This window comes from Solanum stenotomum, chromosome 4 (assembly GCF_019186545.1).
Source record: "Solanum stenotomum isolate F172 chromosome 4, ASM1918654v1, whole genome shotgun sequence".
In the NCBI taxonomy this organism is placed as follows: Eukaryota; Viridiplantae; Streptophyta; class Magnoliopsida; order Solanales; family Solanaceae; genus Solanum; species Solanum stenotomum.
This window is the reverse complement of record NC_064285.1, coordinates 27,495,998-27,640,176: the sequence shown is the minus strand read 5'-3', so window position 1 is coordinate 27,640,176 and position 144,179 is coordinate 27,495,998. Positions and strand designations below refer to the sequence as shown.

The 144,179-nt window shown below is 38.4% G+C and overlaps 1 protein-coding gene across 6 annotated transcripts; it reads right to left on the bottom strand.

The window, feature by feature from the left end:
- Positions 1-57,954: 57,954 nt before the first annotated feature.
- On the bottom strand, positions 57,955-129,465 carry LOC125863070 (ABC transporter C family member 12-like). Of its 6 annotated transcripts, XM_049543218.1 has the most exons (27): positions 129,364-129,460; positions 127,726-128,276; positions 122,580-122,758; positions 117,321-117,360; positions 116,474-116,630; positions 116,056-116,170; positions 115,889-115,969; positions 115,739-115,763; positions 109,200-109,256; positions 107,842-107,907; positions 100,947-101,021; positions 99,944-100,051; positions 98,479-98,613; positions 92,835-92,941; positions 92,656-92,749; positions 92,023-92,190; positions 80,333-80,473; positions 76,863-77,063; positions 76,590-76,688; positions 76,312-76,464; positions 75,647-76,026; positions 74,105-74,285; positions 73,411-73,734; positions 70,008-70,761; positions 60,602-60,723; positions 58,502-58,747; positions 57,955-58,401 (listed from the first exon to the last, which is right to left on the bottom strand). In XM_049543218.1, exons 2-27 carry the CDS (start codon positions 128,053-128,055, stop codon positions 58,240-58,242), a joined length of 4,500 nt encoding a protein of 1,499 aa, XP_049399175.1. In that variant the 5' UTR covers positions 128,056-128,276; positions 129,364-129,460; the 3' UTR covers positions 57,955-58,239. The 6 variants fall into 6 exon arrangements, with proteins under 6 accessions (XP_049399175.1, XP_049399176.1, XP_049399177.1 ...); XM_049543219.1 differs by lacking the exon at positions 107,842-107,907; XM_049543221.1 differs by lacking the exon at positions 57,955-58,401 and having other exon boundaries at positions 58,506-58,740; positions 129,364-129,465.
- Positions 129,466-144,179: the final 14,714 nt, after the last annotated feature.

Here is a 144,179-nt window from a genome sequence, read left to right as displayed (position 1 = left end):
GTAGAAGATGATGAGAAGGTTTGATGCAACTAATGAGAATGTGAATGAGATGAGAAATGACTTGTCCGAAATTGGCCAGAAAGTTGATGCCCATGCAGTGTCGATAAAGTAACTTGAGCAACAATTTAGTCAGTTGTCTGCTACTGTGATACATACCAACTAGGAACGCTTCCCAGCAACACCATCCAGAATCTGAAGAATGATGGGCATTGTATGGTAATCACGACTCGTGAAGGAAAGCAGACTATTGACCCCACCATGCCATCCGATGTAGAAAAAGTGGTAGAAACAGATGGTGATGAGATTGAGGTTACCGAAGAGACTAAAAATGCCACAGAAAATGAAGCGGAGATAGCCCAAAAGGTTGTTCCCATTCCTAGACCTCCACCTCCTTTCCCACAGAGGTTAGTGCAGAAGGCTGAAGAAGGAAAGTACTCAAATGCCTTGGTATGCAAAGTTCATGAAGGACTTGGTGACCAAAAAGAGGGCTGTTAGTTTTGAGAATGATGAGAGGTTGCAGCATTGTAGTGCCATTTCTACGAGGTCACTGGTACAAAAGATAGAGGATCCTGGAGCTTTCACTATTCATGCACCATCGGTAAGATGCACTTTGCAAAAGCTTTGTGTGATTTGGGTGCCAGCATTAACTTGATGCCATTGTCAATTTATAAGAAGTTGGGTTTAGGAGCTCCAAAACCAACTGTGATGCATTTACCTATGGCTGATAGAACTGTGAAAAAGCCTATTAGAGTGCTTCAAGATGTCCTTGTGAATGTGGGGCCGTTCATTTTTCTGACAAACTTTGTTATACTTGATTGCGAGGTTGACTTTGAGGTCCCCATCATCTTAAAGAGATAATTCCTTGCTACTGGGTGTGCCTTAGTCGATATGGAGAGTGGGCAGATGAAGTTTCGACTGAATAAGAAGGAGGTGACCTTCAACGTCTATAAGTCTATAAAGCAGGAAAGTGATGTTACATCGGTATCGGTGGTGAGTCACACTTTCGGATGAGGTGCCTTAAACACGGAGAAAAAGCACCATGCTCAAAAGACATAGAAGCGCAAACTAGCTCATAGTGATCTTGTGTTGTTTTATAAATCAAGGTTGTGCTATTTTTCGAGTAGATCCAAGTCCTAGTGGACTAGACCATTCAGAATGACCCAAGTGTCCCCACATGGAGTGGTTGAGCTTGAGAAAAGGAGTGGGACAAGGTTTAAACCCAACCAACGGAGGATAAAAAACTACATAGGAAATTCTGAGAGTGTAAATGCAGTGATAGAGGCATGGAATCTTGATGAAGTCTGAGTAAGCAAGGGGTCTACATCGTGCCGTGACGTTAAACCAAATGTTTCTTGGGAGGCAACACAAGATGTAAAATCTAGCCTACTATATGTTTTTCTTTTCGATTTAGGAGTTTTCTTCGTTTATTTGAATTTTTGTAATCCTTTAGATAGGTGTTTTATTTTCTGTATTAGTGTTGGCTAGATATAGCATAGGCTCTATGTCTAAAAAGTGTCCAAAAATTGTAAAAATAATGGCCTAACGATTGCTATATGTACATGGATGAAAAGGCCAAATCTGCATAAAAAACACTGTGCAGAGGTCTATGGACCCCATTAACGGTCCGTGGGTCAATCCACGGACTGTGAATGGTGTCCGTCCATCCCATGTATGTATCCTTAATTTGTCCAAGTATGGGCGCCTCTAGTAGCGTGAGCACTACTAATGGTGCAGCGAGAGTTGATGTTAGCACTACTGATGGTGCTGAGATGAGAGATGCGGGAACTACTGAGGGTGACCGAAGTGTTGATCCAGCGGGCTCCAGGAAACCGGACCCACCTGCTTGTTGATGAGTCTTCGGCACTATGCGCCACAGGTTTACTTCCCCCAATCCATTACTTTTTACTGTTTGTGTGTGCATTGGGGACAATTGCGTCTATTTTTGTTGGGGGTGGGGTAAATGGATTGTGAGTGATATGGTGAAGTCTGAGTAACCCAACTCATAATCCTCTCTTGGGGTTTTCTTGCCTGTGTTCTTTTCCCCCAAGAGACTGCTTAATTTCTGTTGAACTGGCATGTGTTAGGACTGTATGTGTAGAAACATGAGAAAGAATGAAGCATGATGGCAAAAGCTTTTTGAAAAAAAAAATGATACATGTCCAAAATTTGTGATATGTGCTAAAATTTGTAGACGAGAATGAGTTGAATATGTTGGCTCTGAGTATGACATGATAATGAACCAACTTGATGGCATGACTTAAGCTAAGACTTGAATTGGGTAATCTGATAATATGATAATGAAACTATGTGCCAAGAGTGTGAGAATAGTTGATTGTTCAAATAGTGTATGTGCCAATCAAGAACTTGCCCGGTTAATCCTGCTAAGACAATCTACTCTAGAGGATAGGAAGTGATCATAGGCCCTTGTTCTGATAAGTCCACAAATTGCCTAAAAGAAGAATCCAACCAAATGAAATAAATGCTCCCTTTGATCCAAATGCTTTGAGCCTAAATTAGACCATTTCTTTCTAAACCCCTAATCCACCTTCCCATAATCTACTGTGTTGGCCCTGGTCCCTCCTTGGACATGTGCACCTCAACTTAGGCCAAAAGCCTAAGTTGAGGGTGGCTAATGTAAAAAGTAACCTCAATCCTGGCCCTGATCCGACATCGGGTATTGTGCACCTCAACCAATGGAAAATCCATAAGTTGAGGTTGGATATGAAAGGGGAAACCAAAAGAAAAATGGGTATGAAAAGAGTTTGGGGTTGAAAAAAAAAGAGTAAAAGGAAAAGAGAGGAGAGAATTTGACTTTGTGCAAAAAAAGGTGAACAAAAGTGTTGAAAGCGAAAGAAAAGAATAGACTCAAGAAAAAGAAGAAAGTGCAAAAATAAAGAGCTACAAAGTCTAAAGTCACATCCATTGTTGAAGAGAATCAAGGGAAAGAAGGTAAAATGGTAGGATGTCAAGAATAAGGCAAAAAGAGGTAGAACTCCTAATGTAATGTCAAGGAGGGCAGAAAGTCACTAAAGAGTATCCAAATGTACCACACCTGACCCTGAGCCTACGTTACAAGCCAAGAAAGTCCTATAGTGATCCTAGAAACTAGTTTGGAGAGTCTAAGCAGTGAAAATAAGGGCAAACCTATGGTATTGAGCACTAACTGTACTTGAAGTTACTTCTGAGTGTGAGTGTTGAATGAATCCTTGTACTCAAAATCATATTCATTGTGTGAAAAAGGGATTTCGTTTGAGGTAAGGTACTAGTTACATTGTCGCAAATTGGTACCTTGGTGATAGTAAAACAATGTATATTGTGTGTTGGTTGGTCGGTCTTTGTCATGTTTGGATCCGCACAAGTTAGCTTGTTGAGTCTGGGAGAAAAGATTTGCACTCAAAAGGAGAGTTGGGGTAGAGAGCCATGTGAATGCTTGGGCTTGAAATGCTTACTTCTATACAAGTGTCGTTTAGAGTCTTACTGTGTCGCTTGAGGACAAACAATGAATTTAAGTTGAGGGTGTTGATATATCGTGAGTTTACGGTATTTTTAATACATTTCACTTAAGAGTTGTGTGTGTCTAGGGCCATTTGTATTTTTTTTTATATGTATTTTTATCATGTTTGCAGGAAATATGTTCAGACGTGGAAACTGAGAGACACAGCTGAAGTATGTGCAGAAAAGGGCATCTATGGAGGTGATCTACAGACTGTAGGTTCATTCACGCTCCGTAGATGATGACCGTAGATGGGCAGGCAAGGCTTGATGGAAAATCAGGGAATTCTTGACCAAGTGTGGAACCACAGATCGTACATCGACCAACGGGCCGTACTGCTGTTCTGTCAAATCACTTAGAGAAGGGTTCCAATACCTGATTTCGAAGATTCTAAGTATGGAGCTATGGAAGAGGATCCACGGACCGTAGATCAATCCATGGTCCGTACTGTGGATTCGTCGATTGATTCAAAGAAGTGGAGAATTTTGAAGATTGGAAAATTGCCTAAGTCCTAAGCCACGGAAGGGACCTATGGACCGTAGGTCAATCCACGGTCCGTAGGTCAGTGTCATAGATCGAAGACGCGTCCTGAAACATTATTTCCTTATTTCATTTCCTTTTTTAGTGAGGACTTATTTTTCTATATATAGGGCATGTAAACCTCATTTTAGGGAGTTAGACATTATTATTCTTGTTCTAGTTTTTGACTTTGGAGATTAACTTGCAACTTTAGCAATTCTTAATTTCCTAAGTTCGTTTTGAAGATTTTGGTTTGGAAATTCAAGTTGAAATTCTGGGTTTATGATTCTCATTACGTAAGTTCATGATTTCTTCTTCTAAGACTATGAATCGTGTTCTTGCTATTATGGGTAACTAAATCCACTACTAGGGTTGTGGGAACCATGAACGATTAACAAAATATGAATAGTAACTAAGCAATTCTTGAATAGTGTTATTGCATGCATTGATAATTCTTTCATTTAGAAGTCTTTTTAGCGGTTGCAATAGTTAAAACTTGCCTCGTTACTACTTGTCGGACCAAAGAGGTAATTAACGGGAAAAGAATGATTAACATAGATTTAGTGTGATACTATCTAATAGCCTAATGTCGATTGGTGCGAGGGTGAAAACTAAGCCATACATCGATGTGATATCTAATATGAGGTAATGGTAAGGGTTAGTAAATTATACCCATGTAGCCGGACCAAGGTGCGGGGTGAAATTCTCTAGTTGTCGGACCAAGGAATTAGAGATACCTATCTTATCACTTAGCATGAAATACACTAGGAAAGGGTTGCTATTACTAGGATTATTGCATTATGAGCTTATGGGGAACACGTACACCCTAGTTACTTTCTCTCATCTTGATAACAACTAAAGTTTAAATCTTGCTCATTGATTACTTACATAATTTCTGAATTTATTTCACAAATCCCCCATTTTAATTAATTGTTTTTGGAAATACATTGACTAAACTAATATAATCATGGGTTAAAGTTAAGTCTAAACCATATTCCTCGTGGGATCGACCCCAACCTACAAGTTGGGTTCTTTACTTGATAACGATCGCTTATGCTTCTTTAGGGAGGTGTAATTTGAGCGTATCACCAGCTCAATGTTAGCTTGAGGTCAGTCGTAATCCTATGTTCCATGTTTACGTCCAAGGGGTAGCCTTGGAGCGTGGCAAACTTGGTATCAAAGCGTTAGGTTTAAAAGTCCTAGGATGTCTTAAAGCCACACTATGTAGATGAAATGACCCAAAAGGTTCTTAAAAATGTGCTTCGGAAGTTACCGGAAACTTGTTTAGCTATATCAAAAAAAAATCCGTTTCGTTTTTCAAAAATCCGACTTCATATTCTTGTTTAGGAGGTCAAATTGAGTGGGAAATGGGTCTAACCCAAATTTTAGAGCAACCGTATCAAAATCCGAAATTTCCAAGTGAAGCCTTTTTCGAGGGTCTACTTTGGAGGGTCATATCTCCTAGCACACAAATAATTGGGTGGTCCATAACATATCCATGGAAAGCCCTTTGAGTTAGCTACCTAACGCACTTCGTTTCACCTCATTCGGAGTTCGGACGAAGAAGTTATGCCCATTTTCGTAAAATCTGTCCGGCAGGAAATGCAATTTCCAGTGAGCGTTTTTACTGTTCACCCGCCTCATTTTTTTTTCTAAGTGTTGGACCATTTTTCCAAAGGGCATATGTTATTTCCTATATACCATTAGTTCAATTCCCATCTCTAAAACATTTCCCAAAACACCTCTCCCATACTTAGACACATTTTCTCTCAAGTTCTCTCAAGAACCCTAATCCAAAACCTTCCTCAAGATTGAAGAGACTCTTGCTCCAAGTTCCAAGCTTCCATTGAAGACACTCTCAAGACCTTCATAAGAACTCAAGGTATGTGGTGTTGAACTCATGGGTCCTTCCACCCATAGTGCCTAGACTCTATTCTACTCACTAATTCATGGTTTAAGTTAAGATTCATAAATTAGTCTTGTTCTTTGTAATAATTTCCTGCACATTGAATTTTAAACATGAAAAGTGATTGTTTTGAGCATGTTGTGACTCTAGAACTTGAATCTAAATTTGGAATGGATGTGGAGATTTTCATGTGGTATTGTGGGTGTTAAAAGGTGTTGTTGTAGGTTGTTCACTGGTTTGGCTGCATAATTACTACCCTATTTTCCATGCTCTTTGATTCCATTACATGCCTTCAAGGTGTTTGACAAAATGTCCAACTATGGAGAATTGATGAATCGATGCTTTAAAGCTTGAGTTATGAGATGTATGGCAATCCAGAGATGTGTTGATGACAAACTAAGCTTGTGTATATGTTCATTCCATACGTGAGATTGCATTAGAGCCTAATGGGAATTTCCTATATAAAGTGTTGCATGACCATGCCCGGTCCGGGGGAAAAGAACCGGACAACCATGTGAGAGGTTTATATCTCACCACCTAGGATGCTTGGGGTGTGACCAACATCAACCATGTGAGAGGTTTATATCTCACCACCTAGGATGCTTGGGGTGTGACCAACATCAACCATGTGAGGGGTTTATACCTTGCCACCAGGGTGTCCGGGTGTGAACGGCATCCCCCATCCTAAGTTGGGGTTATAGATTGGTTGGATCATGCATACACATATGATATCTACTATTAGTATAGATTTACTTAAACATGTTTTGACTTCACTTTGATCATGCATCCTCATATTGTTATTCATAATGCCTATGAAACTATTTCTTGTATTTCGATTGTGTCCTTGTCTATTGTTGTGTTGCACCCCGCATACTTAGTACATTCCAAGTACTAACGCATATTTTGCCTACATGATGTCACCATGTAGGGACCGGAGCTACTCTTGATCCTTCTCTCCATTCACGTGGCTAGTACGGTGCTTATCCGAGTTTGTTGGTGAGTCCTCAATGATTCGAGGGCTATGTTATGTTTCCTACTCCTATGTTTTGAGACTTTAGCTTGCAATTGTATTTTGACTATGAGGGGAGCCGGTAGTATGTCATGGCCCCCGTCCTATCTATGTATGTAGAGGTGTGCGTTGGACAAGTATTTTGTAAATGAGCTTGACTCTTGTTCTATGATGTCATTTTGAAATGGTTTGCCCTTAGTCCCTATTTCCCGTTAATTAATGTTGATTGTACTTCCGCGACCGATGAAGTGTGATGACAAGTTTGAGAGGCTTGTTTGGGGTTCCTTCGGGTTCCTCATTCGCCATGTCACGTCTAGGCCCTAGGCTTGGGTCGTGACAAGCTTGGTATCAGAGCACTAGGTTGTTAAATCCTCGGAGTCCAACACACCGCGTTGAGTAGAGTCCTAATCATGGTTGTGAAGCGCGCCACGACTATGAATGGGAGGCTACAAAACGTTTTAGGAAAGGTTTCCCTTCTTCATGTTCTATGTCGTGCTTAGAGTGCGATAAGGTGATTCCTCCCTAACGCTTGTTCTTTGGATTGCTAGATCATCATGCCAAACATGAGGGGAAGACGGGCCCGATCACCGGAAGAGCCACCCACCAATGGTGAGCTCCGTGATGCACTCACCATGCTTGCACAAGTGGTAGCTAACCAAGTGCAACAAGGAGCCCAAGCTCCTCGAACTACCACCCCGGGGGAAAGGGTGAGAGATTTCATGAGGATGAACCCTCCGGTCTTCCATGGTTCAAAGGTGGATGAGGACCCGCAAGAGTTCATCGATGAGGTATGCAAAATCTTGACCATTATGGATGTTGGTGCTTGTGAGAAGGCGGAATTGGCGGCCTACCAACTCAAGGGGGTTGCTCAAATTTGGTTTGATCAATGGAAGGGTGAGAAAGGTAATGGCTATGTGGTGTTGTGGGAGGAGTTTAAACTTGCTTTCCTTAATAGGTTCTTCCCTCTTGAGCTTAGGGAGGCAAAGTTGGTGGAGTTCATGAACTTGAAGCAAGGAGCTATGAGTGTGAGGGAGTATGCCCTCAAATTTGTCCAACTCTCCAAGTATGCACCTCACTTGGTGGCCGACTCTAGGTCGAGGATGAACAAATTTGTGATGGGTGTATCCGACTTGGTTAGTGAGGAGTGTCGGTCCGCTATGCTCATTGGAGATATGGATTTGTCTCGGTTGATGACTTATGCCGAGCAAATGGAGGAGGAGAAATTGAGGAAGAGAAGGGGGCACGAGGCCAAGAGGGCCCGATTGGAGAATAGGTTCCCTAAGGGTGCTAGATTTCATCAAGGCCGAGGAAACCCTCATGTCAACCGGGGATTTGCTATCAATGTTCCTAGACCTCAAGGGGGAGGTGAAGTGGGTTCTATGGATGTATGCCCTAAGTGTGGGAGGAAGCATGGTGGTCCTTGCATGAAGGGTTCGGGTGCTTGCTTTGAATGTGGAGAAGTGGGTCATAAGAGGTTTGAATGTCCCAAGATCCGCAACAAGGTCCGAAGTGCTAACACTACTCCTTTGGGTAGAGGTGCTTCTCAAAGTGGTGCCCCAAGGGACAATCGATTTTATGCTTTGCATGGTAGACAAGGTGTTAATGAGACTCCGGATGTGGTGACCGGTATGTTGCAAATCTTTGATCTTGATGTTTATACTTTGATTGATCCGGGTGCCACCCTTTCCTTTGTTACCCCCTTAGTTGCTAGAAAATTTCATGTCGAGTCGGAATTGTTGCATGAGTCATATGAAGTATCCACTCCCATTGGTGTCTCTATTGTTGCTAGAAAAGTGTATAGAAATTGTCCGGTTTGCATATTAAATAAGTTGTTGCCTTGTGATCTTGTTGAGTTGAACATGGTGGATTTTGATGTTATTCTTGGGATGGATTGGTTGCATGCATATTATGCTTCTATTGATTGTAGGACTCGTAAAGTCAAGTTCCGATTTCCTAATGAACCCGTCCTTGAGTGGGAGAGCCGGGATGTTGTGGTGAAGGGGAAATTCATTTCTTGCATTAAAGCCCATAGGTTGATTTCCAAAGGGTGCTTGTACCATATTGTGAGAGTCAATGATGTGGAGTCTAAAGTCCCTCCTATTGAGTCTATTCCGGTTGTTAATGAGTTTCTAGATGTCTTCCCAGAAGACCTTCCCGGTGTCCCTCCCGAAAGGGAGATAGATCTTGGTATAGACCTCCTTCCCGATACTCAACCTATTTCTATCCCCCCTTACCGTATGGCCCCGGCGGAGTTGAAAGAGTTGAAAGAGCAATTAAAAGATTTGTTAGAGAAGGGGTTTATTAGACCTAGTCATTCTCCCTGGGGTGCTCCGGTTTTGTTTGTGAAGAAGAAAGATGGGTCTCTTAGAATGTGTATTGATTATCGACAACTTAATAGGGTCACCGTCAAGAATAGGTATCCTCTTCCAAGGATTGACGATTTATTTGACCAATTGCATGGGGCTAGTCACTTCTCTAAGATTGATCTTCGGTCAGGGTATCATCAAGTGAAGGTGAGGGAGTGTGATATTCTCAAGACGGCCTTTCGTACTAGGTATGGGCACTATGAGTTTGTGGTGATGTCTTTCGGGTTGACTAATGCTCCGGCTCTCTTTATGGATTTGATGAATAGGGTTTTCAAACCCTACCTTGATTCTTTTGTGGTGGTGTTTATAGATGACATCTTGATCTATTCTCGGGGTGAGGAAGAGCACAAGGGTCACTTGAGGGTTGTACTCCAAAGATTGAGGGAAGAGAAGTTGTACGCTAAATATGAAAAGTGTGAGTTTTGGTTGAAGGAAGTTGCTTTCCTAGGCCATGTGGTGTCGGGGGATGGTATTAAGGTGGATCCTAAGAAGACCGATGTTATTAGGAATTGGCCTAGACCTTTGACCCCGTCGGATATAAGGAGTTTCTTGGGTTTAGCGGGTTATTATAGGAGATTTGTGGAAGGGTTTTCTTCTCTTGCTTCTCCTATGACTAAGTTGACTCAAAAGAAGGCTAAATTTGTGTGGTCGGATGAGTGTGAGGAAAGCTTCCAAACTTTGAAAGAAAGGCTTGTGTCCGCTCCTATTTTGTCACTTCCGGATGGGTTAGAAGGTTTTGTTGTTTATTGTGATGCTTCCCGTATTGGTTTGGGTTGTGTGTTGATGCAAAGTGGTAAGGTTATAGCCTATGCTTCTAGGCAACTTAAGGTTCATGAAAAAAATTACCCAACCCATGATCTTGAATTGGCCGCCGTGGTTTTTGCTTTAAAGATTTGGCGTCATTATTTGTATGGGGTGCATGTTGATATCTTCACCGACCATAAGAATCTCCAATATGTGTTCACGCAAAAAGATCTTAACTTGAGACAAAGGAGGTGGTTAGAATTCCTTAAGGATTATGATATGAGTGTTCACTATCATCCGGGGAAAGCTAATGTGGTGGCGGATGCATTGAGTAGAGTGTCCATGGGTAGCTTGGCTCATGTGGAGGAAGGTAGTAAAGAGTTGGCTAAGGAGGTCCATCGGTTGGCCAAATTGGGAGTTAGGTTAGAAGGGGTGGATAGTGGAGGAGTAGTTGTTGTTGATGGTTCAAGGTCTTCCTTGGTTGATGAGGTGATAGTCAAGCAAGATCTTGATCCTTCTTTGGTAGAATTAAAGGCTTCGGTGAGTAGTGGTAAGGTGGAGGTTTTCTCCCAAGGGGGAGATGGTGCCCTTAGGTACCAAGGTAGATTATGTGTTCCTTGTGTGGATGGTGTGAGGGAAAGAATCCTTGATGAGGCTCATAATTCTTTTTATTCTATTCATCCGGGGTCAACAAAGATGTATAGAGACTTGAGGGATGTGTATTGGTGGGGCGGTATGAAGAAGGACATTGCAAAATTTGTTTCGGGTTGCCATAGTTGTCAACAAGTCAAGGCCGAACATCAAAGGCCGGGTGGCCTAACTCAAGACATTGAGATACCTACTTGGAAGTGGGAAGAAATCAACATGGATTTTGTAGTGGGCTTACCCAAGGCTAGAAGAGGCTTTGATTCGGTTTGGGTGGTGGTTGATCGGATGACAAAGTCGGCTCATTTCCTACCGGTTAAAACTACTTACGGGGCTGAAGAGTATGCCAAGTTGTACATTCATGAATTGGTAAGGTTGCATGGGATTCCTTTGTCTATCATCTCGGATCGTGGTGCCCAATTCACTTCTCACTTTTGGAAGTCATTCCAAAGGGGTCTTGGTACAAAGGTAAAGCTTAGCACGGCCTTCCACCCTCAAACGGATGGCCAAGCCGAAAGAACAATTCAAACCTTGGAGGATATGCTTAGAGCTTGTGTATTGGAGTTGAAAGGTAGTTGGGATGATCATCTTCCTTTGATTGAATTTGCATACAACAATAGTTATCATTCTAGTATCGGTATGGCTCCTTTTGAGGCACTTTATGGTAGACGGTGTAGGTCACCGGTTGGGTGGTTTGAAGTTGGAGAGGTGGCCTTGTTGGGTCCGGATCTGGTCATGGATGCTCTTGAGAAGGTAAGGATGATTAGGGAGAGGTTGAAAACAGCCCAAAGTCGTCAAAAGTCTTATGCCGATGTGAGGAGACGGGATCTTGAATTCAAAGTGGGTGATTGGGTTTATTTGAAAGTTTCTCCAATGAAAGGTGTGGTTCGTTTTGGTAAGAAGGGGAAATTAAGTCCTAGGTATGTCGGTCCTTATGAGATAATAAGAAGGGTTGGTAAAGTAGCCTATGAGTTGGGGTTGCCCAAGGAGATGGAATTAGTTCATCCGGTATTCCATGTATCGATGTTGAGGAAATGTGTTGGTGATCCTAACGCTATTGTACCTCTTGAGGTTGTGGGTGTTGTAGAAGATAATTTGACGTATGAAGAAGTCCCGGTTCAGATCTTAGATAGACAAGTTAAAAGGTTGAGGAACAAAGAAGTGGCGTCCGTTAAGGTGCTTTGGAGAAATCAACAAGTGGAGAGTGCTACTTGGGAGGCCGAAGCGGACATGCAAAGACGTTATCCTTATCTATTCAACTCCACTCAAGCCTAAGGTATTAAATCAAGTCCTTTGTACTCCATTGAGTCTTACATTTCAGCCCCTGAATCATTAATGTGCATATATGTTTAAATTGATGAGTTATGGATGCTTTACACTAAGTTTTGAAATCTTGAAGTGATGTTTAAATAAAATTTTTGCATTCATGTTGGGGCTGATATGTTCTTACTAAGTCTTGCCTTGTACGTCTCTTCCACATTCGGGGACGAATGTTCCCAAGGGGGAGATATTGAAATGACCCAAAAGGTTCTTAAAAATGTGCTTCGGAAGTTACCGGAAACTTGTTTAGCTATATCAAAAAAAATCCGTTTCGTTTTTCGAAAATCCGACTTCATATTCTTGTTTAGGGGGTCAAATTGAGTGGGAAATGGGTCTAACCCAAATTTTAGAGCAACCGTATCAAAATCCGAAATTTCCAAGTGAAGCCTTTTTCGAGGGTCTACTTTGGAGGGTCATATCTCCTAGCACACAAATAATTGGGTGGCCCATAACATATCCATGGAAAGCCCTTTGAGTTAGCTACCTAACGCACTTCGTTTCACCTCATTCGGAGTTCGGACGAAGAAGTTATGCCCATTTTCGTAAAATCTGTCCGGCAGGAAATGCAATTTCCAGTGAGCGTTTTTACTGTTCACCCGCCTCATTTTTTTTTCTAAGTGTTGGACCATTTTTCCAAAGGGCATATGTTATTTCCTATATACCATTAGTTCAATTCCCATCTCTAAAACATTTCCCAAAACACCTCTCCCATACTTAGACACATTTTCTCTCAAGTTCTCTCAAGAACCCTAATCCAAAACCTTCCTCAAGATTGAAGAGACTCTTGCTCCAAGTTCCAAGCTTCCATTGAAGACACTCTCAAGACCTTCATAAGAACTCAAGGTATGTGGTGTTGAACTCATGGGTCCTTCCACCCATAGTGCCTAGACTCTATTCTACTCACTAATTCATGGTTTAAGTTAAGATTCATAAATTAGTCTTGTTCTTTGTAATAATTTCCTGCACATTGAATTTTAAACATGAAAAGTGATTGTTTTGAGCATGTTGTGACTCTAGAACTTGAATCTAAATTTGGAATGGATGTGGAGATTTTCATGTGGTATTGTGGGTGTTAAAAGGTGTTGTTGTAGGTTGTTCACTGGTTTGGCTGCATAATTACTACCCTATTTTCCATGCTCTTTGATTCCATTACATGCCTTCAAGGTGTTTGACAAAATGTCCAACTATGGAGAATTGATGAATCGATGCTTTAAAGCTTGAGTTATGAGATGTATGGCAATCCAGAGATGTGTTGATGACAAACTAAGCTTGTGTATATGTTCATTCCATACGTGAGATTGCATTAGAGCCTAATGGGAATTTCCTATATAAAGTGTTGCATGACCATGCCCGGTCCGGGGGAAAAGAACCGGACAACCATGTGAGAGGTTTATATCTCACCACCTAGGATGCTTGGGGTGTGACCAACATCAACCATGTGAGAGGTTTATATCTCACCACCTAGGATGCTTGGGGTGTGACCAACATCAACCATGTGAGGGGTTTATACCTTGCCACCAGGGTGTCCGGGTGTGAACGGCATCCCCCATCCTAAGTTGGGGTTATAGATTGGTTGGATCATGCATACACATATGATATCTACTATTAGTATAGATTTACTTAAACATGTTTTGACTTCACTTTGATCATGCATCCTCATATTGTTATTCATAATGCCTATGAAACTATTTCTTGTATTTCGATTGTGTCCTTGTCTATTGTTGTGTTGCACCCCGCATACTTAGTACATTCCAAGTACTAACGCATATTTTGCCTACATGATGTCACCATGTAGGGACCGGAGCTACTCTTGATCCTTCTCTCCATTCACGTGGCTAGTACGGTGCTTATCCGAGTTTGTTGGTGAGTCCTCAATGATTCGAGGGCTATGTTATGTTTCCTACTCCTATGTTTTGAGACTTTAGCTTGCAATTGTATTTTGACTATGAGGGGAGCCGGTAGTATGTCATGGCCCCCGTCCTATCTATGTATGTAGAGGTGTGCGTTGGACAAGTATTTTGTAAATGAGCTTGACTCTTGTTCTATGATGTCATTTTGAAATGGTTTGCCCTTAGTCCCTATTTCCCGTTAATTAATGTTGATTGTACTTCCGCGACCGATGAAGTGTGATGACAAGTTTGAGAGGCTTGTTTGGGGTTCCTTCGGGTTCCTCATTCGCCATGTCACGTCTAGGCCCTAGGCTTGGGTCGTGACAGTAGAGTCCTTTTCATTGGAGTGAAATAACTACATATAATGAGAGGGAGACTACGAAGTGTTTTAGGAAAACTTCACTCTCTTTGCTACTCTTATCGTGCATAAGGTATGATCCAACTTTTCGTTTCTAATTCAACGTTATGCGTTTCAGATCATGCCTCCTCGTAGAGCTTACCCAAGGAATGCTAATGCACGCAACACTAACGCAGTTCCTCCCATCCCAAACCATGATGTTTCGAATGCAGAGTTTCAGAATGCGATTCAGATTTTTGCTCGAAGTATGACTAAGCAGAATAATCAACAGGTTCCAATTCCTACTTATATGATCAGTGGCAGCTAGAGTTTGAGATTTTGTTAGGATGAATCCGCCTGAGTTTTTAGGGTCACAAGTTGGTGAGGACCCACATAACTTCATTGATGAGGTTAAGAAAATCTTTGGACTGATGCAAGTGACTGGTAATGATAGGGTAGAGTTGACATCCTACCAGCTTAAGGATGTGGCTCACATTTGGTGCACTCAGTGGAAAGAAAACAGGGGTGTGGATGCATCTCTTGTGACTTGAGAGTGTTTTACTTGAGCTTTTCTGGACAGATTCTTCCCAAGAGAGTTGAGGGAGGCTAAGGCACAAGACTTTATGAATTTGAGGCAAGGTTCAATGTCATTCCAAGAGTACGGGCTGAAGTTCACCCAATTCTTTAGGTATGCTCCACACATGGTTGCCGATCCAAGGGCACAGATGAGTAAATTTCTATTTGGGGTATCCGACTTAGTGAAGACAAAGTGCAGAAGTGCTATGTTATTAGAGGATATGATTATCTCTAGGCTCATGACTCATGCTCAATAGGTTGAGGGAGATAAGCTTAGGGAAATAGCTAAGGACAACAAGAAAGCTAGAATAGGGAACTATGAGTACTCTTAGCAGAAACAGGTGGTGGAAATCACTCACAATTTCTACAGGATCTGAATAGTAGGGCACAAAACTCTAAGTCTCAGGGGAGTGTTTTAGAAAATAGGAATTACCTAACTTGTCCAAAGTGTGGTAAGAACCATATGGACGAGTGTCTTGTAGGAAAGGAAGAATTCTGTGAATGTGGTCAGTCTGGTCATAGGCTAAAAAATTGCCCTTCGGCTTGGAGGGGCAAGAAGGTAACAATAGAAGGGCTCAGTCTACAGTCCCAACAACACCAGCAGGTTGCCCAACTCAGCAGGGTGTGTCATTTGGTACAGGTGACGGTCATCGTCAGGGAAGGTTCTTTGCTCTCCAGGTTCACCAAGACCAAGAATATTCTCCTGATGTGGTCACTTGGACGTTACGAGTGTTTCTTTTAGATGTTATTGCATTGTTAGATCCATGGGATACTCTTTCCTTTGTAACTCTCTTTATTGCAGTAATATTAGGCGTGTTAGTCCAGATACTCTTTCAAAACCCTCTTTTTAAGGTTGAGGGAGGCTAAGGCACAATAGTTTATGAATTTGAGGCAATGTTCAATGTCAGTCCAAAAGTACGGGCTGAATTTCACCCAATTCTCTAGGGATGATTCACACATGGTTGCCGATCCAAGGGCACAGATGAGTAAATTTCTATTTGAGGTATCCAACTTAGTAAAGACAAAGTGCAGAATGCTATGTTGTTAGAGGATATAAATATCTCTAGGCTCATGATTCATGCTCAGTAGGTTGAGGGAGATAAGCTTAGGGAAAGAGCTAAGGGCAACAAGAAAGCTAGAACAGGGAACTATGAGTACTCTCAGCAGAAATCAGGATACGGAAATCACTCATAATTTCGACAGGATCTTAATAGTAGGGCACAAGGCTCTAAGTCTGACGGGAGTGTTTCAGGAAATAGGAATTAGCCAACTTGTCCAAAGTGTGGTAAGAACCAACGAGCGAGTATCTTGTAGGAAAGGAAGAATGCTTTGAATGTGGTCAGTCTGGTCATAGGTTGAAGAATTACCTTTCTACCAGGCAGAGGCTAGAAGGTAACAATAGTAGGGCTCAGTCTACAGTCCCAACAGCACCAGCAGGTCACCCAACTCAGTAGGGTGTGTCAACTGGTACAGGTGGCGGTCAGCGCCAGGGAAAGTTCTATGCTCTCCAGGCTCACCAAGACCAGGAAAATTCTCTTGATGTGGTCACTGGTACGTTACGAGTCTTTCTTTTAGATGTTGTTGCATTGTTAGATCCTAGGGCTACTCTTTCAGACAATAGTATTAAATTCAACATAGTTTTTTAGTGATTGTTCAGTATCACTAAACTTTTATTCAATATTTTTATATTCAAACAAGTTTTGGGTATTCCCCACTATTAGTTATCTCATGATTTAGCTTCCACATTAGTTTATCTTTTCATAGAATTGTTCTGTTTGCTTATGATATGTCAGCTCAAGGTTAGCTTGGGGTCACTCATGATCCTAGGTCCCATGTTTACGTCCAGGGGTGGCCTCGGGGGGTGACAAACTTGGTATCAAAGCGTTAGGTTTAAGAGTCCTAGGATGTCTTAAAGCTGCACTAAGTAAAGTCATTTTCATGGGAGCGAAGTGCACTACATCTAAAGAGAGGGAGGCTATGAAGTGTTGTAGGAAAACTTCAATTTCATTGCTACTCTTATCGTGCATAAGGTATGATACAACTTTTCATTTCTAATTCGACGTTATGCGTTTCAGGTCATGTCTTCTCGTAGAGCTTACCCAAGGAATGCTAATGCACAGAACGCTAACACAGTTCCTCCCATCCCAGACCATGAGGTTTCGAATGCAGAGTTTCAGAATGCAATTCAGATTTTAGCTCAGAGTATGACTACCAGAACAATCACCAGGTTCCAGTTCCTACTAATAGGATCAGTGGCAGCTAGAGTTTGAAATTTTGTTAGGATGAATCCGCCTGAGTTTTTACGATCGCAAGTTGGTGAGGACCCACATAACTTCATTGATGAGGTTAAGAAAATCTTTGGAGTAATGCAAACGACTGGTAATGATAGGGTAGAGTTGGCATCCTACCAGCTTAAGGATGTGGCTCACATTTGGTTCACTCAGTGGAAAGAAAAATAGGGGTGTGGATGCATCTCCTGTGACTTGAGAGTGTTTTACTTGAGATTTTCTGGACAGATTCTTCCCAAGAGAGTTGAAGGAGGCTAAGGCACAATAGTTTATGAATTTGAGGCAAGGTTTAATGTCAGTCCAAGAGTACGGGCTAAAGTTCACTCAATTCTCTAGGTATGCTCCACACATGGTTGCCGATGCAAGGGCACAAATGAGTAAGTTTCTATTTGGGGTATTCAACTTAGCGAAGACAAAGTGCAGAAGTACTATGTTGATAGAGGATATGAATATCTCTAGGCATATGACTTATGCTCAGCAGGTTTGAGGCAGATAAGCTTAGGGAAATAGCTTAGGACAACAAGAAAGCTAGAACAGGGAACTATGAGTACCCTTAGTAGAAATCAGGTGGCGGAAATCACTCACAATTTCGATAGGATCTGAATAGTAGGGCACAATGCTCTAAGTCTCAGGAGAGTGTTTCAGGAAATAGGAATTACCCAACTTGTCTAAAGTGTGGTAAGAACCATATGGGCGAGTGTCTTGTTGGAAAGGAAGAATGCTTTGAATGTGGTTAGTCTGGTCATAGGTTGAAGAATTGCCATTCTACCAGCCATGGGCAAGAAGGTAACAATAGTAGGGCTCAGTCTACAGTCCCAACAACATCAGCAGGTCGCCCAACTCAGCAGGGTGTGTCATCTGGTACAGGTGGCGGTCATCGCGTTCTATGCTCTCTAGGCTCATGAAGACCAGGAAGATTCTCCTAATGTGGTCACTGGTACGTTACAAGTCTTTCTTTTAGATGTTGTTGCATTGTTAGATCTAGGGTCTACTCTTTCCTTTGTAACTCTCTATATAGCAGTAATATTATGTGTCAGTCTAGATGCTCTTTTAGAACCCTTCTGAGTCTCTTCTCCAGTTGGTGACCCAGTTATAGCTAGACGGGTATACAAAAATTGCCCTGTCACAGTCTCTTAGAAATTCACCTTAGCAGATCTTGTAGAGTTGGAAATGGTAGATTTCGATATCAATCTAGGCATGGATTGTTTACTTTCATGATAAGCCCAGGCGATTGTAGAACTAGGATCGTTCGTTCCAGTTCTCAAATGAGCCAGTCTTAGAATTGAAGGGTAGTAGTTCAGTGCCCATAGGTCGATTTATATCATACCTTAATTCCAGAAAGATGATCTCTAAAGGGTAGTGTAGCACGTGTCGAGGAAAAAGGAAGAAATTATCAAAAGATGTTCATCGACTTGCTCTTTTAGGAGTTTGTCTTACGAACACATCAGATGGTGGTGTGATAATCCAGAATAGATCAGAAATCTTCATTGGTAGCGGAGGTTAAGGAAAAATAGGACAATGATCATATACTGCTATAGTTGGAAGGTGCAGTTCATCAACATAAAGTAGAGGTTTTATCCCAAGGGAGAGATAGTCACTTATGTGTTCCTAAGGTGGATGAGTAGGTGAGGCAGCCTTGATTGGGCCAGAATCGATTATGATGTTATGGAAAAGTTCAGCTCATCAGAGATAGATTTAAGACATAAGTCCTACGTAGATGTAAGGAGAAGGGACTTGGAGTTTGAGATAGATGATTGGGTTTTCCTGAAATATAACCATGAAAAAAGTGATGAGATTTAACGAAATTGGTTGGGAAGCAGAAGCAGCCATAAAGGCCTAGTATCCTCATCTCTTTCCTTCCGATTCTGTTTCAGCTTGAGATAATAGTTTCCTCTGCAGTCTTTCAGTTTACTCGTGGGTAAATTCAGTCTTAGTACCTTGTTCCTTCAATTGTTCTTGCATTTTCAGCGTATTTGCATGTTCTTGGAACTCAGTTCAATCAAAAATTAGTTTCTAGTACTTAGTGGTAGGGATTGCAGCTTCTTCCCTTCGTATTCAACTAAGTTTAGACTTCATTCGAGGATGAATGTTCCCAAGGGGAAGATAAAGTAACACCTAGGATCTCAAAATGAAGAAAATCCTAGTTTTCGGAAAATCTGGTGCCAGTACCAATGGAACCACCCACGGACCGTAGGTGGGTGTAACACTCCGAAAAATAGTAGGTTAAACTAGAGCCTAAACGTAAGGGTTAAAAATGAAAAATGACTCCCCGTAGATTAGTAGACCATCTAGACTTGAAACGGAGACTATAAGAGTCAAGACCAAAAGGCAAGTGCCAAGGCAAAGGGGCCAAGTCAAAGCCAAAGGCCAAGGCTGCCCCAGCTTGGAGCACACTGCCCTAACTTCACGAGTGGGACCACAGATTGTGGTCCTCACCATGGCTCATGAAGGTGGCTCGTGGAGTTGCCTTGGCCATAGTAGATTGGCCACCAAATGGCCTATTTACCGCCTCAACTTCACGAGAGGGACCATGGCTAGTGGTCTTGACTACAACTCGTGAAGCCCTTAGTGAAGATGCCTTGGGCAAGAGGGCTTGTGGCACCAAAGTATCCTAGCTACTACCTCAAGGACCACGAAAGGGACCACGACTCGTGGTCTTGACCATGGCTCATGGAGCCCCTCGCAGGAAAGCCTTGGGCTTGTGAGCCTCATGCACCATTTATGTAGCTACTGCCCCAACCTTCACGAAGGGGACCATATATTTTGGTCCTCAAATTTATTGGAGATTCTTAATGAAGGTATGGTGGATTTTCATCTATGGGTAGCTTTCACCCATAGGGTCCATTCAAAACTTGATTTTAAAGCTTCCAATTTCCCCAAAAGTTAGGGTTTCAATCTAAGTCATGGGTTCTCTTTCAAAACGTTTTCAATGGTTTAATTATGAATGATTATGGTTGAATTGCTGATTAATTGTTGATTTATGATGAAATCTGTAACAACCTGGAAAACTAGTAAGATCAAGCTAGAGCCTAATGAAAACTAGTAGGTGAAACTAGAGCCTAACGAGTTTTGTTTTGAGTTTGCTGTGAGGTTTGAGGGTGTAAAATGAGTTCCCGAGCTTAGGTTGAGGGGTATAGGGGTTAAACGTCAAGGTACGACTCCCCAAGGACCACCCTAGAGGTCCTTGAGGACGACCCTAAAGCCTAACCCCCAAAGCTCCCCAAATCTGCCACAATTAGCAAAACCTTGTGAACCACGGATAGGACCTACGGGGCGTAGGTCCATCCACTCTCATGGTCTTTCTCCGTAGGTAACGACATCATTTTTCATGTCTCTGATCAAAACCACACATTGACAATATGGTCCGTGGACCCACCCACAGTCCGTGGGTGGGGGATCAGTGGATCATCATTGTTTTACTGGTTTGGTTCGGCCAACTATAGCGTCTATTTGGTAAATTGTTAATTAATTAGTTTTCATTAAAGGTCGGTTATGATGGGTTTATTTCACTAATATAACGTAGTTCATTGTATTAAAACACCTTTTAATTAATCATAACCCAAGACCCCAAATCAAATCCCAATTTCCCTCCTCTCCAAAATCTTCTCTCTAGAACTCCATTGAAGACCAAGAGAAGGGATCAATCTCGGCCTTGAAGAAGGAGGCTTCTTCATATGAATTTGATGGGATTCTAAGTCTAAGGTATGGGAGTTTTCATCCTTGGGAAGCTATCACCCAAGGAGCCTTTTCAAAAGCTTTTATCTCAATTCTAGAAAACCCAATTAGCTAGGGTTTCAACTCAACCCCATGGATTCCTTTCAAAGTTGCTTTTAAAGGTTGAATTATGTTTGTTTAAGAATGAATCACTGATTTTAAATGATTTTAACTCGAATTGTTCAAGAATCCATGAGTTCCCCAACCCTATCTATGATTTTCTTTACATTATGAGTGTTGTTGCAAGTTGATCCAAATTGATTGGATGTGAGTTAATTATGATGTAATTGCATAATTTAAGTATAATTCTACATGTATACTTGATTAACCTAAGATTTCTAAGGTGAATTGATGTGATTAGGGTTATATCATGAAAGAGGCTAATTGAAGGTTTATATGTGACCTTCTAAGATTGATGAACTTTTTAATGAATTGCCTTAGAAAAGATCAGTTAGAAATGAATTGCTTATAAGTAAAGTTTGAAGATATGAATTGAATTGATTAGGGCTTATATGATGGATCATGGTTGTGTAGTATTGAGATTAAGTTTATATGTTTCCTAAATGACTATAATTGATCAAGAATGAGGCATGTAGTTAGTTTACCTTGAGATTTAGGTTTACATGATGACCATGTGAGGTGTTTCTTGAGAGTAATGCTCATAACATAAATATGACTCCTAGGGCTTTAAAGGTAAAAGCTAAAAGGAATGAACTATGAATATTGAGGCTTTAAAGAAGAAAGCTATTATGAATGTTGAATTGTATATGGTGTTATTGTGGAAGGACTACACCCACATGACCTACAATATGAGTATATGAGCTTATACATGCAATAAATGAACTACTTGAATTATGATTATATACATGTCTACTATAATGAATGTTGTATGTGTTAATTTACATGGTCTATTATCCTTGAATGCAATATATGTGAATTATGCATGATTGTGATATTATGTACATGCTTATGAACACTTTGAGAGGGAAGTGTCTTTGATGATAATGTTGTTGTGTCATTGCAAGGATAATTACACACACTCCATGCATAAACATGAGTATGATGTATATATGGTGTAAATTGAAAGTATAGTTCTCATATGCACCTTTACACATTATTATGCATGAAATGTATATGACCATGATGATCCTATTATGTTGATTGAAAGTCCATTCTCATGAGAACACATGATCTTGGTGTGAAAGTTATTCTCACATACTATTGATGATTCTAAGGTTGAAAGTTAGTTCTTACCTAAATGAATCTATGAGCTATTTTATGAGTTGTATTTAATAAAGGGTAAAGTAGGTCTTCACACATGTAAATATAAGTCAAGACTTACTATGTATAATTTGGGAAATAATGCTTAGCACTGAGTGGATATGGAAAATGAGGTAGAGGCCTTCCCGCCTATACAATAGGCTAGGTCTTCTACAAATGATCTCATGAGATGGAAACTCTCCCGTCAATACAATAGGCTAGGTTTCTAGAAGCAATCTCCCTGTCCCTTAGCTATGTGCCCAGATAGGTCTTTGGCTAGTGGATCCACCTAAAAGCTAAACATGTAAGTTCTACCTTAGACAAGTATGACACCTTCTTTTGGTGTAGGGTTACATGACATCGGATTCCATGTAACTCATATGGTCTATGTCGGATAAGGATATATCCCTGCATGACAAGTAACATGAACAAGTGACTTGAGCAAGTGACATGAATAAGTAACATGAAGAAGTACACGGGTTATTTACCATAGTTCCTTAAGAGGTTCTACTTAGTGTGAATGAGGGTATGGGACTTCATTCATACATTGAATAAGTAGGCTTTGAGAGTGGGCATGGTAGGTTTCCCTTATGACATGATGATTATGAGTTATGCATGCTTTATTATGAATTATGAACATGGACTATGCTTATGACTTCTTAATGGGTTTACTTAGTGTGAGTGTGGGTATGAGACTTCACTTGTACACTGCACAAGTAGACTTATGAAGGGGTTATAGTGTGGTTTCCTTATGTTATGAAGATATGTGAACTTATGTATGCATGATATAAATTGTTGTTATGAGTGACTTTACTTATTACAATTTATGAACATGAATGGCTCTTTGTCTATAAGTGTTGGCTATGGATGAGGTCAAGGTATGTTATGCATGATCATGGTGGCCTAGAAGTGATACTTAGTGTAGATAGGAATATGTGATCCTATCTATGCATTGCACAAGTATAGCTGCGGGTTGATCATGTGGTAGCCCTATTATGATAAGATGAGCTTGGTATTTGACTATGTGTATGAACTATGTCTTGTGAAGGTTGGGATATGTATTATGCTTATGTTGGAGACTATGCATGTAATTATGATGACATCTCTTATGTTATGATGAATTGTATGTGAGTTGCATTCTCCAACTATTTGAAAGATGATGTTCAAAAATGGCATAAAGCATGATTTCCAATGAAACGTCCCTTTTATGCATGTTTTAAGGAGTTTTATGCATAGCTTCCATACTTAGTACATTTTGTGCTAACCTCATCTTTCTACATTTTCTATAAGTATAAGCTTTGGAGATATTGGATTCCATCCTCGTGGCTAGGACTCTAGTAGATCAAGAAGAAGAAGATTGGTGAGTCCTCATTGTATTCGAGGGCTCGACCATATGTCCCTTATGCCTTTATTTTTATGTTTTAGACTGATGTAAAGGATATGTCCCTAAGATTGTATTTCAAGAGTTTTATTCCAAGTATTTTAGATAGTTTGAGACATAGTGTCATAGATTCTCTCATTTTTATAAAAGACTTTGAATGTAAAGGAAAGTTTTAAATTCCGCACTATTTTTGTATGATCTTATGTCTATGATTATACTAAAGGCTTGTATGAGACCCCTTCGGGGTCAAGTACGCCATGTTACGTCTAGGGGGTACTCTCCAGGGTCGTGACAAACGTGGTATCAGAGCCAGGTTTTGGGATGATTTTTAGGATGTCTCAAACCATATCTAGTGTAGTCTTGTTCATAAATGTGAAGTGAACAATATTTTATGAATAGGAGGCTATTGGATTCTTAGCAAACGTCACTTCTTCATTCTCCAAGTCGTGCCATTGAGCTCAACTCCATATGGTCTTTCTCCTATTCCTTATCCGATGGTCATTAGGTTATGACTACTCGAAGGGCTTATGCTACAAGGTGCGAGGGAGAAAGGTTGGTTGTGATGCCAATTATGGCTATGTGACTTGAGAGATTTGAAGTATTAGATTGTGATGTTGCCTTTAGTGTGAATGATGCTTCATAGTTGCCTTTGTGTTATGAAAGATGTTTAGAAGAATTTAGGTAGGCTTACTCCCAATGGGGAGATAGTGTCCCTACCTAGCAAGGTAATTGTGAGGTTATGTTTAGTTGATGATAGAACCCGTATAGTCATATTATTAGTTCCCTAATGAGCTTATCAGAGAGTGGAAAGGGGGAGATTCTATGCCATAAGTTTGGATTATGTTGTGTCTTAAGGTTGACTTGAGGGTTGCATGTACCACCTAGTTAAGGTAAGAAATAAGAGTGTAAGTGTTGACCAACTTTAAACAGTTAGTTATCTTTTAAGATTGATCTTAAGTATGGTCATTTTGAGTAGGGTGCTTAGATAATACCTAGATATGATTGGTTGGTAGATCCCACCCAAAAGTGATGATAAGGGTTAAAATGGTCTAGAATTGTCTTGATCCAACCCTAGTAGAGTTGAGAGGGTTGTTATGGTTATGGTGATGAAGGTCACAAAATAAGAGATTTCCTGGTGCTTAAGGCTAGAGGAAGAGAGAGTAAGCAAGTTCCTCTCAATGGTTCTGGTATGAGTTTTATGCTTTATTAGAGTCCGGTAGTACTTGTCTTTTGTGACTTGACAAATTGTACATGATGAGCTTTTATGTTGTCCTTAGTTTACATGGGGTTAATAGTGAATATAGGTGTTTGTTGGTAGAACCCAACTTAGCCATAGTGAGTTTTATGATGTGTTGGAAGATTTGATGAATAGTGGTGTTTAAGTGATGCCTAGAGATGATCGAGTGAGTAGACTCCTCTAAAAGAGGAAAAGAAGAGTAGTTCTTCATGGCTTAGAATCACCTTGTGTGGTGGATGTGAAAAGTTGAGTGTTAACTTTCTCCGACCTTAGAAATTGAAAGAATTGCTGCTTAGAAAAGTCCGGGTAGGTTTACTCCCAAGGGGGAGATAATGTGCTTAGATTGCAAGGTCGTTGAAGTGTATTAGATGTTCATTGGCATAAAAAAAATCTCACCTTATGAGGTGTAGTGAGTTTGAGAAGTTTAGTTCCAGTTTGGTAGGCTCATATGAGATTTTGAGTGGTGTTGGTAAGGTTGCTTGTGAGCAAGAGTGCTTAAATGAGAACCCCTCCAATTTTGAAGTACCAATTGGATCTTAGACCGGCAAGTTAAGAAATAGAAAGGTAAGAAAGTTCTTCCATGAAAATATGGAGGAGTGGTATTTTAGTAAAGGTTTAAGTTGAAGATGCGTATTTGGGAGGCCAAGGGCCAATGAGATGTCCCAACATCCTTATGTTCCCTTCTATTCCTCCTCTAGCTTAAGGTGATAAGTTCTCCTTGACTCATTTCATGATTGTGGAGTCTTGAATGTTATATGTGTCCTATGATTTCCTTGTCCCATACAATTACTTTTGTTAACCTTGGTAGGATTTGGATGCATGATTATTAGACCTTTTTTGGTTTTAGAGCCAGGTAAGGTTATAATAAGCCTTGGTAATGCTTGAGTTTGTTTGAAAGAAGTAGTATTGACGTTTTAGAAAAAAAAAAGGAGGCTTACTCCCAAGGGGGAGATCATGTGCTTAAGTAAAAAAATTGATTGAGAGTCTCAATATCCTCATCTTTTTCTTCTATTCCTATTCTAGATAGAGACCAAGAGTTCCTTTTGGGCTTGTTTTATGTTTAAGAGTCATGAGTGTTTTAGAAAGCTCCATGATCTCCTTATGTTATGCATGTTTTTGAAAGATTCTTATCTAGTATAAAATGGGTTTTCATGATTTACATGTTCCTCATGTTATTGTGCATTTTAGTAGGGTGATGGCATATTAGACTTCATGAGATGATGTGATGACATGATTGGTTAAGATTTGATAAAATGGCACATTGGCTCCATAATGTTGTGTTGAGCTTGGTTATAGTTGGAAAAGGTAATTCTTCCTATGACTATGTGATTAATGATGTTTGGAAGTGTTTGTGTAGGCTCACTCCCAAGGGGGAGATGGTGTGCCTAGCCAGCATTGTTGATATGTGCTTAGGTGTTGCCATGACTTCTTTATATAATGCACACTTATGAAAACTTGTGTTTTGAAAGGAAATGAGTTTATGTGTATTGTTTTCCTCATGTTGTTATGCATTGAGTATGAGTGCCTATTGTACTTCATGAGAAGAAAAAATATGACTTTGGTTTGGAGTTGAGAAATTCCTCCTCGAATGGAATGCTTTTTGAGAGTAAATTGCATATGAACTCCATGAGAGTACGTTGCGCATATTATGACTAGGAGATGGTAGTTCCTCCTTGAACATGGCTAGTTATTGAAATTCTTGCATCTTGGGTTGGTAGATGTAGTTCCTACTTCCTTGTATTGCATTGATTATGTTGAATTGGAGTTGATGTTTCCTCCTTTGAATAAGTGCACATTGTGAATAGTGTATCTTGAGTTGAGCATTATTTTGATGTTTCATGTATGATGGGCTGCTAGTCTTGAGTCTTTAATCCATAACGTGTTTAAAGTGTCATTCGAGGATGAATCTTCCTAAGGGGGAGATAGTGTAACAACCCGAAAAACTAGTAAGACCAAGCTAGAGCCTAATGGAAACTAGTTGGTGAAACTAGAGCCTAACGAGTTTTGTTTTGAGTTTGATGTGAGGTTTGAGGGTATAAAATGAGTTCCCAAGCTTAGGTTGAGGGGTTTAGGGGTTAAACGTCAAGGTACGACTCCCCAAGGACCACCCTAGGGGAACTTGAGGAGGACCCTAAAGCCTAACCCCTTAGCAAAACCTTGTAAACCACGGATAGGACCTACGGGGCGTAGGTCCATACGCCTAATGGTCTTGCTATGTAGGTCAAGGCCTCATTTTTTATGTCTCTGATCCAAACCACTCCTTGACAGGACGGTCCGTGGACCTACCCACGGTTCGTGGGTGGGGGGTCCGTGGATCATCACCGTTTTACTGGTTTGGTTCGGCCAGGTGTAGGGTCTATTTGGTAAATTATTAATTAATTATTTTTCATTAAGGGTCGGTTATGATGGATTTATTTCACTAATATAAAGTACTTCATGGTATTAAAACACCTTTTAATTAGTCATAACCCAAGACCCCAAATCAAATCCCAATTTACCTCCTCTCCAAAATCTTCTCTCTAGAACTCCATTGAAGACCAAGAGAAGGGATCAAGCTAGGCTTTGAAGATGGAGGCTTCTTCATATGAATTTGATGGGATTCTAAGTCTAAGGTATGGGAGTTTTCATCCTTGGGAAGCTATCACCCAAGGAGCCCTTTCAAAAGCTTTTATCTCAATTCTAGAAAACCCAATTAGCTAGGGTTTCAACTCAACCCCATGGACTCCTTTTAAAGTTGCTTTTAAAGGTTAAATTATGTTTTTTTAAGAATGAATCACTGATTTTACATGATTTTAAATTGAATTCTTTCAGAATCCATGAGTTCCCCATCCCTATCTATGATTTTTCTTTACATTATGAATGTTGTTGCAAGTTGATCCAAATTGATTGGATGAGAGTTAATTATGATGTAATTGCATGATTTAAGTATAATTCTACATGTATACTTGATTAACCTAAGATTTCTAAGGTGAATTGATGTGATTAGGGTTATGTCATTAAAAAGGCTAATTGAGGGTTTATATGTGACCCTCTAAGATTGATGAACTTCTTGCTGAATTGCCTTAGATTAGATCAACTAGACATGAATTGCTTATAAGTAAAGCTTAAAGATATGAATTGGATTGATTAGGGCTTATATGATGGATCATGGTTGTGTAGTTTTGATATTGAGTTTATATGTTTCCCATATGACAATAATTGATCAAGAATGAGGCATGTAGTTAGTTTACCTTGAGAGTTAGGTTGACATGATGACCATGTGAGGTGTTGCTTGAGAGTAATGCTTATAACATGAAGATGACTCCTAGGGCTTTAAACGTAAAAGCTAAAAGGAATGAACTATGAATGTTGAGGCTTTAAAGAAGAAAGCTATTATGCATGTTGAATTGTGTATGGTGTTATTGTGGAAGGACTTCACCCACATGACCTACAATATGAGTATATGAGCTTATCCATGCAATGAATGAACTACTAGAATTATGATTATATACATGTCTACTATAATGAATGTTGTATGTGTTGATTTACATGGTCTATTATCCTTGAATGCAATATATGTGAATTATGCATGATTGTGATATTATGTACATGCTTATGAACACTTTGAGAGGGAAGTGTCTTTGATGATAATGTTGTTGTGTCATTGCACGGATAATTACACACAGTCCATGCATAAACATGAGTATGATGTATATATGGTGTAAATTGAAAGTATAGTTCTCATATGCACCTTTACACATTATTATGCATGAAATGTATATGACCATGATGATCCTATTATGTTGATTGAAAGTCCATTCTCATGAGAACACATGATCTTGGTGTGAAAGTTATTCTCATATACTATTGATGATTCTAAGGTTGAAAGTTAGTTCTCACCTAAATGAATCTATGAGCTATTTTATGAGTTGTATTTAATAAAGGGTAAAGTAGGTCTTCACACATGTAAATATAAGTCAAGACTTACTATGTATAATTTGGGAAATAATGCTTAGCACTGAGTGGATATGGAAAATGAGGTAGAGGCCTTCCCGCCAATACAATAGGCTAGGTCTTCTACAAATGATCTCATGAGATGGAAACTCTCCCGTCAATACAATAGGCTAGGTTTCTAGAAGCAATCTCCCTGTTCCTTAACTATGTGCCCAGATAGGTCTTTGGCTAGTGGATCCACCTAAAAGCTAAACATGTTAGTTCTATTGTAGGTAAGTAGGACACCTTCTTTCGGTGTGGAATTACATGACACCGGATTCCATGTAGCTCACATGGTCTATGTCGGTTAAGGCTATTTCCCTACATGAAAAGTAATATGAACAAGTGACTTGAGCAAGTTACATGAACAAGTAACATGAACAAGTACATGGGTTATTTACCATGGTTCCCTTAGAGGTTCTACTTAGTGTGAATGGGGGTTTAGGACTTCATTCATACATTACACAAGTAGGCTTTGAGAGTGGGCATGGTAGGTTTCCCTTATGACATGATGATTATGAGTTATGCACGCTTTATTATGAATTATGAACATGAACATGAATATGAACATGTACTGTGCTTATGACTTCTTAATGGGTTTACTTAGTTTGAGTGGGGGTATGGGACTTCACTTGTACACTGCACAAGTAGACTTATGAATGGGTTATAGTGTGGTTTCCTTATGCTATGAACATATGTGAACTTATGTATGCATGATATAAATTGTTGTTATGAGTGACTTTACTTATTACAATTTATGAACATGAATGGCTCTTTGTCTGTAAGTGTTGGCTATGGATGAGGTCAAGGTATGTTATGCATGATCATGGTGGCCTAGAAGTGATACTTTGTGTAGATAGGATTATTGTATCCTATCTATGCATTGCACAAATATAGCTTAGGGTTGCTTATATGGTAGCCCTATTATGATAAGATGAACTTGGTATTTGACTATGTGTATGAACTATGTCTTGTGAAGGTTGGGATATGTATTATGCTTATGTTGGAGACTATGCCTGTAATTATGATGACATCTCTTATGTTATGATGAATTGTATGTGAGTTGCATTCTCCAACTATTTCAAAGATGATGTTCAAAAATGGCATAAAGCATGAGTTCAAATGAAACGTCCCTTTTTTGCATGTTTTAAGGAGTTTTATGCATAGCTTCCATACTTAGTACATTTTGTGCTAACCTCATCTTTCTACATTTTCTATAAGTGTAAGCTATGGAGATATTGGATTCCATCCTCGTGGCTAGGACTCTAGTAGATCAAGAAGAAGAAGATTGGTGAGTCTTCATTGTATTCGAGGGCTCGACCATATGTTCCTTATGTATTTATTTTTATGTTTTAGACTTATGTAAGGGCTATGTCCCTAAGATTGTATTTCAAGAGTTTTATTCCAAGTATTTTAGATGGTTTGAGAAATAGTGTCATAGATTCTCTCATTTTTATAAAAGACTTTGATTGTAAAGAAAAGTTTTAAATTCTGCACTATTTTCCTATGATCTTATGTCTATGATTATGCTAAGGGCTTGTATTAGACCCCTTTAGAGTCGAGTACGCCATGTTACGTCTAGGGGTACTCTCGGGTCGTGACAAAATCCCTCCAAGAACCCATGAGTTCCCCATATTCCTAAATTGTGAATTTATGATGTGAGTTGATTGATTATTGAAGCATTTCAATTGATTATGCCTATATTGATTGAGTTTATTGAATCATGATATTTTCCATATCTAAGGTAGTAATTCTAGATGTTTGGGTTGAATGTGATTCTTGGTCCTTGAAGGGCTTTGTACATGTCTATGAGAATTGTGTATGAATTTATGATTCACTTAGAGAGTGAAGATTCTATGACTATGGTGTAATTGTGGTATTGTTGAAAGATCATTCTCCCCATACCCTTACACATGATTATGCATGCAATGTCTATGATTATGATAATGTTGTTGTGTTGATAGAAAGGCTATTCTCGTGAACACACTATGAACATGATGTGAAAGGTTTACTCACATATTGATAATTCTAAGGTTGAAAGTCCATTCTCACCTAATTGAATCTATGAGCTAATTTATGGATTGTGTTGAATGAAGGGTAAGATACTCCTTCACACATGTGAATACAATTCAAGTCTAATTATGTAAACTTTAGAAAAGTTATGCTTAACAGCGAGTGGATATGGAATGTGAGGTAGAGGCCCTCTCGTCAATACAATAGGCGTCGGGTCATCTTAAGTAACCTTATGAGATGGAAGCTCCCCCGTCACTACAATAGGTTTGGGGTTTCTAGAAGCAATCTCCCTATCCCATAACCATGTGCCCACATAGGTCTTTAGCTAGTTGATCCACCAAAAAGCTAATACATGTAGTTCTACCTTAGGCAAGTAGGACATATCTTTTCGTTGAGGGACATGACACCAGATTCTATGTAGCTCACATGGTCTATGTCGGTTAAGGCTATTTCCCTACATGACAAGAATATGAATATGACAAGAACATGAACATGTACATGAACTATACCTATGACTTCTCAAGGAGTTCTACTTAGTGTGAGTGGCGGTATGGAACTTCATTTATGCATTGCACAAGTAGGCTTTGGAAAGGGGTTATGGTGTGGTTTTCTTATGCTTAGAAGATACGTGAATATATGCATGTATGATATCAATTGTTGCTAAGAGTGACTTTACTTGCTATAAGCTATGAACATGAATGTTTACTTGTTTATGAGTATTGGCTATGAATGAGGATAAGGTATGATATGTATGATTATGGTGACCTAAAAATGATACTTAGAATTATATAGGATTATGGGATCCTGTCTATGCATTGCACAAGTAAAGCTTAGGGTTGCTTATGGATTGGTTTGACTGATGTATTTACACTATTATGCATGATGACTCTTAAAAATGATAAAGTGCATGATTTCAACTAAATTGTCCCTCTTTGAATGTTTCAAGGAATTTATTGCATGGCTTCCATACTTGGTGCAATTTTCTACTAACCCATATTATCTATATTTTGCTATAAGTGTAGGTCCAGGTTGTTGAAGTTGCTTATTCTAGGTTGAAAGCTTGGATTGATTATCTCCTTGCTTTGGTGAGTCCTCATGGGTCGAGGACAAGAGTTATTCTTTCTAGTTTCCTTTCGTATGTTCTACTTTGAGACTTTATTGTAAAAGGGTTGTGACCCTATTGATTCTCGAATGTAGTAGATGGTTAATGAGACAATGTCTAGACTTCTATTTTGGTTTTATGAAAAGACTTCGATTGCAAAAAGTTTTTAATTCTGCATCATTTCTATTACTTATGTTTAGGATATGCTAAGGGCTTGTATGAGATCCCTTCGGGGTCAAGTATGCCGTGTTACATCTAAGGGGTACCCCTGGGTCGTGACAAACTTGGTAATCAGAGCACAAGGTTTAGAATGATTCTAGGATGATGTCTCATAAACCATGTCTAGTAGAGTCTTGTTCATGATTGTGAAGCGCGCCACATTTATGAATGAGAGTCTATAAGATGTTTAGGAAATCTCACTTCTTTCATTACTCTTTAGTCGTGCCTTAGAGTTTTAACTATACGAAGTCCTTTTTCTAACCTTTCTCTTATGTTTATAGGATATGAATACAAGAAGGGCGAACACAAGAAGGATGGAAGAGGAGAACGTGAATAAGGGAGTTCCTCCCCAAGGTCCCCAAGATTCTCAAGTTCCTCAAGTAGAGTCTTGTTCATGATATGTGAATATATGCATGTATGATATGAATTGTTGCTAAGAGTGACTTTACTTGCTATAAGCTATGAACATGAATGTTTACTTGTTTATGAGTATTGGCGATGAATGAGGACAAGGTATGATATGTATGATTATGGTGACCTAAAAGTGATACTTAGTAATAGATAGGATTATGGAATCTTGGCTATGCATTGTACAAGTTAAGCTTAGGATTTCTTATGGATTGATTTGACTTATGTATTTACACTATTCTGCATGATGACTCTTAAAAATGATAAAGTGCATGATTTCAACTAAACTGTCCCTTTTTGCATGTTTCAAGGATTTTATTGCATGGCTTCCATACTTGGTGCAATTTTTTATTAACCCATATTTTTTACATTTTTCTATAAGTGTAGGTCCCGGTTGTTAAAGTTGCTTCTTCCAGGTTGAAAGCATGGATTGATTCTCTCCTTGCTTTGGTAAGTCCTCATGGTTCGAGGACAAGAGTTATTCTTTCTAGTTTCCTTTCGTATGTTCTACTTTGAGACTTTATTGTAAAAGGGTTGTGACCCTATTGATTCTCGAATGTAGTAGATGGTTAATGAGACAATGTCTAGACTTCTATTTTGGTTTTATGAAAAGACTTCGATTGTAAAAAGTTTTAAATTCCTCATAATTTCATTACTTATGTTTATGATATGCTAAGGGCTTGTATGAGACCCCTTCGGGGTCAAGTACGCCGTGTTACATCTAGGGGGTACCCCTGGGTCGTGACAATGGGACCACAGACCATAGGTGGGGTTCCGTCGTTAAATCCCAAATCTTTATAGTCTCTGATCCCACCACGGTTGACCAGTATGGTCTGTGGTTGGACCTACGGACCGTAGGTGAGGGTCAGCAGCAAGTTAGAGGGAAATTATTGTTGGGTCAACTTCAAATGGCCATAACTTTAAGCATAAAAGAAATTAGGTGGCCCATGACCTACCAATGATAGATAATTGAATCATCTTTCCAACGCCACCAAGTTTGCTAAATTCCCATCTCCGAGTTAAAATTTATGCTCATTTTAGTGAAGACATGTAGGGCAGACTTGACTGACGATCCCTACCTACGGTTGGTAGGTCAACCCATTGACCGTAGGTCACTCCGATGGTGGCCTTTGTCAAAATTAAGTCAGGGTATGTGTTGGGCACTTAAACTACGTCGTTTGATCCTTAAACTATGTAGTTTTGGTCAGTTTAAGCCTAGTAACTTAGTGAGATCTTTCCTTGAGCGATTCATTCACTAAAAAATCATCAAACTTAGAACAAAAGAGGAGAAAAAAGGCGACCCAAACCCTTCCAAGAACGCATCAAGTTATCTTCAGTTCTAACCCCGAAATCGAAGGATTTCTCCATAGATTTCGTCACCAGGTATGTGGGATTTCACTGGTAGATTCCTTTCATCCACTAGGTCCCTAGAATTCTGTCAGATTCTTGATTCCTATATCTTGCTTAGACCTAGGGTTTCTAAGACCTTAAATATTGGTTGTGATTTAACTGTTAAAGTATTCGTAATCAGATTATCATGTTTTCGTGGAATCATTGCTTAGTTCTTTGCATGAAACTTAGAACCCTAGTTATGTAAATTCTCTTAGTTCATGAATTAAACATGTTAGGTCAGTGAAACATATATACATGCTTGAGTTTCCGATTGTCACATTATCAATATATAATTGTTACATTCTCAGATTTGCATGTCAGTATTTTCATAATGTATCATATACATATTCAGTTGGGAGTAAGCTTAGCACCGAGTGGACTAGGGTTTCAATGTGCCCTCATAGTCCCAGAACTACGTGTCCCCGTAGGTTAAGTCCCATCTGTGGGCATTAGTTTTAGTGATCACACCAATCATGCCTTTATACCCCTAGCAAGGTAAATATATCGGCCCCTTCGATGGGGTGTATACATCAGACACCACGGTTAGCTCACGTGGTGGTTATATCGGTCACTAGTAGCTCCCACAGTCAGACTCTAGTGCTTTTGACCAGATTTTCAAATATACATCAATATTTAGTCTCAGCATGTTATGTACTTAGTCATTGCATTCATTTAAGTTCTTTTCAGTATGTATCATTATTTCCATCATGTTCAGATTATATTATTGATCAGTTATGCTTTGTTTAGCTTATATGTTTGTTCAGCTTTTATCCTATCTTGCATGCTCAGTACCTTCCAAGTACTGACGCATACTGTGCGCTACATCTTTTCATGATGTAGGTTCAGGTCCTCAGCATTCAGATCACGCGTAGATCGATTCCCGTTCCACATTCAACAGCTTCAGTGGCGAGTCCTCATACTTCAAGGACAATAGACCTTTTTTTCAGATTTAGTCTTTCATTTCAGTTTCAGTTTTTCTAGGGTTAGCTGGGGAAATGTCCCAACATCTCTAGTCAGTAGAGGCTTTTTCAGAAAATAGTATTAGATTCAACGTAGTTTTTGAGTGATTGTTCAGTATCACTAAACTTTTATTCAATATTTTTATATTCAAACAAGTTTTGGGTATTCCCCTCTATTAGTTATCTCATGATTTAGCTTCCGCATTTGTTTATCTTTTCATAGATTTGTTCAGTTTGCTTATGATATGCCAACTCAGGGTTAGCTTGGGGTCACTCGTGATCCTAGGTCCTGTGTTTACGTCTTGGGGGTAGCCTCGGGGCGTGACAATAATTCTTCTCATTGACTTTAAGTTGCCTTGAAGCATAGGCAATCAACTTACCATTCTGCATAAGCATATATCCCAACCCACCTCTAGAGGCATCACAATACACCATAAAACCATCCGTACCTTCCGGTAAGGTCAACACCGTAATAGAAGTAAATCTAACTTTCAACACTTGGAAACTTTTCTCACAAGCTTCCGACCACACAAACTTAGCCTTCTTCTGAGTCAAAGTCATAAAAGGAGAAGCAATGAAAGAAAATCCCTCAACAAACCTTCTATAGTAACAGGCCAAACCCAAAAGGCTTCTAATGTCGGAAGGAGATAGAGGCCTAGGCCAAATCATGACCACATCCATCGTTTTAGGATCTACCTCAATACTCTTACTTGACACAATATGACCAAGAAAAGCTACGGACCTTAACCAAAATTCACACTTGCTAAACTTTGCAAAAAGTTGTTGGTCCTTAAGAACTTGCAACACAATTCTCAAACGGTCAACATGATCATTCTCACTCCTTGAAAAGATAAAAATATCATCAATAAACACAATTACGAACATATCAAGGTATTGTCTAAACACCTTATTCATTAAATCCATAAATGTCACTGGAACATTAGTCAACCCAAACGACATTACCAAGAACTCATAATGACCATACAGGGTTCTAAAGGTCGTCTTTGGAATATCATCCCCTCTCACCCTTAGTTGGTGATAACCCGATCGGAGATCAATCTTAGAGAAATAGCTAGCCCCTTGAAGTTGGTCAAACAAGTCATCTATCCTTGGAAGAGGATACTTGTTCTTAATGGTAACTTTATTCAATTGACGATAATCATTGCACATTAAAAGAGACCCATCTTTCTTTCTAAAAAACAACACGGGAGCACCCATGGAGTGATACCCGATCAAATGAAACCCTTATCCAACAAATCCTTTAGTTGATCTTTCAACTCTTTTAACTCCACCAGACCATTCTATAAGGAGGAATAGAGATAGGTTACGTATCTGGAAGAAGGTCAATACCAAAATCTATTTCCCGCTTGGGAGGAATACCTGGTAAATCATCAGGGAGAACTTTTGGGAATTTATTAACTACGGGGACAGACTCAAGAGTAGGGGTTTCAGAATCTACATCCCTCACCCCAACAAGATGGTAAATACAACCTTTAGAGACCATCTTCCTAGTTTTAAGATAAGAGATAAACTGACCCTTAGGCATAGTATTTCCCCCCTTCCACTCTAGGATAGGCTCATTTGGGAATTGAAATCTAACCACCCAAGTTCTACAATCAATAGAGGCATCACATGCATACAACCAATCCATGCCAAGAATCACATCAAAGTCTAACATGTCAAGCTCTATCAAGTCAACAAGAGTAACTCTATGGGATAAAGAAACGAGACATCTCCTATAGACCCTCTTAGCCACCACAGAATCATCAACAGGAGTGAAGATAGAAAAAGGTTCTAATAATACTTTCGGAGAAACATCAAACCTCATCACCACATATGGCGTCACGAAATATAAAGTAGCACCGGGATCAAGCAAAGCATATATATCAAGTTGAAAAACCTTTAACATACCGATAACTACATCCGGAGAACTCTCTTGGTCACCTCTGGTTTGGAGAGCATAGAAGCGGTTTTGTTTTGGAGCATTGGAGTTCGAACCAACCTCTAGGAGGAGCTTGCTTGCCCTCTTTCCCCTTAACCTTGAACATCGGGCAATCTCTCACCTTGTGACCACTCTTTCCACAACCATAGCAACCATCCATGCCGGCTAGGCACTTACTATCATGTTTCTTTACACAAGTAGATCTAACCAAAGAAGAACCACCTCCCTTTCCTCCTTGAGGTTTTGGGTTGGACACCCTATCCTTATTAGACTTAGGAGGAGCATTAGATGAGCTTTGACCAAAAAACCTTTGTCGAAATCTAAGTCGATCTTGTCCATCAGACTTTGCATTAGAGAAAATTCCATCACCGGTCCTAGCCCTTTTTACTTCCCTAGACTTTTCCTTGAGTTTCTCCTCCTCAATTTGTTGTACATGGACCATAAGACGAGAGATGTCCATGTCACCAATGAGCATGGTGGCACGACACTCTTTAACCACCATATCGGATATACCCGTGATATACCGTGAGTTTACGGTATTTCTAATACATTTCACTTACAAGTTGTGTGTGTCTAGGGCCTTTTTATATTGGTTTTTATGTATTTTATCATGTTTTGCAGGAAAGGTGTTCAGGCGCGGAAGTTTAGAGACAGCTGAAGGAAATGCAGAAAAAGGCATCCACGGAGGTCATCTACGGACCGTAGGTCCATTCACGGTCCGTAGGTGATGACCGTAGATCAGCAGGAATGTGTTGAGGACAAATCAGGGAAATCTGACCAAGTGTGGAACCACGGTGCCCATTGACGGTCCGTAGATTGATCTACGGACCGTACTGTTGATCCGTAGAGTGAGACTGCGAGGGTTCCAGTACCTGATTTTTGAAGATGCTAAGTATGGAGCTACGGAAGGGATTGACGGACCGTAGGTCGATCTACGGTCCGTGCTGCTGGTCCGTCGTTTGCTTCAGAGAAGCTGATTGTTGGATGCTGAAATATTTTCTAAGTCCCGAGTGACGGAAGGGACTTACGGACCGTAGATCAATCGACGGTCCGTAAGTCAGTCTCGTGGATCGAAGACGCGTACCTGAACAAAACTTTCCTTAATTTGTTTCCTTTTTTATTTAGGATTTGTTTTCTATAAATAGGACATGTAAACCTCGTTTTTGGGGGTTAGACACTATTATTCTATTTTTGCTTTGTAACTTTGGAGATTAATTTGCAACCCTAGCAATTATTGATTTCCCAAGTTCGTTTTGAAGATTTTGGCTTTGCAATTCAAGTTAATTTTCTGGGTTTATTATTCTCTTTACGTAAGTTCATGATTTCTCCATCTACAATTATGAATTGTGTTCTTGCTAATATGAGTAACTAAATCCACAACTAGGGTTGTGGGAACCATGATCGATTAACAAAGTATGAATAGTAAATAAGCAATTCTTGACTAGTATTTTGCATGCATTGATAATTCTTTCGTTTAGAAGTCTTTTTAACGGTGGCCAACGTTAGAACTCGCCTTGTTACTACTTGCCGGACCAAGGAGGTAATTAACAAGAAAAGAATTATCAACATAGATTTAGTGTGATACTATCTAATAGGCTAGTGTCGATTGGTGCGAAGTAATAACTAAGCCAAACATCGATTATGATGTCTAATATGAGGTAAAGGTAAGGGTTAGTAAATTATACACACGTAGCCGGACCAAGGTGCGGGGTGAAATTCTCTAGATGCCGGACCAAGGATTTAGAGATACCTAACTTATCACTTTGCATGTAATACACTAGAAGAGGATTGCTATTACTAGGATTACTGCGTTATGAGATTATGGGGAACACGTATACCCTAGTTATTTCTCTTATCTTGATAACAACCAAAGTTGAGTTTAATTATTGATTACAATATTTCGTATTACTATTTGTTTTACACAAGCACAACCCCCCTTTTTATTACCTGTTTCTGGAAATAATTTGACTAATCGAATATAATTGTCGGTTAAAAGTAAAGTCTAAACCATTTTCCTCATGGGATCGATCCCAACCTACAAGTTGGGTTCTTTACTTGATAACGATCGCTTATGCTTCTGAAAGGAGGTGTAATTTGAGCGTATCAAATTTTGGCGCCGCTGCCGGGGAATTTTGGCTTTTAGATTTAGTTTTAACTACAATATTGAACGTTAGTCAAATATTTCCTAAATTTTATTTTTTTCTTTGTTTTTGTCTCTCTCAGGTTCAGATTTTAGTGTATGCCAAGTACACGGAGTCAAGGAGAACCACTTACTCCATACGATCCAGAGTTGAACAGAATGTTGCGAAGAATGAACAATCAAGGACTTCCAGTTCATCCTATCGGAGGAAATCTAGATGAAGCAGTTGAGTTACAGCAGCCAAGAGTAGTTGGTGGAGAAAACCGGGGTCTAGCTGAAAATCAATTGGGAGATGCACTGAGAGTGCATGGTCCACCAGGCCCGCAACACCATGACAACTATCGGGGCAACGTCGACATAGCAGATTCCGATGGACCCATCGTCCTACCTCCTCTACCTCCAGGGCACACATTTGTGGTGACTAGTAGTTTGATGCAGATGCTTACAGCAAGAGGCTTATTTTCAGGATCGCCATCGGAGGATCCACATGCTCACTTAGCCAAGCTCAGGGTGGTTTGCAAAAGTTGTGTAGGCAGACCAGACTTGGATATGAACGTCATTGGGTTACGAGTGTTCCCTCTGTCACTGACAGGCGATGCTGCAGTATGGTTCACTGAGCTTCCTTATAACTCAATTTTCACATGGGACCAACTAGCAGAGGTATTTAAAGCAAAGTACTATCCAGTATCTAAGAAGCTCAATCACAAAGATCGGGTCAATAATTTTGTGGCATTACCTGGAGAGTCTGTGAGTAGCTCGTGGGACAGATTCACTGCCTTCGTAAGAAGTGTCCCAAATCACCGTATTGATGATGAGTCACTGAAGGAATATTTCTATCGAGGTCAGGATGATAACAATAAAGCAGTACTTGACACTATTGCTGGAGGTTCATATGGTGATTGTACATACGCATAGATTGCTGAAAAATTGGAGAGGATCTCTCGCAATAATAAAGCGTGGAGCACTAGAAGGTCAGATACTGGGAGAAACACATTCGCTGTTCATAATGCTACTGTTAACTCTGCAGATGATATTCGTGAGGAGATGGCTCAGATGAGGACAGAGTTGGGGTTAGTATTGAAGCATGTGAGTGGAGGAGCAGAGAAGGTAAATGCTGTAAATTACTTAACTAGAACTCCACCACCAGTTGAGGAGTGTTACTATGAAGAGGACACTTATGCGGTGAATGATCAGACGGGGGGTTTCCGACCAAACGCCCAAGGATCCAACACGGAAAATTGGCGGCAAGGTCAAGGGAGCCAAGGTCGGAACTATGGAAATTACAACCGAGAAGGTCACTATGTCCGAGATGGGAACTTCAATCGTGACAACAACTACAACAGGAACAACTTTGGCAACAGAAACGATCGGGTTGGACCCTATGTTCCCCCTCAAAATCGGGAATCTGGTGCTAGGGAAGTTGGAGGTAATATGACGCGTATTGAAGATATGCTGCAGAAGATGATGAGAAGGTTTGATGCCACTGATGAGAATGTGAAGGAGATGAGAAACGACTTATCCGGTATTGGTCAAAAGGTTGATGCCCATGCAGTGTCAATAAAGCATCTAGAGCAACAGATGACGCAGTTGTCTACTACAGTGAACCCGCGTCAACCTGGCACTCTTCCTAGCAACACCATCCAGAATCCGAAGAATGATGGGCATTGTATGGCAATTACCACTCGAGGAGGCAAGCAAACCGTAGATCCACCTATGCCGTCTATGGTAGAAGTTGAGAATAGAAAAGAAGATGATGTGGTGAAAGTTAGAGAGGAGTCAGAGGTTGTGACAGAACAAGAAGTGGAGGTACCTCAGAAAGTGGTTCCCATACCTAGACCTCCACCACCTTTTCCTCAAAGGTTAGTGAAGAAGACTGAAGATGGGAAATATCGCAGGTTTATCACTATGTTGAAGCAGCTTTCTATCAATGTCCCTTTGATAGAAGCCTTGGAGCAAATGCCTGGATATGCAAAATTCATGAAAGATATGGTGACAAAGAAAAGGTCTGTGAGTTTTGAAGATGATGATAGATTGCAGCATTGTAGTGCTATTGCTACAAGATCTCTGGTGCAGAAGAAGGAAGACCCTGGTGCTTTCACGATCCCATGTACTATAGGGTTATTACACTTTGCTAAGGCATTGTGTGATCTTGGTGCTAGCATCAACCTCATGCCTTTATCTATTTACAAGAAGTTGGGTCTAGGGGATCCAAAGCCCACTGCAATGCGGTTACTGATGGCTGATCGGACTGTGAAGAGGCCCATAGGTGTGCTCCATGATGTGCTAGTGAAAGTAGAGTCTTTCATCTTTCCGGCGGATTTTGTGATCCTTGACTGTGAGGTTGATTTTGAGGTTCCCATCATCCTTGGGAGACCATTTCTTGCCACAGGGCGTGCGTTGGTTGATATGGAAAAGGGACAGATGAAGTTCAGACTGAACAATGAAGAAGCAACTTTCAATATCTGTAGATCCATGAAGCAGAATGGTGAGCTACAAACAGTATCTGCTATAACTTACAGAGTGGAGAGTGGGTCAGAAGTGCAAATTGAAGAGCGATTAGGTGTTGAGGCACTAGCAGCAGTCATGATGAATTTTGGTAGTGATGGTATTGAAGAATATGATGAGTTGGTAGCCGCACTTGATAAGTGTGAATACCGCTCCAAACCAAAGAAGTATGAGCTAGACATGAAGAATCGCGAGTCCCCACCCACAAGACCATCAATTGTGGAGGCACCGAAATTGGAGCTTAAAGCTCTACCACCACACTTGAGGTATGTATATTTAGGCGAAGAGAATACTTTGCCGGTCATCATTGCAGCAGATTTGAATGCAAGGCAAGTAGAGTGTTTGGTGACTGTATTAAAGAAGTTCAAGCGAGCGATTGGGTGGACTATTGCAGATATTATTGGGATTCCCCCCGGTATCTGTTCTCACAAAATCCAACTCATACCAGATCATAAACCCAGTGTTGAGCACCAGAGAAGATTAAATCCACCTATGCAAGAGGTAGTCAAAAAGGAGATCATCAAGTGGCTGGATGCGGGAGTTATTTATCCCATCTCAGATAGTAATTGGGTGTGTCCTGTGCAATGTGTACCTAAAAAAGGTGGTATGACTGTGGTTCCAAATGAAAGAAATGAGCTTGTTCCAATGAGGCCTGTCACTGGATGGAGAGTTTGCATGGATTACCGGAAGTTGAATGCATGGACTGAGAAAGACCACTTCCCTATGCCATTCATGGATCAGATGTTAGATAGACTTGCAGGCAAGGGTTGGTATTGTTTTCTTGATGGGTATTCGGGCTACAATCAAATTTCTATAGCTCCAGAAGACCAAGAGAAGACCACCTTCACTTGCCCATATGGGACTTTTGCGTTCAAACGAATGCCCTTCGGATTGTGCAATGCTCCAGCGACCTTCCAGAGATGTATGATGTCGATATTTTCTGATATGGTGGAGGACACTATTGAGGTGTTCATGGATGATTTTTCAGTGGTAGGTGATTCGTTTGATCACTGTCTAAAACATCTGGCCGAGGTGCTCAAAAGATGTGAAGACTGCAACTTGGTGCTGAATTGGGAGAAATGTCATTTCATGGTAAAAGAAGGTATAGTGTTGGGTCATCGAATTTCAGAGAAAGGTATTGAGGTTGATAGAGCTAAAGTCGAGGTAATAGAAAAGCTTCCACCACCTATCTCTGTAAAAGGTGTTAGAAGTTTTCTTGGGCATGCAGGTTTTTATAGGAGATTCATCAAAGATTTCTCAAAAATTGCACATCCCTTGTGCAAACTGCTCGAGAAGGAGAATAAGTTCTGCTTTGATGATGCTTGTCTTAGAGCATTTGGAGAGTTGAAGGAAAAGTTGGTTACAGCACCTATCATTATTTCACCAGATTGGGAACAACCGTTTGAGGTAATGTGTGATGCGAGTGGAGTGGCGCTTGGTGTAGTATTGGGTCAAAGGCGTGAGAAAATTCTTCACCCTATTTACTATGCTAGCAAAGCTCTGAATGTGGCCCAGAAGAATTATACAGTGACCGAACAAGAACTTCTTGCGGTGGTTTTTGCATTCGAAAAATTTCGTTCCTACTTGCTTGGTACTAAGGTCATCGTGCATACTGACCATTCTGCATTGAGGTATTTGATGGCGAAAAAGGATGCAAAACCACGATTGATCAGATGGGTATTGTTGCTGCAAGAGTTTGATTTTGTGGTAAAAGATAGAAAGGGAACCGAAAATCAAGTTGCCGACCACTTGTCCAGATTAGAGGAAGAGGCCATGCTAAAGCTTGGAGATAGGGCTGAAATTAATGATGCGTTTCCAGATGAACAGGTATTGGCTGCTTCTAATGATTTGATTCCTTGGTTCGCAGACTTTGCTAATTATTTGGCAAGCGACATTGTGCCACCCGATTTGTCTTTTCACCAAAGAAAGAAATTTATGCATGATGTGAAGAAATTCTTTTGGGATGAACCTTATTTGTATCGTAGTTGTGCTGATGGGATTATTCGTCGCTGTGTGCCTGAGGTTGAAATGCTGAGTGTACTTGAAGCATGCCATTCATCACCCGTTGGTGGGCATCATAGTGGTATTCGGACTGCACATAAGATTTTGCAGTGTGGGTACTATTGGCCTACCATCCACCAAGATGCTCATGATTTCGCCAAGTCTTGTGATCGGTGCCAAAGAGATGGAGGGATTTCAAAGAGGCAAGAGCTCCCTATGAATCCCATATTGGTGATCGAATTGTTTGATGTATGGGGCATTGATTTTATGGGCCCATTTGTGAGTTCATATGGGATGAAGTATATTCTGGTCGCGGTTGATTATGTATCGAAGTGGGTGGAAGCAGTAGCACTCCCCAACAACGAAGGTAAAAGTGTCACCGCATTCCTGAAAAAGAATATCTTCTCCAGATTTGGTACACCAAGGGCTGTTATTAGCGATGGAGGCTCTCACTTTTGTAACAAGTTGTTCAAAACACTACTTGAGAAATATGGTGTCCGTCACAATGTAGCCACTCCTTATCATCCACAGACTAGCGGTCAAGTTGAGGTGTCCAACAGAGAAATAAAGCAGATATTGGCGAAGACTGTGAACGCCAATCGAACTGATTGGTCAAGGAAGCTTGATGATGCTCTATGGGCATATCGCACTGCATACAAGACCCCCATAGGTATGTCGCCTTACCAACTTGTATATGGGAAGTCTTGTCATTTACCAGTAGAGTTAGAGCACAAAGCTATGTGGGCAATGAAGAAGTTAAATTTGGATTGGGGCACTGCATCTAATCAAAGGATGAACGACTTGAACGTGCTTGATGAGTTTCGCCTAAAAGCTTATGAAAGTTCAGCCTTATACAAAGAGAAGATGAAGAGGTATCATGATCAAAGAATTGAAAAGCGAGAATTTGTGGTTGGCGATCGTGTGCTGCTATTCAACTCTAGGTTGCGCTTGTTTCCAGGCAAACTCAAGTCCAAGTGGACTGGGCCATTTTTGCTCACAAAAGTGCTCTCGCATGGAGCGGTTGAGCTTGAAAATAAGGATGGAACAAGGTTTGTGGTGAACGGGCAAAGGATAAAGATCTATCTGGGAAATGCTGAAACTGTGCAAGAAGTGATTGAGGCCTGCAATCTTGATGAAGTCTGAATAATCAAGATACCTGCGTCGTGCCGCGACGTTAAATCAAGCGCTGCTTGGGAGGCAACCCAAGATGTAAAATCTAGCCAACAATAGGGTTTTGTTTTACATTATGTAGTTAGCTTTCTTTGATTACTTGCAGTTTTGTATCAATGTAGGTAGGGGTTTCAGTATTTTAGTTCTTAGTGTTGGCTAGAAGTAATATAGGGTCCGTGTCTAAAAAGTGTCCAGAAAATGTAAAAAAATAGCCTATTGGTTGCTTCATGTGCAGGTACACCATGCAAGAAATCTGCAGAAAATGGTCTGGTGCAGAGGTCTACGGACCCCATCGACGGTCCGTCGTTTGATCCACGGACCGTCAATGGTATCCGTAGATCCCAGGTAAGTCCCTAACATTGTCTTAGTATAATTGTGATCTACGGTCCTGATCTACGGACCGTAGATCGACTCACGGACCGTAGACGGGGTCTCGTGAGTCCACACCTTACAGTTGACTGACCCGACCCGGACCCCCATTACTTAAAACACCCATTGTTTCAAATCATTCCCCTTCCCTCCATTGCTCCCACAACCGTTTCTCCCACTCTTTAAACTCCCCAAATCACTCCATAACCACCACATAATATCCTCCCTTCCATATATTCCCAAAACCCTTTCCATACCATAATCAACCCACTCCATAATCTGATAAAAAGGGTCCGGTGTTTGGTCAGTGACGAAAAGGTGACTCCTTGGTCTTGCTAAATCATAGTACCACCACGCAATCACCCCACTCCTTGTTGCTTGTAAGGTAATAGACTTTCTCTTCACTTTGAATTTCAATTCATAGATTGAATATAGCGGGTCGGGAGTGGGTCTTGACCTTGGGTAATTGTTAGATGATATTGCATGATAAACTTGAGTAGTACAATGCCCTTGGAATGATAGATAGTGATTGTATAGCTTTAATTGTGATGTGAGTTTATGTAATCGTAAATACTATATGCTAGTTTCGACTTAGGGTTCCACATCTAGTCTAAATTGTTGGGCATAATAATCGGTAGGAACCTTAAGAATGAGAACTAGCATATTTCAATTGTGTATATGCATGACTAGGTTGTGTTAATGTTGAAACCAAATACCAAAAATGTATGATACCTGGCACTGATTGCTTCCACGATACCCCGTCTACGGACCGTAGATCAATCTACGGACCGTAGATGGGGTTCGTCATTTGATGCACCTGTAAATTTTCACCAAGTGTAAAACCACGGATGTGGACTACGGTCCGTAGATCTATCTACGGACCGTTCTGCACTTCCGTGGTTTTCATCTGTGACCTATATTTCAGGCACCCTGATCTACGGAAGAGATCCACGGACCGTAGATCAGTCTACGGACCGTAGGTCTCCTCCGTGGATGCCGTCTGTAGCATCTGTCAAAATTTTTTTTTGGACATAGTTTGGGTCGTTACCAACTCTAAATGAGTTCTTTTGCTGCATATGGTTAGTTTTGGCACTAATGACGTTCCTGCAGGTACGATGGCACCCAAGAAGATGGTCACCTACTCGAAACGGGGCAAGTCCAAATCGGTTGCCCCTAGCTTCCGGTTGATTGATGAGGACACCGAGAACGACTCTGACCCCGCATATGTGCCTCTCAACCCTAGGGCCTCTCGCGCAGCACCCAGGAGCACCCCCCGGAAGGTGATCCCCGACGTAGTCACTGTCTCCCAGTCTGATGAGGAGCACACACTGATCGGGTCACCAACTGGGGCTGCTTCCAGTTCGGAGGGTCCTATGTCCGGCTCCGAGTCTACCCATGCCTCAGGCTCCCAATCATCACAATCAGAGTCTGTCCATGCTACAGGGTCCAACGCCAAATCGTCCACAGGGTCTGGAGAGAATGACCAAGCAGCCTCGTCTGATGAGGCAACTAGTTCAGAGGCCATTCCTGCACCAAGGAATGATGAACCCGCTCCGGTAGCAGGGGAGCTGAATAGGTGGTGTGTCGAGGGTCAATGGCAGATCTATCGGGATGCAAAGATGGTGAATGACAAACAGAAAATGGCCCGATTAATACAAGAGGAGCGCAGAGTCCTCACGGGGAGCTTGCATACTGTGCCAGATATTCACCGGCTTTTCAAACTTCACAAGTGTGACTGGATGGCTCGAGACCCAGGGACGTATAGCGAGGAGATTGTCCGGGAGTTCTATGCTTCCTATGCTGCCACTCTCCGCGGGTCCATTTCCAAGCGGTCAAAGCCACTAGCGCAGGCCCCGCTCACTTCCACCTTGGTTCGAGGGTGTCCGGTGGATATATCACCCGCCACCATTAGCCGGTTTCTCTATGGTCCTACCACGGGCCACTCTTGGTCTCCTAACACGTCGGAATTTGATTACCGCTGGGACATCGTGCGGAGTGGCACTTTCCAGAGGAATACTGAGCAGCGAGAGGCTGTGATACTATGGCTGGCCAGGTACATTGCTGCAGATGGCGAGCGTGCAGAATGGGTCGCTGCTCCACGGTTGGGCATCCGGAAGGCCACATTGAACTTCGTAGCAAAATTCTTCTGGCTATTGGTACGCAACAGAGTGTCGCCCACAAAAGCTGACAATCAGGTCACTTGGGACAGAGCGGTGATGGTTGCTGCATTGGTGGCGGGAGTAGAGATCGACTTTGCCCGAATGCTGCTGGCAGAGATCCACGAGAGAGCTTTCAGGACCTCCACTACTTACCCTTTCCCCTATCTGATATTTCACTTGTGCAGGGACTCTGGAGTGCCGATCTGGCATTGTGACAGGCTAGTCCACCCTACAGGGGCATTGGACATCGACCTTATTCGGGATGACGCGAATGTGGCAGCACCTCGCAGAGAGCCCCAGATTGAGGTACCCCCTTTGAGCTCCGATCTTGCAGACACTGTGGGGCAGGCACAGGGCGGTGACCCCATTATCCCAGACCACACCGACACTGTCCCAGGCTCCTCTTCTCAGGCAGCTAGTGTTGCCCCTAGTTCTTCTCGGTCTACACCACCGTTAGGAGCGACGGTTGTCCCGATGGCCAGAGTATAAAAGTTAGAGGCGCAGATGGCCACACTGCTGCATCACATCCAGCCTTGGATGCAAAAGTCAATTGCCGAGTCCGAGGCTAGATTGGAGCGCCGGAGGGAAGGGATGATGGACCGTAAGGTCCTGGCGGTTAATAAGCGACTTGACGCCTTTGAGTTGCGAGTCCTCGAGCGATCAGTTCCGGCCACAGACTTATCTGCTTTGCAGACTGACATAGCCAGCCTCCGGACTGATGTGGATGTCATTCTTGCTGCACCTTCAGTTGAGACTCAGGCTGCTCCGACTGCACTGGCTGATGATACAGTGCTAGATGCCCTATTCAGTGGCATCGCCGAGGAGGGGCCTGCACCGACACATGCCACAGGCAAGCGGCACCGCTCTCATCGTACAGAGGAAGAGAAAGCGCAGAAAAGACAGCGTCGGCAGGAGAAGGAGGCTAGAAGGGCCTCGATTGCAGATGAAGAGTTACGCCAGCAGAGGGTGCGTGAGAGAGCTGCATGGGCATCGAGCTCTGCCTCGGTTGCAAAGGATCAGCCTATTTTGGGAGGCGTCGCGAGCACCACTGATAGTGCGGAGCGTTTGATAGAGCGCACTACTGAGGGTGCTACGAGTGCTGATGTGGGCACTACTGAGGGTGCCCCCACTGATGTTCCAGAGGGCTCCGGGAAACCGGACCCTCCTGTTTGTTGATGATTCGCCGGCGCTTTGCGCCACAGGTTTGCTTCACTCAAATCCATTCACTTTTACTGTCTATGTATGCAATTGTGGGCAATTGCATCTATTTTTGTTGGGGGTGGGGTAAATGGATCGTGAGTGATAGGGTGAAGCCTGAGTAACCCAACTCATGTATCCTCTCTTGGGGTTCTCTTGCCTGTGTTCTTTTACCCCAAGAGACTGTTTAATTTTTGTTGAACCGGCATGTCTTAGGATTGTGTGTGTAGAAGCATGATACAGAACGAAGCATGATGGCATGGCTTAGGAAAAAATGATACCCGTCAGATTCTGGGTTGTATGCTAGAAGTAGGCTACGAGTTGCTGATTGTGTTGGCTCTGAGTATGACATAGTAACAATCGACTTAATTGCATGATTAAACCTGAAACTTGAACTGGGTAGTCTGACAATCTGATAATGAAACTTGTGCCAAGAGTGGGTGAGAATCGTTGACTGTTCAAACAGTTTTGTGCAAAACTAGAACTTGCCCGGTTAGTCTTGCTAAGACAATTCCATCTAGAGGATAGGAAGTGATCATAGGCCGTTGTTCTAAAAAAAAACCCCATAAATTGCCTAGAAGGATTCAACCAAATTAAATAACTGTTCCCTTTGATCCAACTTTGAGCCTAAAAATAAACCATTTCTTTCTAAAACCCCAAACTCACCTTCCCATAATCTACTATGTTGGCCCCGGTCCCTCCTTGGACATGTGCACTTTGACTTAGGCCAAAAGCCTAAGTTGAGGGTGGCTAATGTAAAAAGAAACTTCAATCTTGGCCCTCACTTGACATCGGGTATTGTGAACCTCAACTAACGGAACATCCATAAGTTTGAGGGTGGCTATGAAAGAGGAAACTGAAAAACAAATGGGGATGAAAAGAGTGAAAAATGAAAAAAAAAATAAAAAAAATAATAAAAAAATAAAAAAATAAATTTGGGGGAAACGTAAGGAAAGGATGTGAATTATTCAAAGAGAAAGGAGAAATTAAATAAAAAGGAATTGAGCTACTAAGTTTAAAGTCACTTCCGTGGTTGAAGAAAATCAAGGGAAAGCGGTAAAGCAATAATATGACAAAAGTAGGGCAAAAAGAGGTTAAAAGCCTAGTGTAATGACAAGGAGGGCAGAAAGTCACTAAACAACACCCAAATGTACCACACCTGACCCTGAGCCTACGTTACAAGCCAATAAAGTCCTATAGTGATCCTAGAGTCTAGTTTGAAAAGTCTGAGCAGTGAAAATAAGGGCAAGCTTATGGTAGTAAGCACGAACTGTATTTGAAATTACTTCTGAGCGTGAGTGTTGAATAAATCCTTGTACCATGAATGAAATCAAATTTTTGCTAAAAGAGGATTTCGTTTGAAGTAAGGGCACTAGTTCCATTGTTGGAAAGTTGGTATCAGGGTGACAGTGAGAAGGTGTCTGTTGTGTGTCAGTTGGTTGGTCTGTGTCATGATGGGATCCACATGAGTTGGCTTATCGAGTCTAAGAACATGATTGTGCACCCGAACAATGAGGAGGTAGAGAGCCATGTGATTGCTTGATTAGAAATGCTTGCTTCTATACAAGTGTCGTTTAGAGTTCTAGTGCGTCGCTTGAGGACAAACAACGAATTTAAGTTGAGGGTGTTGATATACCGTGAGTTTACGGTATTTCTAATACATTTCACTTACAAGTTGTGTGTGTCTAGGGCCTTTTTATATTGGTTTTTATGTATTTTATCATGTTTTGCAGGAAAGGTGTTCAGGCGCGGAAGTTTAGAGACAGCTGAAGGAAATGCAGAAAAAGGCATCCACGGAGGTCATCTACGGACCGTAGGTCCATTCACGGTCCGTAGGTGATGACCGTAGATCAGCAGGAATGTGTTGAGGACAAATCAGGGAAATCTGACCAAGTGTGGAACCACGGTGCCCATTGACGGTCCGTAGATTGATCTACGGACCGTACTGTTGATCCGTAGAGTGAGACTGCGAGGGTTCCAGTACCTGATTTTTGAAGATGCTAAGTATGGAGCTACGGAAGGGATTGACGGACCGTAGGTCGATCTACGGTCCGTGCTGCTGGTCCGTCGTTTGCTTCAGAGAAGCTGATTGTTGGATGCTGAAATATTTTCTAAGTCCCGAGTGACGGAAGGGACTTACGGACCGTAGATCAATCGACGGTCCGTAAGTCAGTCTCGTGGATCGAAGACGCGTACCTGAACAAAACTTTCCTTAATTTGTTTCCTTTTTTATTTAGGATTTGTTTTCTATAAATAGGACATGTAAACCTCGTTTTTGGGGGTTAGACACTATTATTCTATTTTTGCTTTGTAACTTTGGAGATTAATTTGCAACCCTAGCAATTATTGATTTCCCAAGTTCGTTTTGAAGATTTTGGCTTTGCAATTCAAGTTAATTTTCTGGGTTTATTATTCTCTTTACGTAAGTTCATGATTTCTCCATCTACAATTATGAATTGTGTTCTTGCTAATATGAGTAACTAAATCCACAACTAGGGTTGTGGGAACCATGATCGATTAACAAAGTATGAATAGTAAATAAGCAATTCTTGACTAGTATTTTGCATGCATTGATAATTCTTTCGTTTAGAAGTCTTTTTAACGGTGGCCAACGTTAGAACTCGCCTTGTTACTACTTGCCGGACCAAGGAGGTAATTAACAAGAAAAGAATTATCAACATAGATTTAGTGTGATACTATCTAATAGGCTAGTGTCGATTGGTGCGAAGTAATAACTAAGCCAAACATCGATTATGATGTCTAATATGAGGTAAAGGTAAGGGTTAGTAAATTATACACACGTAGCCGGACCAAGGTGCGGGGTGAAATTCTCTAGATGCCGGACCAAGGATTTAGAGATACCTAACTTATCACTTTGCATGTAATACACTAGAAAAGGATTGCTATTACTAGGATTACTGCGTTATGAGATTATGGGGAACACGTATACCCTAGTTATTTCTCTTATCTTGATAACAACCAAAGTTGAGTTTAATTATTGATTACAATATTACTTATTACTATTTGTTTTACACAAGCACAAACCCCCCTTTTTATTACCTGTTTCTGGAAATAATTTGACTAATCGAATATAGTTGTCGGTTAAAAGTAAAGTCTAAACCATTTTCCTCGTGGGATCGATCCCAACCTACAAGTTGGGTTCTTTACTTGATAACGATCGCTTATGCTTCTGAAAGGAGGTGTAATTTGAGCGTATCAACCCGTCACAAACTTATTAATCTTAGCCCTAGAATCTGCAACCATCGTAGGAGCATACTTAGACAATTGAGTGAAATTTAGAGCATACTCTTTCACACTCATACTTCCTTGACGAAGGTTAATGAACTCTTGCACCTTTGATTCCCTCATCTCTAAGGGAAAGAACCTTTCAAGAAACACCAATTTAAACACTTCCCACTCTATGGGACCCGCTCCTACCAGCCTTGCCTCTTTTTATTGATCGTACCAAACTTGAGCAACCCCTTTCAATTGGTAAGCAGCCAATTCCGCTTTCTCTACCGGTGTCACCCCCATAATAGCAAGTACCTTATAGATCTCATCGACAAACTCTTTAGGGTCTTTCTTAACCTCGGAGCCATAAAATTCCGGAGGGTTCATTCTCATAAAATCCCTCACTCTTGAAGCCGCTTTACCCACATTTTGGTTCATGAGGACTACCACCTCTCTATTGGCTTATGTTGTCATAACCTGTGCCAACATTTGAAAAGCTGACCTAAACTCTGGATTGTTACATTCTCAGCCAAAGGATCTATCGGAGCTCAGGGAGGAACTCCTTGTTCCACATTGTCACCTTGCATCCTTCTAGCAGTCCTTCTAGTAGTTATATCCTGAAGAACATAGGACAAGGATTAGGAGAGAGATCTTTTAGAGTTAAACTCTAAGGCACGACTTAAGAGTAATAAAGAAGTGAAGTTTCCTAATCATCTTGTAGCCTCTCATTCATAAATGTGGCGCGCTTCACACTCATGAACAAGACTCTACTAGACATGGCTTATGAGACATCATCCTAGGACCATTCTATACCTTTTGCTCTAATTACCATGTTTGTCACGACCCAAGGTACCCCTTAGATATGACAAGGTGTATAGAACCCTGAAGGACTCCATACCACTTAGTGTATCATAACATAAGAAATAGAACAATAAGAGTAAAACACATTTTTTAAGTCTAAAATGTTTTTCATAAAAGAAAGCGGAAGGCTAGACATTTGTCTCATCATACCCATCTATTACAATATCGAATGAAATTGGGCCTAGCACATACATCATGTTCAAAAGTAGATATACATGAAAGAAAGGAACTAATCAACAAAACTCCATCCTCGAAGCATGAGGACTCATCAAATCTCGGAATCTCAAGATCAACACCTAATTTAAACATCATCATAGAGATAGTTGGAAAACATAAGTCATAATCATCATATTCCATTCAAACTAGCATCATATTTAACATCATTGAACACTTACGAGATACTTCATTAAGCATGTCTTAGTTCATCATTAATCTTGTTGTGGGAGATAAACCTTAACCGACATGAGACTATGTGAGCTATAAAATGATCACCCAGTGTTAGCCACACCGAAAAGGGTTGTCCTACTTGCCTAAGGTAGAACCATGAACTCTTAGCTTAGGTGGATCCACTAGCTAGATAACCTATGAGGGCACATAGTATATGGGATACGGAGATTGCTACTAGAAACCCAGACTCAACTGAAGTAAAGGACTTCTATCTCATAAGACATACATGGGAAGCCCAGACTCAACTAACGTAAGGGCTTCCATCTCATCTCAATATCCACTCGGTGCTAAGCATAAATCCCATGGAGTACTTATTAAGTCTTACTTAACTCATGTCTCATGGAAGGATGTCCTTAACAAACAATCCAAGTTAGTTCGTTAGGATATCTCATTAGATCATGCGTGAGAAAAACTTTCACCGTCCATGTCTACATGTAAATCTTAGACTCAATTAGTTGAGAAAGCCATTCAACCTTAGAATCTTCATTATGTGTGAAAACCTTTCACATCATGTTCATTATGTGTTCATGAGAATGTCCTTTCAATCAACAAAATAACATTATCATAATCATTGACACTTTACTCTCAAAGTGTCTTTAAAGCATTTACATAGATTTCATAAAAACATGCATAATCTCATACTTTGTCCTTTCAAGGTTCAAAACTTACTTTCAATTATCACATATAGAATTCAAGCATTAGAAATGGATTTCATTATAATTCATGTGATTCTATCACTTCATTCATAATTACATAAAATTCCTCTTTCATCAACAAAGACCCACATTATAAGATCACAATTGAGAAATATGGGAATTACATGGGCTCTTGGGGATACAACATAAAAACCATATGAAATCATCAATTCATGCTTATAATAACATAATTCAACTATTAGAATCAAGTTTGAAAGGAACCCATGATTTTTGAATCAAACCCTAACAATGGGGGATTTCTATCTTTCTTCTGAAATTGACTTTTGAAGGAACTCCATTGATGAAAGATGTCCATGGATTAAAGGTATCATACCTTGACAACAAAGCCCAATGCTAAGCTTCAATGGAGGAATTGAGCGTTGACCTTGAACCTAGCTTGAACTTTCTTCTTTTTCTTCTTCTTCTTCTTCTTCTTCTTCTTCTTCTTCTTCTTCTTCTTCTTCTTCCTCCTCCTTCTCCTCCTCCTCCTCTTCTTCTTCTTCTTCCTCCTCCTTCTCCTCCTCCTCCTCCTCCTCTTCTTCTTCTTCTTCTTCTTCTTCTTCTTCTAGTTTCCAGAGAGAGAAATATTTGAGATGAGAGCTTTTGGGGGAAATCTTTTGGGTTTTGGGAATAATGACTTTAATGGTGAGTTAAAAGGGTAAAAATCACTTATATAGGTGTACTAAACTAAGGCAAAATGACTTCACTTAAATTTAATTAAAACCGTAAAGTTCCAAAATAACCTCACTTGGCAGCCCACTGTCTAGGCTTCACGACAGGCACCATGAGCCATGGTCCTCACCATTGGCCGTGGTCCTGCTCGTGGTCATGGACCAGTGGCTAGGCCACCTTGCCTTTGCCCCTAAGAGCTGAAGGAATCACCACGAGCCTTCCCACGAGCTGTGGTCTTCACCGATGGCAATAAAATGACTCGTGAAGATGAGCCAACTTTGGGCAGCCCGTGGAGCTACTGCCTAGCTACCACGAGCCACACTACAGGACGTGGTCCTCACCACTGGTTGTGGTGGTGGTCGTGAAGGTGATGCAGTGCTTGGGGAAGCTTGGGCAGCCTTGGTCCCTTCCCCTTGGCCCTTGCCCTCTTCCTTGGCTTAAACCCTCACACTAAACCCTAGTTTAGCTTACTAGTTTATGGGGTGTTACAAAGTGGATCTTTATTCACATCAAGTGATCGAACAACCATTGGAGTACTTAATGGATGTGCTTCATCCATGTAAAAGCTTTTCAACGCCTTTTCTGTGTATGCAGATTGATGAACAAAAATATCGTTTGTCAAATGTTCTATTTGCAAGCCAAGACATAATTTTGTCCTTCCAAGATCTTTCATCTCAAATTCATTCTTTAAATAATCGATTGCCTTGTGAAGTTCCATTGGAGTTCCAATAAAGTTTATGTCATCAACATAAACAAAAAGTAGAACAAACTCTGATATTGTTTTCTTTATTAACACACATGGGAAAATCGCATCATTTATATAACCTTACTTAGATAAATACTCACTAAGACGATTATAACACATATGTTCAGATCACTTCAAACCATACAATGATCTTTGCAATCTAATTAAGTACATTTCTCGAGACTTTGAACGGTATGCTTTAGGCATTTTGAATCCTTCAGGAATTTTCATGTATATCTCATTATCGAGTGATCCATAAAGGTAGACTGTAACCACATCCATCAAATGCATTTCAAGTCTCTCATGGATCGTGAAACTAATGAGATAACGTAATGTTATTGCATCCAGAACGGGTGAGTATGCCTCTTCATAATGGACGCCAGGCCTTTGAGAAAGTCCTTGTGCAACAAGACGTGCTTTGTACCTTTGTATTTTATTTTTCTCATTCCTTTTTCATATAAAAAACTCATTTATAGCCAACAGGTTTAACACCATTAGGTGTTTGTACTATAGGCCCAAAAACTTCGCGCTTGACAAGTGAATTCAATTCTCATTGAATTGCTTCTTGCCATTTTGGCCAATCATTTTTTTGTCGACATTCTACAACAGATTGAGGTTCTAGATCCTCACTATTTTGCATAATTTTTTATGCAACATTGTATGCAAAAACATAATCCACCACTATTTCAGATCGATTTCAATTTGTTTCATCGTCACTTGATTTTATGGATAGTTCATTATTTTCTTGAGTCCCAAGTTCATTGATCCCTTCAAGGATACCAAAATTACTCACATCTTGACTTTCTGTATGAGGTTTTTTCATAGTGTCATTTTAACCTTTTGATTTTCTTTTTCTAGGGTTTTGATCCTTTGCACCTAATGGTCTACCACGCTTCAGGCGTGCTTTTGACTCATTAGCTATGACACTAGTAGATGGTCCTACAAGGACATCAATTCGAATTGGGACATTCTTTGCAGGAATATGTGATTTAGTAATCCTTTTCAAATCTGTAAATGCGTCTGGCATTTGATTTGCAATTTTCTGCAAATGAATGTTCTTTTGTACTTCTTGCTCACAAATGGAAGCACGAGGATCAAGATGAGACAATGATGGATTTTTCCACAAAATTTCTCCTTTAATTTCACTATTTTCTCCCCCTAATTTTGGAAAAAGTGTCTCATCAAATCGACAATCTGCAAATGGGGCTGTGAACATATCTCCATTTAGTGGTTCAAGGTAGCGAATAATGGAGGGTGATTCAAACCCAATATATATTCCTAACCTTCTTAGGGGGCCTATCTTAGTGCGATGTGGTGGTGCTACCGACACATATACAACGCATTCAAATGTCATTTTAACACTTCCGTTATTTTTTATATTTTTATAAATTATTTAATAGAAGATAATTAATGATTTGATATAAATTTATTTCATTATTTTTGAGAAGCATCTATTAGGACATAATGAAATAAATTTATATCAAATCATTAATTATCTTCTATTAAATAATTTATAAAATATAAAAAATAACGGAACTGTTAAAATGACATTTGAATCATTTTAATGATCAATGAATAGATGAAAGAATTTGATTTGGAAAGCTATTCGAGGAGGACTTACCTTGAAGAAGGAGAGTGAAAGGAGGAGAGAAAATCACTTTTAGGGCTTGAAAAAATGGCCAAAAATGAGAAAAAAAATCAAACTAAAACCAACATAAAAGGTTTGACGAGAGCTCGACAATCTTGGAAGAAGTCTCAAAGCCTTTAATCTGGTTAATGGTGGGATACATAACTCTTCATATTCTAAAAGATATGTTTGAAGTTGACTGAAGAAAATCTTCTATCGAAACTGAACCCGTAAGGAAGCTTTCAACTCAACTTTGTACTAGAGAAGTATTGTGACCTTAATTCATTTTCAAGACACTTCCCACACTTAAGAATTGATCTTAACACCTATGCACAATTAAGAATCACCTGGAATAGACCTATATGCATATGCAGAATGGTTTAAATTTTAGCTTAGTAATTTTTGAGGTGTTACTGGTGCACACTATGCTTGTGCCAAAGCACGACCTACATATTTCTGGAATTTTCCAAAGTACGTCAAAAGTGTAAAAACTCACCTGTTTTACTCGGGTACCAACCAAAACCATCCCTGCCCATCTTAAAACTCAATATCAATTTACTTAAAAGTTTCAGAACACAGGATGCAATTACTAAATATAAGGATTTTGATTTATTACATAATAAGGGATAGGACAGTTCCATTCAATTGGTTGATACTCTTTCAATCATACTAATAGAAAGCAAGTCACTGCTTTAGGTCTGAAAAATGCTAATGAAATGATGATCTGTAGAAAGTATAATCTCAAAAAACTCCAAATATTTTAAATTGGAGATTAGTTAAGGCAATTGTTCATCAAAGGGGGCAGAAAAAAAATCTGAAAAAGTTTATAGATAATGATGGTTATTAGCATCTCCTTACCTCTCTTCCCCCCAAAAAAATAATTACGTACATAAATTATCTTCACCAAAATCACTTCCTTGGTGCGAGCTTAACAACTGTGTCCCAATTTGATATGGCAATAGAAGGTTGTATTCCAGTGAAATAAAATACAACATGGAGATAGGGAAAAAGAACTGGAAAATATGTCACTGCATTTCATTAGAATTTGGTTTCCTCTTCCAAATCATCTCCAAGATGAGGTGCTTTGTCCTGTGTCAATCTGCTCATCATATCATGACTCGAACCAAAACAGAAGCATGAAATTTTTCATACTAAATTTTGATCTAGTTTTAGCATTTTGAGAGGCATAAATTAATGAGAATAAACACTGAGGAACACTATAGTGAAAATGACTGAGGTAGTCATTACCTTGAATTTCTGTATTACCCCAGTTGAGAGTGTGGAATGCATTCTCAATATGACTAGCAGTAACTGCAACCTTGAATTTTCTTTTCATGTTCCAAGTATCAAAATTTTAGTGGAAATAGAAGTCTATATCTCATAAATCATGTCACAGCATGGTTTCTAACTCAACGGGATTCCCAGAATCTCGAAGAAAAAGAGTATGTAATGTAGATATAGTATTGGCTAGCAGCTATGTTATTACAAAATACGAGGAACCAAGTTAAGAGTAATATGGTGAAATAGAGGGAAATGAGAAGTGTAGAATCAAAATAAAAATTGTATCTTCAATAACATGAAGGAAAATTGACCACCATCTTTCTCTAGAGACCTTAGAGCAACTAAGTTTATCTCTTCAATAATGAGTTTCCCTCCAAAACATCTTTCAGATATACAATTGCCTCCTTTGTCATTCCACTGAGAAGATACCTTCATCTACTCATCCTATTTATATGCATGAGTTCTTCTTCCATGAACATGTCATCCTCTCTTTGTTAAGTACTAAGTTACGTAAATACTGGGCATTTGCAGCACCTGTGCTCTGAACGATATTAGAGAAAACACTTCTTTCGTTAAGCAAGAGCTTCCGCGGAGTATCATACTCAACAACCTAATATAAGCAAGAGGAAAATGTTAGAAAGAAGGAAGTTAGAAAAAAGTATAGCAGGAAATGAAAGAACAGTGGAAGAACGAGATTCACAAGAATATACCTTCCCAGCATCAAGCACTAGGATACAATTAGTGTGAATTATGGTGTTTAGACGGTGAGCAATAATGAGCATTGTACATGTTTTGAATTCTTCTCTTATGGTTCTCTGAATAAGTGCATCAGTTCTAACATCAACAGCTGCTGTGGCTTCATCAAGAACAAGGATCTTTGACCTTCGCAGTATTGCTCGAGCCAGACTTAAAAGTTGTCTCTGTCCAACACTGAAGTTCTCGCCACCTTCTGAAACCTTGATTAAGCCCAAAACAACATTATGACCAAAGCAACGTTTTTTAGAGACTCACACCTTCTCAATATGAGATAACACTTTTTCCCTCAGAAGCATCCCAAGACTTTTTGACACATTCCATGTAAAATTCTATCCATATTAAACAAGTTCTAACAAATGCTTTAAACAACTGAAATATAATCCAGAACATGTTTTTCTACCAAACAAACTTGTCTAGTTATCATAACATTTTCTTCTACCAGAACATGTGTAAGACATATATCATACACTTCTTTTTAATATCTGCCATTTGATTTGCAAAGAATTACATAAATCTTTATGAACAACAACACAAACAACAATGCCTCAATCCAAACCAAGTTGTGGTCGACTAATTGAATCCTCATCCATGTTTCTTCACTAACAACCCATCTCAGGCCAAAAGTTTCTCCAACATTAAGCATTCCAAAGAAGATTATATTAGAACAATATACATTCACAAACCACACACCGAAATAAATACATACATGATTATTATACCACAATAGTATACTTGTGTGCGTATCAAGCATTTATTTCACTCTTTTCAAATGCATAATCCTGTTTATGTTACAGTAAGTAACTACCTAATGTTCAATTATGGTACTTTAAGATTATCAAAATTCATCAGTGGTATGAAAATATGGAAAAACATTCTTAATCTTGAAAATAATTCACCAATCACCATGACTTCCTGTGGCTCTAAATGGTTGAAGATGTTTTTATCATCCTAAATCACATTTCTGTCAGAATATCTTGCTAAGAATAGAATAATCGTTGTTCCACAATTCAAAGTCCTCAGTCCTCACATAGGTTAACCAGTGTTGTCAAAAGCAAAAAGCACAAAAATAACTCTAAGGTTCGTTGGGGCTTTAAGCACAAAGTGCAAATAAAGTGTGGGGTTTAACGGAAAAAGGCACAAAGGGCAAAAAAATAAAATGAATATATTTAGTCTAAGACTAATAATTATAAGCAAGAATGACAAATATATGAACAAAGCAATTTTAAAAAATACAGTAAAGTGAAATACCAATTATTTAGTGTCACTGCTTCGTAAGAGGTTCAGTGGCAAGGAAAAGTATGTATTCGAACCTTGATGACGACACTAAACTGCACATTAAGCAAAGCGAGGCACTCAACACATTTTGAGCCTCACTTTAGGGCTTAACTCCACCTTTGACAACACTGGGTTAACCTCCCTCATCATAACCCCACCCCAACTTTCTTTAACCTAATATAATTAAAAAAAAAGGGCAGCAAAAAATAAAAAAGAAGACACTGAGTTATTTGCTAACCTGCTAGTGCTAGTGGACTACGGCTTTTCAGCCTCTTGCAGATCTATATGCCTGTGTAAGTCTTATAAGGACTTCTATCATGTAAGATATATGCTTCTACCTTACTAGGGCTTTTTTTTTTTTTTGATGACAAGGAAAACCCGCAGCCGCTACCCTTTGGGTGCGCACAGGATAAAACCCCCGCTCCTACGCAATAGCTCGCAAACCACATAGGAGAGGTAACCCGCACTAGGAAAGCCTGATGCGACAAGCTCGACCTAGAAGGCAAACCCCTTGCTTTCGCTGGCAAGGGATTTCGAACTTGAGACCTCCAACATGGAAGTCCCAAGCTCAAACCACTGGGCCACCCCGAAGGGTTACCTTACTAGGGCTTATTAGGTACCTAAATAAGAATTTCATCTAGAAAGAGTGAAATCTAAACTTTTGAGTTTATCTTTTATGGGTCTGGGCTAATTCTTGATAGCAGCAATTTTCCACACCTACTGATCATTTTAACAGTAATGAATTCAACTTAAAGCAGATTGAAAGGAAATAAGCTCACCTCAGCATCTAGACCGAAGGTATTCCTGCTTATGACATCCTTCAAGTGTGCCCGCTCTAATGCCTCCCATAAGTCAGCATCATTATGTTCGTTAAAAGGATCAAGATTAAATCGTACAGTACCTAATGAAAATGAAAAGATAATTAATGTGAAAAAAACATGCATACCAGTAATACATTTTGGGGATAATCCGTAGTCATGCAACAATATCTTCAGCATACATTTGAATATAAATAAGGGTTCACTAGGTCTGGGGCAAGATTTGGTAGTCCCAAATTATATCAAGGGCAAGCAAGATCAGGACCCATGTATGCCTATTTTTCATAATAGCTATAGAATGAGAATGAAGGGAGAAGGAATTGAAAGAAGAGAAGGAAAAGAATAAATGAAAGCGGACTAATTCTGAGGATTATCGAGTCCTGGATTACAATATCACTCTTATACCCAATATAGATTAATACCCCCAAAACCAGATTAAGGATCTCTATTTTCCCAATACCTTGTGCTTCCAGATGCAGATGCAGGATAACCCCAGATAAAATTTTGTAGAAGACTTTATCGCATATGTGATTGCGTGCCGCAGAGCTTGGTTTTCCAGGGAGAAGATTGTAACACACTAGAGTTTCACCTCACAAGTTATCATGGAAATCTACATAAACCTACTCACATATGTACTAATTGTCAGATTATGTGAATTTGTTTAAGGAAAAGAACATGGAGTACAAATTCATTCATCAGCACCTAGCATAATGAACACCTCGAATTTTGAGCCTATGAATATTTAGCACTTACCACAGGTAAACCAGTCTGAAATTTTGCAGTCCCGGGTTCCACAGATTGGTTCATGAGTAGTTAACCAGGTCCACGATCCGTGGAACCACTCGTGGAGCTAGCCTCCAATTAGTTCAACTCCCAGGTTCCCAAGACACACAATACGGCTCGTGGAATGGGATCACGAGTCGGAGAGTGGCACATGGAACGTGGACAGAGACAACAACAACAACAACATACCCAGTGAAATCCCACTAGGTGGGGTCTGGGGAGGGTAGAGTGTACGCAGACCTTGCCACTACCTCGTTGAGGTAGAGAGGCTGTTTCCGAAAGACCCTCAGCTCAAGTACAACAAATCCAAGTAAAATGAAGAGGGAAACAGTGTATAAAGCATCAATAAAATAATGCGAGAAGTGAACCGCAGTACACAACAAAAGGCTATAGGTATCACAGACAAGAACTGCAAGTGCAAGGCTAGGACTACTACAAACGCTAATAACCCAAACCCTCGCAAGGAAAGCCAACGCGCTAACCCTACTAATCTACAACCTTAATACGCGACCTCCACTCCTTCCTATCTAGAGTCATGTCCTCGGTAATGTGAAGCTGAGCCAAGTCCTGTCTAATCACCTCTCCCCAATACTTCTTAGGCCTACCTCTACCCCTCTGTGTACCCTCTACAACCAGCTCCTCACACCTCCTCACAGGGGCGTCTGCGCACCGTCTCTTCACATGTCCAAATCATCGCAATCTCGCTTCCCTCAGTTTGTCCACCACAGAGGCCACTCCCACCTTCTCCCGGACAACCTCATTCCTAATCCTATAGCTCCTAGAGTGCCCACACATCCATCTCAACATCCTCATCTCCGTAACATGCATTTTTTGAACATGTAAGTTCTTGACTGGCCAACACTCCGCTCCATACAACAAGGCCGGTCTAACTACCACTCTGTAGAACTTACCTTTAAGTCTAGGTGGAATTTTCTTATCACACAAGACTCCAGAGGCAAGCCTCCATTTCATCCAAGCAACTCCAATGCGATGTGTGACATCATCGTCGATGTCACCACTTTCTTGGATTACAGACCCCAGATACTTAAAACTTTCTTTCTTAGGAATGATCTGTGTTGCAAGTCTCACTTCCACATCTGTCTCATCCAACGCATCACTGAATTTGCACCTAAATATTCTATTTTGGTCCTACTCAACCTGAACCCTTTGGACTCCAGCGTTTGTCTCCACACCTTCAACCTTGCATTAACTCTGTCCCGCGTCTCATCAATCAGTACTATGTCATCCGCAAATAACATACACCAAGGGACCTTCTCCTGAATAGACCGCGTCAACTCATCCATCACCAACGCAAATAGAAAAGGGCTAAGGACTGAACCTTGGTGTAAGCCCATCTCAACTGGGAAATGTTCCGAGTCTCCTCCCACAGTTCTAACCCGAGTCTTGGCTCCACCGTACATGTCCTTTATCGCCCTAATATAAATCATCGGGACACCTTTAGCCTCCAAGCACCTCCAGAGGACATTCCTCGGTACTTTGTCATAGGCCTTTTCAAGGTCAATGAACACCATATGTAGGTCTCTTTTCCTTTCTCTATATTTTTCTACCAGTCTTCGCATAAGATGAATGGCTTCGGTAGTCGATCGTCCCGGCATGAACCCAAACTGATTCTCAGAAATGGACACCCCTGTAGTTGTTACAGTTCTGGATATCACCCTTGTTTTTATACAACGGAACCATTGTACTCCACCTCCATTCATCAGGCATCTTTGCTGTCTTAAAAATAACATTAAACAGCCCAGTTAACCACTCTATACCTGCCTTGTCCGAGCTCTTCCAGAAATCCACCGGAATCTCATCGGGTCCGGTCGCTCTTCCCCTACTCATCCTACTAATAGCGCGCATAACCTCCACGATCCTAAAACCCCTACAGTATCCAAAGTCCCGAAGTCTTTCAGAGTGCGCCAAATCACCCAACACAATATCTCCGCCCCTTTTTCATTCAAAAGTTTGTGAAAGTATCTTTGCCATCTTTGCTTGATAGTGGTCTCATCCACCAATACTTTGCCTTCCTCATCCTTGATACACTTCACTTGGTCCAAGTCGCGAGCCTTCCTCTCTCTTGCTTTTGCGAGTCTATACAATTTCTTGTCTCCACCTTTGTCTCCCAGCTCGGCATACAAGCGTTCGAAAGCTGCCGTCTTCGCCTTCATAACTGCTAACTTAGCTTCTGTCTTAGTCATCTTATAAACTTTCTTAAGCGTCTACTTCTCTTCCTCGTCTACGCACTCCACCAACTTCGTGTATGCAGCCTTCTTCGCTTCCACTTTGCCTTGGACTTCCCCATTCCACCACCAATCTCCTTTATGGCCTCCAAATTTACCCCTTGCTACCCCTAACACCTTTGAAGCAACTTCCCTAATGCAACTAGCTGCTTTATTCCACATGGTGTTCGCATCCCCACTACCACTCCAAGCCCCCATCCCAATCAACTTCTCGCCCATCTCCCGAGAAAGGGCCGGGGTCAAGCCACCCCATTTAATCCTCAGTCGATCAGATACACTCTTCTTCCTCCTATCCCTCTTAATTTCCAGGTCCATCACCAAAAGCTTGTGTTGGGTAGTAAGATTTTCACTTGGAATAACCTTGCAGTCCTTACAGAGGGCTCTATCACCCTTCCTAAGGAGTAGGTAATCTATTTGAGTCTTAGCTACCGAGCTACGAAAGGTAACCACGTGGTTCTCCTTCTTTGGAAAACATGAGTTAGCAATCACCAACTCAAAAGCCTTAGCAAAATCCAGAAGCGAAGTTCCACCCCCATTCTCTCCCCAAAACCACAGCCTCCATGAACATCATCAAACCCATTAGAAGTTGCCCCGATATGGCCATTAAAATCTCCACCAATGACAATTTTCTCGGTGCTCGGTTTACCTCTAACTACCTCATCCAAATCCTCATAAAAGAGCTTCTTGGCCTCCTCGCCCAAGCCCACTTGAGGTGCATAAGCACTAATAACACTCAAAGTACATCCTCCAATGACTAGCTTAATAGACATCAACCTATCATTGATCCTCCTAACCTCCACCACTTGCTCCCTCAAATCCTCGTCTACTAAAATACCCACTCCATTTCTATCCCTTGAGCCTCCTGAGTACCACAACTTAAACCCGTCGACATCCCGAGCCTTGGAACCTACCCATCTAGTCTCTTGGACACAAGCTATATTTATCTTTCTCTTCTTGAGAATTTTCACCAACTCTAAGGACTTCCGCATCAACGAACCTATGTTCCATGATCCTACCCTCAAATTATGAGAACCCGTAACCCACTTACCACTCTTATCCCTCGTCCTCGGCCTCAACCGAAGACATGACTCATAACTACCATCAGGTACCAAATCCACTAGGAAGATACTGAATCTAATGTAAAATCTACACAGGAATACACTTAAAAAAATACTACAATAGGTGTAAAATCTAAAAGACCAGTTAGCACCAACTAAACTACAGGATCAAGTATAGTGTATTCTCCAAAAGACACGAATGCATACTATATTAAAGGCTGAAGCACTGATCTGAACTATACTAAAAAACAAGAAAGTACTGATCTGGGATATATAAGATGGAGTCCTAATTTGAACTAAAAAGCCAATCAGAAGCATCTAACAGATAAACAATCCAAATAATCAGAGTGAAATGCACAATGCACAACCCGATAACCTTAAAAATCTACTCCTATGTTCTTCCAATTGAAAGTAGAAAACCAGAACACAAAATCTGCAAAACGGCCCAGAAAATAGATTCAGAGCAAGAAAGAAAGGGAGACAGGATAGATAGAACCTGGTCGGTGAAGATGGAGGGCTTCGGTGGTCTTTGGACAATTTTCCGGCCAGATCTGGTTGGTCTCGCCGGTGATTACCTTGCCTTCGCCGGAGTTGGCTGCTCGCCGCTCGCTGATCGGAACAGCTGGAGCTCCTGTTGTTGTTTTCGTCCTCACTGGAGCGGAGGCGAACAGAGAAAGAGGCTCGCCGGTCGGAGCTGGTCCTCGCGATGCTTCTGGCCGGCGCGACCTTCACTTGCTAGCGAGAAGAATGGGTCGGAGGCGGCGCCTGGTTGCCGGATGGTTTTCGCGGCTGCTCGCTGACCGGCGCTGTTCGGTGCTTCGCCTGAGGGACCGGTGAAGACGAAGAAGAAAGACCAGGAAGAAGGAGAAGAAAAACGTCGGTAGAGAGAGAGAGAGAGAGGAACGTGGACAGAGAGTTGACAAATTTTCCTCAGAACCACAATTGACAGCACGAGTCGTGGAAGGCAATCCATGATCCGTGAAGTGGATTCAAAAGATACGCAAAATCCTCTGGGAAATCACGATCCAAACCATGATCCGTGGAATCAGTCCACGAGTCGTGGAGTGACTCATGCTTCACTACTTTCAAAAATTTTAAAACTTTTCCACATGGGCAATTTCATCCATTCCTTACCTTTTTACACCTGAACTACAATATTTTAGCTTCTCCTAGGAGAGAATATATCAGACAAGTCGATAAGTTCTCTCATATTCAACATTATAACTCTCACAGTCAGAATAAACCTCTCTCAAGTAAAAGCAGACCTAGGGTTCCTCTCTCAGCCTTATCAAGTCAAACTAACAGTCAAAAGTCCTTGTGTCTACCAGATATGTAAGGCATCAATGAGGGTATCGTTCCACCCTCATACAAAAGTTTTATTTTTCAGAAGGTATTACAGAATTTTGATGATTCAAGTTTGGGCTTTTACTCTAATTAAGCAAATTCAACATAAATTTCAGTTCTCATTGATTTACTTGATTTTTAATCTATATTGATACAGTTTGCAGATTAAGTACATATTATTTGAAAGATGAATTTGAGCCAAGTCTCATACCATACTCTCAGACAAACTGAAAAACAGAAAAAAATTTCATTACTTATGAGTAGGAGTGGCAAACGAGCAGTCGAGTCGAATATGAGTCGATCAAAAACAAGTTAAACAAAAATGGATAAAGTACTCGACTCGACTCATATTTTAAATGGGTAAAAGAGTTACCCAATGGATAATATGGGTAACTATGAATACCCATATTATAGTAGGAATTTTGTTAAAAACATTAAAAACAAAATCTTTTTAAAGTTTTATTGATCACCCCAACCCCCTACTAGCCCCCCTATCCCAAAAAATTGTAAAATATTTTTTATCACTCCACCCCCTACCAACCCCCTCCCCCTACTAGCCCCACCCCCACGCCACCCTAACCCAAAAAAAATGTAAAGAAAATTAATTTTTTTTAAAAAAATTTAAATGTTTATTTACCACCCTACCCACCCCCCACCGCCCCCACCCCTACTCCCATCCCCTTCTAGCCCCTTCCCAAAAAAAAGTTAATTTTTTTTTAAAAAAAATTCAGAAATTTTCCTTATCCCACCCCACTTCAACCCCCTACCCCGACCACCTATAGCCAAAAAAAATATATTAATACTAGCCCTTTTCTTTCTTTTATGAATGAATATATTTTACCCATTTAACTACCCATTTTTAAATGGGTAATATGAGTATTATTCATTTTTTATCCATTTTAAATGAGTTGGATACCCAACCCATCTAGAATGGACAAATATGAGTGGATACCCATATAAATTACCCATTCTGCCACCCCTACTTATGAGCATTTGATTCTACTTATGGTTTTGGAAGGATTATTTAGCACCAAGAGGAAGTGGGTTTAGAAAAACCAAGTCCCATAACTGCGTGCCACTGTAGGCTTTGACCGCACCGCGAGTTGATTAGCTCTCTTTAGCTCAAGAGGCTCTTCAGTATTAGATCCACATTAGACAGACAAGTTTTACACCCAATGTAAATTCTATACCTAGCAATGTTTAGAGTAGCCCTTCCAGCTGGGACTATACATTGGACATCATGACCTCACATCATGTATATCGGTTGTACGAAACTCCCCACGTAAAGTGATATTATTTCAATACATCTGAAATTTACATCATGATTTCTCATATTAGCAATTCTAGTCGTATTTTCAGTTCTGAGCTATAGAAACAGATTTACCTTTACAGAATTTGAAAGCAGACTCTCAAATGATCTTTATATACTGATTTTGAAATATTCATTTCATTTATTCATGATTATTGAACTTCATTAGTCTCTATAAACATGTTGTTACCACTATGATTCATTTCACTTTAACCTTACATACTCAGTCCACATACTGAACACATTCTTCTCTTTGCGATGCATCTTGTCATTGATGTAGATTCAGGCTTTTGTTCTCAGGCTCGTGGCTAGACAATTGCATCTTCTCCGATCAGCAGTTGGTGAGTCTCCCTCATTCGAGAACTTCATGGAGTAGTTTAGTATTTTAGATTTATTTCAAACTATTATGTCGTTTTATGGGTAGCTGGGGCCATGTCTCAATGAATCTATTTCTTTCAGTTATTAGAGGCTTAATTCAGACATTAGTTGTTTCAGATCTCCATGGATTTAGAGTTGTTATATTGTTGTGGATGTGAGGAAGTCAATTAATTTAAGTATTTAATTATATTTTTAAGAAGATTTATTTATTATTTATTTATAATTAAGTAACTTTATTTATTATTCTAGAATGGTTTATGTTTCATAGTTTTATAAGGATTAGGTTAAACTATAGTTATTAGTTTGGAGTAGGATTTAGGTCTCCTACTTTCATAAGAATTAGACTTCCTGTTGATGTAATAAACTCCTATTTAAAAGAGTTTTTGATGAATAAATCAGCAAGTCACATTTCAGCAAATAACAAGAGATTAGAGTTTTCTCTTCAGTCTCCCTTTGAAGAACTGAAAAGATTAGAGTTCTCTCTTTTAATGAACTCTAAGGTTTCAACCTCCCTTTAACGAGCTGAATTTATACATCGCCATGTGAATTGATCCCTCCCTAAAGATCCATAACAATTTGGTATCAGAGCCTAACACAATAGGCAATGAGATCCCAGATTTCGAGAAGAGCGTACCATTACAGAAACCCTAATGGACTCTAAAATTGCAGCAATGGAACAATGCCTCGGTGAAAGAATTGTCCAAGTCATCCAACAACAATTGTCTAGATTTGGAGTTCGCTCCACAAAACTAGCAACCCATAGATCAACAAATTTTGCTACTAAAGGCAATACACCACCTATTCAACTAGCCGATAAGAATCACCCAACAAGTGATAATTCACATTCGGTAATACCAAGTTATGCAAAGATGAATTTTCCTACTTTTAACGGTACCAACAACCCATTAATTTGGGCACATCGTTGTGAACAATTTCTTGAGCGATTTGGACCTCATGAAAGTGGCAACCTGATGGTAGAATTATTCAAGCTTCAGCAAGCTGATAGAGTTGAAATTTATCAATGTCAACTTCAAGATAAATTGGCTAGGGCTGGAATTGGATAATTAAGTTGACACTATTCCAGATCTTTTGAATGATTGGCCTGAAATTTGAGCTTGAGGACAAGCTCTTTCACCGTGAGGGGAGTAATGTTGTGGATGCGAGGAAGTCAATTAATTTAAGTATTTAATTATACTTTTAAGTAAATTTATTTATTATTTATTTATAATTTAAGTAGCTTTATTTATTATTCTAGAATGGTTTATGTTTCATAGTTTTATAAGGATTAGATTAAGCTATAAGTATTAGTTTGGAATAGAATTTAGGTTTCCTACTTTCATAAGAATTAAACTTTCTATTGATGCAATAAGACTCCAATTTAAAGGAGCTTTTGATGAATAAATCAGTAAGTCATATTTCAGCAAAAAGCAAGAGATTAGAGTTTTCTCTTCCATTGAACTCTAAGGTTTCCGTTTCCCTTTGAAGAACTGAAGAGATCAGAGTTCTCTCTTTTAATGAACTCTAAGGTTTCAGCATCCCTTTAACGAGCTGAATTTATATATCGCCCTGTGAATCGATCCTTCCCAAAAGATTCATAAAATATAGGGATAAGGGTCTGAAAAATATCCCAACTTTGGTCGGATTTGCTGTTGCGATACTAAACTTTCATGAGGACCTATTATCTCCCTAGACTATTTAATACCGTATTTTAAACATATATATTTTTCCACGTGGACATAAAAAATAATGCAAAATTATAAATAGTAATGTGTCCACGTGGGCACATATATACCTTTAAAATACACTATTAAATAGCTCAGGGGGTAAGAAAATACGGTATTAAATAGTCTAGGGAGGTAATAGGTCCTCACGGAAGTTTAATATCGCAACAGCAAATTCGATCAAAGTTGGGGTATTTTTCAGACCCTTATCCCAAAAATATATCATGTTATAAGTTAAAAGAATTATTGCCCATTTATTGCTCCTTAGATATGCTATATGCCAAGGGTCAACTTGGGGCTACTTGTGGTTCCAAGTGTTGGTCAAACCTAGGGTGTAGACCCAGTTTGTGACACATAAACACTCATATTTGCTTATAATATAATTCCAAACAGATTGAGTAGACTATTCAAAATTGATTAATGCATGCATTAATTTTGAGTTGCATATTATATTTTTCCAATTTGTGTCAATCCTAGGCTGTGGAAGAGTGACGTAGTATCGAAACAGCTGAAAATAAAAATACGTACCAGAGAAAAGAACTGGCGATTGAGGTATGATACTAAGAGCACTTCGAAGATCTGTCAGTTCAATATTAGCAACATCACAATCATCAATCAATATTCTCCCTCTTTCAAGTTCCACAATTCGAAACAAAGCGTTAAGCATGCTCGATTTTCCAGCACCAGTTCTTCCAACAATGCCAACTTTTTGACCTGAAGAAATTTCGAATGACAAACCATGCAAAACAGGAGGAAGTCCAGGTCTGTAACGTAGGACAACATCCTCAAATTTGATGAACCCTGATGATGGCCAATCTGGAGGAGGCTGGCTGCTAATAACATTTTGAGCCTCTGAGGGCAAATCAATATATGTACCAACACGCTCAACGGCATTTAAACTATTTTCAGCTCTGCTTGCTTGTCTCAGAGTATTACTGAGTAAGGTAGTAATATTTAAAGAATAACTTAGGAGCAGACCCATAGTAGCAGCAACCGCGACCTTGTCGTCTGCTCTCCCATTCTGTATAACAGCAAAAGTTGCAGTCAACCAGATCATTATGCCTCCTAGTGCCTCAAGCCTTATGGTAAGCCAGCGGTTTGTACTTGTGTTGGCAAGAGTGAATCTGATATTGTTGTCCATAGACTTCCCATTAATGGCAGCTAACTGATCATGTGCTTTATATGCACGGATGGTTGATAAACCATTTATAGCTTCTCCAAACTGTGCATACACAGGGGACCTGGTAATGGAATCTAGACGTTTCACTTCGCGGGATGTATTCTGTGAAACATACGTTGTAGTAGTGGTATGTCATCTGATCCTCATAATAGAATAATGTAAAATCAACGGTTGATAAATTATCATAGATAGTACATATGATTCGGTAATATGCCTAAAAGAATGGGAAGAAGACAAAAGAAGTATCTACTTAATCAAGAACAACGGCCAGAGGCACACAATCACTTATGAGGTTAAGTAGAAGTATCTGCTTCATCAAAAACAACAGCCAGGGTACGCAGGCACGGATGAAGTGAAGTATTAAAAATATAGAGAAGACAGACTTTTCACATGTAGTCCTGAAAACTAAAAGGGAAATACAAGGGTACAGGACTAATACAAAAACCAGTTTCTATATAAGAATCAGAGCAGGTTACCCCAAACCTTGAAGTAATGGATGGAGTAGCCTAGTATCATTATAATCAATTTGGAAACCCTTAGGTAGCTGAAAGGGACAATGTAGCATTCTTTAGTACCCTCCTGTACGTGTAACCTGAGTATGGGATTTACACGTGAATCTGATTTTGTTTTCTTTTCTGTTGCCTCCATTTGGTCTAAAGTAGAAAGTGATGAGGCTCAACATGAGCGGGTCTGGAGTGGAGTAAAAGATATTACTCTCAATAGGCTAATGAGTGGGCCCGGAGCAATACTAGTGGCTCGATGGGTTGAATTGAAAGAAAATCCCAGAGTAGCTTATTGTCTCAGCTGAGAGAGGAGAAGCCAAGATTGATAGGCATGAAGAGAGAAAAAGGGCTCATCAAAGTTTGACTCTAGTACCATGTGAAAGAATATAAGAATTCAACCCAAAACTTAAGGTAATGAATGGAGTAGCCTACACAACTGATGAGAGACAAATGTAGTAATCTCCTACAATATCTTAAGAGACATTTTCCACATAACATTGTGACTCCTTCAATCTATCAAGCATTGTCAAAAGTCCAACCAAACAGAATATTAAATGGTAGCAATAATCTCAACGAATTAGCATTTTCATCATAAGAGTTTGTCCCCTACATCACCAAAGTGTGTAGTACATACAAAACTGGAAGTCAGCATGGGTCTACTATACAATTTTCACCCCCTTTATAACTAGTTTGACCTTTGATTTTGAATTTGAGTAATTTTTACTATTCATACTCTAAAATCATTAAAGAAGAATTAATCTGGGTAGTTTGATATATTATGGTTAATCCTCCTCCTGCACAAATATGCATTCATTTTGTTCAGTCTGCGATGCTTTATGATACTTGTTCAACACTTTCTGGTCATGCCATTAACACATAAGATGCCGTTTCATCAAGTTAACAGTTACTTTGACATATACAATTTAACATTTTAACAATCAAGCTTCTAAGTGGTATTGACTGAGTGCAAGACCAGATTTTGGCCAGTCCGACCATACTGACAATAGATTATTAAGCATTCTCTTGCTTACTATGTCTTACTACTCCTAGTCACTCAATGATCTCCCACCATCAGTGAATTCTTCTGTTCTATCATCTCAAATTCTGAAGATAAGATATGGTTAAGGAGATTTTCTTGACACACTAGTGGTACTTGGGAACTTATTACTCCGCTCCAAGTAAAACTATTGTACACTACGGGGCTATGCGCTGAATCAGATGGTCAGATTGATCCACATAAGGTCCATCTGGTGGCTGTAGGAAAGTCATTTTCCTTAAATTGGAGGAAAATATGTTTATTTGGAAAACATTTTCCAAATCATTGACAACCAAACATGAGAAAATTGGAAAGAAAATTTCCTTCATACCAGAAACACACTAGATGTTCCTTTGATTTTTATATTTTGCCCATATATTACTCATGTGTACTCATATTCTTACCAGTCATTGAAGCCAAAATTTTACCCATTAAAATATGGGTGGGTTGTGCGGGTTGATTATATATGGGCTCCTTTGACCAGCACGAGGTGTATGTAAATCACAATATTTCCTTGGTATTGAAGCAGTTTAATTCTGGTCAAACATCGCCATTTCACAATGGGCATATTTAGACATTGCCATTTCACAATGGACATATTTAAGGAGATAGGGACAAACTGTAGATTTCAATATTCCTAATCGTGAAATTTTAGTCAGGTCAAGAGAAGTATGACATGACCTCAGGAGGGAACATGAGATTAGTTGGGAAGTTGAATTATACCACTATAAGTGTAGCTTCTTTAAATGGTGGAACTTTCTACTCCCTTTTGAGTTTTTTGAAGTTGCAAAAATTAATAAAGAAATGGAATTTGGGGTAATTCAACTCCAAAAATCTAGCTAATGATGGAAGGATTGCTCAAGACCTTGTAAAGAAACAGTTCCCCACCTCTAAAGCACTAATGTTGGACTAAACACTCCCTCCCGCCATATGTCTGATTGAACATTTGAAGCATGGACAAAATATAAGATGGAGTTCCAACATCAGGCAAACAAGAAATTGGAATAAGCCTAGCTCTGATACCATGATAAATAAATGGACCTTGGGCCTAACTCAACTCCAGAAGCTAGCTCATGAGAGAAGCCCAAGAGACCATCCCATCCCTAAAGCACCAATGTAAAAAAAAAGGGGGGGCTTAAGGCAAGAAAAGAAAACCATTTGTAGAGGAAAAGAGAAAATAATGGGCAACCAAAAATATGGAGTTTAGCGAACCTGATAATATAAATAGGCAGCATAAAATAGAATTAGAAGTGGCATTATGGCCCACAAAGATATAGTGCTGACGACTCCAATTAGAACAAAGGTCGAGAGCAGCTGCCACAATTGGCTGAGACACATATTACCAATATTTGCCACATTGCGATCAATATCTCCAAGATCCTTTGCAAATCTGTTGATTATTCGTCCAGATGGATTAGTGTGGAAGAATACCATTGGTGCTCGAAGTATCGAATGCAGCATGGTGTCATGAATCCTTTTAGCTGCATTTAGACTTGAGATAATCAACCAGAAGGAATTTGCCAGTGTTACAAACACCTGTAGAAAGTGAATCCAGAATGAGCCTCCTTTAATTTATATTCATGGACTTAAGAGTTACACAATACTCTTCTGAAGAAACATAATGACATTTAGGAAATCTCCTGTTCCTTTGTCTTCATTTTCAACTGAAAAGCTAAAATACTAAGCTAATGGAGGAGCTCCCTTATATACAAATATATTACTGGGCGTCGTGCTTATTGAAATGAATTCCATAGCAGGAAATTTTCTCCTTTAAATAGGGCTAGGTACCCATCTTTAGATGTAGGGAAGAGAGGAAAAAGAAAAGTAGATAAAGCACAGCAACCTGAATAACCAAGGATGATCACCGATGATTGCAATTAATTAAGGTGGAAAACTGCACTCGTACCTGACTGAATGACAAAATAGCATACACCAAAATATAAAATCCAGCTCCATTGCTCTTTGAGGAACTTGCTTTTGTCCAGACACTTAGCCAGGTGCTACTCAGAATTCGAAGAATTTCAGTCAATGTGTAGCAGCCAAACAGAAATATGACAACCCACAACCCTCCCAAAGCATCTTTGTACCTGAAAAGGAAATTTGAACAAAAGCACATTTCAAACCATAAGCTAAGGGTTTCTATTAAACATAGTTAAATGAGAATTTTTTCTTGAATCTATGATGATGAATGAAACATTGGACTCCGTTACTTTATATCATCTAAACAAATGCAATAAAAATTGTACAAGGGGATGATATGGTGAAATCTCCCTTAAATCTATTATAAACAGTCATATTTGCCCCTTGGTTCAAAGTTGAATGGTATTTGTTAGATATTTAGGTTAGATATGGTTTTTATTTGGAGATGTATTGTTGTTCTATCAAATCAATCAGATTCATCTTGACCAGATTAATTTCTTGATTTGAATGAGAGATTGTTCTCCACCAATTCAGAAAATCAAATCAGCAAGTTAAAACTTTTGTTTTCTGTTTTTTTAGCAAGATAAAGTGTTGTAACTAGTTTCATAGTTCAAGCCTTGATGTAAGGTAGTTTCTTCTTGTGATATCATTGATTCCTTTTTGATATTCTTTAGAAGGCGAATAGATTTTACATACTAATTGTTGTTTTAAGTTATCATAAAGTGGAGTAGTGGACAAGATCCGAATCTATCGTTTTGATTCATTTTCTCAAGCAAAGGTGTTATATTTCTTCTCATAATCTATATTTTGTTGCTCTGACCTTGCCAAAGCTTTAAAACATCGCATTCATGGAAATTTGTGGATTGTTCCGTCGAATTCCCATATCTTTATTTCTCATATTCCACATTCATTCATATTTTTCTTCTGCACATCTAGTACTCAAAACTCTAAAACTGGGATCTCCCTAACCTCGTTGTTATCAGCTACCTTAGATAAATAGCACATCAGAATGGGAGAAAAAAATTAGGGGTTATACAGAGCGAGGTCAGGAATTCAATTCTGGGATGCCTTTTGGTACCAAGGGGAGAAAACCGCAAGGACTCAAAGGTTGCGTTCGGGAATACCTTGGCAGTTGGGGCCTAGCTGTTACAGGTGGTATCGGAGCCGATACATCCCCTAGTATGGAGGTTAGGAAAACCTCAATGATGACGTTGTGTTCCTAAAGGAGGTAGACAAACCACTAGAAATAAATGGAATATTCCATGCTAGAAGCTATTGCACTACAGAATATAACATTTTCTTTCCACCAGTGTCTAGATGCAATGGGAGAAGCAAGAGAACGGAAATATGTGAGAAAAGTTTGTGCCTAGAATTTTTCTCTTAATAAGTGTTGTAACTCTCTTTATAAAAATTGTGGAAAAGAAATTAGGATTCTAAAATTGTTGAATGACCAGGATATTCATGTACGAGTGACTTGATTAAAATTTCCAAGGATAAATGTCTCAAAGCATATACTTCAACTTATTACCTCATCAAAACACTCCAGTTGATAATACCAGTTTCCCGCTCTTCCTGCCTGATAAGAACAGATTTATCAGCCTTCCTTTTGGTTACGGAGGTTACATCTTTTTGGAGCTCATGCCTTATGTTCGAAGACTGTGAACTCTTACTGTCAAAGTTTGGGTCATATTCAGTTTCAACACCATAACTTTCCATTTTTCCAGCATTTTCCATTAGCTTTGGAAAAAGTGTGCCATGTTCCAAAAGCTTCTCGAAGGTCCCATCTTCTTTCACCATTCCTTCAGAAACCAAAATGATCCGATCCACCTGAGGTAGAAAATGCAGCTGATTTGTCACAAGCACCCTAGTCTTTCCTTGCAATTCTTCCTTTATACAGTTTTTAAAAACCTGAAAAATCCCATTGCACTGCAAGTTAGATCCAAATTGAATCTACCATATGCTTACAAACTGCAACGAGAAGGATGGAACAATTGCAATCAGTGAATTATGTGAAGAAACCAATTACTGCAAATTAGTCCTGTACATATACACGTAAGAGGTTAGTCAATTTGGAAAAATCTACAGGTGGTGGATATGAAGATTGGATATTGAAGGAAGGTGTTCTCAGGTAAGTTGATATCCCCTTTCCCTTGCTGAAATGGTGTTGTCCTGGCATTCATACAAGATAATTACCTCATGGGAAACATGTGCATCAAGAGCACTTAAGGGATCATCAAATATATAGATATCGGAATTTTTGTAGACTGCCCTAGCCATTGACACTCTTTGTTTTTGTCCTCCGCTAATATTCACTCCTCTTTCGCCGATTTCTGTAAGGTCCCGACCCTGAATATTTTAGATGTGTGAACAACTGAACATAGATGTTTCATGAAGACCAACTAGTAAATAGAGAATTCCATACATCACAAAGATATATTGACACAACTACACTACCATCAAATGTACTTAACTGGAAGTAACTCAAGATCATGGTCCAATGCAGTGACGTCTATTGCCTTCCAATATCTTGTTGGTTCAAAGTTGGAACCAAATAATACATTTTCACGTACCTAAAAAACAGTAAGGTAAAGGTAATTGCATTGTTCCATATAAATACACAAAGATAATTTAACACATTTTAAAAATATCTACGAAATATTATAATGACTCCCAGAAATAGCATGTTCATGTAAACAGACTTATGCTACAGGCATAACAAGGAATGGGGATAAATTGAAGCTCACAGTGGCATTGAAGATCCAGGAAACTTGAGGAACATATGCAATAGAACCTCTGATAGTGACACTTGCATTGCCTAAGGGAGGAAGCTCCCCAAGAATTGCTGAAATCAGCGATGTCTTTCCTTCTCCAGTCCCACCCACAATAGCAACTAGCTCACCAACTGGTATATCCAAATTAATATTTGACAAAGTGGGATGCTCAGGCTGTAAAAATAAGAGGTTAATATTGGATGTATAAAAATTGAAAAAGAAACAAAAACCTCCAACCTCGTGACAGTTATCCGGGAAAACAAAAATGTCAGTGTGAAAGAACAATTTGAGGAACTTGGATCGAAGTTCTACCATGAAGTAATCATTTTCAAGTTTTCACAAGGCAATGATAGGTAATGGCCCAGTAGGTCGTTTCGAGTTCTAGGACCCAATTTCCTTATTTGCGACTTCCAGTGGTACATTTGGTAATTTATGACTTAGGTATGGATGGGACAGGTCCGAGAGGTCTGGAAGTGTTTTGGAATTATTTATCTTAAACTAGAAGCCTAAAGGTAAGAGTTTTGATCAAAGTCTACGTTTTGTAAATAATCTTAGATTTATTATTTGAAGGTCCCGATAGGTTCGTATGATTATTTTGATCTTGTGTGTGTGTTTTGATTGCTTGAGAGGCTCTGAGGTGATTCGGTACTGAAAGTTTAGATACTGCAAAAGTATATTTTTATTTATAGTGTTTGTACAGTATTTATAAGAGAACAAGTAAGACTAGATAAACTAATCAATCCCTAATTCTTACAAAATCCTTGAGTCAAGGGATTTCCTCTAAACTATTTCCTAGAATAACATATTCTAATCCCATATTTACAGGAGCAGATTATAATCAAATTTGTCAGCTTATTTGTGGAGAAGATTATATTCAAATCTGCCAACTCATTGGTGAAGCAGATTATGACTAAATCTGCCAACAGACACTTCCCCTCAAGTTGGCATGTAAATATTGAACATGCCTAACTTGCTCACAAAGGACTCAAAAGTAGTTCTGAAAAGACCTTCTCTGAAAATATCTGCAACTTGTTTAGTTGTTGGAACAAAAGGAATGCACACACTTCCATCTTCAACGTTCTCTTTTATGAAGTGCCTGTCAACTTCAGCATGCTTTGTTCTATCATGTTGAACTGGTTTATGAGCAATGCCTATGGCAGCCTTATTTTCACAATACAACTTCATTGGAAAACTCGCAGGTCTTCTTAGTTCTTCCAAAAATCTGTTGAGCCACAATATTTCACATATTCCGTGTGCCATGGATTGATACTCAGCCTCTCCGTGTGCCATGGATCGATACTCAGCCTCAGCACTACTTCGAGCCACCACATTTTGCCTCTTACTTCTCCATGTCACTAAATTTTCCCAAACAAATGTACAATAGCCAGATGTAGACCTCCTATAAATAGATGAACCTGCCCAGTCCGCATCTGTAAAAGTCTCAACACTTCTTTGCTCATTCTTTTTGAAGAACAACCCTTCCCAGGAGAGCTCTTTAGATACCTTAGGATTCGATACACAGCTTCTTGGTGTTCTTCTCGTGGAGAATGCGTGAACTGACTGACTAGGCTCACAACAAAGGAAATTGGAATTCTTTAAGGTAATCTTGTTTTTTTTATATCTTCGGTTCTAGTTTGGCATTCTCTGGAGGAGATCAAATATCATATAGTGATTGTTGCTTGAGATGTTTATCCAGGGTTCTAGATTTCTTCTTATTTTCGAGTATTTAAACTATTCTCGATATTTATTTGAATTCTACTATTCTCGATATTTATTTGAATTCTATCTTTACTTTGTTTCAAATTATTATTATTTTTCTATTCCACTACTTTGTGTATCTCGGAGCATTTCAGGAAGACTTAAACTCTTCCCACAAAATGCCATTTATGTTTTTGCTTGTTTCTGCCTAGGGAAAATGCACTAAGCTCATTTGGTTCATAAAGGAATTTCGGAGAAAAATGTAAATCCCGGTGTTGTGAAAGGCGATCATCTCGTCGCCAATGGCAAGAGGCAAGGCGAGGCGACCCTTCATCGACTTTTAGCTTTGTGGCGAGGGGATCTTCAAAAGGCGACGCCATGACGACAAAAGGCGAGAGGCAAGAGGCAAGAAAGGCTAGAAAGGCGTCGTCTTTTGTATTTTCTTAAAAAAAAGGCGACCAATTTAGGGTTTTAAAAGTTAAAAGGTAATTTTAGGGTTTTTTCACTAGACTCCTCCGGCAACTAGCCAGACTTTTCCGGCGACTCCAAAGTCTAACCAATACATATTTCTTCTTTTCTTCTTCAAATTTCTTCTTCCTCTTTTCTTTTTCCTTCTTCTTCTTCAGACTTTAGAGTCACTTCTACCTTTGTTTTGACTTTTGTTCTGTTTTTTTTCTCATTCAAGTTCTAGACTTTTAGTATGTACCATCTATTTTTAGTTTTTGAATTGAAATTTTTTTTAATATGTTATTGTTTGATCATTTACATATGCAATTAAATATTTTAATTTTTTGGTATTAAATGGTGCCGCACTTCAAAAAGGCGAGCACCTAGCCGCTCGCCTCGCCTTGTGGTGAGGCAGACCCTTGTCACCTTTTATCGCCTTTCGCCGTCCAAAACACTAGTAAATCCTCACCAAACAAGATTACCAGTTAGAGAACAAACAGTTTAGGTGAAATTATAAACCCCCGCCAAACAAGATCAACAGTAAGACAACTAAGTGCAAACATGTCTTGAAAGTAAAAAAAAAATGGCTAAATTTAATTTGGAAGGATTATAAGAGTCTTAGAGGCCAATCGAACGAGAAAATGATCAAAAACAATTGATATCCTTTCCCTTGGTTATCTTTTTTCATACATTTCTCCACATTCTCAGACACTTAAGAATACTTTTGTAGAAGAACTTGTGCTGTGTAATTGCTTATCTTCTGCATAAATTGTAACATGTGATAATAAAAATGAAAAAATATGGAACATGAAAATGAAGTGAAAGCCCTCTCTTCACTCAACCTCAAGGTTCAGAGACAAGTTACAAATTCACATATTTATAGTGCTCCAGGTATTCTAAACCAAAGAAATGAATATATAAACAACAAGCTTTATAAATTACTTTACTTATTGGATTTTCCACACATTTGCTACACTAGAGAGATCCCATGCAGCAACCATCAGATAATTAATGATTTGTAAGAGTTCTACAGTAACCATTGGCAAGCATACACTTGAAATGCATTAAAGCAATAGGGATGCATTGCTACTAGCAAGTAGTTTCAAGGCCTTTCTGTGCATTAACACAATATTCCAGATCCACATGGACTTGCGCTACAAGAAATACTTCAGCTAGGAAAAATCAAATGATGATAAAGGCAAGCTGCTTAGAACTATGCAACCACCAGTTTCATGAGTAAAAGAATACTCCTCCAGTGGCTTAGTGCAACATAACAGATAGATAAAGAATAGACAGACCTTAGAATCCCATGAAAAGAATCCCCCCCTGATTGAAATTGCAGGAAGCCCAGGTTCAAGTGGTGGATTAGGTAAGAGCACTCTCTCTTCAGCTAAGAACAACTCCTCCATTCGTTGCAATGATACATTTGAATTTACAACCTGTATGTAAGATAGACGGAACAATATGTAATAACCCAATTTTTGATAAATGATTATGTATTATCCTTTACTTATATAAGGGCACATATGTGTAATAACTAATAATCCTCCAGGTTATTTCCTCTGTTTTCCGATCTTTTCAGCTTTTAGAGCTTTCTTGTAGCGATCTCAAGTCATTTATGACTTACTGGGACTGACAGTTCGTTTGTCTGGCTGTCGTTTAAGTTTCGTGCAAGTTTCCGTGTTTTGGAGCTTTTGAAGTTTTAACGGTTGATTTCGATCAAAATCTCAGGTAGACGGCTTTAGAATGGAACCTAACGGTTTGTTAGCTTCGGAACGTCGTGTTTGGTCTAGAAGGTCCTTTGGTTTGGGTCCCGAGGTTTCGGGGCTCATTTCGAGCGTCTTTGTGGATTTTAGCTAAAACAGGGTCATGTGGTGTGGGGCCACTTCTTGCCAAGACGACCTACAAGGGAAGTTTTGATGGTTTCGTTGAGCCCGAAATGTCTAATTTGGTGGGGCATAGTTCATTTGCACCCACAGGGTCCCGAATGAATCAGGAGCAATCGAACATCGGAGCCTTTAGCTGATATTTTTGGCTTTGCGCCTAGCATTTTGTTCATCGGAATCGCGACCCTTGGCCTCGCGATAGCGATGAACAAATTCTGAAAATCCATTTTTTCTTCATCGCGGTCCCAACCCATTGGGCTCGCGATAGCGATTAAGTATGAACAATTTTTAGGCCTTTTAAGATCAGTCCCCTGCAATTTTCAGTCATTTCCCAAATCATTTTTCTCCATTAAAGATCCATCCGTTGGAGGTTGCTTTTGGTGGGAATTGAAGTGTTTGATTTGGGGGTCTATAATCTACTGATAGTCTCGTACATTTTCGTCAAATCCTCCGTTAATTTCCTTAAAATTACTGTTCTTAAACTTTAATTTATTGGACTGATTTGGGTGGGTTTCCCAGCTCCAATTGTGCTCAAATTTTGAGCACAAATTCCTTGAGCTATTTGGGAACTTAGTGACGGTTTCAATTTCGAAATTCATTTAACGGGTCCCATGGAACCATTTTTAACCCGATTATGGGCTCGAGATATATTGTAGCAATATAGGTATTGTTCTTCTTGTAATGACGTGTAGTTTACAATATTGATAGTGGTGTGGGATTTTGTGGATGTGAGAAGAGACAGACAACTCATGGATGGTTCGAGATTGCAGTTCCTCTTTGAGGTAGGTTACAGTCTACTTTTCTTGATTGTGCTCTATCAGATAAAGTTTAATATGAATTGCATGTGAACTAGAAATGAATATGCCAGGCTTAGAGATCCCATCCTTTTTTTCATTTGTTTGATTCCCATAAAAGCTTTCAGATTGTTTTGGAAGGCAGGATCCTTAGCTTAGGCTAGTAGCCCTTGCTTATAGCATAATTGGTTCCCTTATCCTCCTTAGGATTGATACTTCGGGCCTTAGCCTAGGTTGGGACCTAGATGTTGTAGTCGTGTTTCAGCAATTTTGATAGTTATTTGTTGCTCCTCGCAATATACTTATTGCGGTTCTTGGTACTTTCTGTTATTGCTTGGGCCTTAGTTTCTTGTCGTAGGTATAGGTTGGCTTAGGCTAAGCTCTGTGGTTGTTGGGTGGTATGTTCGGGGTAAGGTGTCGATCCTTGGGTCCCCATTGTCTTGTTGAAGCCCCTCCTTATTTCCATCGTTTCATGAGTGTTGGTGAGCTTGTTATGCTATTACTGTTGAGGATGTTGGTATATTGTTGGGCCCGAGGCCTTGGTCGAGGACCAACTGGAGTTTAGGTTAGTCTTCTTTGCTTTGGGAGTGTTGTAACATTGGTAGTGTTTATCTAGCTCTTTGACTACTATTGTTTGGATTCTAGTAATGGCATGCATTGGATTTGACACTTGATTTCACTTATATTTTGGTACGATCCTGGTCCATTGGATTATTATTGCCATTTGAGAAAGTTGTATTCATACTTTTACTTTTTTAAAACTGGTTTTAACGGGAGTCGTACCACCTCGATTACTTTGATAAGTTGGTTTTTGTTACATTAAAGGCTTCTAGGATGTGCTTAGGTTTTACTTGATTAGTCGGCGTGCCGTCGCCCTTTTTCTCTACTAATTTGGCTACTCGTACCTCTGGTACCATGACGGAGTAGATCTGGTACCGCAACGGATATATGTATATGTGGAAGTCCTGGATCGAACTAGGCAGTGTATATGTACTTCCCGAGTTCCCTATGAGTCCCTCTGGTCGTGTAACACATTTAACCGGATGAGGGTCCCACGTAGGTCCTACCTAGCTGAAGGGACAAAATGTAGGTGTATATACGTGGTTGTGTGACAATTGGTGTTGATGGCTTAGCTGGTTTTTACTGCATTATGTACATTCATATGCACTGCCTATCACTATTGTTGTTTGCACCCATCGGTGTTATGGGGGTCAGTTGGGTTATGTTTGTTGTTTGTTCTTTCCGGACTTATCGGGGTCCGATTAGGTTATTGTTTGACTATAATTGTGTATATTTGTTGGATTGATCGTTTGTTGCTTAAGTGATTGCTTTTGCCCTATCTTGATACTCTTGATTCATTGTGGTTATGTTGAGTAGCGGTGTTACCGTGGGTCTTCCCTTGGTAAGTTGACTTCTATGGTAGGATCTTATTGTGATTAGATTGTTGGGCTTACGACTCTAGGTATGTTCCTTTGACTCGGTTTCTTACATAGTGTATTATATTTCTTCGTTCTTGTTACTTGTATTATCATGTTATATATCATCATTAGATACATGTGTTGTACTTTCCTTATTTACTTGTTTTTATTTGTTGTCTTTGGAGCTCAGTCTGCTTATGCCTACTGAGCTAAGTTGCTCGGACTCTCCAAATTTGTTACCACACCCGTGTCGGATCCTCCAAAAATGCACTACTTTTGAAGGATCCAACACACAGTCGACAACATTTTTAAAGAGTCCGAGCAACTTAGCTACTAAGTACCACTTATTGTTACTCAAATTACATTTTTGCACCCTGCAGATCATAGTACGAGTTATCGTCGTTGATTTGGATCTTGTTCAGAGCAACTTTTGGGATTCAGAGACTGGGGTGAACTCTTAACGTTCGGAGTCACCGATTGGAGATAGTTCTGCAGTTATAGTATTTGTAAAGCCTTGTACTCTTATTTTGGTCCGAAGCTCAACTACCGACTGATGTGAGGTCTTGGGATTGTCTTGTTATGTATATATATATTTTTATTCTTCTCGTTGTTATTGTTCCCTACTTCCTTAATCTGTTCTTCCACGTGATAGCCCATTGCTTCTAGATTCGGGCTATGGGTTAGGCTTACTTACTGGTGGGACATAATAGGTGTCAACATGACGTGAGAGATCGTATTGTGACAATATGTCATTTAAAAGTAGCAAGAATTAAATTCTTTCTTTTAAAATAAGACCGAGAAGGGAAAAATATATATTTGGGCTAAAGCAAGAAACAATGGGCAACCTGGCAGTTTTAAAAAAATAAATAGAGAGAGGGATTAGGAATAGGAAACTTTAATGTGTACAACAACCAAGGAGAAAGAAATCAAATTGAATAAAGAGAGGAAGAAAAGAAATGTGAAAAAGAAAGGGGGCAAAACGCAAACAAGAAAGGGATTTGTCGGAGTTTTCTATGGGTTAGAGGTAATTTTGTTTTGTTTAGTTCAATTGCTTTCTCATGAATCGTAGTCTAGGAAATTCACTTTGGGTGCTGATATCTAATTACCAAAGGCAAGAGTTTGGGCAGTGAGGTGTAGTTCTTGATACAAAATTAGATGAAATAAGGTGGATAAATTAGTCGAAGTTCGTAGATTTTGCACCAATTAAATTACTCATGGCATGGATACATATAATTCATCAACTTGATGAGAAAACAGGAAGTCCAAAAGCGGTTGAATAATCTTTTATTTTTATTTTGTGAATTAGCCTTAACCAGGAAATTAACTCGAGATTGATACGAATAATTATAGATTGATTGAAGGACGTCTTATGGATTGTTTGAGTGACAAGTTTGGTACTTCAACACGAGTATTCTGAGTGGTTATCTTACCACAATTTGTGTTTTATAACTTTCATGGTATACACATGGTTTATAAAGTGAATATGTAACCGAATATCTTGAATTTGCATGTGGGACAAGTCGTTTAGTTGATATGGTATTGAAATGATTATTTGAGATGTTCTAATTTGTCTAAGATATGTTTTTGGTTAATTGAGATATGATTATCACCTGGTCGTTCGGTTATTTTAGGCTAGTAGGATAGTTGGCACGACTCCCGAGACTTTCAGTGCGAGTCTATGCGATTAGGTGTTTTAACTTTCAAGTTGAGGCCTACATTCTGAGTAAATGAGCTTGGATGAGAATTCCGTCAGCGCAATTAGTTTCGGAATGTTGAGTTTGACATAAAACGACCATTCGTTTAATCTTGAAACTTCTGTACTAATTCTGAGCCCCCTTGTGGAGTTTGGTTTAAAACAGAACTTGGGTATGGAACCTACTTTTCATCTAAACGACCTCGGATGGAAGTTTTGATGGTTCTGTTGAGTCTGGAATGTCAAAATTGATGGGGTAGCATAGTTCGTTTGCACGCACAGGGTTCCGAACGAATCCTGAGCACCCCATCGGAGTTTTGGTGCCTTAGCACATCAGCTGAAGTGCTCTCAACTGAGGCATGCCTCGCGTTCGCGCGCCTAGGGCCGCATTCGCAGAGGGCTGGCACCTTGGCAGGCGCATTCGCTCCATTGGAGCCGGATTCGGGGCAGCAGCCTGGCCTGCGCATTCACGCCAAAGCTGTTACGTTCGCGGTGCGCAGCTGGCCTGGCACGTGCGTTCGCGAGGGCCAGCTGTATGGCCTATTTATTAAAGCCAAGGTCGCGACCAGCCATGACTTTAGAGAGTGATTTGGCGATTTCTCCTCCGTCTGAACTCTAATTTTGGCGATTCAAAGTCTTGTGTGTTCGTTGGAAGGGTGGCTATGTGGTAGAGTGATTGGAGAGCGTTGAGGAACCTCAGTTTGAGGTGAATTTCTCCTTATAGCTGCTTCCCTTTCTCTGATTGAAGCTTAAATTTTAGATTTCATCTAAGTTGCTCGGACTCTTCACTTTTGGTCCGCACCCGTGTCGACACGACATGGTTGTGGGTGTGGGATCCGTGTCCGATTTGGTCAACCAATTTTGGTTTCCATTGTATATAGTTTTGGTTTGCTTCTGTTTTCGTCTTTTCTTATTGTTAGTGCTATTTTTTGTTTAGTTCTACCCTTGTACTCACTACTTGTCGTTTTGGGTACGGGTTGGCTTACCTACTGGTGGGTTAGTAGGTGCCATCATGACTCGAGAAGTCGGGTCGTGACATGTGTCTTTTTCAATAAGGCACAATAAGTATTTATTGATACTACCGTTGTTGGCTATAAATAGAAGGGTTCTATCACATTTTTAAACTACGATTTTTCTAAGTTTTTTATTTTTTTTCTTCTTAAAACACCAAATTTAGTACATATTCTATATCTCATACTATATTTATTTATATTATAAAATATATTAAAAACAGACACCTTTTGTGACTTTTACGAAGGATTGTAATTTTTTCAAAGAGTTGTGACTATTCTGAAGGTTGTGACTTTTCGTAAGAGTTGTGACTTTTCCAAAGAGTTGTGACTTTTCCAAAAAGTGTGCCTTTTATGAAGGGTCGTGACTTTTCCAAAGAGTTTGACTTTTTCAAAAGGTTGTGACTTTTCAAAAAGTTGTGATCTTTCTAAAATGTTGACTGTTTTGATAAGGAACACAAAGCACCTATTCATCCTACCCTTTGTTGGTTATAAATAGAGGGATCCTCTCACATTTCTAAACTACAAATTTTCTAAGTTTTCTATTCTTCTTCATAATACACTAAATTTAGTACAACTTCTATATTTCATGTTATATTTATTTAATTATTCGTTATTAAGTTTTATATATATATATATATATATATATTATATTTAAAGAAGACAATTTTTCACATTGAAGGGTTATGACTTTTCCAATGAGTTGTGAACAGGGTTATAACTTTTCCAAAGAGTTGTGATTGTTTCGATGAGTTGTGACCTTTTCAAAGGGTTGACTTTTCTAATAAGGAATAATAAGCACATGTTCATTCTACTGTTTGTTGGCTATAAATAAAAGGGTTCCCTCACATTTTTAAACTACGAATTTTATAAGTTTTCTATTTTTCCTGTGCTGAAAACATCCAATTCAGTACATCTTCTATATTTCATATTATATTTATTTATTTATCATTTATATTATATTATATTATATTAAAAGAAGACACCCTTTCATATTGAAGGGTTGTGACTTTCCAAAGGATTGTGACTTTTCACAGAGTTGTGACTTTTTCGATGCATTATGATCTTTCTAATGGATTGGTGACTTTTCTAATAAGGCATAATAAGCACATGTTCATATTATTCTTTGTTAGCGCTATATATACAGGGTTCTCTCATATTTTTAAAATACGAATTTTCTAAGTTTTCTATTTTTTTCTTAAAACCCCCAATTTAGTACATATATTATATTACATTTTGTACTTATTTATTTATATTATATTACATTAAAATCAGACACCTTTTTACATGGAAGGGTTGTGAGTTGTGACTTTTCCAAAGGGTTGGACCTTTTCAAAGAGTTGTGATTTTTCTGCTGAGTTGTGACATTTCGAAAGGATTATGACTTTTCTAAAGGGTTGTGATTTTTCTGATAAGGCGCAATAAGCATTTGTTCATACTACCCTTTGTTGGCTATAAATTAAAGGGTTTCCTCACATTTATAAACTACGAATTTTCTCAGTTTTCTATTCTTAAAAAATTCAAGTGTGATTTGTAGGTGTTGAGTGAGTTAAAAGTTCAATGAAATTGAAACACCCCCAAACTTGAATGTTAAATGATTATAATACTCCAACTTAAAACACTCAATTTAGTGTATCTTTTATAATTTATATTTATACTAGTAAAATTACCCGCACTTCGTGCGGCAATTTATAAAATAATACTTAAAGTCTATCAATCATTAGAACTAAAACATTATATTATCTTACATACAAGATTACGTAGTAACAAACATTAATAATGTAAAGGAAAATGAAAATTATTACATCTTATCATGTATCCTTAATAACATAAGTATAAATTAATGACTCTAAAAATGCATACCAGGATCTGTAACATAAGCAATGGTGTCAGTGAGTCACTCAACAAGAGCAAAGTACACAGATATTTAATTGTGAAGAAGAAGAAGAGGTTCAAAATTTTCGTTGTTTAAAAATGAGAGGAAATCCCTCTATTTATAGACAACAAAAGGTAGCGTGAACAAATGTTTATTATGCCTTATCGAAAAGGTTACAACTATTTGGAGAAGTTGCAACCCTTCGGAAAGGTCACAACCTTTCATAAAAGTCGCAACTCTTCACAAAAGTCGCAACTCTTCATTAAAGTCGCAACTTTTCATAAAAGTCACAACTTTTCATAAAAGTCGAAACTCTTCATTAAAATCGCAACTTTTCATAAAAGTCACAATTTTTCATAAATGTCACAACTTTTATAAAAGTCACAACTTTTCATAAATGTCACAACTTTTATAAAAGTCACAATTTTTCATAAATGTCACAACTTTTATAAAAGTCACAATTTTTCATAAATGTCACAACTTTTCATAAAAGTCACAATTTTTCATAAATGTCACAACTTTTATAAAAGTCGCAACTTTTCATAAATGTCACAACTTTTCATGAAAAGGGAAGGCTAGTTTTGGGAATCATATATCATATATCATATCATATCATATATATATATATAAAAAAGAACCTTAGGCCCGCCTACGTGGCGCTACCACAAACAAGAAATCCCTTTTAATTTATTTATTTCCAAAACTAGCATTCCCTTTCATGAAAAGTTTTGACATTTATGAAATGTTGCGACTTTTATGAAAAGTTGCGACTTTAATGAAGAGTTGCGAATTTTCTGAAGAGTTGCGACTTTTATGAAAACTTGTGACTTTTATGAAAAGTTGTGACTTTTATGATAAGTTGCGACTTTAATGAAGAGTTGTGACTTCTATGAAAAGTTGCGACTTTTCTGAAAGGTTGTGACCTTTTCGAAGGGTTGTAACTTTTTCAAATAGTTGTAACCTTTCCGATAAGCCATAATAAAAAATTGTTCACACTAAATAGAGTGATTTTCTCTCATTCTAAAACAACGAAAATTTTGAACCTCTTCTTCTTCTTCACAATTAAATATTTATGTACTTTGCTCCTGTTGAGTGGCTCACTGATGCCATTGCTTATGTTACAAATCCTGGTATGTATTTTTACAGTCATTAATTTATGCTTATGTTATTAAGGATAAATGATAAGATATAATTTTCATTTTCCTTTATATTATTAATGTTTGTTACTACATAATCTTGTATGTAAGATAATATGGTGTTTTAGTTTTAATGACCGATAGATTAGCAGTATTATTTTATAAATTCCGTAATATTAAATTTCTGCGCGAAGCGCAGATAATTTTACTAGTAAATAAATTAAAAGGGAATTCTGGTTTGTGGTGGCGTCACGTAGGCTGGACTAAGGTTCTCTTTTATATATATATATATATATATAATTTCTATTTATTTATACTATATTAAAAGCAGGAACTTCAACAATACAACAATAACTAAGCAATGAATTATAGGGAGAGAGGCGGAGGTCTATTTAAGAGATGTAATTAAGAAATTTTAAGAGTGACTTTTTTTTTATTTTTACACATCACAATTGATTTAAAAGGAGAAAAAAGTCAAAAAAGGAGAAAAAAACAAATGTAATTGGAGGCCATAGAGAACTGTCACATTACCTTAACTATATAAATGCTTTATATTATAAATAGTTATAAATGTTTTAGGATATTGATTTCACAACTTTCAGTATGCACACCGTTAGTAACCATAAGAAAGTTTACCTACATTATTCATAGAAACTTATGCTTTATTATTTAATTTATAATTGTCTACTTCAATTATTGATTTAATAATAGAGAAAAGGCATAAAGTCACAACTAAAGTTGTCCCGTATTTGCATAAAGATATCTTAACTTTGAAAGTGTCCTATCACCCCACATAACTATTTAATATCTTTGTAAATGGGCCATTTTGACCCATTTCCTCGTCTGGGTTGTTACCACGCACATGAGGCGCGTGAGACAGTGCTTTCACTGCCATTAACCAGCTATAAAGTGCCACGTGTCGTTTTATTTCTTTATTATTAATTATTTAATTAATTTACATCATCTTCCCCAAATTTAAAGAGAAAAGAGTCGTTGGTAGCCCTAAAATCGATTGCAACTTTTTTTTCCAAAGCAAGCTCAACGTTGGTGCTCTCTTTGACGAATTCATTCTTTTCCATTATCTTCTTCACCCAAATAAACCCAATTACCTTTTCTTCATCTTCTTCAACTTAGAAGATCCATTTACTTCATCCATTTTTATCACTTTTTTTCTTGTCTCTTGCTTTTCTTTGTTTCTTTTTCTTCTTTTATCCTTTTTTTTAAAAAAACAAATGTGAACTCCATTATTCAATTGATTAGATAGTACTATGAAACTCCATTTTTATTCTTATTTTTGGCCTAAATATATAACTCCATTACCTTGCTTTAGTAACTTGAGAGTTGAATTGATTTTTTTTAGTGATGATTTAGTGACGGAAACAGTGTTGTAACAGGGAAGCATCATGGAGGCCACGTTGAAGGCGACAATGGCGGCTACTTTTGGAGGATTTCCAGCAAAGAACGAAGGATTTGAGTAATGAAGGTTGAAGAAGAAAGAAGAAAAAAATGAAAATAAAGTTAATAAAAATAGAAAAAATGAAAATGAAAATGAAACTAAAAATTAAAAATTAAAAGAATTTAATACGTGGCAAACAACAATTGGTGCGTGATTGCACTTCTTTTCTTGCAATTGAGGTTGGGTGAAAAGTGGGATATTTATAACACTCTTAAATTGTTCAATGGGGAAATAGGACACCCACAAAGTTAAGGTGTCTTTTTAAAAATTCGAGACAACTTCAATGGAGACTTCATGTCTTTTCGCCTAATAATATTGACATTATTTTTAAAAATAGTGTTCTACATGATTTAATATTCATGTGCAACACACGTATATCAAAACTAGTGATTTTGATAAGAATTAAATGGCCTGTTCTATTTTTGGAAAATGCTTTCATAGAAGTACCTACGGTTCATAAAGAAACAGTATAAATGGGAATAGATCTTGATGGATTCCATAGCTAACGGCGGGTTTGTTAGACCTAGTGCACCTTGTATTTACAGTTACTCATATAGCCCTCACTAGTGGGAAGGTAGAACTAACATACTGTTACTGATCTCCTCAAGTAGGGACCTACTGATATGGATATTTGCTCATTTATAAGAGGTCCACTGTTATTAGTCATATCTTAAGTAAAAAGCCACACACTGATTACATGATTCTTTCTTGGAAACCTCCCAATATAAGATTTGATATGACAGTGTCTACTGAATTTATTACTAAATGGTTAAGTTGATTTTGCTTACATGAAACAAACAAGATTGATTATTGTTATAGTTTTTCTAAAAGGGCATTTATTTCATGATTTTGATTATCATACTAGCATATTTTCCGACTTGTCCCTTAAAATGGTTGTGGTTAAAGTGTAATAACTCACTGACCTAGCATCTAACTCCCGCTAAATGTTTTTACAGAGAACACAGGTGACATTGGCGATGATTTCATTAACTAGAGCTCACGAGTTGAAAATCCATAGTGACTTGTTATGGACCTTTTTTTGAACTTTTAGAGTCGCTCCATAGTCACTTCTTTTACTTGAGTCATGAGTATTCTTTCGTTTTTTAGACGTGTGACTAGTATTAAACTTCTTTCCATATTTGGAGAGGAATTAGTATTTTCTGTAAGTTTCTGTTAAGGCTTGCTTTGAGGTTCTACCCCCTTAGCACCGGTCACAATCTTGGACTGGGTCGTGCCAGATTTGGTAATTTTAACCAATTGAAAAGGAAACAAAATTGGTAATCTTGTCTTCCACGTCCACAACAGTACATAGCAAGTCTGTCAACAAACACTTGCACACATTCTCAAGAACTTTCTCATTATTATTATAGGACGTTGATATCAAAGAAATAGTTTTGGATGATTTATGAGTTCCATGTAGAATGCTGAGATACTGAGGCCCATATACCTAAAGTATTCCTCAATAAAGAGAAGTATTGTTCTGCATAATCTTCTACTCACGGTGGTTAATGTTAGTAAAAAATTGCTGCTAGTAAATTGCTGTAGACAAAGCACAGAGGGAATAACTAGGAAGTGATGTTTAGGGAGATTCACGAGAGAGATTGAAGTATACACAGCATCAGAATTAAGCAGACATATGAAGAATACTATATTAAAGGAAAGAACTCCACGCAGCTAACTTATAAGAAAGGACAATTCAAGTGAGCTGAGAAAAAGAACCTGAGTTATTATGTTTGGAAGCATGTTCAAAGGGAACCTCAGAATTGCGAAGAGAGAAAGTGATGAAAAAGCTCTGGCAGCTGTCAAATTTCCACCAAGCAAAGTGAAACCTCCAAATGAAATCACTGTCACGAGAACGGGGATGCTGTTCAGCATGAAATTGTTGAACTGTTGATAGAGAAGGAAAGAAAAGAAACAATGAGAAAAAGAATGATCCGCATCTCAAGCAAAATATGCAAAGTCATTTGAGTCAAGGTCCCCTATCTGGTCATGTAGAGAACATGTCAAACCATCATTATGCAAAACCTAATTCTCCATCTCTAAAAGATAACCCGGTTCATTATTCCTCTACCATGTCCTATTTTCACAATGTTTACCCACTAGATTATTCCAGTTGTTTGGTTTGTATAGCTTCAGAAGTGTCTAATTAAAAACTCTACGTAAAATTCTCGAAAGTTAAAATTCTCTTAAAGATCAGGATTTCTGAAAAACCTTGACAATTACTGGATCATATCGTTTCAATGAAAAGATGAGGCATATAAGGAACCAAATGCTGAGGTGTCACTCCAAAACAAAAGAACTTTCTTGAGGCTAATTTAGTTTGATTCTATGCACAAGCGGGTTATAACATACCGCTGCCAATAGTTGTGCTTTCCTGAACCAAGAAAGTTCACCATTCCTCAATCCTTGGACTTTAGATTGGAAGCTCTTCTCCCATGCGTAACATCTATATCAATCAGCAGAAAATCAAACCCATTTTCAAATTTTCTGAAAAAGGAAGGGAAACAGAAGGAAAAAAGAAAACATCATACTTCACTACATCCATTGCAGCAAGTATTTCATTAGTTAGACCAACCCTTTTGTCAGTATATTGCAATCCTTCTTTGGATAGTTTTCGCATATAGCTAACAATAATTGTCTGCGCCAAAAGGATAAACGCATGTTTTAGAGACCAGTTGAAAAAGGAAATTGCATAGTGTTGTGGAAGATAACAGTTTGATTGACTAAGATTGAGTAAAATAATGAAGCTTCAGATCTATAGTTTATTAGTGCAATGTGGGCTTCTTTTATGAAGTGATCAAATTTATTAATTGAAGAGGGAATTTCCTGCATAAATGCATAAAGAGAGTATTGTATCTCATACAAAAGCATGATTCTCAATTAAAAACACCCTATGGTTTATATATTTATAGCTGTTCCAAAAATGAAAATAAAAAAGTAAAAGTTCTGTTAAAGAATGACAAAAGTCCCACATTGGTGGTTAATGAGATGAGTGGGATCCTTATAAGGCTTGGACAAACCTTTCCTCATGAGCTAGCTTTTGGGGTGTGAGTTAGGCCTAAAACCTAATTTAACATGGTATCAGAGCCATAAGGCTTTTTTTTCAGCCCTCTCTCTCTGAATGTTCTCTGCAGTAACAAAAACTGAAAAAAAAAGAAAAGGGAGGGATCGATCAATAGCTGTTAAATCAATCATATCAGATTCACTTCATTCTCACCTCCCTCTTTCTTCTCTCTTTCTCCAGGTCATTTAAAGTCTGTTTAATTTCTTTCTTACATTTGGTTGTCTACTTCTTTGTTTCTCCATATCTGTTGAAGACGCTTACTTTCTTACTTCATCAGTACCTCTCATGTGACAAATAAAAATGCCTCATAACCAAACTGATAATCAGATTACTCCAAATCAGATTGTTTAAGTGAATTGTTTCTTCTACACCATCACTGGTAATTACTACGGTAAAGTTAGATGGTAGAGGTAATTACACCTCCTTGGCAGCCTCTGTAGAATTGTGGTTTATAGGTCAAGGATTTGAAGATCACTTGCTCAAAAACAGTAGTAATATTGGAGCAACTGATAGACCTGCTTGGGTTAAAATTGATGCACAATTGTGTAGTCTTCTGTGGAATTCACTTGATCCTAAGTTGTTAAATTTATTTCAGTCTTGTAAAACTTGTTGCAAAGTGTGGAACAAAGCCAAAACTTTGTATACAAATGATATACAACTCATTTTCAAAGTTGTGTCAGATATTGTTCATTTACAACAGAATCAACAAGACATGGCAACTTATTTGGGTCAGGTAGAATCCTTAAAGGATAAATTTGATTCTCTTGTGCCTTCTACTGACAAATTAAATGAGCAGGAGACACAAAGAGACAGGTTCTTTATGGTCTTGGCTTTGATTGGGTTGCGAGCAGACCTAACCTCAGTTCGTGACCAAATCCTTTCGCCCATCTATTCCTACCTTGGAAGAAGTAATTGCAAGATTACTACGCATCACATCTGCACCACCAGAGGTAAATTCTTATGATGCATCTATCATGGCTGTCCAAACTAACAATTTCCAAGGTGGATACAGGAAAGGAAAATGGAGGAACAATAAACATTGCACTCATTGTAATAAGGGAGGACATATACGAGAGGAATGTCGACTTTTCTTCTTACATTGTACTCATTGTAATAAGGGAGGGCATATAAGAGAAGAATGTCGGCTTCTTCATGGTAAGCCTCCACACAATAAAGATCGTCCTCGACACACAGCAAATATGACTCATAATGGAGATGGTATTCTACCTATACCTAATGCCAAGGATGGATCATCTCAATCAGTCACATTAACTGGAGCAGACTATAATGACTACCTTCAGTACCAAACATCAAGGCAACAATTATCAACCTCATCGGTTGCTTGCACAGCACAATCTGGTAACTCCTTTGCTTATGTCGCACAATCGTCATCTCAGGGGCAATGGATTCTTGATTATGGTGCTTCTGACCATATTTCTGGTAACAAAAATACTCTCTCTACTCTTACTACCCCTTCTACCTTCTCTACTGTTACTTTGGCTAATGGATCAAAGACTATTGTAAAAGGGATAGGTGTAGCTCACCCTCTACCTTCTATACCTTTAAAATCAGTCCTTTTTGCAAATGCCTGTATAATCTTATTTCCATTAGCAAATTGACAAAAAAAACCTGAAATGTGCTATAACCTTCCTTGATGATTCTGTTTTTGTGCAGGATCGGAGTACGGGACAGATGATTGGAAAAGGACATGAGTCACAAGGATTGTACCTGCTATCTATTCCAACACCACATGTTGCTTTCACTGCCGCTGTTTCTTCTGAATTGCTCCATAGTCAATTGGGTCATCCAAGTCTCTTGAAATTGCAGAAGATGATCCCCTGTTTATCTAGTTTATCTTTGTTAGAATGTGAGTCGTGTCAACTTGGGAAACATACTTGTGCCTCTTTCCCAAAGCGCATCAATAATAGGGCTACCTCTATGTTTGAAATTGTTCATTCTGATATATGGGGTCCAAGTCGTGTCAGTTCTTCCTTAGGCTTTCATTATTTTGGTACTTTTATTGATGACTATTCTCAATGCACATGGTTATTTTTAATGAAGAATAGATCTGAGTTATTCTCTATCTTTCAGAAATTTTGTGCTGAAATTCACAATCAATTTGGTATTTCCATTAAGAAGTTAATCAGTGATAATGCCCGAGAATACTTCTCTACTTCTCTCTCTTCTTTTATGTCATCCCAGGGCATATTACACTTGTCTTCTTGCACACATACTCCTCAACAAAATGGAGTTGATGAGCGAAAGAACAGGCATCTAATTGAAACAGCTCGGACATTGCTCATTCACAATCATGTCCCTTTATGTTTTTGGGGTGATGCCATTATTATTGCTTGTTATTTAATCAATCGCATGCCTTCATCTCTTTTGCAGTACCAAAGTCCACACTCAGTCCTCTATCTGGACCAAAATTTGTTTCCTCCTCCTCCACGTGCGTTTGGTTGCACCTGTTTTGTCATAATCTTACCCCTGGAAAAGATAAACTTCAGCACAAGGCTTTCAAATGTGTCTTTCTCAGGTATTCTCGTCTACAAAAAGGTTACAAATGCTTTGATCCCTCTACTAATAAATACTTGATCTCTGCAGATGTTACTTTTTTCGAGACTTCTCCGTATTAAATCAAAAGGCCATATCAGTCCTTCCAATTCCAATTATTCCAATCCTAGCTCCACCTCCGACTCTTAAGGTCTATTCCCGACGACCCCAACCTCCTTCTGAGCCTCCTAACCCAATTAGTATTTCTAACTCTGATACAGGTACACAAAGCAATCCCGGTGACTCATTACTTGCTCCAACAACGTCTTCTGCTTCGGTCGAGCACTTATTAGATGATCTTCCCATTGCTCTTCGCAAACGTACTAGAACTACTGCCAATCAAACTTCCATTTATGCTTATTTAAGTTATCATCTCTGTCACCATCATATCATGCCTTTCTCACTAGCTTATAATCAATTCAAGTTCCCCATATCTCTTCTTTTCTTCTTCTAATTTCTCATGGTATCAGAGCAGGGACCCTCTCACCCAATGTTGGGCCCCCAAAAATCAAATTGCTCACGCATCAGATGATAACCACTGGGGTGAGGTGGGGTGTTATAAATGACAAAAGTCCCACATTGGTGGTTAATGAGATGAGTGGGCTCCTTATAAGGCTTGGACAAACCTCTCCTCATGAGCTAACTTTTAGTGAGTTAGGCCTAAAACCTAATTTAACAAGTTCTATCGCCAGCCTCTTCTACTTTCTCAAAGATAGCATGTCTTTAACACGACTGTTAGATAGTTATTGGTCGTTGTTTCTGGTTAAGAAGTAAATATTCATGTATTAAAATCAACATAACTAATACTACGTTTGGTAACATTTAGTTGTTGTGTACATAATTCAACATACCAAGTGTGTGTTTGGTTACCGGTTTACAATCCCGCGTAACTAATACATGTATAAGTCATGAGGGAATCTGTTTATAATCTTATGCAGGGTGAAGATGGAATAACTAAACCCTGCATAATTAAACTCTCCATTACTAATCCCTTTATAACTAATCTTTGCATTTTTAATAATTTCATAATTTTAACCAAAAATCACACCACCCCTAATGTATTTTAGTGGACTTTAGTGTCCCATAATGGAAAAGGTGTATAATGTACAATGTAGAATTACTAGAATATAAGTATAAACAGGGTTATACAATAGAGAACATATATTAATAATATATGCTCTCGGGCTATGTTGCTCGGACTCTTCAAAAATGCCAACGAGTGCATGTCGGATTCGCCAAAAGTAGTGTATTTTTGAAGAATCCGAGACGGGTGCGGCATCAATAGTGAAGAGTCCGTGTAACTAAGCTCTCGGGTCATTATTACTCACATGGTATTAGAACTGGAAAAATAATTACTATGAAATTTACAAGTGAACTATGGAAGATCATCTCTATTTCCACTGGTGTTGAGCAAAAATTAACACCGCCATAAGGTTCATCATCATCCGGCAATAAAAACCCAATCAAACCTCCCAACAAAAACTCTCATGCGCCCCCTAAAACTAAAGTTGCGGGGAATATTTTTCTCCATGGTGACCTTGAGGAAGACGTTTTGTTTGGAGGGGGGAGAGTCTAGTAGTCTTGTATGTCGATAGCCCCAATCAATCTTTCTCAAACAGTCTCCTCAAGCCTAGTTTGAGAAGTTTTTTCTTTGTTGAAACTGGTAATTTAAAAGTTTGGCATGACTCAGTGAAATTAATCATTGTGTTTTATCGACATTCTGATCCAGATCTATGAATTTATTTGGTTTAATGTTCACGAAATCGTTATCACCAACATTGATCAAGATGGTATCACTAACTTTAGACAAAATTTCTTGACAAACTAGAGTATTTTCTAAGTATTGAGGCTGCTCAGTCCAGATTAGGTATTGCTATTTCACAATGAAAGTATTTCTTAGATAGTCTGGAGGAGATATGATGTAAACCCATTGACACACTTATACATCTGAATGCTAAATTCCTTCCGGGAAGGGGGGAGCCACTTAATTATCCCAGAAGGTATAGATGGTTGGTTGGTAAGTTGAATTATCTCACGGTGACTAGACCAAACATTTCTTCTCCTGAATGTGTTGAAAGTCGGTCTATGGATTCAACCTGTGATAGTCATTGGGATGCAGTAGTCCGCATTCTGCAACATGTTAAGTACACTCTAGGCAAAGGAGTACTTTCCAAGGATTGAGGACATCTACAGATTGCTGGATATACAGAAGCTTATAGGGCAGGATCACCTTTTGATAGACATTCTACATCTACATATTGAGTTATAGTAGGAGGTAATTTGGTGTCTTGGAAGAGTAAGAAACAGAGAGTGGTTACTCGATCTAGTGCAGAAGCATAATATCGACCAATGGGTGTAGCAACTTGTAAGCTAGTTTGGGTTAACAATTGCCCAGAGAACTAAAGTTTGGAGAAATCAGTTAGATGTAGTGGCAAGACTGCAACAGGAAAATAGTTTTAATAAGCACTCCACTGCAAAAAAGCCATTCTAAGTAAAGATTAGATGATAAAGCTACTAGTGGCAAGTTATAACTCAAACTTGGAGGAAGAATAGACCACCTGCATTGGGATCATCAATACCAGCATAAGAGCACCCAGAAGTGAAGCCAGACCTAGTTGCTGGTAAAGAAGAACCATGGCAATGACAATCCGAAATGGAGCTGACCATAAAACATGAAGCTGCTGGCATACTTGCTGAACAAATTAAGAATCATATTAGCCCTTATCCAACAAAAAGTGATTAACCTCCATAAAAAAACCACAATTTTTTCTAGTCATCTGTAATGCATGTAAATAGTAGCCATACAATCTTGTCTAAGATCCTACACGAGATACCCAGAAGCAAAGACTTCAACTAAAAGCCTTGGGTTCCATTAATTGCTAATAAACAATTTGGAGGCATCTGTTTTATATTGTAGTCCATCATTACGGATGTTAAATAAAGCCAATATATCATTTTAATAGATTCTTCATAAGGAAAATATAATAACATAGCCATAGATCATTATAAGAGTAAGTTAAATATTGGGATGTGTGAGCATCAGATCATTGACTAGTTGCTGAGACTAAACAAAGGGATTTTTTCAATAAACGTGTCACAAGCTTACTCTTCTTTTTTTCATAAAGTTTTTGTAAAAATAAAGAATTAAATTAGATTTTCTCTCCTATTCTACAGCGACGAAGAATATACCTTTGACTTGCATAAGGAACAATATTGGAATAGTTGTGAATAATATTTGGAAAAGAAAAAACTGTATCATCATATCATCATCATCACAAAATGCTAAAAGTGGGAAGCTCCAAACTTCAAAGTTGTATTACAATTTTACCCGTAAATATCTAATTTGCAAAAAAGAACATAGTTAGGTGGTAAGTGGGATCACATTAATGGTGAATTATAGAATTTATTTACACAACCTTTTCACCTCCTATATTATCTTTATTCCAAGCTAAAGATATAGATCAAACTTTCCGCATTTCATCTTCCACATATTTAACTGAAACTTATTTCTCCATTAAGCATTGTATGTACTTATCCATATCATATTTTATGAATTGAAATAATATGCGATAAATAGCTACCAACATAAAGTCAATCATGTATAAGTTTTATAAAGTAGTAAGCGATAAACGTGCAACGCACGTTCCCAGAGACTAGTATCATTTAAAATATTGAATAACAAAATGAATTTCAATTCTTGAAACTTGTGAAAGTTGTAGAGAATGCTTGTACTTCAAATGTGTTGGATATTTGTTATATTCCCAAATAGAAAGCATAACATAACATGGGATATAAGGGAGTGTACTAGTTTCAATTTCAACATTGAACATTTAGTCGAATATGTAAATCTGAACTTATCTCTGCTGTCATTCATATTTTGCACCACTAATATATGGTCCCACACTTAATTACTAGTAAACTGAACCTTTCTTTCATGCCTTAACTAAATTTTCTATCATGTCGCACCATTGTACACATTGAAAGGAGGGATGGAGGCATAAGAGATTCTTGTTCCATGCATACCTGAAGTGCATTAGCATCTGTTGTGATCATATTTGTAATTTTTCCAGATGGAAACTGCTTACGGTCTTCAAGTGTTAATCTTACAGATTTGCGGAATATGGCTGCGACCTTAAAGCAGGAAAATATGATTTTTATTAAACTCACCCACAACACTTTCAAAAACAGATTAGATGTGATCCTCTCTACAACTAAAAGATAGAGAAAAATACAGCTCAATATCTTTGGGCCATCAAGTTTACAAAATATCTACACAATGTATAGGTAGTGTATACTTCATACTAATATACATATACATATATATATATACATATCTTACATACCTATACATATTTATACAAACCTATACATATATATACACAACATATACAACCATGTGTATATTTAGAGTATACTTTGGCCTTTTTTGGTACACTAGATGGCCGAATAGTATACATCGGTAACTATCCCATTATGATATACAGCTTAATATTTTATAGGCAATTTTTTCGAAGTAAGAAACAGCTTCTAGAATTGTCATAGTTAATAATCACACAACATTTAAGATGCCAAAAATAGCAGGAAAATAAGTACATTGACTAGGGTAATGTGTTTGCACCAAAGGTGGAAGGTGAATTGGCTTATCTTTTGTCTCCACAAAAATTATGATTGTCAAACAAAGTATACTGAAGTTTTGTTTATGCTTTACTTTTTTTACTCTGCATTTACCAAAGAGCATAATTTTGTGTCGTAGGATGTCTTCATGGTGTTCATAGCCATATTGTCATTGTTGTTGCAACATGTGGAATTTAATCGTACACAAAAAAGAAGGGAATAAAAAGGAAATTGGTTATACCATAATTTATCTTGGCAGTGAAGCAAAGAATAAGGTAAAAAAAATATCATTGAAATCAATCATGTGGGCAGTGTGCTCAAGTGTATAGAATCATTTAAAAACATAAGAGACTGGAGGATAAATCCAAAAATAAGAATAGGACATGCACTTTAGAATTAAGAAAGACATTACCAGAGTTGATCTCATCCTGAAACCAACACGCATGACATTTTGAAAGTACTGAGCTTCACATAGTACTCCAAATGACTGAATCAAGTAAAAAATACAATTGAGAAATCATATACATAAGCAGTTAGATTGTACAATATTCTTAAAGTATGCAAAGTTAATGGAATTCCCAAATATTCAAGATATTCAAGTTCTGAATTATCCAGTGGTGAGCAAGAAGAAAACCACATGATCACCGTTACATAATTTAGATAATATAACTTAGTTCAAGATTGTATGCTAAGCATCAAAAAAGTTGTTTGGCTTCTACATAGTTGAGTTGGGAATATCAAATGAATATATATATATATATTTCCTTCCAGAACAATGAACAACAATAACAACATACCCAGTATAATCCCATTAAGTGGAGTCTAGGAAAGGTAGAGTGTACGCAAACCTTACCTCTACCTCAAAGATAGAAAGCTTGTTTCCAATAGATCCTCGGTGGATCTCAGTTGGATCATCTTACAGAAAATCACCAAGGACACACACTCAACCAAGCTACTGGCCATGGAAAATGATCTAGAAAGTTAAGGTGCCCACCAAGGTGGCATGTTTTACTTGGCTCTTAGCAAAACAGGTTGTTCTCACACATAATAACCGTATGAAGAAGGGCCCCCATTTGTGCTCCAGATGTTTTTTTGTGAATGTGAAGCAGAGACAATAAATCACCTCTTTTTACATAGGAAGGAAGCAGTGAAACTTTGGCAGATTTTCATCAATATAAGGGGCATCAGTTGGTCTATGCCGAAGCTTTGGAATGTTGGAATCGGGATGGAAATCAGTCAAGGCATAGGGAGAGATGGAAGATTGTCCCAGCCTGCTTTTGGTGGACTATTTGGTGGGAAAGGAATCAGAGATATTTTCAGAACAAGAGTTGCTCTATGGATAACATGAAGTTGAATTGTTTAGCTCTTTTCTATTTTTGGTTGGTGTAAACATGAATATCCTTGTAACACCCCGTATCCGAAAACAAACCAACCAGCAGATATCCAGAAGTTGCAGGTGCAACCCACGGACTGTAGGGTGACCCACGGTCCATCCTGGTGGTCCGTGGTGCACCACCTGCAGCCCTTCCCAGAATCAGCTCAAGAAAATCGGCTAAGTGTCAACCCACGGCCGGACTCACGGACCGTAGGTCAGACCACGGCCCGTGGTCTTGGCCCGTGGATCGAAGCCCCAGAACCCCGTCGACGATTGACCAGCACGGACCGTCGGTCCACCCACGGTCCGTCGTTCTGGTCCGTCAGTGGCACCGACAACTTTTAAGTCTCATTTGGTCTTTTCCCTATGCATTGAACCCCTAAACTACGTCGTTTTGGTCAGTTTAAGCCTAGTAAACTAATTAGAACCTAACCTAATCAATTATTCACCAAAATTTCATCCAACTTAGAGCAAAATAGAGGAGGAAGTCGAGCAGCCCTAGTTCAAGAACGAAGCGAGTTTTCATCAGTTCCAGCCCCGAAATCGAAAGATTTCTCCGTGAATTTCGTCACCAGGTATGTGGGATTTCACTAGTGGGCTCCTTTCGCCCATTAGGTCCCTAGAATTCAGTCAGATTCTTGATTCCCTTAATATTATCTAGACCTAGGGTTTCTAGAATTTCAGCAGATTACTGCGAATTAATTACTTTAATGTTCCTAATCAAATTATCATGATATTAATATTGTTTTGCGTAGGTTCTTTCATAAATTCAGAACCCTGGCTATGTAGTTTTTTTAGTTCATGAATTACACATGCTAGGTCAGATATTTTCATATATACATGCCTCAGATTTGAATGTTTCATTATCAGTACATCAATGTTGCATTTTCAGTTAGCATGTCAGTATTTTGAGCTATCCAGTATTACGGAAATTCAGTCATAAATTGTTAATTACATAATCAATTGGGAGTAGCTTAATACCGAGTGGACTAGGGTCAGTCACCCTCAAGTCCCAGAACTACGTGCACTGTAGGTTGTAAGTCCCCTCTGTGGGCATCAATTTACTGATCACGCCAGTCATGCCTCTATACCTCTGGCAGGGTAGATTGAGTCCCCTCGATGGGCGTATACATCATACTCCACATTTTAGTTCATATGGTTTTATGTCGATTATTTGTAGCTCCCTTACAGTCAGATTCTATTGCATTGACTATGTTATCAGTTACAGTCCGATTTCAGTCTGAGCATGTTATAAACTTGGTCATTGCATTTAGTTAGTTCATGTTCAGTATTCTCAGTATAGCATCATGCTTATCTCTTATCATTGCTCAGATATATTGCTTTGGTTCAGTTATGTTTATTGTTCAGCTTTATTCTATCCTGCATGCTCAGTACCCTTCAAGTACTGACGCATACTCTGCACTACATCTTCTCGTGATGTAGGTTCAGGTCCTCAGCTTCCAGATCATGCATAGATCGGTTCCCGATCTTCAGCTCAGCAGCATCAGTGGTGAGTCATCATTCTCCGAGGACGACAGACATGTTTCTTTTGCTTTTAGTCTTAGTTTCAGTTTTGTTAGATTTAGTTGGGGCATGTCCCAGCATTTCTAGTTAGTTAGAGACTATTTTCAAACATAGTTACTTTCAGCTTTAGCATTTGAGTTTGACTTTTCAGTTGTTGTTAAACTCTCAGTCTTTATATATTCAGATAGATTATGGGTATTCCCCATCATTTTCAGCATAGCTTATGATTTAGCTTCCACACAGTATTTCTTTACTTCAGTTTATTTAGTATGCTTATGATATGCCAACAGGGTTAGCTTGGGTCACTCGTGATCCTAGGTCCCGTGTCCGCGTCCTGGGGTAGCTTCGGGGCGTGACAATCCTTATGATATCCCTAGTATCTCAGAATACTTTATGAGGTCATAGGAAAACAACAACACTTTTGTATTTCTGATTGTAACTATTACTGGAATACGTCCTGAGTATTCCTTTGTTTATAATACAAGTTACCTTTTCTCAAAAAGATAGACCCTCAGCTCAAGAAGAATTGTCCAAAGCAGTCGAAAAAATAAGCAACAGGTGCAGAGGAAATAGAAGATAGTAACAATAACAGCAAATAGTAACTGGACACTAACTACAACAAAATAATGTGATAGTTGAAATACAACAAACAACAAATAATAACAGAAATTTAAGAACAAGAAACTACCAAGGGAATACTACAACTACTAGTATAGACGGATAACAAGACAACAAACTGCTACCTTCTAACCTTTTATCCTAATGTGCATCCTCCACACCCTCTTATCTAGGGTCATGTCCTCGGTAAGCTGAAACTGCATCATGTCTTGTCTAATCACTTTTCCTTAATACTTCTTCGATCTACTTCCACCTCTCCTGAAACCATCCATAGCTAGTCTCTCACGCTTCCGCACTAGGGCATCCGAACATCTCCTCTTCAAATGTCCGAACCAACTCAGTCTCAGTTTCTGCATCTTGTCCTCCACCAAAGCCACTAAACCTTTTTTCGAATATCCAGCATCCTCATTTCTGCAACTTTCAATTTCTAAACGTGAGAGTTCTGGACCATACAACACTCCGCCTCATACAACATAGTTGGTCTAACTACCACTTTGTATAATTTGTCTTTAAGTTTTGGTGACACCTTCTTATCACACAAGACTCCCAATGCAAGCCTTCATTTCATCCACTCTGCACCAATACGATGGGTGACATACTCGTCAATTTCCCCATTTTCTTGGATAATAAGGCTCAAGACACTTGAAATTTCTTCTCTTTTGGATGACCTGTGTATCAAATCTACTTCTACACCAGTCGCATGTGTTACGTCAAATATTTTGTTTTGGTCCTACTTAACCTTAAGCCTTTAAACTCCAAGGTCTGTCTCCAAACGTGTAGCTTAGCATTAACTCTGTCGCGAGTCGCATCAATCAAAAGTATGTCATCTGCAAATAGCTTACACTATGGCACCTTACCTTGAATTTGACGCATTAATGTATCCATCATCAAGGCAAATAAAAACAAGCTAAGGGTTGATCCCTGGTACAACCCCATCAAAACTAGGAAATGCTCCAACTATCCTCCTACTATCCTTACCCAGGTCTTGGCTCCATCATACATGTCCTTGATCACCATAGTATAGTCCACAAGTATACTCTAGTGTCCAAGCATCTCCATAGAACCTCCCTTGGGACTTTGTCGTAAGTCTTTTCCAGGACGATGAACACCATGTGTAAGTCCTTCCTCTCACTGCATTGCTCTACCAGTAACCAGTGTCCTTACCAAACCAATGAATCATATTAAGATAGCACCCAAATGACATGCTTGATTCCAGCAGTACAGAGCCATACATATTGGCCCACTATTTTTTTCACAAGGGAGAAGATTTCTATTATAGGGAATAATTTAGCGTGGGAAGTTACATTTAAGACATGAGAAATATCACCAATCTCATTAGATATTAAGGTTATCTGTTGGTATAAAACCACATCCGTATGATGTAATATTTCTACTCTATCCCATGCTAAAGGAAAGATCTCTTGAAAATTAAACAATGTTGTTTACTACAACCAAATAGTGAAGCATCAGGTAGATAACCACTACCAACAAATAAAGCGCGAACCTATGTTACTCAGACTCTCCTAAGATGATGTCGCACCTGTGTCGGATCCTTCAAACAAGCACTAGTTTGGAAGAATTAGACACGCACCCGTCGACATTTTTAAAGAGTCCGAGCAACATAGCAGCGAAGAACCACTATCATCAACAACCTTAATAGCCAGCCACCTCCACCATGAACATGCATTGCATAATGACCATTGACAACCACCAACACCATTAATCACCATCTCCACAATCTTTACTTCAACTGGCAACCACCACCACCAACCATATTCACCACCACAACCAACCATGTATACCACCACCAACCCACCTCAACAACCTAGGGAGGTAAAGAGGTTGTTTCCGATAGACCCTCGGCTCAAGAAAAGAACAGGAGTGAAGAAACCAAGGCAAAATATTAAACAAGGCAAGAAAGCTTATGATTATGTGAACTAAAATTTACTCATTTTCTAACCCTGTCAAACAGTCCTCCTAGTTTGGTTTGACGCGATCTTTTGGGCTACACATTGATATGATGAAGTCTAAATTACTCTCAATGAGGAAGGTTCATAATGGGCACAATCAGCCTATATCCTTTAATGTCACAGTGCTTCAGTATCAAAAAAATATTTGGTAATGTTGGAAATATTCAAATTAAAACAATAGTTAACATACTTGAGAAGAGACTAGGAGGATAGAACAAGCAATATGTACTTAATTTGGGGCTCCGATAAAGTAATTTTTCAACCAATCCTATCAATTACCTTTCTTTAGTGGCCAAGAAACCAGATTTATTTATTTTGGATAACCATGGTGTTCAGGCCAACTTCTGCATACCTCGACTAATTCCACAGGATACCTGTCACCTCTCACCAGCAACAACAAATACTAGGTAACCAGCAACAACAAATACTAGGTTACTCTATCCATGAAGGCTAGGACAGATGGGAAGAAATCACCTAGTGTTTTTGTCTTTTCTAGGATTTGAATCTAAGACCTCATGGTTCTTACCCACTTCATTGACCACTAGGCCACACCCTTGGGTGCGAAACCAGAGAAATTAATGAGTGAACTCTATGGGAAGGGGCCAATGGAGCTCGTTTACCTTGTGTGTGCCTGCTTATTTGCAGATTACCCTTGTTCAACCAAGCCCTATTGCTTAAGCGGTTGTCAACATTTGCTCATGAAGATGTTTTTATTGTTTGCCAGAATAGCAAATCAGGGATGTCTCAGAAATGGAAGGTTATTAGAGGAAGCCACAAGTTCACATGGGGAAGATAAGGACAGAAGAAGTCCCTCAAATTCATGGGTCATGTAGTTAACAAACACTAATCATATCCTTTTCTGGTTGGATCTGTGGTATGGTGTTTCACACAAAAGATGCAGTCATATTCAACTGCTACCTGACCCTTTATGTGTGTTCATTCAGGAATGGTTTGAAATACATGTTTTAGAAACTTCCTCAGTGAAAGGAGTATGAAGAAGCTGCAGAATTGTCTGAAGACACAATCAAACACATTTTAAGATGAACAAAAACGGTTGCTTTTGAAAAAATTGAGTAAAGGGGTACTTCCAGTCAAATCGTTTTACAGGTATCTTTACAAAGGAGGAGACAGGAGTGCCTTCCAGATGCTCATTGAGACGGAAAAAAGGGAGGCCTTCCTTTTCCTTTTCCTCTTCCTCTTCCTCTTCCTCTTCCTCCTTTTCCTCTTCCTCCTTTTCCTCTTCCTCTCCCTCTTCCTTTTCTTTTTCTTTTTCTTTTTCTTTTTCTTTTTCTTTTTCTTTTTCTTTTTCTTTTCTTTTTGGTTGTGTATGACCAAAAGTGCAGTAATAATTTCTGGCAACTTTTGGAAAAGAAAGTCAATTTATGTGAGTTGCACTGATCTGCAAAAGACAATATTGTGGCCTATCTACTTGTAACACTGCCCTTTTCGTGCTGAATTATGAGCTTTAGCAATTCTGTTGTGTTCATGGCATTAGTAAAGACAAGAGCAGACTCTGGCAAATTGGAAGCTACAAAAGATTAAGGGAAGCATACAAGAAGTGAATCCACTATGTCATTCTAGATCGACACAGATTGACAATAGACGAGCATTAAGTATATGAAGATCTATCCTATATCATAACTTAGTCCTTTATTTTATTTTATGTTATGATAACTATATGAATTCTCTGAGTAAATGAATGTTGATCTTCTAAGCTCCACGCTAAATCATACACATAGTAATTTGGTACACCATCTTGGTGCTATTATAGTGAAAGCAATGAAATATATGCTTTTAATATGATGAAGATTGAATCTTACCACCCCAACAAATATCAGAAAAGCATATAAGTGGCCAATCCAAGCTGGATCACCGCGTTCCAAAGACTGTAAGCAATATCAAGTTGACAATGAGGAGATATAATATCAGAAAACCCAAAAAAGTGCACTACTTCCATGCATAATATGCAAAGCAAAACAAGAATGGCATACCAGAAACAGGAAGGTAACAGCTCTACGAGGAGGAAACATAACGGGGATTAGTCTCTCCTATAGGCTCTCTATCCAAATTTCTTATATATTTAATATTTTTAACATCACTTATGCTTGTCTATATCTAGTGAAGACACAGTAGATTGAATCTCAATATTAAGATAAGATGGCTATTAAACAAATCCACCACTAAACAAAATGCACTCTCTTCCATAATATCATAGGCAAATCCACAATTTTAACTTTATAGGTTCAAATTCGGGAATACCACAGCCTATTTGTTTTATAAGGTTCAAAATCAGTATGTGTAATTGTTTAAATTTTTTAGTACATACATGAAGTCTGAGACAAAGCTATTGGGTTCGGATGAACCCATAACAATTACACTACATCTGCCCCAGTATATTATGTTCTTTAATTTGTAATTACACCATTGTCCCAATTGAGAATATATTTAACTAATAAAAGTGTGTTTTCTCTCTAACAGTTGTCCCTGTTGAGAATATATTTAACTAATAAAAGTGTGTTCTCTCTAACAATGGTGTTGAAGTGGGTGACCATCCTCATCTAAAAGCTTAAGATGTTAGAGAGAGCACACTTTTATTAGTTAATTATATTCTCAACACGCCCCCTCACGTGCGGACCTGATTCTTTTTCATTGGCCAAACACATGGAAATTCTTTTTGATATGGATGACGGTGAGATTCAATCCCAGGACCTCTGTCTGCTCTGATACCAAGTTGAAGTATGTGACCATCTCATCTAAAAGCTTAAGCTGTTAGAGAGAGCACAATTTTATTAGTTAATTATATTCTCAACAGTCCCATTTGAAATTCTTTTATCGAGCTTCAAATTAACTTGAATATAGATTTGAAGAATATGTGCATATTATATTAGCAGTGGTTGAAAAACATTTGGAAGTAAAGATTGATAAGATGATTAATATGACATGTAAGACTAGTTAGATTCCCTCATTGAGAATGTATCACAAGTGTAGACTTTTGTATTCCTTATTAATCAGTCATCTACATATATTAACTTTTTTCATACTTGTTACTTGTCAAACAACATAACAATATTCACAAAATAAGAATCAGCAACTTTTCTTATGTGTGTGTACTAATTATGAGAAAATTGCCCACCAGATTAGAGATCAAAGTAAACAAATCCCAGCAACCAAAAGTTACCTCTAAGAGACGATTCAGTAGTAGTGGTCCCACAAACTGACAAAGATCACTACCAACCTGAAAATTAAAATAGGAAAAGAACATATTCACACGGAATTCAAAAATCAGAAATGGTAGAGGATTAAAAGATGACTCAATTAAAGAATTTCAGATCCAAACGGGAAAATGTAAGCCTAAAATATCTTGTCATGGTGAGAAAAGTAACCAGAGAGAAGATTTCAGCATGCTTTTTTTGAAATGGAGTGATGGAAAGGAACCTGAATGTCAGGATGAATTCAAAACAAGGAAGAAAGAAAATCAGGTATCAGAGAAAAAATTATTTTCCCTTTTACTATTGTGAGAAATATATGGGAAAAATATTATTGAATTGTGTATCTAAATAGTTACATTGAGACCCTATTTATAGACACTACATTGGAATCTTTTTCCAACTAGGATTCCTATTCTTATTCCTATTCCTATTCCTATTCTAAGTAGGAAATACTTATTTCTATTCTAACACTCCCCCTATTCATATGTACCTAGCTTGTTACAGATGTAATTAATACGAGGACATGCGAGGGACTTGGTGAAGATATCTGCAAGCTGATCATTTGACTTCACAAATTTCGTAACAATATCTCTCGAGAGTATCTTTTCTCAGACAAAGTGACAGTCAATCTCAATGTGCTTAGTCCTTTCATGAAACACTGGATTTGATGCGATATGAAGAGCCGCTTGATTATCACACACAAGTTTCATCTGATCAATTTTGCCAAATTTTAGTTCTCCCAGCAACTGTTTGATCCAAACTAGCTCACAAGTTGTTGTCGCCATTGCTCGATATTCTGATTCTGCACTAGATCGAGCAACCACATTTTGTTTCTTACTCTTCCACGACACCAAATTACCTCCCACTAAAACACAATATCCGGATGTCGAACGTCTGTCAGAGGGTGATCCTGCTCAATCAGCGTCTGTATATCCACTGATATGCTCATGGCCTTGATCCTCAAAGAGTAGTCCTTTACCGGGAGCTGATTTTATATATCGCAGAATACGGACAACTGCTTCCCAATGACTATCACAAGGGGAAGTCATAAACTGACTTACAACACTCACAGGAAAAAAGATGTCAGGTCTAGTCACTGTGAGATAATTCAACTTTCCAACAAGCCGTCTATACCTTTCAGGATTACTAAGTGGCTCCCTCTGCCCTGGAAGGAGTTTAACATTCGAATCCATAGAAGTGTCAATAGGTCTACATCCCATCATTCCTGTCTCCTCAAGAATGTCTAAGGCATACTTGTGTTGAGAAATAACAATACCTGATCTAGACTGAGCAACCTCAATACCTAGAAAATACTTCAATCTGCCAAGGTCTTTAGTCTGGAAGAGCTTAAAGAGATGTTGTTTCAAATCGATGATACCATCTTGATCATTACCGATAATAACAATATCATCAACGTAAACAACCAAATAGATACATCGACTTGGTGCAGAATGCCGATAAAACACAGAGTGATCAGCTCCACTACGAGTCATGCCAAACTCCTGAATTACTGTGCTGAACTTCCCAAACCAAGCTCGAGGAGACTGTTTCAGACCATAGAGTGACCTACGCAATCGACATACAAGGCACTAGACTCCCCCTGAGCAACAAAACCAGGTGGTTGCTCCATATAGACTTCTTCCTCAAGATCACCATGCGGAAAAGCATTCTTAATGTCCAACTGATGAAGAGGCCAATGACGAACGGCAGCCATAGATAGAAAAAGACGAACTGATGCTATTTTAGCCACAGGAGCGAAAGTGTCACTATAATCTAGCCCAAATATCTGAGTATACCCTTTGGCAACAAGGCGAGCCTTAAGTCGATCAACCTGACCGTGTGGACCAATTTTGACTGCATAAGCCCAACGACAACCAACAGTAGATTTACCTGCAGGAAGGGAGACAAGCTCCCAAGTACCACTCTTATGTAAAGCAGACATCTCATCAACCATAGCCTGCCTCCATCCAGAATGAGAAAGTGCTTCGCCTGTAGTCTTAGGAATGGAAATAGAGGACAAAGACGACACAAATGCATAATGGGGTGATGATAGACAATGTGACTGAGGAAACAGTATGGAATGTGGAACCTGATTCTGAATAGAAGAAGACGGCATTCTATTAATTAAATAACAAGATGAAAGGACTGCATCACCCTAAAAACGCAGCAGAACATGGGATTCAATAAGGAGAGTGCGAGCAGTCTCAATGAGATGCCTATTCTTTCTTTCTGCTACACCATTTTGCTGAGGAGTGTATGGACAAGATGTTTGGTGAATAATTCCTTGGTGAGACATAAACTCCTAAATTTGGGATGATAAGTATTCTAAGGCATTATCACTATGAAATGTACGAATAGAAGCACCAAACTGATTTTGTATTTCAGCAAAGAAACTTTTGAATATAGAAAATAACTCAGAACGATCTTTCATTAAAAAAACCCAAGTGCATCTCGAATAATCATCAATGAAACTAACAAAATAACAAAATCCTAAGGTGGAACCGACTCTACTAGGACCCCAAATATCAGAATGAACTAATGAAAACATAGACTCTGAACGATCCTCAGTACTACATGAAAATGTAGCACGAGTGTGTTTCCCAAGTTGACACGACTCACAATCTAATGTGGATAAACTAGACAAACTAGGCACCATCTTTTGCAGTTTGGATAGACTTGGATGTCCTAAACGTTTGTGAATTAGATCTGGGGAATCTGTAACGGAGCATGTTGTTAAGGAATTTGAAGAGGTAAGATAGTAAAGGTCTTGTGATTCATGTCCTGTTCCAATCATCTATCCCTGCATGAGAAAAAAATCATCAAAAAAGGTTATGCTACAATGTAGGGCTTTCCTCAAACGACTAACCGATGCTAGATTAAAAGGAGAACCAGGGACATAAAGAACAGAGTCTAGAGTCTAGGGTGACAGAAGATACGGGTTTGGCTTTTCCAACCCCTTTTGGTTTTGTTTGGATCCCATTGGCTAAAGTAATAGATGGAAGAGATTGTGAATAAACAATATCAGACAATAGTGATTTATTACCAGAGATATGATCAGAAGCCCCCGAGTCTATGACCCATGATCCAAGAGTGCTAGACTGTGACACACAAGTAAATGAATTACCCGCAACAGAAACATCAGGTTGTGCAACCGAAACTACTTGTGGAGACGTTTGTTTATTTGCACGATACCGAAAGAACTCTTTATATTCCTTTATAGAACAATAGGATCATAACTGGGTGGTGGACCATGCAAAATATAACATGTCACGAGTATGTCCAGGTTTATGACAATGACTACACTTGGATCGAGGTTTTCCAAAACGTTGTTTACTTGCGCGATTTCGAAGGAGCTCATTATATTCCTTTAGAACAATAGGATCATAACTGGGTGGTGGACCATGCAAAATATAATATACGTCACGAGTGTGTCCAAGTTTATGACAATGACTACACTTGGATCGAGATTTTCCAAAAAATTCTCTCCTTCGTCGATTCTCCATAGACTGGTATGTATGCTGGAAACTGACGGAAACTGCTACAGTGGTTTGGAAATATTGGAAGCTGCCGGAATCTGCCCACAGTGGCCTGAAAATTCTAATTTTACCGGGAACTTGCCGGAAACTGCCCTACAGTGGTCTGCTTTCACCGGAAACTGCCTGTAAATCACCGGAACCCTAATTCCGGTGATTGAATTTGGAGAAAACTGACTGGGTTCTGGTCGGAAATACTGGACGACCCTAACAGAAGAAAACTGCTCGAAAACAGATGATCGGAGCAACACTCACGCGCCAACGCGTGACCAAATCTTGCCGGAAAACTTTCACCTTCGAACGGCTCGTGAAGGGCTGTTTTCCGGTGGATCTAATTGGGGTTCGGTTGCCTGAGCTTCCCGAGCCTCGTGATGGTGTTGTCTTTCGCACAACACCTTCAGAACGAAAGATGACACAAATCAGTCCCAACCGTCGTCGCCGGAATTTGACACGGTGACTTGAAGTTTCTCACCAATGCTCTGATACCCTGTGAGAAATATATGGGAAAAATATTATTGAATTGTGTATCTAAATAGTTACATTGAGACCCTATTTATAGACACTACATTGGAATCCTTTTCCAACTAGGATTCCTTTTCTTATTCCTATTCCTATTCCTATTCTAAGTAGAAAATACTTATTTCTATTCTAACAACTATATTGTCCACTGCATCTCCAGTTAAAAAGAATTATATCCATTTGATTAGTTCTGTTATCACATTTTATCTTTACCCTTAACGTTGACAGTCATCTCCCTCAATACACAATACTCTATCTTGTTAGATTTCTTTATAGCTACCCTGCTGGTTTTATATTTGAAAAGGGAGCTTTGTAAGACTCCATGAATTCAAACCTTGAAAACCAAACAAAACCAGAGCATGGGGACCACCAATGTAAGATCATGAATTTGAACCATGAAAACCACACCAAAACAGGAAGGTGGGGACCACCCAATGATTATGAGGTCAAAAGTAATTAAACGGACTAGGAAGGATGTCAAGGTACTTTGCAATAAAGGATGAAAGCCCAAAAAGATTTAAAAAATTAAGTGTGACATCAATGATTAGAAATAATACCTTTGTGTGCCAAAGGAGGCTACAGACTCGTACCTTATCAAACGGGAATGATAACTAGAGTAGGAGGTGTGCTGGAAGTAAATTAAGGTCTAAGGGGAGCTCTAGCACAAGGTCGATCGGAAGCTATGCCGCGGATTAAGTTTTCGAATGTTGGCACAAGGTCCAACTTCTAACAAGCATATCTTCCGGTGTATAAAGTTTTATGTGATGAATTACCTATCCAACTAAAGGTCTTCGAGTCTACATTCAAATTCAACAAACTGTTCATCAATCTAAGCTTTGTACATAATTATATGTACATTTAGTGAAGTTCATTCGAAATGGCCTGGTGCGAGCATGGTAAACTTCCCGAAATCGATTTTTTTTCATTATGCCCACGATAGGCCAAAAATCTACCTATTTCTTCCATTTCAAAGGCTACAAAGTAAGAGAAAGAGGGAATAGACTTATATTCTCAATGTTTCCAGTTCAATAAACCTTTAGATGTCTCTTACGATATCCTACTATCTGTGTATTGACAAAATCAATGATTTCACTTAAAAGTTTACATGATGACCAAAGATTTCTCCTTCTTACATTGTGACCCATGAAATTATGCTAAAGGGATATAATAAGCCAAAAGAGCCACATTATTTACTGTTAATGAAAAAGGGGCCAATGAGCCATATATGTTATCAAATGTTTTGGGAGTACTACTTGGTTAGCCAAAAAGGTTTTAGTCTACGTCTAAAGCACTCAAAACTACGTAGGACAAGGCCGTACCATTGGTGCGGGCGATACCTTAATGTTACCCAAAAAGAGGGTTTTATGATGTGGGTCCAATGGTAGAAAAAGTTATGAATGTGTAGTCATCCCGGCAAGGTGGGATGGCCTAGTGGACCGGGCCAAGATCAGACCCCATATATATTACATTGTGGTGTCGATGACTAGATAACTCCCACTACAATTACTTTTGTTCATTTATGTTTATTGAATCTTATTTTGATGATAATGGTTCTCTTAGTTCTCATGATACACTTATAGAAATATGGTATGTCCTTTCCTTTAATATGCCCTCACATTTCTTTACTATGTTGATTATGCTCTATCATACAAGTGTTATTCACCGGTGTAAAGATATGACACATGGGCTTAACTCAACCCCAAAAGCTAGCTCATGAGGGGAGGATTGCCCAAGTCCATATAAGGGGACCACTAGTTCATTCCCCAACCAATGTGGGACTTTTACCCACTCTAACAACCCCCTACACGCCCAGGCACGACTGAAGCGTGGACCGGGAGCCCAAACGGGGATGGACCTGGCTCTGATACCATGTAAAGATATGACACATGGCCTAACTCAACCCCAAAAGCTAGCCCATGAGGGGAGGATTGCCCAAGTCCATATAAGGAGACCACTAGTCCATTCCCTAACCAATGTAGGACTTTTACCAACTCTAACAAACGGTTCTCGCATCCCTTTTGTTGGGGATGTTGCATTTCATTATGCAGGTTTCGAGACTTCGGGTAACAAGATTCCACATTAGGCATCTCTCTCATCTTCAACTGCTATTGGTGAGCCTCACTCATCATTCGGGGTATTTGTCATGTCATATGTATATTTAGCTATTTTGGGTACGTTAGAGCCTTGTCCTAACACTTTTATTATTGATGTTACGTCTTAGAGGTTTCGTAGACTAAACTAATCATGCCATGTACTATATATAGATATATACATACATATATATATATATATTGGGTTGTTCAGAGGATTGGGCGTCTTTTGTAGAGAACCATGTTGTGTTGTAGGTTCTTTACTTTTTGGTATCTCAAAGTAACTTTTAACATACAGAGGAAAAACTAAACATTAAAGGAAAAGCGAACTAGATTTTATGACAATCCAGGGAATAAGCACATTACTTTGAAGAGACCTCCATACCAGAACCTGTAGAAAATTGCAGAAAGAAATAAGAGAACATGCAGAGGAGGGAAAAGAAGCATGGATATAGTTTCCTCTCACAAAATAGGCAAAAGAAGACTGTTGGGAATAGAATGTAGAAAAAATCATACCTGCCTCCAAGACTGCAATTCAAAGCGCGTAGAAGCCATGGTTTTTTCCTCTGAGATTCTTCAGTCCAACACCTTTGGAATCTAAAGAGTTGAAATGCATAAATTGTGACAACGCTCTTACAGTTGATTATGCAAATATTGAGGGAGAAAGATACACCGATTACAACCTTGCACTCAATGTCTCTGTCTTATCCCATGAGTCTAACTTCCAAACATCCTTTTCAGTGATTGGTCTGCTATAACCTTGTCGCAAGAGGGGAGTTATCCATCCAAAAGATATCCCTACCACAGTTAAGCAACTCCAATTATCATTTAGCTATTGAAAAAAGATAGTTCAATGTCCCACAGGACCTACCAGTTTTAATGAAAAGTCATAAGAAAATTAGATTCAAGTCATTAAATAGAGAAGGCATAAAGTCATTGTATTCTGAAAGAATGAACAAGAGATGTATGCAAAGTCCATCAGTGCAAATCATTCATATTGTTTCTATAAACTTTCTTATAGTACAACAAACCAAATGAAAGTATGAAACCATTTCAGGATTAAGTGGCCATGGTTAAAATTAATAAGCAGAATCCACTGACTTGACAAAATGCTTGCATATCTCTCAGGACAAATATGGTCTTCTCCAAGGATTGTTTCATCATTTTTATCATCAACGGACTCACTCCTTAATGGAATATAGCCAGGAAAAGGATTCAAATGAGGAAGATGGACAAGAAGCAGGGCCCCAAATACAATCTGCATAAAACATTTCAGATTTTGTACTTCAATCTCTAATGGAACAAAATGTAGGTAGTTAAGATATAAATGTTAGTTTTCCATGCATTTCAGAATAAAAGATAAACTTGGTTACCAGAATTGTGTTCCAACTGCAGCCTGATACAAGGCACAATTTCCTCTCCAACCAATATGATTAATATTTTTTTTTTTGATTTGCACCGGGTGTCCGAGTCTCTTTGAGCCCCGACTAATCCCGGGGGTGCATAGGCCCTCGGCAAGGAGTTTCCCGCAAGTGCACCACGGTTAATTCAGGTTTTACCCAGTCCGATGGCCCTCAGAAATTGTTTGCACCTAGTGGGTTTCGAACTTGAGACCTTGAAAGGGAGCAAACCCCAAGGCTCAAGTCAATTGCCAGCAGGCCAACCCCTGAGGGTTCCGATTCTTCAACTATATAAATTGTTTTTACAACTGTTCAAACTGCTTGAATGTAATCTTACATAAACTGATATTCAGGGCACAATATATTACAGTCAAGAAATACTCCTAGACCTCATGCAAAATCAATATATCCTTTCATCAATATAAATCAGCTCTAATCCTGGGTAAATCCCCTTGAAGAATTATATGACTGATTAATTTTTTAAAGCTAGGAAAACATGCAAAATGCACCCACTAAAAGCTAACAGATGATAAGGACATGATAAGTACCTGACAGATGACTGAACTGTAATAGATGTACAGTGTAAACCTGCACAATTTAGTAAAAGCTATGAGTAAAGTACTGATTCCTTAGATAGCATAAGTCCACATATAGAAAAGAATCTTTCAACGCAATCAAAAAGGTTTTCTTATAAATCTACTGAGTGAATGAAAAAAAGTTGCGACTCGAGATTACAAATCCTCCAGTACAGAGAACAGTCTAATTCTTATAAAAGAGGTTTTCTTATAGATCTACTGAATGAATGTAAGTAGGAAAACAATTAGGGTGGTGGAGATGAGGATCAGAAGGGGTGTGTCTATTACGAGAACCAATTTGGATTCATGTTGTGACATTCAACTACAAAAGTCATTCATCTCATAAGGAGGTGGTTGAGAAAAAAACAAAGAGGAAGAGAGACTTACACATGTTGTTCATTAACCTAGAAAAAAAATACGACAAAGTCTCTAGGGGTTCTATGGAGATGTTTGGGAACTAGAAGTGTATTGTAGCTTACATTAGGGTGATTAAGGACATCTACGATGGAGCCAAGACACGGGTGAGGATGGAAGAGGAAACTCCGAGCACTTTCCAGTTGTCATAATGTTGCACTAGGGATCAACTCTTACCCCGTTTTTATTCGTCTTGGTGAGAACTAACGCGGCGTAACCAAATAGAGGTACTATGGTGTATGGTTGTATGCTATTTGCGAATGACATAGTACTGATTGACAAGACACACAACGCGAGTAAACAATAAGATGGAGGTTTGGAGATAGAACCTAAAGTCTAAAGGGTTTCAGGTTGAGCAGGACTAAGACGGAGAATGTAGAGTGTAGTGACATAACTCATGTGAAGATCGAGACTCATGGCATCTCCAAGAGAGGAAGTTTCAAGTATCTTAGGTGTACGATCCAAGGTAATGGTGAGATCGACGAGGACGTTACATATCGTATTAGAGGGAGGGATGAATGGAGGCTTCCGGTGTTTGTGAGATAAGAATGTGCAACCAAGAATAAAAGATGAGTTTTATAAAGTGATGTTAGACCAACTCTGTTGTATGAGGTAAAGTGTTGGTCAGTCAAGAACTCACACATCCAGAAGATAAAAGTAGAGGAAATGAGGATGTTAAGACGAATGTGTGGGCATACTATGAGGTATAGGATAAGGAACAAGGATATTAGGGACAAGGTGGGAGTGGCCTCCATGGTGGACAAGACGAGGAAAGTGAGGTTGAGATGGTTCGGGCATGTGAAGAGGAAATGTGTAGACGCCCCAGTGAGAAGGTGTGAGAGGTTGGCTATTGTAGGTATGAGAAGAGGTAAAGGTAGGCCCAAGAAGTATTGAGGAGAAACATGTAGCTCATCACTGAGGACATAACCTTAGATAGGAGGATATGGAAGTAAGGTTTGTAAGTAGACTTGGGCTATATAGTTTACCTTATTAGTAGTATTAGTACTATTCTCCTATTTTCTTATTCTTTGAATGTATTATTACATGTTGTTTTCTTTGCTTCGATTATCGTATTATATTGTTTCTAATGTTTCTTTCTCCATAATCCTTTTACTGTATTATATTTTCATAAACGTTGTGATATGCTTTACTTGAGCCGAGGGTCTATCAAAAACAGTCTCTCTACCTCCATAGATAGGGGTGTGTACACACCACCCTCCCTATACCCCACTTGTCGAATTTCACTGGGTATGTCGTTTTTTTTTTTTTTGAGATAAAGGTAACTGTGTATTCACAAAAGGCTCATCATCAAATAAATGATGAGCATAGGTCACTTACAATCTCATCAGAGCATATCAAACTACCCTATGGGAGATTACAAATTACCTATGAAGTCATCAAAAAGTTCTATATCCCCCATCATATTTTGTTTACACCAAAAGTACAAAAGACTAAGACAATTCATTCTAATTTTCTGGATGTTGTTTCTCTTATCCTCAAAGCATCTTCCGTTCCTTTCTTTCCATAGGGACCACCAGATGCAGGCTGGGATTAACTCCCACCAATCTTCATTTGACTCCCTTCTTCCTATCTCCTTCCAGCTGTAGAGCAAATCCTTAGTGGACTTTGGAATTGTCCAGCATACACCAAGAAGACCAAGAAACATGTTCCACAAGCTTGTAGCTACTTTGCAATGAAGGAATAAGTGACTATTAACTTCTGCATCTTGATCACACATAAAGCATCTTGAGCATAATTGTCTGCCTTTCTTTTGAAGCACTTCATGTGTTAAGCAGGCCCTTTTGCACACTAACCAGGCAAAACATGAGATCTTCAATGGTATTTTTATCTTCCATATTAACTTCCATGGCCAGTTTCTGATCTGTGTTTGGCCAATATTGTATCTGCAGTAACATGACTTTACTGTAAACACACCTTTGCTTTGCCATCTCCAAATAGGCTTATCAGGTTCAGTGGAGGTGCCTGGGAAGGCATTGAGGATCTGAAACAGATTAATGACCCTCTCGATTTCCCAATCATTCAAAGCTCTCCTGAAAATGAGATTCCAACCCTGAGGACTCCATAGCTGTGAGATTGTGGCCTTGTTTTGAGTGGTGAGCATAAACAGGTCTGGGAAGAGTGATTGCAAGCTTTCATCCCCAATCCAATGTTCATTCCAAAAATCAATTTTCCTACCATTTCCCACCTTTAGTGAGATGTTGCCTTTGAATTGGGGCCATAATCTTCTAATAGTCTTCCACACACTGCATCCAAAAGTTCCAAGAGCCTCCTCAGTAATCCAATGGCTTTGTAGTCCGTACTTCATTGTGATAACTCTTTTCCAGAGTGACTGATCTTCAATGCAGAATCTCCACAACCAGTTTTGAAGGAGACAGTTGTTCTGAAGATTGAGCTTTTTTATTCCCAGCCCCCCTTGCTTTCTGCTAAGAGTAAGAGTATCCCACTTAACTAGATGGTAACTTTTGTGCTCTTTATTTCCATTCCATAGGAAAGACCTTCTGAGTTGATCGATCTTTTTCACAATGTTCTTTGGAATTGGAAATAGGCTCATCATATATGAAGGAAGGGCATCAAGGACAGATTTAACTAGAGTCAACCTACCTCCCTGGGAGAGGTATTGACTCTTCCACCTAGCAAGCTTCTTGTTACATCTCTCCAAAACTTCACTCCACACAGTTGTCTCCTTATTTTGTGCTCCTAAAGGCATGCCCAGATACCTTGTAGGTAGGGTTGCTATTTGGCAGCCAAGATTTCTAGCTAGCAACTCCATATTATCCACTTGATTCACAGGATAGAGAACTTTTTTGCCAATTAAGGATTGCTCTGATGTGTCTAATTTGTATCACCTCTGCCTCACAGAAAACTAAAGTATCATCTGCATATAGTAGATGCGTAATCCCCACCTCATTGTCCCTATTCCCCTGATTCTGAGCCTTAAAGCCTTTAATCCATCCATTAACATTTGCTTTTCTGATCATGTGATTGAGGCCTTCCATGGCTAACAAGAAGAGAAAAGGTGAGAGAGGGTCACCTTGTCTCAAACCTCTTTGTGATTGGAAAAAACCTTCAGAGTTTCCATTTATGATCAGGGAGAATTTAACAGTGGATATGCAGAACTTTATCCAATTGAGCCATTTCCTCCCAAATCCCATGTCCTTTAAGACCTTCAGCAGAAACGCCCAATTGACGTGATCATAGGCCTTCTCTATGTCCAACTTACATAAAATTCCAGGAATTTTTTGCTTAACTCTGGAGTCTACCAACTCATTAACAATTAGTGCAGCATCCATGATTTGCCTTCCTTTCAGAAAGGCCATTTGGTGTACATCAACCAGTTTCCCCATTACTGTCTTCAACCTCTCAGTAATCAGTTTGGAAATGATCTTGTAGACTCCTCCTATCAAGCTAATAGGCCTGAAATCTTTCAATTCTTCTGCTCCAGGTTTTTTTGGAATCAGTGCTAGGAAGGTGGCATTGAAAGACTTTTCAAAAATTCCATTTTGATGGAAGTTGTGAATTGTCAGCATCAGATCCTCTTTTACAATTCCCCAACAAGATTTAAAGAAACTCATTGTGTAGCCATCTGGCCCTGGAGCTTTATCTCCATCACAAAGTTGTAGGCATTGCAAGACCTCTGATTCAGTAAATGGTCTTTGCATCCAATCCTTTTCTTCCTGAGAAATAGTTGGACATTCCATAAGGTCAAAGTTGGGTCTCCACTCCTCAGATTCAGTGTTCCTGATCTCTACAGGGTCTTCTGCAACCTCTCCTCTGTCTATCAACCTATCAATAGTGTTGATCCTTCTGTGGGCTGTTGCCATTCTCTGAAAAAACCTTGTGTTATTATCTCCTTGTTTCAGCCATAAAACCCTTGATTTTTGTCTCCATTTCGATTCTTCATTTTTTGCCAACTCTTCCAACTCCACTACTATGGTGGCTCTTATTATCACTTCATCTTCAGTCAATTCCCTGGTTTCTTGTATCAAATCAATTTCTGTGAGTTCCTCCAGTAAGCTATTTTTCTTACTAGTGAGCTCCCCAAAATTTGACTTGCTCCACTCCTTGAGTTTCTGCTTTAGCATTCTTAGTTTAATATTCACTATGTAATCAGGACAACCGAGCGTGTGTGCCACTTCTGGACTTGTTCCGGCGAGGAAACTTGGTTCTCTCCTCATTCTGACTCAACTCATCTGAGATTTTGCAGGCTGTACAATTCAGAAGTTTAAATTCGTGCCAAGGCTCCAAAAAGACAACTAGCTTGTTTTATTGTTTTCTTACCATCTGATTTCTCAATTGCTGCTTCCTAGAATATAATGCCAAGGGTTTCACATGTTTAAGCTCTTTCTAATTTTTTTCTCCAGAGAATATCTGACAAGATGCAGACTTCTCTTGCATATACAGGATCTCTTTTTCATACCATGAGATTCATCTCCTGAGTGTTTTTTTCTTTTTAAGTTTGGTGTGCAACCCTTGTTTGCTCTTAGGGGAAGATTGGTGGAGAGTTTTGTTGATTTCTCAAACTCATCAAGCCTTTGAAATTGTAGGGGATCCTTCATATTTTACTTCTTACTGCCACGTTCATTAATCAAATTCTTAAAATCAATGGGAGTATAATTATCCAACGCAGTTATTTTATCTAACATGTTGGAAGGTAATTTTTTTTCCTTAATAGAAAAGCCCTTCATGGATCATCCAACATTCATGAAGTTGACCAGATGACTTGACAACACTAATAAGCCTTGAGAAAGGAAATTACTTCAAATAGCGATTGACCAAAAATAAAAATATCAAACTCACCTTGAGTAGAAACTCTGTATTGAAAAAACGAAGTTGAGGATCACAAGTTCACCTACCAAGACATACATTACTCCGAATCTGACATACCATCGGAACTCTTTGATATAGACTTTAGTTTCCACTAGATTCATAACAATAATGGACATCCAAGCAAGTGCCTCAATGCTCAAAGAAACCATCTGGAAGAAAAGAGTACATATGTCAGTTGACTAGATATATGAAGCAAAAATCTCACTAGACTGGTCCACAAGTAGGAGTAATCAAAATTGCTGCTGTTATGTATAACTAAATGCAAAGAACTGATCAGATCTTGGATGAACATGTAAGTTATCATGCTAGTATTTTCTTCTCCAAAGTCCAGACCAACTAATCATATTGTAAACTAATGACCAACTGTCTTAACTGTTTGATGTTTCCAAGAAGCATGAGCATCATTACTTGAATACCCAGCAAAAGATGATCCAAGCATCTTTGTATCAACATTATCAAAAGAAAGAGCATACTTCATCAAAAAATATGTGCATACCCTAAAGCTACTCAATGACCTACCAAAATTTCTCACCAAGTGGTAATCTTTCCTTAGTAACCTTCCGTCTATACCTATTCCAAAAATAAGTCTATAACTTGTCTAAAAAAAAAAAAAGTCTATAATTTACTAAAGGAGACGGGGAAACTGGGGAGTACACCTATCAAGTACAATCATGGGTTGAGTGAAGCACCAGATGATCTAGTAGTTGATAAAAGGTCATAACAACGACTTGTTGGAAGGTTAAATTACCCATTCCACACTAGACTTAATATAGTCTATGTCATGAGCATGGTGAGGCAGTTTATGCACAATCCAAAGGTAGTCCACCTAAGAGAAGCACACAAAATAAAGAGAATCTGAAAAGGATCTCTTAAGAAGACTTCAATTCAAAAGGGGAAGCATCTTGACTTTAGAAAATTATACGGATGCGGACTATGCCAGGTCCCTATTTAACAAGAAGTAAATTTCAGGGTATTGCACTTTCTTGAGTAGTAATCTGGTGGCATGGAGTAATAAAAAGAAGAATGGTGTGCCAAGGTCAAGTGTTGAATCAGAGTCCAAAGCGATACATGGATGTTTGTGAGCTACTGTGGCTAAAATAAAATCTTTGAAAGTAAAGTGGGACCCCTTCTACAAAGCTATAATGTGATTCTAAGTCGACAATAAGTATAGCCCTGCAGCATGATCGAACAAATTGATTGACACTTCATCAAAGAAAAATTGGACAGTGGTCTGATTTGTACTCCATTCATGTCACCCAGGCACAACTAGCAGACAATCTTTTAAATAGCTGAGATACTTTTTCCATGTTTATCCTAAGATAAGATCTGATTTGTATCCCATATTTGTAGAGATTTATCACTAACTGGCATTATTAGCCTCATATATATAAGCCCCTGCATTGTACATTGTGATGATAAAAAATACAGAATAACTTTTATCTCTCGTTTTAACAGTTACTTCAGAAGGTTAAAAAAATAGCAGGAAAAATGTAAAAGAAAAGCTTGCACATTATACAACAACCAATAGAATCTTTTTCTGGCCTCTACGCTTGAAAATATTTAAAAGAGTGTTATGAAGTAAAGATCATAAAAATCTTCATTTCACAAGGAACTTTGCTTCGCAATTTTTTTTAAGAAAAGACAAAACTTCAGTTGGATTCTAGATTTCTATTGAAACTGGTAACTTGTGTCTATTTCTATAAATGAGCAAAACAGTTTACAATAAGACACTAAGAAACTGAAGCTATTTTGACCAACTAAATTGAATCAGCACATCCAGAATTTCGACAGTTTCTCTCAGTAGGACTGTTTACACCAAACACAGCAGCAACAACATACACAGTGTAATCCCACAAGTGGAATCTGAGGAGGGTGAGTGTAGGCAGACCTTACCTCTACCTTGGAAGGTAGAGAGTCGGCTCAAAGAAAAGCATATCCAAAAAAAATTGAAAAAGAAATAATGAAAGTCAAGAAATTATAGCAATAAATTATAGAAATCATGACAAAGCATACTGGAAAAAAGAACAAAACAACTACAATAAAATAGTGCGATAATAAAAGTACAAGCGACAGTAAATAGTAGCAGAAATTGAAAGACAATAAACTACAGGAGAAATACTATGACTACCAGTATGTAAGGACAAGGACAAGGGTCTACTAACTACTAGCATTCGACCCTAATTTGTATCCTCCATAACCTCTTATCTAAGGTCATTTCCTCGACCACTCCAACAGTTATAATATTGGATAATGTCGGCGACTCAAATCTAGGGTTTCTCTCAACCCAAATTGGAATAAAAAACTTGACTCCTTCTCAACAATGACCACTTCGTAGAGGATATTCCAGACCTCTCCATTGATCAAGGTCCTCCCATTTGAGGTGATTTTTCAGTTAGGTCTCCTCCTCGGTAGCAATCCATCCTCCGCATTTTTCTCCTATCTTGTGGTTGGACCAGAGGTGAGAGGAACTCCAATAGCCCTCTGAGTTGTTGGGGTGCATCCTGCTATGGATCTCCGCCATTCTAAGAGAAATCTGGAGGTTTTTCGAGAAACGGTTTCCTTGAAGAATCTTCTTTTCCATATTTCTATGAGAGAATTCTATACGAAATAGATTACCCACCATCTCAAATATGTTTACCCTAAAAGTTGTTTTCCAGTTGGAATATGTCCACTCCTGAGGTCTGCTAGAAAAGGTTTCTCCTCATCTTCCCTACCAAAGTGGCTAACCAAACATATCTTTAGCAATCCATCAACCTTTGTCCCTGAGGATTCAGAATTAAGAATATTCTCCTTCTTAATCTCTATGTCTGCTTTCCAAAGCTTTTGGATTGCCATTTACTTTCTTGTACTGTTTTAGCATATGGATAGTGGGTTTCAGTCAACATAGGGGAATGGGGACCTACCTAATCAATAGGTGGAGAGAAAGAATCTTTCTACCTTAAATGAATCATCGAGCCAACCAGCATTTAATGCTTTTTCTTGAATGATTAGGACCAACCTTTGATCCCCTTTAAGGATAAAATGCTCATATATCTGCAATGTGCATTGAATTTGCTCGTATGAAAGTTGTATGTGACTATATATCCAATTCTTTGGTTCTCCATCTCTCTTACCACATTATTTTGGTGCTTGGAGGCTTCCTTAAGAATATGACAAATCCATTCCATGGCTTTACTGCTCATTGAAGAGCTTCTCATCATATGACCACTTCTCTCCACCCATTCATACCAAATAGCTCAATCGTAGCGCATCTTGTAATATCAAATGATTTAAAGCTTGCATTGAAATATATCCTATTCTCCCCCATCTTTTTTTTTTGATAACCGAGAAATCCGTCTGTGACCCACCCTTTGAACCAATCACAGCCTTCTAAACTCGGTGGATAATGGGCCCGCCCCTATACCCTTCTCCACTTAAATACCGGGCTTCGCTTTGCATGGTGTGGGGCTTGAACCTGTGACCTAAGCCACAAATCCTCCACCTTTTGCCACTTGAGCTATCAGAACTTGACAAGAAAGAAACGAAAAAGGTTGGAATGCTACCATTGAAGGTGATAGCTGAGAAGAAGGTGATGAAAGAAGAGGGGTTCCAGCGAGGAAGTCGACGGAAAAGGTGCTCTCCACTCCTAGAAAGTAGGAGAAAGGAAGTTCTTCACAAGAGTGCCTAGGAACATTTCTAGGCTGAGGAATGCTGAAAAAGACTAGCAGAATCGGCAGGAAAAAGTTGTCAAAAATCTGAAATCAAAACAGTAGGTGAGTTGCAGGGGAGATAAAATTTAGCCGGAAAACATCTGTAGGTGTTAAAGAAGTCACAGAACAGATCTAAGATCAGAAACAATAGGTGAGTTGCAACGGAGAAAAACTTTCATAAGAAAAAACCTGTAGGTGTTACAGGGAGGCCATTTCCTGTGAAGATAGCCGGGAAAGGCTCACATTCTGATGTGTTTCTACGAGTGTTTATAAAATATTTCTTTAAGGTTATCTCTACCTCCAGTTGGATTCCAGATTGAATGAAGCAAGAGAAGAAAGTTTTGCAAAGTGAAGACTTAAAGCCTTCTATTGAGAAATCTATAGTATTAGGAGATGCAGACATCTTAAATTTGTGAAGAAAATTTATGAGTATATCAAGATTAAATGCCTCTCTAAACATCAAGTTTATGGAAAAGATAAAAGTTCCAAGAAAATGTTTTACCTTCAGAGATACAAAAATGATGAGAGTAGAGAATCATGTAAATAAGAAACAACGAGAGGAATGTCACCTATCCACATATCGCCCTAAACCATACTCCGCTACCGTCACCTATTCCGGCCCCCGCCGATACAAGAAGAAGGAAAAGAGAGTAAAATTGCAAGTTGAACTTCAAAAGACTACACATATGCCTTTTTATGAGGTCAAATATGCAATAATGTAACTGAATGAATCATAGCGACTTTATTGACACTGTCTACTGTGTGATGAATATGAAATTCAGTCACCTATGCAGAAGCTATCTGGTACACAAAGTGAACTACCCGACAAATGGTATGAGATTTAGAGAATCTTTAGCTTCAGGAACCCTGACCTGCTTTAGAAAACAAATTACTTTATCACTTTGGAATTAAAAAGGACCGAATAGAGTAGTATAAATAGGAACTCATATATCCGACTCCAACTACACTGGGATTCACACATAGTGCATTAGTTCATAGTTCATGTAGTTTTGATTTCCATTATTAGTCCTTTGGGGTGATTCCGATCCAAAAAGAAATTGAAGAATCACTAGGACAAGTACTTCAAAGTAAATTATTGAAGACAGTTAAATTAAACAGTATGACAATAATTCACCTACCATATACCTAAGAAATGAACGATGAAGATGATTTAATTTCTTTGAAAGGAAAGTGGTGCATAATTTTGAGCCATGATTATACATGCCAACTGCAAGTTTCTTCATTTCTGATAGGTACATGCAATTGCAGATACATAAACAGTTTGGTAAGATTTTTTTATTTTTTTTTATATGTGCTAAGAGAATGAAAACAAGATGAATTTCGTATAAACAAAAGGAAATGCTGATGTCAGAAGAGCATGGGAGAAATAAGAAAACAGATAAATTATAACACGAAGTAGATAGAACCTCAAAAGGAGCAAGGTCAGTTTCTGCATCCAGATTGAAGATTGAAATGCCCATAAACAATCTGAGCAAGGGCTCAGCAGCACAACAACTTCCCAAGAGGATCAATATGTAATTGTAATATTTCGACCTTAACTGAAATCTGCGAATGTTGTGGTCCATCCTGACCAGCCATAAGCGAGACACACAAAGCACAAAAAGAACCACATTAGATATGCAATCAGCTGATTCAATAGCACAAGGTGTATAAGCACCAAAAGCGCTGTTAGTTTCTTTGGCCCATATCCCATTTGCCACCGGCTTGCAATACCAAACTAGTGCATCGAAAATCATTTTCTGTAACTACTCTACCAAAATTTCACCACGTTAGAGGTCCACTGTACTGTACAACAAAAACAACACGCCTCAATCCCAAGCAAGTAGGGGCTAGCTATAAATAGTGGTCCTCTGTATGCCAGTGAAATATTCTGGAGTGCACTAAGGTCTGTGCATATTCAAACCTTCATCATTTTCAATCAACCAAGAACTGCTCACAGTTGTGCATAAAAAATTTACTGCAATTAGGGAAAAAAACATACGCAGCCATTAGCTAGATGTGGAGCAATCAAGCAACGAAAATTGCACCGATGGTTATGACAGAAAGACTAGAAAGTTGTAGCTTTCTAAAATATGAGAAAGTTAACAGACAGAAAGTAGACAATGACCAAAGTCCAGATGAGCATAAATGGAAACAAAGGCATCCATATGAAGATGATTTAATAATGAGAGGAAGAATTAAATACTTAGTGATCTAACAAAACCAGACAGTGAAACTGAAAATTTATAATGTACACACAATACATAAACACACTCAAACTTCGCCTGAGCTAAGAAGTAAGCACTCCAACTTTGAGAGTCCACATGTAGACACCTCAACTTGATCTCAACTGGCAACTATACACTCCAACTCATCCCCACCAGGGGCGGACCCACGTTGGTTACAGGGGGTTCACCCGAACCCCCTCGGCAAAAAATTACACGGTATATATAAGGTAAATTTTTTGTATTTTTGTAGATATATATATTTTGAACCCCCTAATTGACAAAGAGAAATTGATGGCTCAGTGGCAAGTCCCCTGGAAATTAACCATCACTTCCCCAGTTCGATTCCTTGTGACAGCATTTTTTTTTTCTTTTTTAGTTCCAATTTTTTATTTTTTTTTTAATTTTCAGTTCTGTTTTTCAAGTTTTTTTTTAGTTTTTTTTTAAAAATTTTTAAAACACGTGCTAAAAGTGTGCTTTTAAACCCAAAAGAATTCAAGGATCCCATTTCTAAAGGCTTATTTACACGTTTATACTTTTATTTTTCGAACCACTGAACGAAAATCCTGGGTCCGCCACTGATCCCCACTATATCTCATGGACCCGATGCTAACATGGCACATAAAGTTTCTAGATGATACAGTGGAGACAAGTATAGATATGCATACTAATAATTGGTTTATGCATTAAGCGGGAAAAGGAGAGAGTGAAGTTAAATAGCATGACATCGACATAGGCTTTACAGACACTAACCATTTAAGCCCTTAGCCCCAAAAGTTGTTCAAATTTTCAAGTAAATAACTTCAAATTGAGATAATTAAACAAGAGAAAGAATGATACCTCTCCAACTGAGACAGTGAAGTGAGCAAATGAGCATCTGCAGCCAGGAGGAAGCAATACATGAAGGAAAAAAAAAGGTAAGAGTGGAATCTGAAAATGGTCCAAACTCCAAACAACAACAATGTTGAAACTGCTAGCGTCATTGCTTACGGTGAAGGAGATGCCACTTTAAAAATATTACTGAAAACAAAGGAGTATATTTTTTTTTTCTCTAAAAATTTTGGAAGCATATGGTCTGGGTCCGAGGGATTGGGACGAAGCCCAGCAGCTTTATAGTACACCATGTATTTTTATTTTATATATACAAGAGAAAGTGATAGCGCCTACGTGTTAGCCTATAAAAAAACATTTATATATCTATTCATATATAATAGGAGAAGAAAAAATATCACATATTTCACAAATTTTTGAATTTTAAATAATAAATAATAAATAATAAAATATCTTTTATCTATATATAAAAGGAGAAGAAAAAAAATACATGTCAACGCTATATTTATTCTTCAATTTTTAATTATTTAATTAATATTTTATTAAATTTTTCTAAAATGACACATGTTAGAGGTGACTGATCAACATAATTATTCTTCAATTTAATATTTTAAATATTATACCCCAAATATGGTTAATTTTTAATTTATTTAACATTTCAAAATTTGAATAAAAAATGACACAATCTCAGCATACGTACGTTTCCCTATATATTCAATTAGTTTTAAAAATAAATAAATTATTGTTCCTTTTTAAAAAAAAATAATAATAACAAATATATTTATATATGCTAGGTAAATAATTCGCACTTCGCGCGGTGGTGAACTACCTTGTGCTAATAGCATTCAATGATATATGTGTTTCATTCAAAAAAAAAAGCTTGTTTTGTTTTATACCACAATTAAGAGTCAGAACACAATTTTCAGAAGTTCTCAATCAAAATATTGGAATTCGAATTCACATAAGTGGGGTTAACATTTGGGAAAAAATAATCATCTACAAGATTGGCTAGTATCCCACTTTTTCATTTGTGCCAAAAAAGTGAGCATGATCAAATGTGAATGTGTTTTTACTAAGCCTGGCTAAATTGTGTGCCTACAATTATCCCAAAATTCATCAAGAAAAATAATCAATAGGCTTAGTATATCTCTTGAAGGTTGAACTACATAAGATCTTTGAACGATGTTGGATCCATATTGTATTATACGTTGGCATGCTATATTTCCTTGATTTTGAAACCTGCCATGAGCTGTGAGGAAAGTTTAGTTGCCAAAAGAATGTTCAACGACTATTGCAACCTTATTTTGGTAATTTCCCAAGGAAGTTCCAAACAAATTGAGTCATTTTTAATTTTTTTTGTTAGTTTGAAAGAAAAAGATGTTATTGCTATCTCAAAAACAATGGAGAACAATGGAGTAATGTGCTAAGAACAAACTTATATTTAATTTTGTAGCAAATAACTGCAACTCGAGAGAACCACAATAGGACATTAAGATATCTTAAGTATCTCTTTCGCAACCTAGGTACAAAGGAAATTAGGTTCATATCTGCCTATCGATCTAATTTCACCGAAAAGAAAAAATTGTAATTTTAAAGTTACCATTTTCGTTGAATTAGTTATTCCTTAGGATTGCCAACTAAATAGTTGAATCAGTTATTCCTTAGGATTGCCAACTAAATAAGTTTGTATAAAAGCAAAGTAGAAAGATGCATAAGCAATTGACACACTCCAGATCAAAATTTTAAAATTAATTTGACAAACTAAGAGCCAAGAATATAACCCATCATCCTTCCAGACATGTGGACACTAGATAGAGAATACTGGTTTGAACTAAATACTAAGTTTCTCTGTCAATCTAATGTGAAACTATCAAATCAGTCACAAATAGAAGTGAGTGATTCAACTTCGTTCATGACAAGTAAGAAATAAAACTTTGAGAAATTTCAGTACAAAAAGTACATAATTCACCACTTATACTAAAATAGAAATATCATTTATGCATGATTTGTGATCTCTGGCGTGAAGATATTATAAAAAAAAATTCTCAAAAAGGGCATATGAGTAACAATTATCTCCTCAAAGGAAAAATATTAATACTCAATTTCTTGATGATAGAACGCATCAATAAATAAATTATAATAAGTAAACGAAGAGGAGTCTTCAAAGCTTACAATGGCTCAATCAATTGAGAGAAGAAATCTGTAACACCCCAGAATTTTTTTTGCGCTAAGACCCGAACCTTCCTTTGTAGTGAGTGAGAATTTTGCAAGGAATTAAAAATATTTTTAAGTGTTAAGGTCATTAGATGTAGCACCTTGAGTTCCAAAAAGAATTAAATTGGAATTTTGTAAGTTAAGCTAAGTATGAGTTTTGGGTTGACTTCAAATGACCATAATTCCTAGATCAGGATGAATTAGGTGTGCTACCAGATACCGTAGCGAAGATCTTTAAATTATCTTTCCAACGCCGCTGAGTTTGCTAAGTTTCGAGGTCGGATGAGTGAGATATGACCTTTTGAAGATAGGCTGACCAGTTAAGGAATGTTAGCCGAAAATAGAGAGGAGTATTTTGGTCTTTTCCTTACCCAATCAGATTTAATTCGTTTTTAGTAATATTTTAAGGGTCTAATCCTATTAGGTTCAGTTTTATAATCCTAAAATACGCCTAGGGTTTTAGTTGAGAATTCAAGAAGAGAAAAGAAGAAGAGAAAAGAGGAGAAAAGAGAAAGGATGAAAGCGTTCGTTGAGATTCTTGCATCTTGTTGCGGATTTTCGCCATGGGTTTAATCCCTAAGAGGTATGTAAGCTTCCATAGTGTTGGGTTCTTTCACCCACACACCAATCATGATTTATTCAGCGTAATTTCGTTCTTGAAATTTAAAGATTAGAGTTCTTGATGAGTTCTTGATAAGTGTTCTTGAAGTTTCATTAAGTTTTGATGTAAGATTCTGTTTGGGTCAAATTTAAATGACCATATCTCTTAGAATATTAAGAGTTACGTGAGCCATAACTTATCCAATTAAAGGTAATTGAATCTACTTTCCAACCCCACCAATTTCGCGTCAATCCAATTTCTGAGTAAAAAGTTATGACTATTTTAGTAACCTATACAGTGCTGTTACGAATTAGCCAACGGGAAAATATTAAAAAGAGTCGTTTTTGCCTTTTACCTCCAAGAAAACCATAGAGATTTCAAGAAACTAACTCGAGAATCTCAAGAAAGGTTTTCTTGATTGTTTACCTTCAAGTTAGGGTTTCAAGGATTCTAATCAAGTTCTTCTTCAAGATTTTTCAAGAATCGTGTTCTTCTAGGTATGTAAGGCTATCATAGTGTTGGACTAGTTCGTCCTCACGCCCTACCTCTACTTTCAGATCAGTAAAAGAGTAATCTAAGATACTTTCCCTAGATTTGAGTATTCTTGAGATAAGTTGATTTTGGGTTCTTGAATTCACGTTTCTTTTAAAAGTTATATTCCTAATTATCGAATAGTTATATTGTTATTGAGATCCTTCATATCATGAATCATAACTCTTGAATTCATAATTCAAATTCAAGAGAGAGTTAAGAGTAGAGTTCAAGAAAGCCTTTGAGTTCAATTGTGAATCCTTTGAGATCAACTATCGATTTGAACTAAGTTTTGAGGAAGTAAGTCAGAGAATGAGAAGAGTCACATACATGAGTTTCATAATGTTATGTAGACCTACGAGTCAAGTCGTTCATGCCCATAAATTCCGCATGAACTCCAGAAGTTGAGTATCTTTGAGAGGAGTAGTATCTTCAAGTTCTAAGTCTTGAGTATTGAGTTCCTAATCCCCTTTGAGATTATATTTCTAAGCATGGGACTATTACATGTTACCCATAAAGTCTTTGAGTTGAATTGTTCATGCCCATAATTCCGCATGAATCCTATAAGTCGAGCAGTCTTGAGAAGAGAAGTATCTTTGAGTCTTTGAGTTGAGTCGTTCATGCTTATAATTCCGCACGAACCCTCTGAGTTGAGCATTCTTGAAATTAGTAATATCATTGAAGTTCTTGAGTTCCAAGTATTTGAGTTCTATCTATGGTTATTGAAAACCTTGCATTGAGTAGTTCATGTCCATAATTCGGTATGAACCATATTTTAAGAAGTCTTTTACAAACGTTTTAACTTTGTTTTAAGACTTAAGTTTTGAGTTCAGTAAAGAGTAAAGAGTAAAGTTTGAAGTCTTTTTCTTCAAAAGTATATGGGGACTAAGTATTCCCAAAGAGTTTATAAATGTTTTCACATTTAAATAAGAACGGAAACTGAGATTTCCAAAGGGCCTTCGGGCTAGTTTTCAGAAAAGAGTAATAGCTTTCTAAATGAAGCAAGCAGGGAAACTGAGATTTCCAAGATAGCCTTTGAGCTAAGTTTTTGAGCAATTATCTCAAATCAGCAGAAAGAAGTATGTTTTTAAAACATAAGAGCTAGTATATTTTTGGGAGTAGTATTGAGCACCGATATGGGGGAGAGTTTAGACAACTCACAGCCTCCATAAACCATGTAGCCACCATGGGTAGAAAAGGGTCATACTTTTTAGATGAACCTTTTTCGAAATAGACTAGTGGATCCATTAGGCAGTTCAGGTCCTATACCTTTGGCCGGGTATAGGATGCGCTGGCAGCGTGAGGTAGATCGCTGTATCATCACTATAGCTCTTATGTGATGGTTGTCGGTTAGAGAAACTCCCACAGAAGTTATTGTATTTTTATATACATCAGTTTATTGTATTTTTATATACATTTCAGAGTTATGTTGTATCCTTGCATACACACAGATTTGACAGCATATTTTTAAACAATTTGTTTCTTAATATTGCACTTGTTTTAAATTGCTTTATATTGAAATGAGTTCAGTCATATTTAGTTGAGTATTCAAAGTTGAGTATCCAGAGTCGAATATCATATCTTTGAATCGAATATCATATTCTTGAGTTGAGTATCTAATCTCAGAGTTGAGTATCTAATCTCAGAGTTGAGTATCTTATCCTTGAGTACTTCTGAGTTGAGTAAGTTTGAGTAGTTTTGAGTATTCTTTGAGTTGAGTAAGTTTGAGAAGAGGTAAGTATGTTTCATTTCTATCAAGTTTCAAGCTTATGTTTATGTTTTAGAATTCCTCTTACATGCTCGTACATTCCACGTACTGAGCCATTTGGCCTGCATCTTCTCATGATGCAGACACAGGTATTCAGGATCATCAACAGGAGCTTCGTTGATACATCCAAGAGTTCGATTTAGCTATGGTGAGCCTCCTTGCTTTCGGAGGACTTCATTTACCTTTCAGTTATATCAGTTGTTAGGATGTCGTGGGTCTTGTCCCGATTTCCATCTTTATCAATTAGAGGCTTCATAGATAGTCAGTATAGTTGAGAAGTATGTATCATTTATTTTGTCAAATGTTTTAAAGACTAAAGTTGCCTTTTTATGGCGAGTTGTATATATTTTATTATACAGAGTTTCCTTTGGTCTTAAAGTTTATATTTAAGTTTTATGAACTTTTATTTCAGTTTTTAAGCTTTGTATGCTTGAATCAGTTTTCCGCTTGTAGTCAGCCAGGATGAGGGTTCGCTTGGGGACCAGCAATGGTCTTCGAGTGCCGGCCACGTCCAGGGTGTAGGCTCGGATCGTGACAAAATCTTAGTCTTCTTTTCTTCTTTCGATGCCATAACAGGATCTCTAAATTCCAGGGAGAATACAATATAAACATCCATCTCAGAAAGAGATTATAAACAATTGTTTACGGAAAGAGTACTAAATAAAAGAATTATACCTGAAAATTTATGTGAGATTGAAACATTATGTCCTTGACTCCTTGTACATACAGGAGGGATAAAAATAGAGATTTTTTTAGGGTTTTTTTTCTCTGATGAGAGGCAACAAAACTCTGTTTTTGTCCGTCTTCTTTCTGGTGAATCACTTAGTTTGGTGATATAAGTTTCTGGGACAGAATTATGGAGACTTTCATCTCCGTTGAGTCTCCAACATTCAAATTTCAAACAAGAAAGATGAATAATGGACTTCAAGTCGGTCAGTATACATTCAAAATAAATTATATTAGGTTACTCAAATTATATTCAAACCGAGTGAGTCATTAAAATTGCAAACATGTTTCATAGAACATAATGTTATATTGGGTGAGATCAGAATTAAGTTGTACTTGGTTATTTCCCCCAAAAGTAGTGCATCATGTAAGGGATGTCTTCTAGATTTTTTAACTGCTCATACGAAAGCCTTAAGTTACATTTCAAGACACAAAATAATCTCAAAGAGAGACACATTAACCAAAATACGTTAATTTTATAGCTACAACAAACCTAAATTTAATCAGATTTCAAATCTGGAGAAAATCTAAAAGCGCACATATTAGTGCTTGTACAATATTTATACAAAGAGATTCTACTTTATGCATCACTATATACCTTTTTATACATAACTATATACCTTTTTTTTTCTCAAAAGATGAACAGTTAAGCCAACAATTTTCTTGACGAACTCAACTTCTTCATACACACAGAAACATACACACAAAAAGGAAAAAAAAAGATTCCACTAGCAAAGAACAAAATAAGCAGAATATGTTGAATATTGATCAAAAGTAATTAGAGGTTCCTATTTAGTTGGCAGAGTAACACGTTTGTTAGGAGTCCTAGTTCAGTCAAAGCATATCTCCTGTTAGTTGCTAATATTTAGCTTAGTGGATAAGGTTGTGGTTAAGTTAGTGGGTCATGCTTCTCTCAGGTGGTTGAGTCTTAATTCCTATTTAAAGTGTCTTATGTATTTTCGTTATTAATATTAGAAATATAACGTGAAAGTTCTCTGCAACTCTTCTTCTATCTTCTTATACGTTGTTTCTTCTTTCTTTATTCTCCAACAAAATTGGTATCAAGAGCCACGTTAAGTCAAACTGAGAGCAAATCAATAGCAAGAAGAAAGTGACAATTGAGAACAAAGAATGTCTACCAATGGAGCATCTACCACATCTCAACAACTAATTCCCATCTTTAATGGGGACAAATACGAATTTTGGAGCATAAAGATGAAGACTTTGTTCAAGTCTCAAGAATTGTGGGATTTGGTGGAGAAGGGTTATGCTGAGGAAGATGAAGCACAAAGATTGCGGGAGAACAAAAAGAAGGACTCCAAGGCTCTGTTTTACATTCAGCAAGCGATGCATGACTCAATTTTTTCCAGAATTGCTGTTGCAGAAACCTCAAAGCAGGCATGGGATATTCTGAAAAAAGAATTCCACGGCTCGACAAAGGTAATGACTGTTAAACTCCAATCACTCCGACGTGATTTTGAAAATTCATCCATGAAAAGTAGTGAATCTGTGCAAGGCTACTTATCTCGGGTGAGTGCAATTGTTAATCATATGAAGGCATACGGTGACAAAATTACTGATGAAACTATAGTTTCTAAAGTTTTGAGAAGTCTTAATAAAAGATTTGATCATGTCGTAGCTGCTATTGAGGAGTCCCATGATTTATCTAATTATGGTTTTGATGAATTGATGAGTTCATTGCAAGCTCATGAGGATAGACTGAATGCTTCTCAAGAAAAGGGCGAAGAGAAGGCATTTCAGATCAAGGGGGAGTCTTCTTTCAAAGGCAAATCAGAAGTTTCAAATGCCAGAGGATATGGAGGCAGAGGTAGTTTCCGTGGACGAGGTCGTGGCAGAGGACGAGCTCAGTTTGGTGGTGAGCACCGGCAATTCAAGAGCAATATTCAGTGTCGCTATTGCAGAAAAATGGGTCACAAGGAAGCTGATTGCTGGACTAAACAGAAAGATGAACAACAACATGCCAATTTCACTGAGCAACAACAAGATGAGGGCAATTTGTTCATGGCTCACTCCTCAATAGATGTTGGTTCAGATGATGTATGGATCATTGATAGTGGTTGCTCCAACCACATGTCAGGCAGAAGGTCACTGTTCAAAGAACTTGATGAATCGGAGAAGTCAGAAGTTCGTCTTGGAAATGACAAGGCAATGACAGTCGACGGGAAAGGCACAATCGCTCTAAAAACTTCTCATGGTAATGTCAAACTTCTCCATGATGTGCAGTATGTTCCTTGTTTGGCCCATAACTTGTTGAGTGTTGGGCAACTGATGAATTGTGGATATTCTATTTTGTTTGATGACAATTCTTGTAGCATTCAAGATAAAAATTCAGGACACAAAATTGTTGACATTCAAATGACTCAAAATAGAATGTTTCCTCTTGAAGTTTCTGATGTTAAAAGTTTTGCGTTAATTACCAAAGGCAATACGGAAGCCAATTTGTGGCATTTGCGGTATGGTCACTTGAATGTAAAGGGGTTACAATTATTAGGTCGTAGAAATATGGTTCTTGGTTTGCCTAGAATTGATGCTCTTGAATTTTGTGAAGGATGTGTGTATGGGAAGCAAAATAGAAATTCATTTCCTGTAGGTAAGTCTTGGAGAGCATCTGTTTGTCTTGAATTGGTGCATGCTGATCTATGTGGTCCTATGAGTGTTGAGTCCTTAGGTGGAAGTCGATATTTTCTGCTTTTTACGGATGATTATAGTCGAATGAGTTGGGTATATTTCTTGAAATTTAAATCAGAAACATTTGAGAATTTCAAGAAATATAAGTCTTTTGTTGAAAGACAAAGTGGCTGTAGAATTAAGACTCTTCGAACAGATAGAGGTGGTGAATTTGTATCAAATGAATTCAACACCTATTGTGAGGAAAATGGTATTCACAGAGAGCTCACAGCACCATATACTCCAGAGCAGAATGGTGTTGCCGAACGCAAGAATCGGACAGTCGTTGAAATGGGTAGAAGCATGATGCAAGCTAGAGGTGTACCAAAATATTTCTGGGCTGAAGCTGTTGCTACCGCTGTCTACATGCTGAACATTTCACCCACCAAGGCTGTTCTTAATCAAACACCATATGAAGCATGGAGAGGTAACAAGCCCAAGGTAAGCCACTTACGTGTCTTTGGATGTATAGCTTATTCTTTGGTGAATTCCCAAGCTAGATATAAGCTTGATGAAAAATCAAAGAAATGTATCTTTGTTGGATATAGCACACAATCCAAAGCTTATAAGTTATATAATCCACTGAGTGGAAAAATTGTGATCAGTAGAAATGTTATGTTTAATGAAGATGCTAGCTGGAACTTTGATTCTGAGAATGTTAGTTCAAATATTAAATTGCTGCCTACTGATGAAGCTTTTCAGCAAGAACCTGCAGCAGTTTCTGTTCCAGGGAACACATCCAGCTCTTCTCCAACAAGTAGCAGCCGTGCTACTCATCAATCAAGAACCTCTGCTCCAGCAAGTGATCACAGCTTAACCCCCCAAGGAAGTGGCAGCAGTTCGTCTTCAAGTGATTCTTTCAGTGAGACTCCACCAGCGAAATTCAGATCGTTAATGGAGATTTATGAAAATTGTTCTTTTGCTTTGTATGTTACTGAACCCAGTTGTTTCAAGGAAGCTGTAGAAAGTCAAGCATGGAAAAATGCAATGATAGAAGAGATGCAAGCAATTGAGCAGAATCAAACATGGGAATTGGTGAATCTACCGGAAGGAAAGGAACCCATTGGACTCAAATGGGTGTTCAAAATCAAGCGTCATGCAGATGGGAGCATACAGCGATACAAAGCAAGGCTTGTAGCTAAAGGATATGCACAACATCAAGGTATTGATTATGATGAGACGTTTTCACCTGTCGCTCGCTTTGAAACGGTGAGAATACTCTTATCTTTGGCTGCTAAACTGAGCTGGCCCGTTTATCAATTTGATGTTAAATCTGCATTCTTAAATGGGGATTTGGAAGAGGAAGTTTATGTTTCCCAACCTGAGGGTTTTGGTGTTAGTGGCAATGAGAGCAAAGTATACAAGCTCAAGAAGGCTCTTTATGGGCTAAAACAAGCACCACGGGCATGGTACAACAAAATTGACTCGTACTTCCTGAGGAATAGATTTGAAAGGAGCGAGAATGAGCCTACGTTGTATGTAAAGAAACAAGGTACAAGTGATTTTTTGGTAGTTTGTCTCTATGTGGATGACATGATCTATATGGGGTCATGTGAAACTTTAGTTGCTGAATTTAAATCTTGCATGATGAAGGAGTTTGAAATGTCAGATTTAGGTGTTTTGCAATACTTTCTTGGTCTTCAAGTGAAACAGGTAGAAGATGGTATTTTTGTTTCTCAAACGAAGTATGCAAAAGACCTCTTGTTCAAGTTCGGTATGCATAATTGTAAAGCGGCTGCCACACCCATGAATGCAAATGAAAAATTTCAGCTTGAAGATGGCACAGATCTCGCTGATCCTAGTCACTATAGAAGCTTGATTGGAGGTTTGAACTACCTAACACATACTCGTCCTGATATTATGTTTTCTGTTAGTATGTTGTCTAGATATATGCATAGTCCTACCAAGCAACATCTTGGTGCTGCCAAAAGAGTTTTGCGTTATGTTGCTGGGACAGTTGACTTCGGGATTTGGTACTCCAAAGATGCTGATTTCAGCTTGACAGGATACAGTGATAGTGATTGGGCAGGAAGTATAGATAACAGAAAGAGTACTTCTGGAAATGTGTTCAATTTAGGATCTGGAGCGATCTCTTGGAGCTCAAAGAAGCAGGATGTGGTTGCATTATCATCATCGGAAGCAGAATATATTGCTGTAACTTCAGCAGCTTGTCAAGCCTTATGGTTACGAAGAATGTTAGTTGATGTTTTCTATCGGCAAGAGGGTGCGATAAAAATATTTTGCGATAACAAGGCAACAATTGCAATGACAAAGAATCCGGCTTTTCACAGCAGAACAAAGCACATAGACATCCGTTATCATTTCATTCGTGACCACACAGCAAGAGGTGATGTAGAGTTGAAGTTTTGCGGTACAAGGGATCAAATTGCAGATGTTCTCACCAAGGCACTCCCACAAGCCAAGCATGATCAGTTCCGGCAGAAACTTGGAGTTTGTAATTTTGAATCAAGGGGGAGTGTTGAATATTGATCAAAAGTAATTAGAGGTTCCTATTTAGTTGGCAGAGTAACACGTTTGTTAGGAGTCCTAGTTCAGTCAAAGCATATCTCCTGTTAGTTGCTAATATTTAGCTTAGTAGATAAGGTTGTGGTTAAGTTAGTGGGTCATGTTTCTCTCAGGTGGTTGAGTCTTAATTCCTATTTAAAGTGTCTTATGTATTTTCGTTATTAATATTAGAAATATAACGTGAAAGTTCTCTGCAACTGTTCTTCTATCTTCTTATACGTTGTTTCTTCTTTCTTTATTCTCCAACAGAATATAGAAAAATGAGGATGAAATATTGAATTACTTTAATTATGAATTGTACAGAAGAGAAACCGAGATCTGGTTGTTGATTAGCATTCTCGTCGTAGTCAAATCCCATTAGTAAACAATTTCTTCAAAAAGCCTTATTGATTTCAACATTCACAACACGGATGGGTTAGAAATTAAGAAAAAATATGTGTAGCAGTGAAACATAAGTGAACCCAGACTGAATTATGAATATCCAACAAACATAAAAAGGGTTTTTTTAAGAACAGTAACAACTCTCATGCAAGAAAGAGAACCTGGGAATATGTACGACAATGCATCAAATAATATTTGTATGAATCTACAGATGAACTAAATCACTACATTAATTGCACTCTGGTTCAGGATTTGTTCATGCTGAATGCTCTGTGCAGAATCTAGTCCAGGTTTGAGATGAGTAATCGCAGGTGTAGTGTAGTGAAGGCCAAGTGTTGGTTTTATTTTTTCAGAGGCTACAGAAAGGGTTATTTTAGTGGAAAGAGTTCAAAAGCGTTTACTTATCAGTGAGACTGTCAGGTAGGCAAGATTTGATTCAAAGGTTGCCGTGAAGAAGGCCAGAATTTGTTTGGAGATTGTTTTTGGTAGAAGAAGGCGGGAAGGGAATGGATGTTGGTGAGGAGAAACATGGATATGCAACAATAACATGAACAACGTTTGGAGAAGATGAATAGTCGGTGGTTCAATTTGTAAGATGGAGGCGTCCTTGTAAACAAACACAACTTTATGATAAGCAAAAATAGTTTAAAAACAAATGAAGCTGAGAAGCGTCTTTTGAAGGTTTATGAGGGTGAAGCATCGTTTGATTTTGGCGTTTTCAGTGCAAAGGGAAAGGGAAGTTGTGTAAATATCTAAATAAAAGGAGATTCCTTTCTTTTGGTTGTGCCATGTCACCGGGTTGAGGGTTTTCTTATATATATATATATATATATATATATATATATTATTACTTCCACTGCATAACCACACATACCATAAAAATAGGAACCATCAACACACGTTTTCTTTTTTTTTTTTAAAAAAAAAGTCTTACTCATTAATTCACTTGACATTTTTAGAATAATGCACAAAAAAATTACTTTTAAAAAAAACCTTACTCATTAATAATGAACGTAACCACGTTTCTTTACTCCTTTTTTTATTCAATTTAGAATTTGCATTTAATTTTAACCTAATAAATCATATATATATATATATATATATATATATAAATGGTTCATCAAGATTCGAATGAGCAACCTGAGTCTTCTAAGGTTCATCAAGATTTGAATGATGCTTGCAAATGTCATGGTGATGTTTGTCACTGCGAACATGATGATTTCTACAAGCTACAATCTCAGTTCAAAGATATGAATATGTTCACTATCACTGCAGACAATGTGATAGAACTTCTAAAGGAAGTTACCGATAATACTCTTCGTGAAAAGATCATTCAATTGGCTGCTAGTAAAGCTAGCTCTTCAACTGGTATTCCTAGTGATAAAAAGGTTAAAGATGAATTTAATTATTCTGCTCCTTACTCCTTGTCTGAAGTTCATAATAGACTCTCTTCTAAACAAACCATGGTTATTCGTGATATCTCTTTTGATGATTTAAAAGGAGAAATTGAACATTTGAAAGAAGAAATTAAATTTCTTAAACAAAATCATATTATTTATGATCACTGTCTTACTCAGATTGAGTCTGCTAATAGCAAAGGAAAAAATAAGGCTGATGAATCTACTACTGAAGAAAATACTCTTGCCAACACTTTGAATATCGATCCGAAATAAAATATGTTTTTAGGAATGATGCAAATTGTTACAGCTCATAAATGGTATGTTAAATGTACTATATTAATTGATAATACTTTTTCTATGACTAGCATTGCTATGATTGATAGTGGCGCTGATGTGAGTTGCATTCAAGAAGGTCTTGTACCTACTAAACATTTTGAAAAAACAACTCATATGGTTAAATCTGCATCTGGTCATGCTTTAGATATAAAGTATAAATTATCTAATACTCGTATTTGCCAGAATAAAGTTTTTATTCCTCACTTCTTTTTCTTAGTAAAAAATCAGTTATACCCTCATATTATTCTAGGAACTCCTTTTATAAATGCAATTTATCCTTTTACTAATATAAATGCTAAAGGATTTTCTGCTACTTATAAAAATCAAGATATTAGTTATACTTTTATCATCGAGCCTATTTCTAGAAATATTAATGCTCTAATTGAAATGAAACAAAAGCATGTTGATTATTTACAGCTTGAGATATTTAGTATGAATATATTCGATACTTTAAAATCTGCTAACGTACAGGAAAAGATTAAACTCATTTCTGAAAAAATGGTCATTGATATTTGTGCTGATCATCCTAGTGCCTTTTGGAATCGAAAAAAGCATATTGTAACTCTTCCATATGAAGATGATTTCTCTGAGGAAAATATCCCTACCAAATCACGTCCTTGTCAGATGAATACCGAATTGGTTGAATTCTACAAAAAGGAAATTGATAATTTATTACAAAAGGGTTTGATAGAGCCTTCTAAATCACCATGGTCATGTACTGCTTTTTATATTAATAACGCAACAGAAAAAGAACGAGGTGTTCCCAGGTTAGTTATAAATTATAAACCTTTAAATAAATTTTTAAAATGGATTAGATATTCTATTCCAAATAAAAGAGATTTATTAACCAGATTATATGATGCTAATATCTTTTCAAATTTTGATTTAAAATCTGGACATTGGCAAATCCAAATATTTAGAGACCATTCATATAGAACGACATTTAATGTTCTGTTTGGATAGTACGAATGGAATGTAATGCCTTTAGGGTTAAAAAATGCTCCCTCAGAATTTCAAAAGATAATGAATGATATTTTTAATCCCTATTTGGATTTCATCATAGTTTATATTGATGATATTTTGGTATACTCAAAGACTCTTGAAATGCATATTAAGCATTTAGACATTTTTAAGAAAATAGTTATTCAAAATGGTTTGGTCATATCTAAACCTTAAATGAGTCTTTTTCAAACAGAAGTTAGATTTTTGGGTCATTTGATTTGTCAAGGAAAAATGACTCCTATTCAGCGTTCTATTGAATTTGCATCGAAATTCCCTAATATTATTACAGATAAGACGCAATTGCAGCGGTTTCTGGGAAGTTTAAACTACATTTCCCCATTCTACAAGAATTTGTCTCGAGATTTAGCTCCGTTATATGACAGGCTAAAAAAGGATCATAAGAAGCCTTGGACTAATAGTCTCACAGATCTTGTAAAGACTATTAAAGAAAGAGTTAAATCTTTACCTTGTTTAACCCTTGCTAATCCTGCTTGGCCAAAGATTGTAGAGACGGATGCGTCTAATATTGGGTATGGAGGTATATTGAAGCAAATTAATCCGCATGATAAAAATGAATATCTTATTCGATTTCATTCCGAAAAATGGAGCGATGCTCAGAAAAAATATGCGATGGTAGCTCATGAAATGTTAA

Coding starts and splice junctions, on each gene's coding strand:
- LOC125863070 (XM_049543218.1), bottom strand. CDS start 128,055: ATGATTTTCGATGCACTAGTTTGGTATTGCAAGCCGGTGGCAAATGGG. Junction 92,750..92,834: donor GCTGCAATGGATGTAGTGAA/GTATGATGTTTT, acceptor TGATTGATATAG/ATGTTACGCATGGGAGAAGA. Junction 80,474..92,022: donor TTCCAAACATAATAACTCAG/GTTCTTTTTCTC, acceptor TCTTACATACAG/GTTGTAAATTCAAATGTATC.